Source organism: Colletotrichum karsti (assembly GCF_011947395.1).
Source record: "Colletotrichum karsti strain CkLH20 chromosome Unknown Scaffold39, whole genome shotgun sequence".
NCBI lineage: Eukaryota > Fungi > Ascomycota > Sordariomycetes > Glomerellales > Glomerellaceae > Colletotrichum > Colletotrichum karsti.
The window spans coordinates 38714-142061 of record NW_024065939.1 but is presented as its reverse complement, the minus strand read 5'-3'; the positions used below and the strand labels follow the sequence as shown (position 1 = coordinate 142061).

The following is a 103348-nucleotide window of genomic DNA, read 5'->3' as shown; positions in this document are numbered from 1 at the left end:
TTTTTTTTTTGCTTTTTCCTTTTTTTTTTGGTTTCTAAAAAATTTTGCCCCCCCCCCCCCCCCCCAAAAAAAAAACCCCCAGTGCCTGCAATGAAATATTTACCGGATCGTAGATGCCCTTGTCGTCATAATAAAATGGAACACCAGAATTTGGAATCGAAGATGGTGAGATCGTTAGGGTGTCTCGAGAGGAGATGCACTAACATGGTCGTCGTTCTGAGTTTGTGGTGTTTGATTCGAATCCCTGCCAGCATCATTGGCCTGACCGAAAATTTCGTCCAGGTTATGCTCATCGAGCTGAGCCAACATGGCCGGGGTGAAGTGCCCGTCGAAGGAATCGCTCGGAATCATTACAGATCCATGAATGTCTGTGTTGAAATCTGAAGATATGAACGATTCAAGACCATGAATATCGTCTGATGCTGGGCTGTATCGAAACGATTCGTTGAAAGAATTGGTGGCAAAAGAGTCGCTGTTGCTTGTGGCTTGTTGATGAGATGGCCATTCGTTGATGGAAGCATCCGAAAAGCTGACGAAGTTATTTTGGCCTTGTATCGGAGCAGAATATAACACGGCTTCTTTCTCTGGGCGAGACGCCTGCGAATGTGCTGCCGTTGCCGATTCGTATGATGGAGGACTTGCGAAGAAAGCCGACTCCCCTTGGGAAGTGAATTGATGCTTGCCGTCGGGATCGAAGCGATACTGTTCGGTAACCTGGACAGAACGCGGGGCTTGTTGGGGATTAACATGGGTTGGTGGCAATGCGCGACTGTGGTGCAAGTGTCGTTGACCAGTCTGATTGGCAGAGACAGAGAGTTCTGTGTTACTTCGGCTTTGGAATGCTGGTAGACGTCAGCTCCGACTCCCGAATCATGGCGGTGTAACTTACATGGGGCAAATTGATAAACGGTGCAGTGCTGAAAGACTTCTTCTTCGTTTGTGACGGCAGAGATATTGACCGGAGCCATCGGCGCTGGAACCAACTGCCCGTGTTGGTTCGGTACGCAGAAGGAGGCCTGGAACTGGTGACGGCGTCCAACTTCCGAGAGAAGCCAGTCTCCCTCTGGAAAGTTTCGGGACTCGGTCAAGAGATCGAGGTCATGGCGAGGAAGAATTTCGTGCATGCCCTGGGCCCTCAAGGCTCCAGAGGTTTCTGTGGGTGGTGTTTTCTCCTTGCGGGACATTGTGAGGATTTGACATCGAAATGCTGAAATTGTATGTTGGAATGGATGGGTGTGAGATCCAGGTCGAAAGATGAAAAGAGACTTTGGACACGCCAGAAATAAGGAAGATGACAGGAAGATGTTCAAAAGATATGAGGACCAGATAATGTCGAGATCGTCTGAGATCCGGAAGGAAGGAGGGGGAGGCAAGAGAGCGCAGGGTTATGGAATGGAAGAAAAGACCCTTGGCCGAATGCAGCGCTGCAATGACATCTGCGAGAAAAGTACTTTTGGAGAAATTTGGAGGGAAAAAGTTTGGAGAGGGGCAGAGAGGAAGAGAAGCCCCATGTGGTGCAGCTGTTCTTGGCCACAGTCTACATGTTTGCGTGTACGTAGAGTGGAAGAAACTGGGGAGAAGATGTCGTGGGCTCGAACAAAACGATTCGCTTAAAGATGGTTGAAAACAAGGTGAAGCTCGTAACAATGTGAAGCTGTGATACGTTAATTTACGAAAACAACGAAATGCAGGAACAGCCATCGCGAAGCTCGGGCGATGTTATTGAATCCCGGATTTTGGAGTTGAGAAAGCGACCGCTGCAACCCACTTGCATCAGAATCTGGCATGCGCTGTCTGCACGGGCCAGAGTGCAGCATCTTCGTAATCCTCGACGAGTGTAATTAATATCGTTCCTCTACCTAGGCATCTAAGGTAGCTTTCAGTGCCAAAGTGTAGCTTTCTCAGAGATGCGGACGATGCAGGGCCAGGGCAGGCCAGCAGCGTGGTAGCCCTGTTGGTACCTTACCTACCTTAGGTTTCTTTCACACCTAGGTAGGTACGCTGAGCACAGCCCTCAGTGTGCCCCAGGGAGGAGGGCTCGTTAACAGATGCCAAAACGGTCGTTAGCTGTTCTATTTTCTCCCGCTTTTTTCACTTCTCCTCGCACATCCAAACATGCGCATACAAGCTGCACACCTCGCTGCTCAACGTAACGTATCATGAACTGCTAGCCCTTCTATATCGGTCCTCCTTGACACAATATGTCATGGTCCAGGAAAACCGTTTGACCAGGAAATTACAGGAGATATTCCAGGTATCCAAAAGCGCCTCCAAAGTCGCTTTTCCAATGCTACTCGGGGGAAACAGCAGAATGTATGAGTTGTACTTTGAAAGAAAAAAGTAGCGAAGGCACATACTTCTGAATCCTGCTCCAGGAAGATGAGGCGATGGCAGTAGAAATCTTAGCGAAAGAAGGCTGCGGATAAAGCTGCATACCCGCGTAGAAGGGTCGGGTAAGCAGCCGTTAAGATTATCGGTGACAGCTGGAGGCTTGGCCAAGTTGACTTACTACCTCTACCTTACCTTACCTAACTCAACCTTCGGTATGAGTTTCCGTTGCTTCTCCCGTCCAAACCAATCGAAGTACCTGCATCTTCGGGCCGTAATTCAGAAAGGTATCCGTCTGTGCTGTCTTCCTCTGATAGCGACTTGCTCAGAGGCGTCGGGGAGACAAACACGTCCTAGGTACAGGTAGGCTGACAGTGCAAACATTGAGACTATCCAAACAGTGGAGTGGAGTGTGCACCAAGACCAAGAACCGGGGGAGGCGTTTTCCTTCCTACCTTGCCCCGGCTCAGCATCATGTAACCAGACCTGCCTGGCCAGACATGGCAAGATGCAACCCCCCCTGCAGTCCTTGCCGACTTCAGACACGGCTCCACAGTAAGGCTGGGCACTCATGTTGTGTTCTCCCGTCAAATGTCCTGTCCTGTCTCCTGAGGCAGCTGTGAGCGTCGCATACTTTAGTGTTATAAGTGCCATGAGAGGATGCCACTTCCCCACCAGTTATGTAGGACCCCTCCCACGAGTCTAAAACCTTTCCAGACGCGACCTTAACGTTGTCTCTCCCATCTCTCTCCTCTTAAATTTCTCTGTCTCGACGTCTTCCGGACCCTCCTCCGTTCCCGATTGACCCCCCAGGGCCTCACCGTATATCTTCTGCAAGCACCCCAACCCATTCTCCATCTCACATCCAATCCTTCGTTCACTTTGCCTGTCATTAACTACCTCCCCGTCAATACATACCTTCAGTGACCTCAGCCAACATCAACCCCACGTTCCATCCTACACCGCCTCTCCTGCTCGCCATGGTGTCAAACGAGTTCAATCCCGGCCAAGTCTTCACCGGCTACGTGGACCCTAATCACTTGCGCCCAGAGATTCTCTTGATGGCCACCGAGATACTCAATCTCAACCTGAACACCCTTCAGTCCATCATCCCCGTCTCCGGAAAGGACTTCTTCACCTTTGGCCATGATGGCCGCGCTTTCATGGCCTTTTCCATCTCGTTCGTCGCCCCATCGTCATCCCCGAGAGACGCAACTCCCACCGTCCCGCGTCCTCCTTTACTGACAGCCATCGCAGGCGCATTCTCATGAAGCCAGTCATATGGGCAAAGGATGGCATGGGTACCAACTCCGACAGGTGGTTCCTTGGCCCCATCAGCAACTTCGTCTCTGGCCCCCACATGATCGCCTCCATCAATGGCACTGCCGTCGTCGTTCCACGACCATCCCATCAGTCCCTTGGTAACACCGCTGCTTCTGGATCCGGTGCTCGTTATTCTGAGAGCCCAGAGCCTGTGTGCAAGATCAAAGTTCCTCGACCTCCCAACGCCTATATCCTCTACCGCAAAGACCATCACGCCAGAGTCAAACAGACGAACACCCAACTGAGCAACAATGAGATATGTAAGTCTCGAATATCCAAGTTCGAGGCCACATTTCCTGACACTACACAGCTAAAATTCTCGGCAAAGCCTGGAATCACGAGTCGCCTGCTGTCCGCCAGAGATACACCGAGCTTGCGAAGATGCATAAGGAACGCCTCCTGATGCTATACCCCGACTACCGCTACACCCCACGTAAGCCTTCGGAGAAGCGTCGTCGAAGGCCCACGGAAAAGGCCAAGAAGCTTTGCAGAGCCGAGCCAGCAGTGTCGCCCGTGCCCCAAGTGTGAAGGCTAAACTTTCGCTTGTGAGATCCAACCATCATCCCTCCGAGGATGACAGCTACATCACCAGCGCCGAGTCGCCGAGTCGTGGTATGCGGCGTCACCTTCGCCTACGAGGCACAACGAAGTTTACGCTGGGGCCTTCCGCATTAACACCAAACTGCTGGTATTGATGTGGAAGACATCGTACTGATAGGGTCATCGAACACGATGTATTCGCCAGTCAGTTGGCTGTCGCCACGAACTTGTGACACGCAGCACGCTTGAACCCTTCCGTGGGGATCGGGGAGGAGGCCCATACTAGGCTCGCTGGAACAGCTGGCTAGTCCTTACTAGAGGACCGTCGCAGAGGCAACTCAGGCTTAGACGTCCAGTGGCCCCGGCCTACGTTTTCGACTCTTCTCATCTGCCAGGGAAGAGTTGACGGAGAATCTGCTCAGATGTAACGTGTTGAACACGGCCAGCTTGACAATACTTTCTTTCGTGTCTTATGTTTTCTGAGCGGTCTTGTTCGAGACTATGCCGTTTCTCCTGTAATTATAATTTGTGAGCGAACGGATACCATGTTCAACATAAGTTTCATGAAGCCTTACAATCCTCGATCCATTTTTGCCGTCAACATGCACCAGCTACTTGAGGGGCCACCTCCAAAATGACTACTTGGGGTGGCCAACGGTACGTCATCCCGACTACCGGCCTTGGAGAAGTCGCCTCTGAAAGCTCAACTTCTGATCTAACGCTCTTGCCTGTTGCCACATTTTCTCCATCGCCAGAGCTTCATGACAGCAGCCAAGTCACATCTGGGCCTGGTCCTTCTTCCAGTCACTGCTCCAGATGAATGTTCCGCATCTCCACTCCGTGCCCGACTCCTTCACCCCCGACTGTCCCAACGGGCGCGCACAGATGTAGAACGATCTACCTGTACAGATTGTCAGTATCATCAATCACAGAACCCCGGAAAGTCGCTAGTTCCGCGGCAAGAGAAGTAAATATTGGGGTGAAATCTTACCACAATTAATACCCGGCTTCTTGGTCTGGAAGGAAATACAAGGCTCCCCATGCTCACACTTAGGCACGACCCTCTTGCCCAGGCTGAACTTGGACCACGCCTCTTTGGTCTCGATAGGATCAAACACCCTCTCAGCGGTTTCGATAGCCGACGTTTTCAGGGGTAATGCTGGCAACTTCTTTGTCTGGCTGCTAGGAGATGCCGGGGACATGGACCCGATCTCTGTAGAGACGCCAACAGCAGCACGGTCCTGCGATGCCACCGGTAGAGATCGGTCCAACCCTGTGGTCATCTGCGCTTCCGGTGACCGGTCCCCAGGACCATTGTTCTTGTTGCCTTCATCGCCGTCGATCCCCGCTGCGCCAGCCGGCTCCGTGACCGGCTGCTTGGGTTTGAAGAAGCCTGTCAGTGTGCTCTGCTTGTTGTTTGTCTTGGTCCCCGAGGAATCGGTGTCATTCGTCTTTGTTCTTTTCGTGGATCGTTTTGTGACAGGTCCTCTCGCTTCTGCCTGCCTCTTCGTGGATAGATTCGTCTGGGGAGGTAACGTGTTGCTCGGTCTGCTTGCGGCGATCTTGGTTGCGCTTGGTGAGGGGAGGGATTGAGATTGCGAGGAAGGCACATCGCTCGCTTGGGATGGCGTGCTGACAAGTTGTTCGGATTCTTGTGTTGGGGCGTCCTCGGCGGCGGCTGACGAGGGTGGATCGGCAGGCGTGGGTTTTGGGGCGGGTTTCTTCATGAACATGTCCCGGATGTTTCGCCTTCGGTCAAATTCGGGAATAAGTTTCGCAGAGAGGGGGAGGAGGTCCTTCGGAGACCATTCCCGTAGACGTTTGCCTTCCCGGAACATATCGCTGGGGTTCATCAAATCCAGTACCGGCGTTTCTTTGCCCTCTGCTGAGACCGTGTCACCGATGGTCGCGTATACCGGACAGTGATCGGACCCCATCAGTCCTTCCTGGATATTAGAACCCGTGAACCAGTCCTTGATCCCCGTGGAGCAGAGAATGTAGTCTATCCGGCTACCGTTGTTCGCCGGCCGCGTGTTCCTCTTGGTGTCCCAGCACGTGAACATACCCTGACGTTTGGGGTGGAATATCCGTGTCAGGTCGTGGAGCACAGGCTTCTCCCTTCCTTCGTCCCTCTCGCCGGTGATGTCACCATCAAAAACGAGATGGTTAAACAAGCGGCGGGACGGCATCTCCATCCAGTCTTCCACCGACATGCCCTCCTTGCGAAGGACCTCTCGCAAGTTGCACGTATCCTGCTCTTCGCGGATGACGTTCAGATCCCCCGTCAGGATGACCTCCTTTCCCTCCGCCACGAGATTCCTCACCCGCGCGTCCAGGGCGTTCAGGTAGCCCAAGCGGAAGTCGTCGCGGGACGAGTCCCGGGTGGCCGGGCTGTAGGTGCCGATCAGCACGAAGGCCGGAAACTCGAGGACCATGCAGCGGCCTTCGGAGTCGAGGGTCGCTTCATCGACTTCGCCGGGCAGCTGGTTCGCGCGGGGGTACCCGCCGATGCGTTGGTCAGGGGGCAGGTCACGGAAGCTTGTGGACGAGTTCGGTGGGGTGAGTATGCCGGTTATGCCCTCTTCTGCGCGGATGGGGCAGCACGTTGCGGTGCGAGTGTAGATTGCCACGCCGGAGTATCCTGGATCGTCGAGTTAGGTACGTGAATCAAAGTGCGTAAGGGACCAGAGGTGATGGTGAGGAAGGTAGTACCCTTTTTGTGTTTGGGGAGACTGAAGTGTACGTCCCAGCCGGGTACGAGGACCATGTCGTCTTGGAGATCTTTTCGTTGGATTTTTGTCTCTTGCATGATCACAATGTCTGCTTCGAGGATTTCGAACATGGCCTGGATTGGTGTTAGAGGGGTTGGGATTTCTGAGCGAAGAGCCATGGGACAGGACCTCGAATGTACGCTTCTCTCGCCATGGCTGATATCCGAATGGATTCCTGAGACGTTAGACTTTTCTCCTAGGAAATTGTTCGATTGGAAGCCAACCTGATGCCATTGACTGGAAACATATGTAAGCATGGGCATTCGTTTGAAGGGGGCCTTCCTACTGACCGTTCCATGTGACTATGCGCAGCCCCATCGTGATGGATCAATATGGTATCCTTGCGCTGAGGCTCTAAAGTCCAAAACAAATGGGTATCTTGCGAATATGAAAACCGCCGTTACCGACTAAACGCTCAGAGAAACTGAATGACGCCGATAAGAAAACGACACCGACAAAGACGACAGAAGAGCACTGAAGTGAGTGCTCGGCGCTGGCTGCGACGACGGATAGGGCTCTTCAACCAAGATTTAGTCTCGAATTGCACCGGGAAAGGAAGACCGGTTCAATCGACAGCGGAGAATCGCCTTCGCACGCTTACACGCCTGAGGTGCTCGCGCGATGTTCAGTGGCCGTCATCGCCGGAAGACACGAGCTTGGGCGCGGTGTCACGTGACCCAATACGACGCTGGCTTTCTCGGTCGATTGTGAGCCAAGTTGTATGGCAAAATTGAGATTGATCTGTTCCATTATTTATCATCATTTTCTCCTGGGACGTACTACATTTCTATTGATTTTCGTCTTATTGAGTCCTGAGTGTAAGGCGCTTGCCAACGACCCAGAAACTCCGTTCCTGCTTCCTCCGCAAATGACCTGACATCATTTAGTCATCGCCCGAAAGCGCTCCTGCAAGAACTAGGCCCTTGACTTGCGGCCTAACAATTCAGGCCGCCAATTTGTGACGGTCCCGCTAACCGAGCTTCTTCCAGCACCCCAGCTCCATACCCGAATGACCTGATCACCGAATTCAATCTTGCAACCACCGAAATCCGCCGGCCCGCCGAACGTCAACGAAACGAATAACTCTCCCCTCCACCACCACCACGGAAACGACGACAATCATGAGCGCCAGACTCTTCTCCGCCGCCGCGCGCAGCGCCGGCCGCTCCACCTTCCAGCGCCGCTTCGCCAGCACCACCGACAACGCCTTCATCAGGGAGCGCGAGGCTGCCAAGCACCACGCCGCCGGCACCACTGGTTCGTAGCCCTATTCTTGTTGCTTTCGGCGGACCGACCGAGGGCCTTCGCTGGAAATTGATTGAATTCCGGGGTCAATTGAGTGAATACGAAGGGCTGACTGATTGAGCAGAGCTGTGGCGCAAGATCTCCATCTAGTACGTTCTTACCCGACATGCAATAAGTCATACCAACCCCGAGTACCTACCGATTCGCGACTACGATCCTACGGACTGAGAAGACCTCATGCGTGTGTGCGTAAGTCTGGGCAAGTGCCAGACACTGGGTTGCACTGTTGGAGTCAGCGATGGGAAAAGAACGCGGGATTTGCGGAATCGGGAATTGAGGGGGAAAACATTGGATTTGAAGGACTGCCAGGCTGACAATGGTAACAGCGCCTGCATACCCGCCGTCGCTCTGGCCTCTGCCAACGCCTACGTCCTCTGGAACGAGCACTGGGAGCACTGGAGCCACATGCCCCCTCTGGAGGAGCGCACCGAGTACTCTTACCAGAACATCCGCACCAAGAACTACCAGTGGGGCAACGGTGACAAGACCCTGTTGTACGTATTGCCCGCGATCGAGGGGACGACTGCTGCAGAGTCCTCTTCTTATCGAATGGCTTTGAGAGAAATACCGAGATCGCTGACACTCGCAACAGCTGGAACGACAGCGTCAACTACCACAACAAGGACAAGGCCTAGATTTCCAGAGTCGATTAACCAGAATGCGTCATCGCGCATCGGGGAGGGAGCGATCCATAGACTCGGGACACGCCTGTTGAGGAGTAGACTATCTTGTACATTTTCCCTATGTTACAATCGGAGAGAGATGCGGCTTTTCAAAGAACCCTCGCGTCACTTCTCATGATCTATTCTATGCAAGTGAACAGCCCAATCCCCAGCCTCGAGGTATCTTATGCCGACAGTGCAGCCGCGCTCTTTCTCAACGCTACATAAGCCGCTGCATAGTCCGCTGCCAGAACTTTGTCCCCAGCGACCTTCATGATGGTTGCCTTCTTGGCCATCATCTCACATTGCCGTGTGATATCCTCGACACTGGAATAATGATCAAACGCCTTCTGGACGGCGCCGGTGGCCCGCGTAAGATACTCTCTCCGTTTGGCTGACTGCGGCGTCATCTTGCCGGCCATGCCCATGTTGGCGTCCGCGAGGAAGGAGTAGAGCTGCCCGACGAGTGCCGCGGAGTCGCACTCAAGACATCGCGGGAGGACGGCGGTGAGGAGTTGGATAGAAGCCTCGAACTCGTCCAAGGACGTTAGAATATTGGCAATGGCGCCAATAGCCTGCCAGAGGCAGGATACGAGCCTTGCTCTCCAAGCCATGCTGGCGGCTCGCATGGCGATGGTAAATCCTCGCTGTGGCCGACCGCACTTGTCGTAGAGATGGACCTTGATCAGCATCAGTCTCACGCGCAGCGAGATGTCTCTCTTGTCGTCTCGAACCGAGGCGAGCATGTCCTCAACCTTGCTGAAAGCCGTCGAAAGATCGCCCCGTCGGATGAGATAGTCGATGTGGAGGAAGTCGACGACGAAGGCCATATCCGGCTCGAGATCGTCCTTTTTCGTCTGGAGCAGCTGGCTGAGGAGCTGGTCCGCACCATCCAGATTGCTATGGTGCAAATCCCTTCTCAGCTTGATGATTCCGCGATACTTGAACCAGTACTGACTGGGCTTCCAAGACCGTAGAGCGTTCTCGTCCACAGCTTCCATTTTTTGCAGTGCTTCATCAAACTTGCCTCTTGCCGCGAGATGTTGTGCTAGGCGAGAGGTAACTCTTAGCTCGTCGTCGAATATAGAGTGTCTCGCGTGGCACCGGAGGAACATTTCGCAGTCCATGGCCGAAAGTGGCGAGAGGCCTAGCCTATCCCACAACGCGATTTTAATCGAAAGCTGAGCTCCAAACATGTTCTTCATGTTCCGCTCCGCGACGAGATGTGAGCTCCGAACCATTAGCTCGACCGACGTGGCCACACTCTCTCCGTTGGCAAGACCAAGTTTCGCCTCGCTCAGTAGCACTGACGCCCATAATGTCCACATCCCCGTCTCTTTGGCTTTCACTCGTAGGTATGCGAGGCTCTCCTTGGCAGTGCCCAGGAGACTGTCCGCTTCCAGGTCTCTGACCAGATCTGGGTGTGCTTTACCGAAATGGAAGAGCCAGCTGAGAGCAAAGTTCAAGCACGTCATGTCCCTATTCTCGCGTGCTGTTGTGACGGTCTCGAGCATGGCTGTGACTGCCTCCCTATAGCAGCCAAAGTCTGCTTGCAGGACAGCCAGATTCATCAGCGCGTAATGGTAGAACGTTTTGTCTCGGTTCTGCATTGTGTAGTCGAAATATCGGTGGAGAAAGTCGAATGACGTGGGGTAGTCACCCGATCTCCAAGCGTCTAAGAAGCTGCAAACATTTAGCAACGGCTCGTCAAGAATCCAACAGCAGGTGGGCCATACCTGAGGTAATGCCTCAAGCTCGGCACGATGTAGCTATCACCGAGTAGGTCCTGGAACTGGTTGCGTAGCTCCAGTGGGATCCGGTTGCCATATTCTGCGCCTCTTAGCTCTGGCTTACGCTCTGACGCAAGGGAACTTACTTTGCATCTGCTCTATCTGGAATTCAAGCAAGAGCTCGATGTCGTCGGTGCTGACAGGCACAGCGGAGAGTCTGCCGGTCGAAATCATGTCCCCGTAGACGACAGAAGTCAATGCCGCCACACCCTCGGGATCCCAGTCCCCCTGGTTGCCGGCCATCAGTACATCGTCAAAGCTGAGGCGTCCAAAAGACGGATTCCTCCTCCGTAGATATCCCGCCGTAGGCTGGCGGTACTGAACGAAGTCCGTCCACAGCTGCGCCGTGTCATGGAACAGCAATCTCGTGAACTCTAATTGGCATCTCCGCACAAAAGTTCCCAGTGGCGAGTTTCTCGACAGTGTGATGGCCGTCTGCTGTTGCTGCGCGGCCTCATTCTCGATTCCGAGCCGCCGCAGCTCCTCCTTCGTCTTGGCTAGGCACTTCGACTGCCTATCGAAAAACTCGTGGAGCAGGTCGAGCGAGTTGATACTCCATAGCTTCGTGAGGAACGTATCCCACAGCTTCCTGCCGGGGAGACCGACAACGACGGAGTGGGCGCTGAGGAGCTTCTCGAAGTCTTTGATGCTTATGACAAGGCTCACAGTGCTTTCGGCTTTTTTCCAGCGGGTGTCTCTGCTGGCGGTCGTTGTCAGGGTCTGGGGGTCTGGGTCGAGTAGATGCGATGTGATAAACGAGAGCACCGGGATGATGGCCGTGGTGGGAACATGTTCGTCTGTGTAGAGCTCGAGGAGGGCAAGGAGGCCGATCTTGGCGGGTGTGAGGTACCGCGCCATCGAGATAAAATGCGCCAACCGGCGCGCTCTCAACGAGTGCTACGTTATCGAAGTAGGTTGTTTTCAGAAGCCGTTCATCCGAAGTTGCGGGAGGAATCGGTACAGACGCGGTCAACCATGTTTAGCAGGTGAGGCAGGTGAGTAGGCGCGTGGGCTCCACGTCAAACAGAGTAGTAGTGCGCGTACGCAATGGCAAGCCCAGTCCACTCAGAGCCCGGTGGCAGTCGTCCTCTTTGCTAGAACTTTTTGCTCAAGTCGAAACGGTAGTATTTTTCTCCAAGCAAACACGATCAATGCAGTGTTGTCAGTGAGTTTCCTGTGTGGTGTTGAGGTTCCACTATAGTGTTTACGAGCCCCTGATTGGCCAATAATGCAATAGGTAGTGGTAGGTAGGTACCTAGCGAAGACATTCCCATCGATTCAAATCATGATGGCGTCTCCCAAGATGTTTTTTTTTGGCCTCACTGAGGAACGCTCTCAAACAGAGAAAAACGTGTAATTGTAGTTGGGTTAATTCCATAGTCTATCCAGTGGACGGAGAAAGGCCGGCACTGAACCATCCTCCAGCTTTGCCAGTGGCTAAATGTGACATGGGGCAAGTTATTGAAATTGCTGGTTGAATAACCTCCCGCTGAGGCCGGCCTGGAGATGCCGCGCACCATGTGCGTACCGTATTTTTACATAATTATTTCTACAGTATTTTCATTGTGTCAAGCCCAGAGTAGATATCGAGCCAGTGTCTCCAGTCGCACTTCATCATCGTCTTCGACTCGTCGATCGGCCACTGGCTTTCGTACGTTCCGAGCCCCGAGTCCTTGTGTCTCTAACTGCCTGACCACCTGATGCTTTGCCCCTGCTTGTTCTTCAACTCGCTCTCTCTTGCCTGCCTCGCCTTCTCGGTGGCAGCCGCATCAGCATCGGCCTCCGTCGCCTCCGCCTCGTCCAAATCATTCGTAGCCCATACCCTCTCAACGCACAATTCGAACGGCCCTGGCTTGCGATCCGTCAAACCAACACCCAGCGTCCTCACCTTGGACCTCAGCATCTCCGTTTGCGGCTCCACCACGAAGCCGTGATTTGTCCTCACGAAATCGTTCCACTTGACAAACACCGTCTCCCACTCGCCCGGCCTCTTGGCGAACAGCCTGTGTTGATGTAAATCTGTCGGCACGACGGACTCCGTCTGCAGGTTGATGAAGTAGCTCCGCCCATCGCTCTTAACTCTCATCGCGAGATATACGTAGGGATCGATGTCCCATAATGACTTGCCGAACACCGTCGGCTGCTGGTCTGGTGTCCGCCATGCCGCAAAGCCTGTGCGCTCGATCTTGAGGTTGTCTTTGGGTAGGTCTGTCGATATCGAGCCGTGGAAGCGCGCATAGCCAGAATTTGTTGATATGTTTTCTGAGGGTGCTGTTGAGGTGTGGGATGTGGACGGGACCCAGTCGAGGGCGACTTGGGAAAAACCGCCGATTTGCTGATCGGAGAGGAGTTTGCAATCTTCGGTCGAGCCGGGGGCGCGGAAGTCTTGGAGCATGAAGGGGCCTTGGGCGCCTTTGATCGCTTCGGCTTTGAAAGCTGCGACAAACCAGTCAGCCAAAGCCGGTAGGAAGACCTTGGGATGACAAGAACTCACCGATAGTTGCGCTCCGTTTGAAATGATCCAGGCTGCGAGCCCAGAAGCCTTTGCTCATGAGGGACGGTGTCGCCCGCATCTTTTCGTTTTTGGCCGACGAAGCCGTCGCTACGTCGTAGCCAAAGCTATTCGTGGGAGATGCGCTCCTGTCGTGCGTAGGGTGTGGCTCTCGTGGAACTTGACCGTGTTTTCGATCTCGTCGCAATTGATGTCCTCTGGAGCTGGAGTACGAATTTTCTCTCTGGGGCCGTCAATTGATCAAGATGGAACTACGTCAAGCTGCCGCATTCAAGCTCCGAGCACCGACAATGTACAAGGGTACAAATGGGCATCCATATTGCATGATAGGTTTGGAGCTTCTTTCCGGGACAAAGATGGACCGATTCCGTGGAACGTCCACCCCGCCTGATCGCAACTTGACAAGGGCTCCTGACCGCGGTCCATGTTCCACGACACCCTTCAACATGGTGCGTGAGGGATATCAGCGCAACGGCTCGCAGGCATGTGTTCTGTCGAAAACCTGACACTGTTGTCACTTTGAATTCGCTGCTGAGGCCGGTGCAAATCTTTGCTGTCCTGGGAGCAATCATCGGCCAAGCTGCGGTGATCGGAAGTGCCTTTAGCCAGGCTTCTCGCGATAATGCATAGCTGCTTCAACCAAAGCGATCGTCGGAGGGGTTCATCGAAGCTCACAAACATCACGGAAGCAGAGGGAACCAGCTCATACCGGTCTACTCAAGATTGTATTGCTCACTAAGTGAAGTAGTGTTGCGTCGTCGAGAGTAGACAAAAGTGCCCGCGGGCACAAAACCAAGTACCTATCTACGACTCCATTTTTGTTCCTCTATCTCCGAAACTTGATCCCTAAACCATGACTTCATGTCATAAGAAAAGAAAAAAGACCACCCATTATCAACAAACACACCAAATCTCTACACCAATTTTGTTCGTAATACACGAGAAGAAAGTAAGATGATAAGCTTGAGGGGGATGAATCGAGCTGAGTGAACCGAATGGAGTAAGCCGAGCCGAGTGAAGCGAACGGAGTGAACCGAGCCGAGTGAGTCCAACGGAATGAATCGAACGAGGTGTGTCGAGCTGAGTGAATCAAGCCGAAAGACGAGAACTCGGAAGTACCTCAGTTCTCGTGCTCGCCCTCGTTGTCGCCTCTGACAGGCTCAGACTGAGTGATCTGGTTGCCCTCGGCGATGACGGGAGCAGGGCCACCAGTGGAACGAGCCGGAGCAGGAGAGGTGTAAGCAGCGCCGTAGGCAGAAGGGTCCCGGGGGAAAGGGGTCCAGAGAGGCGTGCCTCCGTGGCCGTAGCCCCAGAAGGGGGCGGCACCGGGGGAGGCCTGGGGAGTCATGTAGCCACCGTAGTGAGAGCCAGTACCCTGAGAGTAGGGGCCCTGGGAGAAGGGAGTGCCAATGTAGGGGCTGTAGCCGGAAGGCATCATAGGAGTGCCCATCTGAGGAGGGGGAGGCGGGCCCATGGGGGACTGCGCCATGTTGGGAACCGGCATGGGAACCTGCATCGGTCCCTGGAAGGGAACCTGGGGAACCATCTGAGGTCCCATCTGGGGAGGAACCTGACCGTAAGCAGGGACACCAGCAGGCATCTGCATCTGCATGGGCATGTGCATGGGCATGGCCGGCTGCATCTGCATGCCCTGGTTCTGAGGGGTCTGGGCGACGTTGTGCTGCATGCCTTGCTGGTTCTGGATGGCGGTGGCACTCATCTCGTTGCGAAGAGGAGTCTGACGAACCGGGGAATGAGCGGCGACGTAGTTGGACGGGCCAGCCTCGATGGCAAGAGGACCACGCTCACGAGCGGGAGTGGAAGGAGCTCTGCCGCCCATGTTGTTCGCGCCACGAGAGTTGTAGCCGTTGCCCTGGATTCGGGCAGGCGTGTTGTTGCCACCGCGGCGTCTGTCAGTGCGACGCTCGACGCGAACGATGGAACCGCCGATGTTGTTGTTGTGCTATCACGTATGTCAGTCACCAGTCTTGGTCAAACGCACTGAGAAAAAAAACTTACGTAGCGCTCAATCGCCATCTCGGGAATGGTCACGTTGGTGAACTCAACGAAAGCAATGAGTCTAGGACCATCTGTGTCTGTGTCAGCTCGTGCCCTGGATGAGGTTAGGAGTTGTCGACATACCACGATGATAGTCAAGACGCTTGATCTGAACGGCGACGACAGAGCCGACATCCTCCATGAGGACGCGGATATCATCCTCAGAGATGCTGAGGGGCAGGTCTCCGATGAAGATGGAACGGCGATCACGATCGTAGTTGTCGAGGAACTGGCGATCAGGGTGACGGGACCGGTTCTGCATGGCCTTCTTGAAGTCAAAAGCCTCAACGTGGTAGCACTTGTTCTGACGGAAAGCCCGGAGCACCTGCTGGGTCGGATCAAACTCCTTGAACTGCACGCGAACAGTGATAGGCAGAGAAAGCTGCACCACGATGTCGTTGTCAAGGAACCGGAGAGTCTCGATGCTACCAAAGGGGGAGAGAAGCTCGTTGGCCTCCTCGAAGGTGATAGCAGTCCTGTTCTTGCGGAAGATGATGTAGGTGCCTGTTCACAAAGTCAGCAATGCAGATGACACCGAGAAGAGGGAGCACGTACGATTGGCACGAACAGTCTCGGTGCGGCACGGGCGTCCAAGGATCATGCTGCCTCTGCCGTTGACACGAGCATCATCAGCACTGTCGTCAGTCTGGAGATATGTTAGTGAGGCGAAGCAAAACTGCCAATTGAAGAAACACTTACGGTGAACTGAACGAAGGCGAATGGCATGCCATCCTTGTCACGACGAATCTTGACGAAGACAACGCCGTAACGCTCGAACTCCTTGATGACAGCAGCCTCGAGCGTGTAGTCCTCTCGGTTGTCAGGGAGGCTGGTAAGAGGTCAGCATATGGTTTTTCAGGACAGAAAGCAAAACCTACTTAGCGACGAAGATGCAAGCAGTCGAAGGCCAGTTGGCCTGGGGGTCGGTGTTGTCGACAACGTTGTCGTTGGAACGGCCCTTGGTAGGAGATCTCTGGACATAGTTGCGGTGAGCGCGATCCTTGCCCTTCACATTGGCCTGCTGAATGTGGCTCTGGTTAAGCTTGTAAGGAGACGAAGGACCGGCCACAGGCTTCTCAGTGTCAGCCGAGGCGTCGTTGAAGACATCGTCCTCCTCCTGAGCGGAGGCCTTGGGGACGCGACTGGAAACCATGTTAGCTGAATGATAAAGATGGAGTACAACGATGAATCTTCTTACATCGTAGCAGTGGCCGACATGGTAGGGCGAAGAGACCTTCCAAAGGCCTCGGAGCGACGGGCGAAGCTGCTGCGAAAGGTTAGCTTATGATGATGCCATCCAAGGCGCAAGACTTACTTGGGGCTACCTCTGAGAGAGGAACTGTCCAAGCGAGCACCTGGATCGGAAGTTAGTAAGATGATCGGCTCCGCGTCTGAAGAGAGAATCGAGCTCCAGGAAAAGACGCGCGGGAAAAAATGAAGACTTACCACCACCGCGCTCAGTGTCGCGATCCTCGGAGGAGACGGACGAGAAGTCAGGCGACTTGCTGGTGCCGAAGGGCGCAGTCTGATGATCCTGGCCAGAGCCCGCCGTCTGGGAGCTCGAGGAGCCGGCAATCGAAGCCTGCTCGCGCTCGTGCTGGAGCGACATCTTCTGAAGACGCTCGAGGAGCATCTCCTTCTCGGTGGGAGAGGCCATGATGAGCAGAGATTGCTGGGGAGTTTGTGAGGTATGCAGATACGGATAGAGCAGTCTCGACGAACGAGATGATGGAGTTTGAGTGATGGGATATGATGAAGAAGGGTGAGGAAGGGATGGGTTGGAGGGAAGAGGATGGATGGATTGTGGTGGAGGGGGAGAAGTTGGGGTGTTTGGAGGAAGGTCAGGTAAACAACAAACAAGAGGGTGGATTGTTATTTTCTGGAAGAGAATCGTGGGCTGGATGATAATAATTTTCGATATAGAAACGTGGGCTAGGGCAGAGGGTTGAAACCTGGGTGCTCTCGGCGCTCACGATAGTCACAACAAGGCCTCACTCAGGGGCTGCCCGCCAGGTAGCTCTCGCCTTTGAAGATGCCTCACAAGAAGGCGAGTGCAAGGGATGCCCCACCAGCTTTTGGCGCTCATGATTGTTACAATAAGGCGAGTGCACCTGGGGTGGCCCACTGGGTGCTCTCGCCTTTGGAGATATCTCATAAGAGCCCAGGGCGAGTGCACTTAGGTTTGTCTACTGGGTGCTCTCGCCTTTGAAATCTCACAAGAATCATAACAGGGCGAGTGCAGATGACACCCCATTGGCTCTTAGTGCTGATGATGGTGACAAAAAGCCGAGTACACACATTGGTCACTCACTAAGGTAGCTCTCGCCTTTGGGAATGCCTCACAAGGGCCAGTGCATTCAGTGATACCCATCAGCTGTCAATGCTCACAATACTGGCAATAATACAAGTACTCAAGGACACTCGCCACCTCTCAATTCTAGAACAGCATTAATTGCAAAAAGGGCGAGGATGTGAGACCAACTCGCTGAACTGTGATTGCTTATCCATTTGGGAACAGGTGACAGTTCTGGAGAAGAAGAGAAGCGTGAAGGAAATTTATCACTTGAAACCTGGTTGCTTTGAGCTATATTCATAGCCATTACAAGAAGAGCATGTGGAACTCAATTATCAGGGGGAAACTAGCTGTTGCTCTTGGTGAAACAAGGCATAGTGAAACTAATAATAATAATTCTAAGAACAAGCAGAAAGCAGAGTATGTCTGTTGTGAGATGGCCTTCATGAGATTGTAGACCGATTGATGGCAGCTCCCGCCTTGATGCAGTAGTAGAGTTGTACTTGATGTTGGTCCTGGTTTGTATGATGTTAGCAAAAGAACAACTGGACCCATGGGCATCAAACAACGCTCACCATCCTTGGAGGATAAATCAACATGAGTTGCACTCATCTTGAGGCCTGAAGCACCTTATCTTCTAGCTGAACGATTCTCTCGATCCATAGTAGCAATGGTAAGGCTGCTTCTAGCCTTGATTTATATTCTTCTGACACTCATCCTCCAAGGAAACATGCGACCGTTTGCCCATTTTGCGACACTGAGATCTTAGCTAGAATGTTTGGCTCTATATAAAACAGAAGGAATGGCAGCCTTGTCACTTGTATTTAGAGAATATCGGAGCCATATTTTTAAGAACTCTGGCAGAATATTCCAGACTTATTTGTACAAAGTTCTTTGAGTTGACAGTGGTGGTCGGCATAACCCCGTCTTTTGTGGGGGCCTCCGGTGCGGCAGTAGTCAAAGAATCCGGCACCACCACCGGACTTATGAGTTAACAGAAAGTGGAGCTTTCAGGCTGAATTGCCATTCTTTGTTGATGGAGCTTTGCTTTGGAAGGGCGTTGCTTTCAAGGATGTTACCTTTATAAAATCTACCACTTGTTGCTCTTAGTTTAGTTGAAAATGTGTTCTCCCTTGACCAAGAAAAACACGACTGTAATTAATGTTGCAGCTGACACATACATCTCCAAGGTTTTGAATCAACAAACACAGTTCAAAATTCGAAAAGCTGACTTACATGGTACGATTTTCTGGTCTATTTAGAGAGTGGTATCGAGGGTGGAGTTGAAGCTTGGTTAGTATGTCGCAAACCGACGGTCAGGTAGAGGCGGGCAATTGAGACCAAACTCCAACCTGTTGAACGAAACATAGGCAAGCCGGGAGCCCTGGAAAGTTTCTGATGATAAAAGCGAGTTTGGAGATGTCTTAACTTTGAGAGTGGACAAAATTAGTAGCATCGAAGATTCTCAAACTCCTTCAATCACCCCGAGCTGCTGCCAATGCAATGCACAATATTGAGAGCGTATGGAGCGGCTTGCCTCACGAGGAGAACTATATCTACGATATCTAAACTTGACGGGTTTCTTGGGATGCAATACCAAATGCGTTATTGTGTAAAGTAGGTCACTAGTTTGAAGTGATGACGGGTCGTGGCGGTTTCACAACTATCGTACCTATTAGCCACACCGTGGTGTTTTGAAGGTGACGGTGGAAAGTTGCAGATAACCGGGCTTCATATTGGAATTTTAAATGATGCAAAAGCGGCAGTATACCAGCTTGAAGGAGTCTTTAATAAGAGTCGTGTCCGAAATCGACAAGAGGGTCGATTTTTCGACGTCTTGGTTTGGTGCCCTGTAGGGTGTCACAAGATGTGCCTCCAGTTCTGAGACACTTCCCAGAGAGCAAATGGAACTGCTTTTCCATGCCATTTTCTCTCGGTTTTACCCGACTCAGACGAATGTAAGGGCTTTCAGGGCGGTTGGGAGAGGTTCTACAACCAACGGGTCTCAATCCAGGTTTCCTCCACTACGTCGAGCTGCCGGAGACATAGGTCAAACAACTCCAACCTCCTGCAAGCTATCGTATCGTAACCCCAGAAATCATCCGATTCAGCTTTCCGCAGAAGGTTTGCATGCGGAAGATGATTCCCAATACGGAGGCCAACGGCATTACGATTGGCTCAGCAGCCACATTTCTTGGCGGGATAACCTTTCCATTGGCACTTCTCCGATCACCCGATGGGCGGATAGACGAGCTATTGTCATCTTCATCTAAGATACTGACGTTGGAGTTCCGCGTGTCTGGAATCCTCCGCTTAAGCCCCCAAAAGATAAACTTCCGATGTCACCGTGGAGCTAAGGGAAAGTACCGGTCCCCCGGATGTACCAGCCCTTGTTCCAGGACATCCCGGAATTGGTTTTCCTGTCCCCGTCTTCGACCTCGCTCATCCTCTCCCGAGTGCGCAACGATGCGACCGCAGCATTGTATGTCATGTAACGCGCGGGTGATTCAGCGTTGCTTTTCACCATGCCTTCCGCAGGTTAGCAGCAAGGCTTTCACGTCTCTCAAGTCGTGGAAGAACTCGAATGGCCTCTCATGATACCCTAGCATCGCCTCGCTAACTCTGCCCTACGGCGCGAAGGCTTGGTGAGCTGACCGAAACGTCATCTTGGCCTCGACGCCGCCCTTGTCTACCTCAAGCCACTTCACGTTTACGACTAACCTAAAGTCTCACCGATGGAAGTCTATCGCATCGAGGCCCTTTCGGGCTTGGGGTGAAAGAAGGTCCAACAGCCACTGGTTTGGCCCATGTCTCGCCCTAGAGCGCCCGAGGAATGCATTCCAGCACTAGCTCTTGTGCTACATTGAAGTTGCCAGTTGCACCTGCGAGTGCCCAAGAGTCCGAAGCCTCCAACCAGGTATCGGCCTGCAGTTTCTTACTTGTACTGGCGGAGGGACCCCTGAGTCTCCCGTTCTGCCGGGTCTGTCTTCCCCAGATTCCAGGATTGACAGGTTGCGTGGGGTAAGAATAACCACCTCCTCCCTTTGGCCTGGGGTAGCACCTGCCGACGATCTGCTTGGGGTTGGATGAAGGCGTCCGCTGAGGGGCATTGAGGTTATCTTACTTAATGTTGATGAACGTCCCGGTTCCGCGGTAAGACAATCAACACCCAGGGCTCAGGTTCCTCGCGCCTATCTTCAAATTCAGCCTTTCAACTTCATTAAGGTTACTCGATATCCGGCATCATATCTGGCTGTCATGTCTTCATCAGACGGTCAGTCTGGCGTCGAGTCTAAGTATCCGCGCTCGCGTCATCTTGAAGGCAACGATGACAATATCGAGCAAGTGCAAACCCATGATGGCAATGTGACCAAGGTGGTTCACGCCGATGGGACCATCGACTACATCGACACGAAAGCCGTTGGCGGAGACTATGGTGCAATGCCGCCGAGATACTTTCGCAGCCCGCAATTCCTCGGCACTCTGACGGTATGTTGAGGAGAATACGTTATGAAATCGGTCTTTTGCTGATGATGACCTAGGCACAATGTCTAGCAAGTATATGCGCATACCTAGGATGGGTGTTGCCTGCGAACACTCTGTGAGAATTTCCCATCGTTTACTCATTTGGTTTGGTGCTGACATTTTGAAAGCACTCTCATCAACGCAGACCTCGGCCCCTCGAAGAACATCAATTGGGTAGCCACCATGTGGACAATGGGCAGCTCCATCGGCTTCCTTCTTGTTGGCAGACTCTCCGACCTCTACGGACGCAAGTGGATGGTCCTCGGTACTTCGATACTCGGACTTGTTGGCTGTGTCATCGGATCATGCGCCCAAACCGTGGAGACCCTGATCGCGGCCAACGTTTGCAACGGGATCGCAGCGGCCGGACAGTTGTCCTTCGGCATCGTAATGGGAGAGCTCGTGCCGAACAAGTGGAGGGGGCCTATCGTCACCATAGTGTTTCTTTCTTCCCTCCCATTCGCAGTCTTCGGCCCCGTCATTGCGCGGTCCTTCTTCGACCACACCGTCTCCAAGTGGCGATGGAGCTACTACCTCGGAGACATACTCGGCTTGCTCTCTCTGGTTCTGTACTGGTTTTTCTACCACCCACCGTCTTATGACCAGCTCCACGTCCACGGAAAAACCAGGTTGCAGATGACCAAAGACCTGGACTTTGTCGGCATATTCCTGTATGTTGCTGGCTGCGTCCTCTTCCTCATCGGTCTCTCATGGGGAGGATCTGCGTACCCCTGGGCGAGCGCGGAAGTTCTCTGCACTCTGCTCATCGGTATCGCCACACTTGCAGCATTTGCTGTGTACGGTAAGTAGGGACATGGCCTCCTTCCAGAGTAACCGCACTGACATATCCAAGAGGGCTTCTTTTGTAAGGTCCAGCCCTTGATGCCTCCACGAATGTTCAAGAACGTCGGCTTCGTCGCAATCATAGTAATCGCAACAGTCGGGGCCATGGTCTACTACTCCCTCACCGTCCTTTGGCCAACCATAATTCAAACCATCTACACCACCGACTCGATGAAAATCGGCTGGCAGAGTTCTGTCATCGGCGGCGGCATCCTCCTCGGCCAGACCATTGCAGGCTTCAGCATCTCATACGTACCAAAAGTTAAATGGCAATGTGTTGCAACCTCGGCCCTGGCTTTCGCGTTCATGACTGCGTTGACCACCATCTCCCCTGACCGGTGGGCCGCAACCATTGCGCTGGGCACTTTGGTCTGTACCTGTACGTTCCAGCCGTTCTGCGGTGACGCGAGTGCCCCCTTTGTCTCCTCTTGCTGACATGTCTCAGTCATCGGCTTTGTCGACAACATTTCGTTTCCTGGCGTCACGCTTGTCTGGGAGGCCCAAGACATTGGTCTTGCAACCGGCGTTCTGGGATCGATTCGCGGCCTGGGAGGCGCTGTTGCGCAGGCTCTTTACACGTCTGTCCTGACGAATGAACTGAACAAGAACATGCCCAAATACGTCGTGCCAGCTGCAACAGAGGCTGGATTGCCATCGTCCTCAGTCGAGGCTCTCTTCGCAGCCATCACAGCCGGCGACTTTTCGACAGTCCCAGGCATCAACCCAGACATCATCGCGGCCGTGGGAGGTGCGCTCAAGACGGCTTACACAAGCTCGTTCAAGATTGTGTTCTATACGACGATCCCCTTTTCGGTGATCCTCCTGCTAAGTTCGTTCCTGGTGCCGAACATGGAGAAGTTCCTCAGTCATGATGTTGCGAAGAAGTTGCAGGACAAGAGTCTGGAGGGTCGGGAAAAGACGGTGATGCAGCAGGTCTGAAATACCCTCGCTATGGTATGTTGCGTGCAGAAAAAGTAGCTTTCATCCGATTGATATCCACGATTCCCATTAAGAAATGCCGTTCGTCGCATCAAGAGAGTGAAGCAGGGCATGTCGGACCTGTCATGCGCGTGATCCATCCAGTTTCGGGAGAAGTGACTTGATCAAGCTGCGAGAGCAAGTGGTGCTAGGCCAATCGAGGTTGTTTCCCAATCGCCGGGCGGTGTTATTGACCATGACCAGATCCCGACCGGTCTCTGCTGATAGAAGTATGAAGGAAGTTGAGTGCCCGAAAGACAACATTCGCGGCAGCGCACTGAGGGGTTCACAGCGCCAATCAGGTCCCGCCCGACCTATCAAAACCGCCCAGTTTACCCCTGCAAGACCTCGAGCTCCGATGGCGGGGCATGGCGGGGTGCTCCCGACGTCGCTCTCCCCAAAATTTAGGACGACATGCCACTTCGCCTTGACTCACATCGCCGCTAACCCAATTTCTTTTCGTATATCAACCGTCCAGCGCCCCCGTGTTGGTTGATGATCGATTTCCACACCAATTGATACCCCAACCTTTCTGTTCGAACCAAAACCACAATCACAATGGGCGAATTCCCTGTCAAGAAGTGCGGTACGTGACCTCTCGTCGCAAGCGCAATTGCCCCTCCCCCGCCATCGTCGTCCCTCCGTCACCGGAAACCTCAACACCGAAAAAAGTCACACGATATCACGACGAGCTCTACACAGGATACGCTAACACGAGATTTCACAGGTGTCCTCGGCTGCACCGGCTCCGTTGGACAACGCTTCATCCTCCTCCTCTCTCAGCACCCCTACCTCAAGCTCGTCGCCGTCGGCGCCTCCTCCCGATCCGCAGGCAAGAAATACCGCGATGCAGTCCGCTGGAAGCAGGCCTCCCCCATGGGCCCTTTCGGCGACCTGGTCGTCCGTGAATGCAAGGCTTCCGAGTTCAAGGACTGCGACATTGTCTTCTCTGGTCTGGATTCTGACGTAGCCGGCGAGATTGGTTCGTTCGATCCCCTTTGTACCCATGTCGATGCCGCTCGGCCTCTCGAGGAGCAACTTGAACTGATGATTCGATCAAACAGAGATGGAATTCCTCAAGGCCAACCTCGCCGTCTTCTCAAACGCAAAGAACTACCGCCGCGACCCCCTCGTCCCCCTCGTCGTCCCTACCGTCAACCTCCCCCACCTCGACCTCATCCCTCACCAGCGCAAGCACCACGCCCTCGAGAAGGGCTTCTTGGTCTGCAACTCCAACTGCGCCGTCATCGGCCTCGTCATCCCTTTCGCCGCCCTGCAGTCCGTCTTCGGCCCCGTCGACGCCGTCTCCGTCGTTACCATGCAGGCCGTCTCCGGCGCCGGCTACCCGGGCGTCTCCTCCATGGACATGATCGACAACGTCGTCCCATTCATCTCGGGCGAGGAGGACAAGCTCGAGACGGAAGCCCAGAAGATCCTCGGCAACATCACCTCCGACCTCACCGCCTTCGAGGACCAGAAGGACCTCAAGGTCAGCGCCGCCTGCAACCGCGTTCCCGTGCTCGACGGCCACACGGCCTGCGTGTCGCTGCGCTTCGCGCGCCGCCCGGCGCCGTCATCCGACGAGGTGAAGAAGGCCCTGCGCGAGTACGTCAGTGATGCGCAGCGCCTGGGATGTCCTTCCGCGCCCGAAAACCCCATCATCGTCTTCGACGAGCCCGACCGTCCCCAGCCGCGCCTGGACCGCGAGCTTGGCCGTGGTTACACCGTCAGCGTTGGCCGTGTGAGGGAGGACGAGAGCGGCATCTTCGACATCAAGTTCGTTGCGCTCAGCCACAACACCGTCATCGGTGCTGCTGGTTCGTCCATCCTCAACGCCGAGGCTGCTGTTCTCAAGGGCTTTGCCTAAAAGGGGGGCGAGATTACGACGAAAACTGGGAGATATATCAAGGTGTCAGGTTGCATGAAATGGGTGCATTTACGGAAAGTCACAAAAGCCACATGGGGATTATGGACATATTTTTGATAGAAGAAAAATGGTGTAAGCGGTTTCGGATGCTCAATTGTTCACATGGACACTTACGACTGTGATTTACTTTGACACTGACTTTCTAATTCTAAGCAGCTTGGCTCTATCTAAGGGTGCCAACAGGCCCCGTGTATCTGCAAGTGTATCCATGTACCGGGCGTCTCGTCCAAGACCGCCAAATATGTGCACGATGCAGCGTGAGAGCAGGCGGTTGCCACCCCTCACATTAGTGCCATTACAAAATGTTGTTCAAATGAATTTTTCCATCCAACGCCTCATAATCCGTTTCTCATGTAACTTCGTCGTGGCCAATGGACCGTCTATGCAATGCTATGCAATGGTGTGAAGGGAACGCCGTCAAGGCGTGGCAATCGATCGAGTAGTTTGCTGGTAATGTACACGGCTGGTGTGTGCCGTGCAGTGTGTTGTGCTGCTTGAAATATCATACTTCAAGACTTCCGATCCTTCTCTTCAATTGGCGAAACGTCTTCCTTCGTCTCGAAATACCTCTCTTCGTCTCGCTCGTGGATGGGAGAAATACCGGCATCTTCGGCCTTCTTCTCATCGCTGACCATCGCGCCAGGCGTCATGATATGTTCCTCCGGAACCTCCTCCGTCGGCGTCATGATACGCCGCAACTCATTCGTGGACGCTGACCTCCCATGCAGTGGCGTGCTGTTGGTGGAGCGACCGAGATCCGGTTGTGATTCGGAATGGGTAATTTGTCTGAATGAACCGCTCCTGCTGCGCTGCGCGAGCACCGAACCAGACCGCTCCAACTGGTTTGTCTGATTATCCCATTCGGCAAAATCAGCCGAACTCCAGGAAGCGCGGTGTGGTCTGGCACGACGCGGCAAACTTCCAACTGAGTGGCGCGAGCTAGCACTATTCGCCCGGCTCCTGGTCCGCGTGCCTGGGGCGAACTGAACGACCGAGGCGTTGGCAGGACGAATTATGTCTCCAACTTCATCTTCGTCGTGTTCGTCGTCCTCAATCTTGCGTGCTCGGCGAACACTGGAAACGTTGAAGTATGGCTGCGGCGGTTGCTGAGGCAGCAGATTAGGGTCAGGTTTCGGAGGTGGAGGCAAGTCCGCGGCCTTGGCTTCCATGTGCTCGTAATATTTGATGCGAATTCCGTCTAGGTTTTCGGGGAACTCTTCGCGATTTCGGTTCAGAGACATCCATGACGAGATGACACCGAGAACAATCAAAACTAGAACTGCTACAACGAGGAAACCTTGCACCACAATGATGATAATGCCGAACACAGTCGAGAGGATGCGGCCAATGGCGAATGCAGGCAGGAAAGCGATGGAGAAACCGGCTGTGGCAACCTTTGTGATACCGAGCATCCAGATTGCCAGGGAGTTGTTTCGCTGGCCTTCGAACGGACTGAGTTTGATGAAGACGAGGAAGGCGATGATTTCGAAGATAAACAGTCCAAAGACCTGTGCCAAGGGGCTTCGAGCACCTCCGCCGACGAAGCATGCCCGAATGAACTGGTAGCTAAGCCAGCAGGTGAAGAACCACCACCTCGTCCGTCGGTAACGGGCAGCAAGCCAGCCGAACCGCTTGATGTAGGCTTCATCTTTGTGGACCGTCGTTCGATCAGGGTCGTCGTCGACGTAGCGAATCTTGAAGAAGGGCATCGACCCGTAGCGTTTGGCTGTTGTCTCCTTCTCCCCGATGTTGCTCGCACGAGTTGCTGCAACTGCCGGAACCGAAGTGAACAATTTTCCTTGTTCAAAAATGATCGTGTCGGGACCCATCTCGTACTTTCCGAGGCGGAGACGAAAGTATGACGCGTATGCAACGATGCCTCCAATGCCAATGAGCAAAAGAATGAAGACGATAGCAGCAATAGCCGTAGGGCCGGCCGGTGCTTTGATGTTGAACTGGAACATGGCTAGGGTCATCAAGGAGAAGAACGCAACAAGCAAGGTTCGGAGAACACCGGCGGCCAGATATCCTCCAAGATGGCTCCGGAAGTATAAGAACCGGTCTTGGTTGATGAGCTTCGCCTTCACCAGCCCATCCAGGGTGAATTTGAGCAGGGTGATGGCCAAAGCGACCAGGCCAGCAGCCACCAACCACCAAATAAGACCGAGGGTGAAGGCATCCGCAGCAGGTATGCCCAGGGCCGACAAATCTCCACCGAACCCTATCCATTTGCCCGGCGTGGGCATTCCCGGTCGGACTGGGGAGCCGGCCCAGTAGTATTCGTATGGGTTACTTGTATTGAACTCCCTCGTAGCTCGCTGGGCAAGATACTGGACAGACGCAGCTTCGATAGGGGAATCCGAGAGGCTATCAATTGAGCGACCGTAGATCTGTTGCACTAGACCACCTCCGGTGTTGATGACGGTCGAACCAGCACCACCAACTTGGCTGGCATTACCAGTCACTCCGGCGAATCCGTCGATCGAGTTTATCATCTGCTTGCTGTAGATCATTCCCGCAGCCCATCCAAAATTGCTCCACCAGGCAGGCAGGACGCTAGGCCAGTCGACTGATAGTGCACCGGAGAAGAATACCGTCTGGAAAGTCTCGAAGACGACCAGTACCGACAGGGAATGGGCATAATGGGTCCTCATGTGAGTGATGCTGACGCCGTAAATCGCAGTGGCAAAGGAAGCCAGAATCGCGGCAAGGGTAAAGACGCCTAAAATCGAAGAGATTGCTGCCGGATGAGAAAAGCTGTTGCCATTTCTCATGACGGCCTGGAAGCACCCAATTTGGGTCTCGCTCGAATTTGCGAAGATCTGTATCCGAGCTGAACCTTCGAAGTCGGGAATGTCGAGAGCAATCGAGGGGATGCCATCGATCTGAGCGGGAGTAAGTCTGAACTCGGCGAAGGCAGTGATGGGAACGCTGGCGTTCAAAGGGCACAGACTGGGCAGAGTTAGCGAGTTGTCTTGACAGCGCAGGGACGCTGACGCACCTTGCGATGTTCGCTTGGCAAGGGTTAAAGTTCATCTGGAATCTTGTCTCGCCGTCTGTACCAAGTCAGCCTATCCCGTTCTCCTCTTCGCCGAGGGGTTCGTCTGCTTACAAGCTTCGACATTCATGTGCACTATACCGTTGTTAGCAGCCGGACGATAAACACAATTCGCACAACACTTACTCATGAGCGACTCGTTCCTGACGTTGGTAGTTCCGTCCAGGTGAAACTGCACAGTCATGTTGTCGGCGTAATATGCGGCATCGAATTTGGTGATGTTGAATAGACTCTGTCCTCCAAGGCAGTCGCCAAAATCGCCGGTGTACAGGCCTGGCCGCCGGTTGACGGCAAGCTCGCGGGAAACGCCATTTTTGTCCTGCCCAGTGATATAGACGGTCTCGGCATCGGCCAAGGTTGTGGCGAAGAATAAGAAGAGGGTGAAGCAGGTCGCAAAAATCGACACTGAAGCCCCGAAGCGGGCCATGTTGAACAATTGATGTGAACAACGCAACGCAGGACGGAGAGCGGGCTCGCGGGGCAAAGCTGCCCGAAAAGACAAAAGAGCGTCGGCGAGACGGTGGATGGTTTTTCGTTATCTGGCGAATGCAAAGGCGAAGTCTGAGGTGTATCGGGCCAAATTGAGGACAGGCAAGAGAAAAGACATAGGGATGTTTCAAACTGCGAGAAGCTGCGTTGCAGGTCGAGACTGGAAGTCGTTCGGAGAGGGCGGAATATCGTGGTGCGGTGTTCCCACGGAAAACGGCTTGTGGAGAGCTCTAGGGGTCTCTCTCCGAGACGATATGGAGCTGTTTTAGATGGTGTTGACCGGGATGATCGGTATTTATTTCGTTTATTCGGCGATGACGCGCAACCGTGACGAGACGAGCGTGAATGGGATCGGATGGCGTTTACGAGTATTCGAAAAGCTTTCGGTGAAGGGTGATGTGTTTTTGATGGAAGACGCGGTCGCAACAGCGAGACGTGGCAATGGATGATGAAAGAAAGTCAACAGGGTGTGTTGCAGAGAGCGGGAGGCAGATACAAGATATTGAAGAAGTTGCAGGGGTGGCCTGTGATGTCCAAGAATTTCCCCAAACCGGCGACAGAACCGACGGCAAGGATTGGGCGGCAGGAACTGTTCACTGCTCACTGCTCACTGCTCACTGCTCTCAGCTCTCAGCTTACCGCAAGGCAAGGCGGCGGTTGCTGCGGGTGCACAGCTGCAAAGGTGAATTGGGAAGGCAGCTTGACCTTCCGCAGGTCAGGGTTCGTGTCAGTCTGGGGAAGAAGGGCGAAGAGGGACAGCTTGACAGGGCCTGAGCTCGTATTCTTAAGATGATTGTACGGCGGCAACTCGCAGCAAAGTCACTTGGATTGGATTGGATTGGAATGCCATGTCATGGGCCCTGGACTGGAAGCGTGGACTGACAAGGGTCAATTTGGCCGTTTTCCTTTGCACCACCACTTGCCCGAAACTGGTCGAAACCGGGATACAAGCAGGGATAGCCCTCCCGAAAGGGACAAGACGAATAATTCAGTAGATGTCGAGCAGCGCATCTTATCTCGGGCTAAGGTACGATATAGTAAAGCACGCAAGAAATAAGCGCGAATAAGGATATGGAAGTGAACAAACGAGCGTGCTTGACAGACAGGCTTAGACAGCTGTAGCGGCAGCGGTAAGGTACCTTAGTGATGGAGATGCGGATGGTGGCAGTACTCCGTAGCATGGAGAGAAAGAAAAAAGTTGGCGCTAAGCTGATCTTGCACTTAACGTGTAAATAACCTGGAAACCAATTCTTCCGGGCTGCCCGCCTAGATTGCTGCATGAGGTACGAATCGGCAGTTTCCATTGGCAGTTTGCTTCCAATGGATTGAGTCTGGACTTGCTGATATGCACCGAATCCTGATGACGGGATGCAGATACGCGGACACAGTCAGGTACGGATACCCAAACGGGGCGGCATCATCAGGCGATGCGATGGCACCCAAGTTATCCGTAAGATATGCAGCGCTCTTTATTCAGGCGCCTAGTGCCAGGAAGGTACACAAAACAATTCGCGATGCGATGCGATGCGGTGCGATACCCTGTACAAAAAGCAGCGGATCGGTCGGAGCGCGACTCGACTGGGATTTATCGATTCCATTGCCACCGTCAGAGAACCCGCTTTTAAGCCTGCTGTTAGGTCCTTTGGCGGCGCCAATTGGCAGTACGTACCTTACCTCGAGCTTTCGCTTCCATGTTGTGGTCGTGGCCGCACAGATGCATCTATCTACGTTCCATTTCTTACCTTTCTCCTGCCAAAATCGCCCCCATTCTCTACTGAGGTATCTGCCTTATGGTAAAGGTAAGGTGCCTTGATATCTAGGTAGGTAGGTACCTTATGTTCATTTTCCTTTGTTAATTGGTGCATTTCCCTCCCCCAAAACCCTCATCGCACCCTCTTTTCCATACCTATGAGCGATTCGCCATCGAACTCGTCAGGCCCGGAATTCGACACCGCTATTGTGGCTTTACCTTCTCTCTTCCATTGCACTTGGGCCGACTGGAGTCTCACAACTGGAGCTCCTGTCTTCGCTCGCACTGAAACCAGCCACTCGATCGATGTCTTCGGGCCATTCGTGACCGCCAACGTGGCGACCAAACGCTCAATTAAGGTAACCAACGACGGGATTGACCAGCTGCATCCAACAAGCCGGCAACGTCGGGCTTGTCCATTCTCCGTCGTTCCATTCAAGACAAAACCCCTCGCTCCCCTCACCCCACCACGGCGGGAAGCCAGCATTCTCGTTCCACCCGAGGCCCATTCCCAACCACCCGGAAGCCTGCCACCCAACGAATCCCACCGTTTCCTCTCAAGACGGGCACCAAGCCGGGATAGGCTATCATCGACTCGCTGCTGTCGCCATTCAAATCCTCACCGCAGATCTTCGTGCCCATCTCCCGACCACTTATCTGCACCTCGACTCCATTTCCTCCGTTGATAAACCTCCGTTCCTCCGTGTTATTGGTTGCGCGGCATTTTATCTCGACTTCTGGAACCTCTTTGACTCTTTCTCTAGTGTAGCCTTACCGCCGCTTTCCCTTGGGTGCAGCCGCTACATGCTCCAGCTGACATCCAGCTACGGGAAGCGAATCGCGACGAGGAAGATACCGACTGAACCAAACCTCGCTCCTCGCAAACAACATCTGTGACAAAGTCAACGGGCGCTTTCAATAATCAGCATCTTAAAAAATGCATCCAATGCTAAGGCCTGCAAAACTTGGATTTGGTGGCTGCACTAGGTCTGCATTGGTCTTCATCGAGCATGCCAACGGATGGACGTTGCACAGAGACGGCCCTTGACCATGACCTCACCACTTTTGACACCTCGACAGATTGCGTGTCACTATTCTGAGAACCGCGCTGTCGGCTACTGACATGCAGCTCGAAGAGCCCAAGTAATTAGCACGATGTCAGAAACACGTTGCTTAGCGTACCTACTCTAGCCGTGCAGCATGATTCGATCCTGCAGCAAGTTTGATTGTTCGTTGAGCTGTCCAAACGGCCTCAGTTTCCATGTCGCAATTTCTCGGCACCTCTGCCCTATGTTGCAGTCGTAATCCACGAATCGTTCGGCCGAATGCAACCGAAGCGAACGATGGCTCTAATCCTCTAAGATGAATCTTCTCTGCCACTCCAAGTCGAATTTCGATGGAAGCTCAGTTGGAGACAACTTGTCGTGCCACGTCCGGTGCAGCACAATCAGCCGTTTCAACCTTCAGCTGGCGAAGATACGCCTGCGCAGGCTCACGTTGAGAGATGCACCTGTCGTCAAGATGTCTTGGATGAAGTCCACGTTCCCCTTGGAACAGCATATGTGAAGCGCTGTGCGAGCTTGAACGTCCTTCGGGTTTACGTTGACGGCTTTCAGGACTATGTGGATAACTCGAGCATCCCCATTCTCACCAGCATCATGGAGCGGCACCTTTGTGAATGCTGCCATTGTATTGAACCACGACTGGTATTCCTCTTCCAGTGTTCGTTCTGCTGGGTCTAGGATTCATGTATTAGAACTTCCCCATGAGATGAGTGTCTTGGAGAAGTCTTCGATGTACACACTCTGCTTGTTCTTCAAGTTCTTGATGCAGTCACGAACCCGAAAGACCTGTGTCTGTTCCCCAAAGTGTCCCTCAGTCGCGGCCTCAATCAAGCCCTGGTAGTCATGTTCTTCGACTCCAAACTCTGGATTCCCCGCTCAACGTTGATAAGGCTCTTCCCAGCTTTCCTTACTTCTATCATCGGCCCACTGGTGTCAGAGTGCGCAAGATGGAAGCTTGAGAAAGTCGTATTCGAGGATTGTTGTGACACCCAAGTCCGTTGAGTCTAACTCAATGGATGTCTGGGGCAACGTTGAAGTTTCTTATTTATAAGATGATGCCAGCAATAAATGACACCACATCTCCGTGAAAACTGATATCAGATAACATTTCCGAAGAAGCATAGGAGGAGCCCTAGATTGGGGTCGACTACCAGGAGAACACAGAACAGATCGAACTTGCTCGAACCCGCCGGTGATCATACAAGCAAAATGTGCTAAATTTGAAAAGATCAATTCTCTGGGTTCTTGGCCATGCGCTCTGCACTGCATTGTTGGTTGGCATGTTACTGTCGGGTAGCTGCCCGTTGCATCGGCGCGATCAACACCAGCTAAATTGCAATAACTGAGGGCTCTATCTACAATTTTGGCTTCACAGTCTTCCACATACGACCATACCCACTGGAGAACTCGGGATCCCGTCCGCTCTCCCATAGATAAGCCAGTGAGGGCCGGATTAGTAGTTGGGTCGGTGACGACCAGCGAATACCTGGTGTTGTATGTTTTTTGGTCATCTTTTTGATGTCTGTGGAAACTTGGGTTTCACTACCTAGGCCTTCTCAAGACCCATCTGACTTGTTTCAGGCGGGGTACCATCAGTTGCTACCTATACAGGCAGGATGTCTATTGATGTCTCATTCCTCGTTGCGCTATCCTTCGCCACCCTTTATGTTTTGCTAACCTCATCACGGCTTCTACGATTTCACATCAGTCTCGACATGGTAGGTATCCCCTCAAAAACATCTCATTTATAGCATCTACGATCTACTTTTGATCCAAAGTCGTCACATACCTCCCTACCAAGTACCTCTACGTTCTCAACGACCCAGAGGCGACTGTTCGAAAAGATGAACATCCGACCTGGAGCAAAAGCGAAGTTGCTGGTGTAGTCTCCTGTAAAAACCTTTCCGAGCAAGTCTCCTCGGGAATTCCAGACATGGACTCCGTCGCCGCAGGATGCCCATAAATTCCCTTCTACATCCGTGTGCAGCCCGTCAGGGATTCCATTGTCGGTGTATGCGAAGACACGCTTATTACTGAGCCTCCTCTTGTCGTCGACCACATCATACGCATAAATGGTCGCCGGCCCCTTGGGGTCGAAACTTGTCGTTGCGGCGCCTGTATCGGAGATGTAGACTGTCTTGAAATCGGGCGAGAATTCAATCCCGTTCGGCTGCTGGAGACCATCGGCTACGACTTGAACACTCCCGGTGGCGATATTGTAGCGGTAGACTTGGGTGGGTAGTTGAGGTTCTGGGCGGAAACCATTGAAGTGGGCGTAGTATGCGTCGGTAAACCAGAGGTCACCTGTCTTGGGGTGTTGGCGGACGTCATTGATAGATGTGAAGTTTCGGTTGATGAAACTGGAGAGAAGGGTTTTCGTTTCGTTCGTGGATGTATCTATGGTGACCAACTTGGAATAGTTGGTGAAATCGCCCTGGTCGCACCATACCTGCAACGTCTGAGATGACTTGGAGGAGGCATCGACAGGGCGGAAAGTCGTTCCGCCGTTAGGCATGGACAGATTTGTGTACCGTTGGCTCCGGATAGAAAGGTCGTCGAGGGACAGGATTGTGATGTTGATTGGGTTGTCGACGGTGTCGAAGTTGGAGGCGATGTAGAGAGAGTTGTCATCTTTGTTGTAAATGCCTCCTTCGTGGAAAGCTTCCCAAGGGAGCTCGGTGGCCAGACGACCGCTAACTTTCTGGCCGATTAACTTCTGAAATGAGGGTTGGTATGATTTGAATTCGACAGTGGTTTTCTGCGCCGCTTGGATCAGGGACGCCCATGCTGTCAGGAGTGTCACGGCTATTTTGACGTGGTGGTTCTCGCGTAGAAGAGCCATTGCATCTTCCTGTGACCTCACTAACTTCGAAGAAGATCGTCTGGGTCGAATGAGAATAGTGCAACGAACTTGGGGCAGACGTCGTGCGTATTAATGGGCGATAAGGCCGAGGTACGAGGTTCGTGCGATTACCTGAATGGGACGATGCTGCATTCTACCGTTCAGCCAAAAGAAACTTTTCGAGATACTGCCAATTATGCTTAAATGAAAGACTGTTCTGAAATCAGGATACATTCGACGAGACACTTCCTAATCTGGCCAATATAGGCGGGCTGCAGATGCCCTGCGGATGAACCAAGTGCTGTGAGTGGGCGGATCAGAAACACCAAGATACACTTCATCTCATGGTTATTATTCATGACGCAGTTCCTGCGAGAAAACCATAAAGTTGGAATGGAAGAAGAAAGGATAAGCTGCGGGGTTGATCGGCCATCCGAACTCGAATTTGAGTTCTGGTTTTGTCAACGGGCGGAGTCGACTGAACATGTAAATAGCAAAGGAACGCACCTGATGAGACCGTTCATCATCCAAGTCAATTGGATCAATAATTCAAACAGTTCTGCACTGGTTTTCCGACGCATCTTAAACGGAGCACGGTTGTTCTACGCCGTCGCCGTCGAGTGCTTAGCATCGATGAGAAAGAGGTCATACCTAATAGTCAAGGGCGAGACAGTGGCTTGATCGGTGTAACAACGCGAGTCTCACCCCGGCAGGTCTATATAAGCCAAGTCTTGTCATTCATTACCTCGTCTGTGTTGCGTGGCAGTGGGTTCCCTTTCGACTACTGCAGATGCTTAAGTTGAGATTTTCCAAGGGACGAACTTATTGGGGACGACACTACACGGAGCTGCAAGAGACTTTCAGCTGCCTCGTTGACTGTCCCGTTATTCCCTCTTATATGCATAGATGCCGCAAGTGATAGAGAATGTAGTTCAAAAGAACATGTTCACGATGGCGTTGGATGCTGGGTCGACGCCGGTACTGCTGCTAATTCCCGGCCGTCTGGGCCACGTCGCACGAGTCCCTCATTTTATGGGGGTGCAGAACAAGTCTCATCAAGACTTCGTGGTGAGAAGTTTCTCGGGATATTCTTTTGTTTATCCCATCATGCCTGCAATTCCTTCTTCGCATCGCCCTCAGTAGGCACATTCTTCGGCGCTCTGTCCCCTCTTTGGAAAACAAACAACGCTTCGTCCTTTCCAGCAAAACTCGGCAGCGCAACTTGTACGACCTTCGTCCACTCTTTCTGCTCCCTTTCCATATACTGGTCCATCGTCATGTCCTTGAAGCCCGTGTAGCCATTAGCGTTCTGCGTACCCACCACCGCAATCGTGTCGCCCTCATACGCCTCTACCAGGCCCCTCGTGAAGCCTCCCTCGGAACCGCCTGCCACGCCGCCGCCAACGACAGGATATACCAGCAGCATGACAAGGTCCTTGCCAGAGTCGCGTTTCTTGAGCCATTTGACACCGTCGGCTATCTCGGTATCGGGAATCCAGTTCACGCGCCACTCAGATTGCATGTTGTCCACGGCGAACACGTTCAACCCGTAAAGACGGAGCATGAATGACCAGTACCCGTTTCCAGATCCCATATCCGCGATACTTCTTCCCGCCGCGAGGGTCTTCAAGATAGAAAGAGCTTCGTGAGAAGGTGTTGCGCAGCCGAAGTGGTGCATGAAGATGGGCAGGACGTGATGCGATTGCATGCGTTTTGCTGAGGATGGGTGCGGGCCAGCCCACTCCAAGTTACGGCAGGACCATGCCCAGAAGTCAAGGTAAGGGTTTGGAGGGCAGGATGTTGGTTTTTTGCATTTCGGGATTGTGAGGGCTGTGGTGAGGGATGGGTGAATGTAACGTTTTGCTGTGAGGTAAGAAGCGATTTGGAAGCGAAGAGACGTCTTTTTGGCGTTTGACAGGAAGGATTTCAGAGCGGAGATGGTGAGAGTCGTTGGGAGGAAGACTTGGACGTAGGCTTCGACATCTTGTTGAGGAGGAGGATCGAGCTTGACAACCAAGTTTCAGTCTCACGAGTTTGGATATGAGAGGATCAGTGAGGGATGAGTGTGAGACCTACGGGCTTCCCCTCATCGTCGCGATACCACGCGTGTAACCCGTTCTCGCCGCCCATGTTGACGATGCCCTGGACTTGAACAAGGCGTACAGAGGTCATGGCATGATACACATAGGTATCGCGTTTGCCATCAATGTTGAAGGAGACGTTGATCGCAGAGAAGAGGTTGTTTTGGCTCAGGAGTTGGCTGGCTTTCTCCTGGCGTTCCTTGTCCTCGACATAGGCCTTCGGATCGAACTCGGGTGACCCGACACAGTGGACGAACCCACCACTCTTCGAAGTCATCTTTGAGGACAATTCGATGATTGTTTCGAGAGCGTGTGTATGACCTGTGATTCGTCGAGTTTTATGCGATACGGAATGAGATATTTTGTGGCAATGAGATGGAGACCGAACAGAAGACGAAGGGCGCTCCGAAGCTCTATCAATTCCGATTGCACGAGTGACTGCGGTAGTTGGATGCCGTCTCAATTGTCACTGAATAGCTGGATGGGTTGCAAAGAAGCCTCGGACCCTGGTCGCAAGAATTGGTGCCGAGTTTTCGGGGCCGCACTTCCCGGAGCGGACGGATGTCGTCATGGCTTTTTCTATAGTCTCTCCACTTTTGTTTTCGGCGTCTGCCGGGACACTGAGTGCGACAGTCGTCGGCTGCACTGTATGCAAAAATTGAGCCACGCGAGCGGTGGAGAATCCCCAGGAATGCCTTTGCACTGTAATATTCGCCGACACTGCTTTGCGACAGCTTTCTACCTCTCGGGACCTCAACTCATTCTAGCATTCATCAAGTCTGTTTCAATGCGACTTGATGGCTTCGCAACTTCAATTCCTCCTCGGCTCCGGTCTTGCTTTCGCGCGTTCGCCATCTTGAGTAGCCTGATCCGCCCATCAACAACATGTCATGACTCGGAAGTCGGAAACAGGCATCGGCTCCCGACACCGCACACCGCACCGCAGAAGCGTTCATCCGTTCTCTCGGGAGTTGACCGTGGTCGAGAACCAAATTTCTTTGCCGACATCTCCCCACGCAACCCAACCGAACCCCAGCCTCCACAACCTTAGGGGGAAAGGGCCGATTCTGCAGGCGTCATGCGGGGGACAGCACTGCACGGAATCCAAACCATTGGATCTTCCCAGACAGAATTTTGTCTTCTCCGGGCCTCTGAATGGCTTCGCTTCGGGTGACGTAGTCCACTTCTCGAACCTATACGACCCCGGCGGCTTGGTCTCGTGGCATGATGCCGGGATCTACCATTCATGCTCGCCGTGGCTTCATCTCCATGATGGAGTACCACATGGGGGCCAATGTCCGACCTTCTCCCGGGCCCGCATCCTTTGCGAAAAGTACAAAATGTCGGCTCGCCTCCGATCGCCGTTGAAGATGGACTAGATTGCTGCAGCGTCTCCTCAAATCAGTCGGTCGTCACTTAGCATACCCCAGTCATCATGACCCGGCTCACTCTACTGGCCGCTCTCTCCACGGCTTGTGCCACGGCCTCCGGTCTTGTCCCGCGACAGACCGTCCCGAGCAACGAAACTGGCGCCGCCGTCCCTACCGTCCAGGTCAAGAACGGCTCGTACTACGGCATCCACAGTCAGGCTTATTATCAGGACTTCTTCCTCGGTATCCCCTACGCTCAGCCCCCGGTGGACAGCTTGCGCTTCCGCGTTCCCCAGTCGTTGAACTCAGCCTGGAACAACACTCGCAATGCGACCGAGTACTCTGCGCAGTGTTTCGGCTACGGCAGTGATACCTGGGTCCTGGGTAACTACGTCTCGGAAGACTGCCTGACCATCAACGTTGTCCGCCCTTCCGGCGTGAGCGCCGATGCCAAGCTCCCTGTCGCTGTATGGATTCACGGTGGCGGCCTGACGAACGGAGGGAGCTCCGATCCGCGCTACAACCTCTCCTTCATCGTCGAGCAGTCTGTCCGCATGAACACCCCCTTCATTGCCACCAGCATCAACTATCGCCTGCACGCATGGGGTTTCCTGTGGAGTGACGAGATCAAAGCTGCTGGCGTAGGAAACCTCGGCTTCCGTGACCAACGTCTCGCTCTGCAATGGGTTAACGAAAACATCGCAGCCTTTGGTGGCGATCCGGAGCAGGTTACTTTGTGGAGTGAGAGCGCCGGATCCCGTAGTGTTGGCACGCAGATGCTGGCTTACGGAGGCCGTGACGACGGACTCTACAAGGCCGCAATCCTGCAGAGCGGCACTGGTCTTGAGACCGACTTTGGAGAGGTCGAGCCAACTACCAACACCTGGCAGGATTACTACGACACCCTCGTCAACAAGACGAACTGCACCTCTGCCGCGGATACCCTCGACTGCCTCCGCGGTCTGCCGGCATGGGATTTGAGCGACATCATCAACGGTACTTCCAGCCCCTCCTTCAACGGCATGGCAGATGGCGATTTCCTTCCTGCCCCGCGTTCAGAGCTCATCAACGCTGGCAAGTTCGTCCACGTCCCCATACTCATCGGCGCAAACTTTGATGAGGGTACTCAGTTCGGCCAGAAGGGCATCAACACTACTGAGCAATGGGAATCCTACCTCCGTGCCCAGGGCGCCAACAACGTCACCATCGAAGTACTCTCTGCCTTGTATCCCGACATTCCCCGTGTCGGTCTCCCAGCGACTCTCGATGGCCGCCCGACTGGCGACCAGGCTTCTTTGGGCTACATGTACAAGCGTGCCGTCGCCTTTGGCGGTGATCGCGCCCAGCACGGCCCCCGGAGATACTGGGCTCGTAAGTGGGCCGAGGCGAACCAGACGGTATACTCGTACCACTTCAACGTGCTTGTTAATGGCATGACGCCTGCCGACGGCGCAAAGCACTTCCAGGAGGTTGTCTTTGTGTTCGATAACACCGATGCTGTGGGCTACAAGACGGCCGTGGCCGTGGACCCGTTTGAGGGCAAGCCCGAGACGTTCAAGACTTTGGCTGATATGATGTCGAGGATGTGGGTGTCCTTCATCACCAAGGGAGACCCGAACTACAACGGCGTTACCAACACTACTTGGCCCAAGTACGATGTTGAGAACCCTTACAACATGGCTTTCGATGTCAATGTCACGGACATTGCTTACCTTGAGCCCGATACCTACCGCACTGAGCAGATCGAGTATCTGATCCAGAAATTGTGGACATAAAATGTAATGAATCCATGATTGTATAGATAATCTTAATGTTCAAACCCATATTCCCTAGCATGCTGAGAGCCGACGTCGACTTTTATTTTTCTGTTCGTAACTGCCATCTGTGTGGGGACGTTCCTAGGGCAACATCATCTAACCTACCACGTCCTCGTCTTCAAAAGTGCCAGGGAAAACCTTTGCTGGTCGAGTCACACCTGGGGAAGTTGACCACATCCTCCAATCGAGGGATGACGATCTCTTCATGAATTGGGCCTGTGAGACACCCTTCGCAACCACTGCGGTAGGACAAACCGTGATCAGGGCAGTTTCTGATTCGAAAAGTTGGTCGGCCACCCGTCGGGGCTTTCGATGCCCCTTTGAGAGGTTCTGGGACAGCCGAGTCCGGAGGGGAAGAAGATGGGGATCCGAAAGTCTCGTCTCCCATACCCATGGTATGCTGCGTGCGTCTTGTGGAAGGGCTAGGCTTCGAATCCTGAGTCTTTGGGTCAGTACTGGAAGAGCTATTAGCCTGGTCAGCCTCGAAATCGAAGCGAGAAGAGAATCGAAGAGGAGTAGTGGGCTGGATTTCTGGCAACAAATCACAAGCTGTGTCACTTTCGGGCTGTTGCTCGAGGAACGCATAGGGCGTATCCCGTCTCTTCTTGAGAATTCCCTTCGGGGGTGCTGTGAGTCCAGCATGTGGTGAATCGCCCGAGCTAGCCCGCAGACTATCTGACGATTCATAGGAAGCCTCCAAAATCGAAGCTTCTTCCGAAGTTACCGAGTTGGCGGGCGAGACGAAGGTCACATGCCGGGCGTTTGTGTTTCCGGTGCCGTCGTCCAGATGGAATTTGACACGTTCCTCAACCAAGTCTGGGTCTTCAGACCACTGCTGGACGTCCGAGATGATGTTTCCGTTGCCATCGTCAAGATGAACCTTGGCACCATCTTGAACCAATTCGGGCTCTTCATGCCACGGCCGTCCCACTCTTTGTTTTCTCTGACTTGTTGGAGCAGGAGAGCCTGTCCAGCCCGACAAATTCGCATACGTCTCAGGGTGAGATTGGCGGGGATATTCATAGAGCTCCTCGGATTCGAAAGTTCGGGCCGAAAAATGCTCAGAGCTGGGAGTGCGAGACAAGCTGCTTGAAGGGTGCTTGTTGATGCTTGAATCAGGTGCATCCCTGGTCGATAGGCTCGGCTTGAAGTTTTTGTGATTGAACCTCAGGCTGGAACATCTTGTGGGAATGCCGGGAGGACCTGCCCAGTAACATTTGGGTCTGTACCCAGGCGCCTGCTCAAGCACACGGTCAGAGAAAGAGGGTAAACCTCCCGTGCTTTTGAATCTCCGAATGCCCGGGAGATCAGGGAGGGGTCTTTGCAGATCGGGGCGCTTCGGACTGGGAGCTTCGCGGGACAGGTGGCACGAGAAGCTGAGGTCGTTGACAATGTCGATACTGTACCTGTGAATGATAACATCCGAATCACCAAGGTGCCGCGCCCACCCAAGCGTAGAGTCACACATATTCTTGACCAATATAGCGAAGTCCGTTTTGCGACTGTCGCCTTCTTTGCACAGCTGACACGATGATGAGACGGATTCGAAGGCATTCAAAGTCCTGAGCAGCGCCTTCTCTTGGAACACCGTGTTGTAGGTCGCGTTGCTGGATGAGGCGTTCCGTGCACGTAGAGATGAGAAGAAGCTCTTCTTTTTGGGCGTGAGCGGTGCGAGCAAGTTTGGCGGGCGCAGAAGGAGACCGTATGGCGGCACGTCGTAAGGGTCGGCGGGGTGAGTCCATTCTTGAAGCTCTTTGTAGGCCCAATAATTTTCGACAATCTCAAGTGAGCTGACATCGGGATAGCCTCTCTCGGGATACTCCGAGAAGACGGCCACACAGTCGTCGCAGAAACCGTAGATGGTGTGGAGGGATGTCGAATGTTTGCATCGCTCTGCGAGGCACTCTTGCCTGCGGTATCGGTCTGACTTTTGGCTGTTGGCGGACTTATCGCACCTGACCATGTCCCAGCTGCCGTGGGCGCAAACCGTATAGAGAGTCTTGACCGACCAGCACATGTTGAGGATGGGTATTGACTTGATTTATGTAGGGAATGAACGGGATAGACTTGCCTGAAAGTTGTGGTTGATGATGAATAGATGTAATGCCGAAGAGGAAAAGTTGGTAAGAAATGCGGTTGATACTGAAGCTTCTCATAGATTCATAGACTTTCTATTATACTCGAGTTTTGAGGGAGGAACGATTGAGGTCAAAGACTTAATGTCGCTGTCTTTGACCTAATTGTTCTGGAGGCAGGTTCTAGCAACCTATTCACGAAGAAAGGAGTCATAATAAGATTGTCCATGCATGTATGATTGATGGCTTTGTCGATGCTTGCACGTGGGCTTGCTTTTGATGTGACCAAAATTCTTTGTTTTCCCCTCACAAAAGCCATCAAATTGTTGCATCTTCTTTTTGGACGAAGTCTGCTACAGCTATCGAGAGCAAGTCAAGAATATGCTGCTCGCCGACGACTCGGTAAGATACTCACAATAATGCCAGTCTTAGAAACGAGGCTGGGTTGGAGAAACTGGTGTGCCATTGTCTGGAGAATGGCTAGAGAAACGATCCAATTGTGCCCGAACGGAGATCACCCATGTGTTCAGCAGCCAAGGGCGAGAACATAGTTATTGCTTCCGAGCAGAGCGGAATCAGACACAAGTTTATTGAGATACATTGTGGTTTATCCCAGGAGGCATTACGAGTTTTGTCGTGTCTGAGATCGAGATAGTAGTTCTGCAGGTAGGTACGCTTCTCGAAAGCCATCGTGGCACTTATGAAAAAGGACAGGTAATTAGGTAATTAGGTCATCAGAGTCATGATTACTGTAGAGACTACTAGGTACAATGATCAAAGTCCCATTCCAGGGTCTCCGTTCAGGTGTGCAGCTGTGGGCTTCCCGATTGCCATTCGACGTCGTCTAAGCCAAAGCCGCCGTTTCCAGACCACAGTGGCTCGCCAGAAACCGCATTCGCAGCACTATGAAGTGATGGGGGCTTCTACAGGCCGTACTTCTTGTCCTTGTCTTCGACTGGGAACTCCTTGCCGGTGGTGTTCTTGTATTGGCCTCTGATAAAGTCTGAGATCTGCTCATCCTTGGCCTGCTCGGCAGCGCTTTCGTTATCCTGGGGACCTTGGCCGAGGACCTTTTCTTGGAACATGTCGACAGCTACAGGCCAAATTAGCATCTCTGATGCGAGAGAGAGGGAGTACAACAGTAAGTGTTAAGAGCACATACCCTTGTCAAGGTGGTCCTCCTGCTTCTCGCTCTCGGGGCCACCACCGGCCATGCCATTGAGCTTGTCCATGAAGCCGCCAGACTCCTTCTTCTCGGGCTGCTGTTGGGCGTCGGAGCCAGAGGCTTCGTTCTTGTTTCCGGTGAGCTTGTTGACGAAGTCCATGATGACTGATATGTGGGTTGATTTGGAGGAACAGGAAGTGATTGAGATTCGGTGTGAGTTGGAGATTGAATGAGGGCAGAAGAAAGCTTGACGCGACGAAAAGAGGAATGGCTTGGCTACTTGTAGTAGATGGATGTCACACGAGAGAAAGACAGACCGGCATCATAGGCGGGGGTCATCGAGATACCATGGTGGCTTAGACTAACAAACCAGTAGCAGCTCCCCTCGCAACCTGTCCACAAGTCTTGGCATTTGGTGAGGAAAGCTCGAGTCGCGATGCACCACGCTCCTGTCCGCCCGCCCGCTCAGCGGTGGAGTTACATCATCAGCTGGTCAGGGGCCACTGACGCAGGCCAAGCTCCAATCAGTAAGCGGCATGGCGGCCTCCATGAGTACAAGAAGCTGGGAAGAACAGCTCAAACTAGCATTTTGGGAGGGCGGGAGGGCGGGAGGGAGGAGAGAGCATCTGGAAAGACGGTCCAGGTTGGCCCTCCAGTGCCAAGAAATCAAACAAGCAATTAAGCTAAGAAGTGAGCATACATGAAGCTAACACACGCTTAGTGACGTGATGCCCACCAATCTCCAGCAAGTTCAGCTTGCTTCGTTGGAAGCCCCTGTTTGTCTCCGCCAAGTTTGCGGTTTATTGATATTTATTGGACGATAATGTTGAAACCCCACTTAAGGCCAAAACCAAGCTCATTGCACCGCCACGGCTCAATGCCACACTTCGCGGGGTTCCTGTGGCTGAAGACCTGAGTTGCTGAGGCACCCCGCCGGACCCGACTGGAAGTGACTTCACCGGCTGAGTCATCTCCGATGAGCATGGCGGTTCAGTCACGCCGATTTATGCCCCACCAGTCCGAGCTTTCTAAGAGTTCATTATATCATCGCGGCGCCGTAACCTTCAAACGACTGTCGGAACTCTTACCCAGGACAACGAACCGCTCGCCAAACAAAGGATCGGTCAATATGGGTGACAAGAATACCCCGGAACTCCTCCGCCGACCCCTTTATGGTGCGCATCCCTCCCAACCTCTACCCCGCCATCATTAGCTGACTCGGCTGCAGTCTACGACATCCCGGCGGAAGTCCTGACGACTCTCTCTCTCAAACCCGACGCTTCGATCCCCGACCAGGCCCCGCCGTCGCCTCCGCCGAAAGATAGAGCCAGCTCCGATCTCGTCGGCTCCCAAGCTTGCTCTCTCTGCGGCTTAACGTTCACTACAGTTCTCGACCAGCGCAGCCATCTAAAGTCCGATTGGCATCACTACAACCTCAAGCAAAAGCTTCGCGGCGAAAAGCCTGTGACGGAAGTTGATTTTGAAAAGCTCGTTGGCGATCTCGACGAAAGTCTCTCAGGCTCAGATTCGTCCGAATCAGACGATGATGAAGACGATGCGAGTCGGAAAGAATCTACACTCACAGCGTTGCTTAAGAAGCAAGCCAGTCTTGCCGACAAGAGGAATCCACCAGCAATGACCGAGAATGACGAAGAAGAAGAGACATCAGGCCGGAAAGGGAAGGGAAAACCGCCACTGATATGGTTCTCCTCTCCATTACTTCCATCTAACACCTACTTCGGTCTCTACCGGGCCATCCTCACCGGCGAGGAGCTCCGTGACGAGACAAAACTTCTGGATGTTGTCAAGAAGAAGCAATTGGAGCCCATTGCAATTCCAAGGGTACCGAAGGATGGTTCCGTACCGCTGCCCGCCGTTGCTTACAAGGGACCGCACTTTTTCCTCTGTATGATTGGCGGCGGTCACTTCGCCGCCATGGTTGTTTCCCTTGCACCAAGGCAAAACAAGTCATCGGGCGCGCTCAACAGAGAGGCTACCGTTCTTGCTCACAAGACCTTCCACCGGTATACCACCCGTCGCAAACAGGGTGGCTCACAGTCAGCGAACGACAATGCGAAGGGTGCGGCCCACTCTGCTGGTTCGAGTCTGCGTAGGTACAACGAGCAGGCTCTAGTCGAAGACGTGCGCGAGCTGCTTCGGGAGTGGAAGGGTCTACTGGATACCTCGGAGCTGCTCTTCATCCGGGCGACGGGTGCGACAAATCGGCGCACGCTGTTTGGACCGTACGACGGCCAAGTGTTGAAGCACAACGACACAAGGATACGTGGATTTCCTTTCAACACGCGAAGGGCAACACAGAACGAGTTGATGAGGTCCTTCATCGAGCTCACAAGGCTGAAAGTCAGAGAGATCAACCCGGAGGAACCGAAGCCGCAGACAGAAACATCAACACCGACGAAAACACCAACATCCAAACCCGCGAAACCAAAGTTGACGGAAGAGGAGGAGACGGCATTACTACACACGTCGCAGATACAAGCCCTGATACGCCGCACAAAACTCCCTGCCTTGCTGTCGTACCTGAAACAGAACGATCTGACGCCGGACTTTCAGTTCCAGCCTCCAGAACAGAACCACCACTCCCCGACACCTCTCCACCTGGCTGCACACCAAAGTGCTGCGCCTCTGGTCCTCGGCCTCCTCACTCGCGGCGGCGCATCTCCTGTCGTGACGAACAAGGACGGCAAGACGGCTTTTGATCTCGCGGGCGACAGGGCTACGAGAGACGCATTCCGCGTCGCGCGTTCCGAGTTGGGAGAGGACAAATGGGATTGGGAAGCTGCCCGAGTGCCAGCACCGCTCAGCAAAGCGGACGCCGACAAGCGAGACGAACGCGAGAAGAAGGAGAAGGAGGGCAAGGAAGCCGAGCGCAGGCGTGCCGAGGAGGAGAGACTACGGTCTGAAGGGCCACAGGTTGACGATAAGAGGAAGAAGGCCGGTCTGGCTTCAACCGCGCCCCTGAAGTCGGCACAGGAGAAGAGGGAGGAAGAAGCTAGGGGATTGACCCCAGAGATGCGGATGAAGCTTGATCGGGAGAGAAGGGCCAGGGCTGCCGAGGAGAGACTCAAGCGCATGCAGGCGGGTGGATGATTTCAAGCTGCATTCGATGTGGCTTGGAAGCTCCTGTTACACCACCTGCAACGTCTACAGATATAGTCGCGGCAGAGCAGCCTCAAATGAAAGCCATCTAATACATCAAGATCATGAGACTGTTTGCCAGGTGGTGCGATTCGTAATGTGGTGTCGAGTGACACGTCTTGGTGAAGGATGTGTTAAACTGGCAACGCCATCCAGCAAGGGAAGCGAAATCGCGAGACATTCGTTTCGTGGACAAGTCCTAAATTTGCACGAGACAACAATCACCGAGTCTGTGCGGACTCAAATGTAACATGGTCTCGTATCTGTCAATAGGAACCTGCAGCTGGCGTCGAATACTACCAACGTTCATGCAGATTAGGCGAAAGCTGGTAGACTTACATTTCTTCTTCTCCTGAGACATCAATCATCTTTCCGATCTTGCCGGTGAACCGTCCATCACAACCCCGTTCCCTAAAAGCAAAGCCTCGATCTAAGAAGGATACCTCATGCAACAGATCCGAAGACAGGAAACTAGGACGACAAGTCAGGAGAAGCAAGTATTGGTAGAATTCGGAACTCGACCGCGAAAGCCGGCGCCAGCATGCTCCGCGGCCTCCGTGTCCAGAGCCCGCCCGTCTCAATGCCGTCCATCCGCACCGACGGCTCAGCCGACAATGCGCCCGAGGCCGACAACTCCTGCTGAAGGATGATGCCATCAGCATATTCACCGGAATTGATGCCCTCCCCCAAAACACGGATCCGCTTATATCGCGGCAGATCGACCTCGCTCACCGAGGCGATCACCTTGGCCAAGGCCCCAAAGACAGCCGTCTCACAGCCACCTCCTGGAGCCCCAGGAACGAACGGGAAAAAACAGATTGCAAACCCTTCCTGTTTAGCCCCCCCTCCCGAGGATAACCCCGCGGTGAGTTGAATACTAACGAAAGAGGAGAGGGATTTTACCGTAAACCACCAACACCAATGAGCCCAGCTCGTGTCATGAAACCAAACCAACCCCACCCCCACCGGACGACTCAGTTGTCGCTCCTGTCTGCTAAACCAACTCTGGCCGTGCCTCCCCACAGTCGAAAGATCCCGACGGAAGAAAAAGAAAGCAAGCATGAGAATGAGGGCAAAAGATCCCGTGGGCCGTCATTGCCGTCGACGGTCCGGTGGGCGGAACTAGCGGGGATTTCTTTTGGTCGAGTTTCGAACCAACAAGCTTCACAGCCACCGGCCGACGTCACGGTAGGGCGGTGTTGCATGAATAGTTCGGATTGAACATTATGCATGTTTGGCGGGGTATGACATCGAAACAATTAAGGGATCGGAGCCTCAAGGAGAATTTTCCTGAGTTCGGATGAAAAGAGGTGATGGGATGGATGGGATAAGCCAAAGCTGCCAGCGTCAACTAAAGGTTGGGATGCGTTGGCATTGGATGAACACAACACTTGACTCGCCAATGAACGGCAATCCTTGCGGCATATGGCGTCGCGTCTGCCCGCGTCTTTCCGCAATTACCGACGCAACGTCCTCAAGCCACGGGCGGAAAGGGAAATTTCCTGCAAATATTCGAACATATCCTCCCGCCATTGGCAGCTACCATGAGACGCCCAAGTTGCTGTGAGAAATCGACGATGAGAAGACAACTATCCATGAAACGCGGTCAGCTGCTGGCAGGAGACGTCAAGCAATCCATCCTGTGTTGAAGGGGTCGGCAATACAAGAAGAAAACCTTTGGGATAACAAGTCGACCCTGGCCACCACCGTCAGGGTTGCACCGTGGAAGACACCCGTTGGGGCGTTGGACACCGAACGGGGTGGCCCTTGTTGCTTTTACCTGGTTCTCTTCTCCGCCAGCAGGGCAACACATGTTGTAAATTGTTGCTATCACGGAAGCTGGCGACTTTGGGGGTTGACAGCCCGCGGTGAAAGGGGTTTCCGGTGGGCACACGTTCAGAGACACTCCCGGCAACGGAGGTACATCGGTGAACCAGCTCTTGAAAGGAGATTTTAGCCCGACCCCCAATCCCAGCTGTCGTTGTTGAGAGGATCCCCAAAGTGCCGAAGAAACAAATGTAACCCTGGCAATGGCCACGATGTTGCTGAGAATAGTCGTCCAGGCGAAGAGGCGAAATGAGAGAGGAATGGGCCTTGCAGAGCCAGAGCCGTATGGGCGAAGCAGAAGTCAGAAAATCCAGACCACGGCAGCGGAACCACGCGATCTCATGATCGGCCCCGAGCCGTGATTGCACTCTGTCTCCAAAACCCCATTTTTGGATGAGACCGTTTCCCTTTTCGGCCGGCCAGGGATTGACCCAATCTGCGGGAGTCAATGATCGACGAGAAGACGGGGCAGTAGCGTTTGCTCTGGGGAAGGCCACGAAAGCTCCGGAGCTTTCATCGAGAGTATTGATTGTTTATCCAATATTTCATCTCCATAACGACAACCTCGCTCGTGAGCCTCTTATCGGCCATCGATCCGGAAGATGGCCTGAAAACAAGGACTCGAAGCCGACCAAGCTGAAAGCCCCGAAGTTGCTGATCCATTGATAAGACGAATCAATTGCCTAGGGACAGCTGTCGGGAACCGAATTCCGTAGAAGGATCGCAGTTCACCAAAACGCCATTGTCTCTCTGGGCCTTCGGAGACAGAATTGTCATTCAGTTTGCCCCATATCGCCGAGCCTGTTCCATCTGCGCAGCGCCGCGCCGCACGAACATCAACCGTCAATTAGTTCGTCGTCCGTTAGAGGTAGATACCGTTGAGTTGACAGCGCGCCAGAGACGAGGAAAGGAAAAATGTTTCAGCCAAATGCAGGTGGAAATTGAAGGGCATTTCTGGGCCTCGAGTCGAAGAGACGGTTGTATCGCTGGCAATTTAGGTATGGTGCGCTTCCTCAGATTCAGGTGAGACTCCCGATTAGGTAAGGGGCACCCGGTGTCGTCGGCTCATTTAGGCTTGGTCAACAACCAAGAAGGCAGTCAGCCAACGTCATGTTGGAAGAAACCGTGGTGCCTCTTGTCTTTCTGTCGGGAATAGATGGTGGTATAGAGTGCCAAAGTAACATCGAGTGGCATGTTGTGACCGCTTTAGGACATGCTCTGCAGAATTGGGCTTTCGACATGGCTGTCAGATGAGTGAATGGTGAATGTGAATGTGAGAAGGCGCAGCGCAGCCGCCTGGCTTCGGCGGTTCGAGAAGAGAAACTGCTGCAACAGCGTTGCCATGTCTCAGATAGAGCCTGTCTGCGGAAGCCATTGCAGACTTACGATTTGGCAGCGACGGCGGTCTCTGGAAGCGGCGCGCCGGCGCCTGCTGCGTAGCCGTCATCACACTGGTGCCGCGCGGCCAAAACATAGCGCGTCCAAACTCCATTGGACATGCACTGATCGGGCCTCGATTATCGCCCGGCATGTCGCAAATCGTCGTGCAGAACTTCGGCCACCCACCGAAGGAAAGGATGCTTAAATCTAAAACAAAATCTAAACTGAGAAAAGGTTGTCGCCTTGCCGATCCACAAACATGAGGAGAAACGCCGAGGGCCTGGAGACGGCGGCTGAGAGCGATACCGGATTCACCGCTAGTGTTACCTCGTCGCTAAGGTGGTAGCGTGCCGTCGTCTTCGCTTGGCCGTTGGGTCTAACTTCCACAATCAGTTATGCTGACTTCGGGTGGCGGTTTTGGTGAAACAACCCGTTTCCCCAAGAGGACCTTTCGAGATGGCACCAGAGCCAAGTCGATTTCAATGATCCTCTACTTTTGGCTGGGCCTTTGGCGCTCTCCACGGCCCGCTGAAGGCCAAGCACCGTGACGTGACTTGACATATCGGTCACGAAGTAGCTAGAGTAGACGAAGAAATGAATTGGATCTCAAGCGGAGCGTCGAGACAAGCCGCGATTGTTAGCAAGCTGGCGTGGAGGCAAATAGCTTCCATACCGGCGTATCTGTAGATGTCGATTGCTTTTAGGATTCGGTCCCCGCGGAGGAGATGTTACTGTACGGCTTGTCGGTCCTCTCGGTCTCGGTTTACGATAGAGGAACGCTGGACCGGCTGGCAGTATCCGGAGAGCCTGGGCAATATGGCGTGAGGAATATAACCAACACGAGATCATATCGCTTGACAGGTGTGGCAACAGAATTGGGCCCTAGATCGAACGATTTGGGCAGAGTCTGTTCGCGGCGAAAAGGAAGAAGACGGCAGGGAGAATCGGAGGGTGACGGCTGCAAAGAGCCAACGCTCAGAGCATCCGAATCGTGGAGCTCTGTACGGATACTGCGTACGGAGATAGTACATACGTAGGCACTGGCAGAGGAGAGGGTCTGAGCATCGTCAGCAAGGATGGGAAGCAATGCCGACGAATTTGGAAAGCAAAACCGATTCTTCGCATCACAATGGGGAAAAGCGCCCCTCGTGGATCTGGGTCCTGGGTTCCCTCAGTCTATGAGAGGTATGGCGGCTTTCGAGATCCCGGTGAAGAGCTGGCCCTGGTCGACAGATTTTTCCCACGGGACCAGGGGATGCGAAGTGTGCAGGATACAGAATACCAGATCGGAAGGGTTCGATGCGGGTGTATGGCCATTTCGAACGGCGAGTGGTGGTTTTTCCCTTGCTGACCTTGCAGAATGGGAGAGGCGGGGATGATGTTGAACAGGGGAAAAGGAGAAAGGTCGTGGTAAGTTGTGGGTCGACGGGAGCTTTAGACCAGGGGCACCCGGTCTCCTTTCCTCCCCACCTCAGTACAAATACGGATACCTCAGTGGAAGAAGTCGAGTTTGGCTTCTGTTCCGTTCTCTGTTGATTGGCTCTGGGACGCTGTTCCTGCATTAGTGCGGTTGCCGGATGGCGCTGTGGCTGAGCGTTTCAACTTGCACGGGCGGGGGGTAAAGGGGAGGTGACAGTCCAGCGAAAGGCCGTTATTCGGAGGCAGCTTCCTTTGGTAAGGTACAACACAACTTGGGTGAGGTGGGCAAGGGACCTGCCAGTTGGATTTGATCAAATATTTCGTCTGATTCTGGTTTCTTTTGCTACCTATGTGACTTGAGAGAACGTGCGTCTTTCGGACGACCCGGCATCTGTCATTGGCCGGCCCCCTTTTTCCCCGCCGCCCAAGCTTTTTTCGTCCCAAATGCTCCCTCACGTAGGAATGAGCGCAGAATGGTCCGCGTATTTTCACGGATACTGGACTCATATTGCATTCAGGTAGGAATTGACGCCCGGCATCCTACCGAGTATGTATTGGAAGCCATTGGACAGGGACGTCGGTAAGGATTCAGATCCAGAAGAGACACTAACATGTAGTACCTTACAGTTGAGTTCAGTGTATGCAAGTCTAATATTTCCAACCTAAAATAACGTTGACATGACCGCATCCGCAAGACTGCTCGTCCTAAAATATCTGATTACGTGCATCTTCATTTCACTATATGGCATGATGCATCATCCGTACCGCCGTGGTCCCCCAAAGCGCCCGGCCGGCTGACTTTAGGCGCGGGAGACGAGCGCATCGCGAACCTGGGATATCCCATCTATCCACTCAGAGGTGACGAATGGGAGCGGGCCTCTCACTTAAGACGTCATGATTGGCTGTCTAGACGGCGGTCGACCTCCGCTCTCGATATCCGTCGATTGGCCGACGTGGGCCTGATGGGGTTCTTTCCGATTGAGGCAGGGTCACAGCAGGGTACGTACCGTCCATAGGTTGAGCCTGGGATGTGTGGGGTCCAGACTCCAGACTACCTAAGGTACCCGTCCAGACTTCCATGTCCTTCCTTACCCCTGACTAAAAAAGTGCACCCTTTGGGTTGCAGCGACGACACACTTACATTGAGTCCAGGTCGAGTGTGTTGAAGCTGTCGTTTGGCTTCAAGCGCCGTGAGCTACTACAGCACTTGACATCTCAACACTTGCCATTTCCAGGGCGGGACATGGTGCAGCGCGAAAGGCAAGCCACGGGGCTCTCTGTCACTGGTCATTTGTCCTGGAATCTCACAACGCCCAGCGCCCGGCGCCCGGCGGCTGCTGTAAGGCAGAGACGCCCTGCCATGCCCTCCTTACTTCATGCCGTACGCTAACCTTCTGTCTAAGCATATTGAAGCCATTCGAAGAAAGAAGACTAGACGAAGGAACAGGAGGTGGAGCGGAAATGGTTTGCTCGGACCTCCATCACTCATGTCATCCGAAGATACGTACATGCGGCAGGCGGTAAGCTGCACCTGGCATATGGCAGCTGTGCAGCTTTGCAGCCTCTCCTTTCCTTTCCTTCATGATGGATGCACGCTATCCGTAAGGTACTGCGTAGCGCACCGACCTCGCCTCATCTCATCCGCAGCCCAAGCTCACAGACTTGCCGCGACTTCTCACCATCATCAAACCAAGCCTGCCGCCGCTGTCCGCTGTCTTGCTGCCTTTCCGTCTCATCCGCCCACCACCGTTGATCGACCGCGCCTTCATCTCGAGCATAGCAGGCGGTGCCATTTAGTCTCAGCCCGGCATCAACAGCATCTCCACATGGCGTCTGTTGCTATTCGTATGCCCGACACCATCGACAGACTGCAATCTGAGCATGACCTGCATATCGTCATTGTCCATGCTGTTCTCGGAACTACTGTGTAGTATGCCATGCTGCATTGCTCGGGAAGGCTGAGCTTCACTCAATCTCGACCTCCACTACTTCCAATTCGCCAAAAAAAACATTCCTGCTGGAGCCACGGGAGTTGAATGGTCCCGGCAGACGCGAACATCATGGCCACATGGATGATAATGGACATCGGTCATCCAGGGGGACACTCTCTTCCTGGCTCCGATCCAACCAAGACCTCGCCCGAATAGGAACCGTCTAGGTGCCGGATCATGGATACATGGGAAGAAGAGGCAGTGCTGTTTCTGGGGCCCATCCTGTAATCCCCGTCTTCAGACTGGACTTGGTGGTGGTTTAACAGAGACAGCCCTGCTCAGAGCTGGATGAGCATGAGTGACGGCCGCCAGAGAGACTCAGTCCTCAGTCCTCGGTCATCCCTCGAGGCCCCCATGTCTAGTCAGTTCACATCCATGGCCATGCCACGGGTCCGCTATGCCCCCAGTCCGTGCTGGACTGGTGCTGGCGGGCTTGCACTTGGACCTGCGCTAAGTTGGCCTGGCTGGCCCCACTCCGTCCCCTTCCACCCCCGTCCCCCGTCCACCACCACGTCTCCGTGGACAGGCATGAGCGTGAGCCACCTCTCACACCCCCGGCTCATCGCCTCCTCAGGTGAGAGATGGGAAACCTCACAGCCAACCGTTCCCCCGTGATAGGAGTCCTTCACTTGGTATATAGAACCCTTCTCTTCCCGCTGCTGTTTGGTGTTTCGGTTCTTATCCCTCATCGAACATTCTTTCCTACTTTCGTTCTATCAAACAAACAGTCCATTCGCTTTCTGAGAGTAAAGTCATTCGCTTCTTTCTCTCAACTTAATATCAACCTAGTTTTTTGTTTCATTCGTTTTCTGAACAAAGTACACTCTCACTCAAGGAAAGAATCATCGTCCAATTTTCAAGATGAAGAACACCGTTGCTCTTCTTGCCCTCGCCGGCGTCAGCCAGGTCACTGCTACCGTATGTACCACCCCTCATCTGCATCTCACCGTGTCTCTTGCACATTACTAACAAGCCTCACAGGGCTGGAACAAGTTCCCTTCCTTCGACTGCCCCGACAACACCGACAACAAGTGTGACGACAAGCAGAAGGATGGCTTCTCCTGGGGAGACCTCACCCCCGGATCGTTCAGCAGCTATGGCGGATTCGACTTCAAGGGCTGGACCTGCGGAAGCGACTTCTCCAAGCGCGACCTCCTGGCCCCCCGTACCTTCGGTGGCAAGGTCATCGAGGGCTCTTGCGGTCAGAAGAAGGAGACTTCTCCCTCTTTCGGCTGCGGCTCTCAGACCAGCTCCCCTGACAAGTTCTCTATCGGTCACTTCGATGTGAGCGTCGAGTTCGACTGCGACCTCGAGTTCCACTACGACATGCCCGACGGCTCTACTTGCAAGCACCGCTCTGCCTGCTCCAAGGCCGGTACCACCGTCAAGAACACCCAGTGCGGTGGTGCTAAGAACGTCACCATCGTCTACCCCTCTCAGCCTTCCAAGCCCAAGTCTACCTGCGGTGTCGGCATCCACACCATCAGCTTCGACTGCAGCCCTCCCAAGACCACCGTTCCCCCCAAGACCAAGACCAGTGCTCTCGTCTCTTCCGCCACCACTCTGAGCACCGCCCACACCAAGCCTGCTGAGACCACCTCCATCCCCGTTGCTGAGAAGACCAGCACCAAGCCCGCCCAGACCCCCAAGGAGACCACCTCCGCCGAGCTTCCCTCCGTCTCTATTCCCGGCAAGGAGTCGACCACTGCTGTTGTTCCCTCCGTCACCAAGCCTGCGTCTAAGCCCGTTGAGTCTGAGACCAAGCCTGTTGAGTCCGTCACCAAGCCCGTCGAGGAGACCACCTCCGGTGCCCTGCCTTCCGCCAGCAAGCCCGTCGAGTCCGTCTCTAAGCCCGTTGAGTCTGTTACCAAGCCCGTTGGTCAGACCACCTCCGCTCAGCTGCCTTCCGTCTCTATCCCTGCCAACGGCACTCAGCCCGTCGCCACTCAGCCCGCTGAGTCCAAGCCCGTCGAGTCTGTCACCGTCCCTGCCATCCCCGAGACCAAGACCACTGTCTTCGACACCACCTCCACCATCTACACCACCCGCATCGAGACCGTCACCTCTTGCGCTCCTGAGGTCACCAACTGCCCCGCCGAGTCTCGCACTCCCATCATTGTCACCGCCACCGTTCCTCTTACCACGACCGTCTGCCCCGTCACCGAGACCATCGTCCACACTCCCGGTGCCTCCAAGCCCGTCGAGCAGCCTTCCCAGGGTGTCTCTTCCCAGAAGCCCGTTGGCTCCGGCTCCGTCACCAAGCCCTCTGCCACCATCCCCGCTGGCCCCGTCGAGACCCTTCCTTGCCCTGATGTCGTTCCTCAGTGCTTGAGCACCTGGATCTTCTCTTCCGGCTGCACTGACAACTCCGACGCCTCCTGCTACTGCCCCGACGCTGCTTTCGTCGAGAAGGTCTTCAACTGCATCTACTCCCACGGTGCCAACGACGACATCATCTCCAAGGCCACCGAGTTCTTCCAGGGCATCTGCGCTCCTCACATCCCCGAGAACCCCGCCATCGTCACGGTCCCTGCCACCATCATCCCCGTCATCACCGTCTCGGCCACCAAGCCCGCTGCCACCAACCCCGCTGAGTACACCACCGTCACCGTTGACAAGACCGTTGTTGTTCCCTGCGTCACCGACGGCACCACTGTCCCTGGCTCTTCCACCACGGCTACCATCAAGACCACCCTCTCGGTCCCCAACGTCTCCTTCGCCACCGACTCTGCTTCCCAGGTCGTCCCGGTCCCTGCTCCTTCTACCCCTGCCGCCAGCAACCCCGCTGCCACCGTCTCTACCCAGGCCCCTGGTGCTGACGCTCCCTACCCCACCACCCCGGCCGCCGGCGCCAGCAAGACCACTCCTGTCGGCACCGGTGCTGTCGTCCCTACCACCACCGGCGTCGTTGTTGCCGGTGCCGGCAAGGCCAGCTTCGGTCTTGGTGCCGTTGTTGCTGCCGCTGTCCTCGCTGCTTTCTAAGCAGTGTAACAGCATCCTTCTCCAAGCGAAGGTAACTCTTTAGCGGAGGAGGGCGAATCCCAAAATCTTTTCCTTGTTGTCTCAATGTCGCTGCACGCAATGCTGTAATCTTACAATCCGCAATCATACATATCATTCTTACGATCCTTACGAACGAAATCACTTGCATAGGTGGTGGTCTGGTACAGACATAACCATATTTATCACACTCGGCCGCGCAAAGAGCGCATCGGATGGGAAGCTGCGTCGCAGTCTTCCCTATCTCTGGCTTTCCTGTACTTCATTTTTCCTTATTGTCTTTTGACTGCGAATCAAAAGGAGGCAGCGAAGGGAGTCGGAATCAGAGTTATACCCTGGCTGGTTGAAGTGTTAATAGTAATAAACGCGCTCTACTGAATTATGGTCTTGCATGTTTGTGATAAGTGATGTCTTGGAGGTTGCCGCGTCGATGAACTCTTGAAGTGTGCAACAAGCCGGTTTGCCATGGTCAGTCGAGTCATGTGATGTTGTAGTTGCAACACCCCGGAAATGAGACCTTGATATGCATCCCACTTGCCGGCCAAATGCGGCTGAACTGTCTTCAATAATAACAACTCCCGTTATCACTGCCTTTCCCCCCTCCCGCTGATGGTACCTTGGCTTATAATACTATCAACCTACCTCACGATATAACCCGCCACGGAACAGGTCAAGGCCGCGCGGCAGCGAGCTTGGGCCGATTTCGGGACCCTGACGTGATCGGCCTGATGGGGACGTTCATACCGGATGTCATGCTGCGTGAGTGAGCGGAAGGACGGGCCACCCTGGGGCTCGATAGTTGGCTGTTGTTGTTTCTCTGTGCTTCTGGGCTGATCTGCTCAGACCTCGATGTCTCGTCATTTCTCATACGCGCAGATTCGCATGCGTAATGTTGAACGAGTGACCGGCTTTCAGGACAACCTTTCGCTCCTATATCAGGCCGTTAAGGTAGGAAACCTCTGAATCCATCGATTCTTGAGGTCTACGCTTTTGGACGAAAACTTCTCCCTGGGTTCTCACGCTCTCTTCGGCTTTTGATCTCTGAAAGCATTGATTGACCACAGTTGGAGCAAAGTCTAGATTCAAATGCTACCCGTACTCAGTGCGTAAGCCATACATGCGTTGAGCTGCGAACGTCGATACTGTACAGCATGTGATGCTATCCCATCTGCTGTGGTTTCCAAGCAGACTTGCGAATGGAAGAGTCGCATAAGCCCGTCAGGGCCAGCACATCTGGAGAAACAGCTAAGCGGAGAAAATTACTAGTTCAGCAAGGGAGATTCTTCGTATAATGACTACTTCTGTTGCCCTGCCACAGTTCTTAGCCATGTTTTGTAAGGAGGCCCATTGCGATTCAAGCAAGATAGACAGCGTTCAGTCCACCCCGCGTATCGAGGCGTTAAAGTTGCTCGTTTTTTCCAATGTACACACACACACACAGGCCTGAAGACGGTTTATCTTGGTCGCCCATCAGCGTTGTTCAGCCACATTCAAGACCAGTTAAACAGCAAGGCCATGAAGTATTACCAAAATTTTCAACTTCTGCCACGGGCTCTGGGCTAGGTCCGGTACTCTCGAACGTTAGAGGGACAACCCCGCCGATCACTGGATGATGCGACTTCCGCCATGTATCTCATGTTGTTCGAGCTTTCTCTCCGAGGACTTGCAGCGCCGAAGCTGAGCTGTACTGACCTCAATCAGTCCCAGGCCCATTGAGAGTCTTCAAGGCGTTGATGCTGTGCTCATCAATAAGATGCCTCCGACGGCATAGTCTTGGGACGAGTCGTGAGTTGTCGTTATGTTGTGATGTTTTGAAGATCGAGTTATATCTGAAAGTATCTCAGCAATGTTGACCGTCGAATGAGAAATGCACTTTACTCAAGACTATAATATGTGATTGGCGCCTCGACAGTACGGCCGGCAGCAACAAAGACACGAGCGATGGCCGATAGGATTCGGATACCGAGATCGTGGTCGTGTTAAAGTCATTCCTCGGCATGACCAAGTGGAAGAAATCTTCGGGGCTCAATATCGCTTTGAAGTCCTTTCGCTGACATGAAGAGGCAGCTCGAGACCTTTGCGAACGACCTAATGTAAATTTCCTCGAGGAAGGATTTGATCTCACCATGTGGCCCTGCTGGCCTTTGCTTTTCTCGGTGTTATCACACATGTGGATGGTATTAATCAAAATGGTCATTTGTTGATTCAATGAACGCGTGGGGGGCAACTGCATCAGGGCAGGTGTGGTAATCGAAACGTGAGAACCGTGGCATAAAAGTTCAGTTGACTGAAGAATGAATGCCCCATTCGTAAAAGCATTGCAAATTTGAAGGGACCACAAACGGACAATCTGCAGTGATGTACGACGAAGCATCTTCAGCTCCTCTTAGTCGCTCGGAACATCGACAGCTTAGATCTATTGTCGGTCTCGGCAGTGACAAGGTTATTGCGTGGCTGATGCCGTTGAGTAGTGAACAATCTTCACAGCAGATACAATGCTCCAACGTCAATGAGGGTGTGTTCTGGAGCTATCTAGACCTAGCTCACTGCCCAGCTTCCTACACTTGATTTCATGAGTTTCGGCGTGGTTAAGCGGCCAAATCCAGCGGGCGAAGGAAGAAGACGGTCTCGCGTAAAGACGATGGAGAGGTCTGCACGTCCGCCGGGTTGACAGCAGGCTGTGACAAGAGTAAAATTATCTCGGAACTCTTTAAACGGTCGTCGACTGTCTGGAATTTCGGGAGCCACCATGGGGGGCGTGCAAATGCAACGCCCGGTGCCGTGACCCGGCAGCTGGCATGAATCAATTGCCCAATGAAGAATACCTACTCTGTCGAGTTTACCAGACCGCCTCCAAAAGACGCTGGTTATCGTCACACGACGGAGTTCGTCATCCACTAAACGCGTACGCCATCGCTCGCCGTGGTTCTACCCACGGTCTGTACTGGCATTGGTGTATAAACTGTTCTCGGTGACTCTGGCCGTTGAGCCGATTAGCCAGAGAATGATAACATTAAACTGTTGAATATATGTAAATAGTGGTATGGGTTGAATCATAGGACACATTGGTCATCGTGTCCAACATCGCTCATATTTTGCAAATGGCCCGCCCCTCCTGAGCTGTAAATGCCAGAACATGCCGTGCCCAGCCCGCACAACGCCATATGCAGCCACTCACCCGTCTCTGTCGGCTTGTCTTTGATTGTGGATAAGTTGTATACTCACTCCCTTCCCGACTCCGAGGCATAGTCGTCCACCAAACTTTGCATCTCGGGATCATGTGGCGCCAGACGACCCTTGAGCCGGCGCTCAAGGTGCTGTGCTTCCTCAAATGAGCCGCGTCGGCCCCAATTGCGAGGTTGACGCTTCAGGAATGCACCGACAGAACCAAGATAGCCTTCGTGTCGCAGGAAGTACGCCTGCTTCTTGCCCTGAGACCAAAACTTGATCGCATAACTGAGGGTATTGATCGTTTGGCGGTGACCACGAATGAAAGAACCGCCGAAGTAAATGTGGTCGAGATTATGAATCTGCGACTGGAGAAAGGCGATTTGACCAATGTTGTTGGAAATAGCGTACAGCAGCGACCTTGATACGTCCGCGCTGGAAAACGGTTGGTCTGAGGCGTGCTCCCCAGCTTGCTGGCTCTCATCAGCAGCATCCTCGGGATTCGTTGGCAGGCGGTTTTTATTGTCGCCGTTGTGGAGGCCGCCGTGGTCCTCTGCTTCGTTTTCAGCCGTCCGCTTCATGCGGAAGACCTTGCCAAACGAGGACGCAATTGTAGTGCTCTTAAGGCCAATCTTCCCGTAGTCGCCGCCGTAGATGTCGCCAACCAGCATGTCCACCTTCGCGTTATCCCCTTGTTCTGATGCGTCCAACATCTCGTCAAAGGTGCGGGCGCCCGTTAGGAGGGACAAAAGACCCCAAAGCGTGCCGCCGCCGAGTGAAGTACCACCAACACGCTGATAATCGCGTGGACCCGAAACCTTGAGGATCGATACTCCCGAGCCGATATTGACTAGCAAGTAGGGGTAGATGTTGTCGGATGGAGAAACGAAGTGCATTGGGTCGGTTTCGCTATAGGTAAAGACCTCTCGAGGGATCTCGGTGATGAAGAAATCGAGGCCTGTATGGCGCGCGCCGGTGATTAGCTCTCGGGAACATCAGAAATACAAATGGTGCACTTACCGATAATGAGGCACTCCATCTCTTCCTCCCGCAGCACATCGACGCCCAAAACGTCTCGCATTTTGTCATAGAATTTGAAGGCACCGCCGCCGGTTGCCATGACGCTCAATTCGCTAGGCCGAGAGCCATTGAGGGTCTGTTGCTTGTCCTTCAGGTGGCGCATAAACTCAATACAGTCGTCGATGCGGTCCGTCTCGAAATTGAGGAAGTTGAGACGGCCGCCAGGCTCCTTGGAGCCGGCCTCGCGGGTGAAGTAGACGAGCTTGATCAGGGAACCGCCAATCTGTGCGACAACGACGTTAGCACTGGGGGGAAGGGCGCAGGCGCGAGGAGGAGCAGGCACAGCATACATCAACGGCAATATGGCTCACGACAGCGTGGTGGTTCGGCAAGCGAATATCGCTCGTCTCGTGGTGGGTCGGGGATCCTCGGCCATTGTTGCTCGGAGAACTCGAGTCTGGGTCGACGATGAATGCGCCCTTGACGTTGATGCGGACAGAACCCGGGCGGATGATGGTATTATCGATCTCTTGGGTGCTCGTCATGGTACGGGCTCGTGTGCGAATGTCGGCGCCAGCCTTGATGACTGGCTCGGTGGTATCGTCGTCGTGCTGGTCGTCGGGTCGGGAATCCTCTATTGCTGAGGCTCCATGATCGGGCGCGGGGCACATGCTCGGTCTTTATGGGCTCGTGGTCCGGCGCGCGGAGGGCAAACGGAGGTGGTTTGGGACGGTGCAACTCATGAATTGGGGGTCCAAGAGCAAGATGGTGTGGCTCGCGAGAGAGCGTTGCGAGCCGGAGGACGGATGGGGACGGTGCGCGGCGGTTGATCGGGTTGGTGTCGCAACAGGGTTCGCCTTGCGCCGGTCAGTTCGCTTCGGAGTTGAGGGGAGGTCATCGAGGGGTTCCAGGATCAGGATGGAATAATAAAAAAGATAGTGGGAACACTCGACGATTTTGAGTCGAACCGATTGGAATTGGAACCCTTGCTTCGTCCCTTTTCTTCCATTTGTGAGAGGTGCCCGCGTCGTATCTCCGGAGGGTTTTTATCGATAAGAGAGGTAGGAGATCTCTCCGGGTACCAACCTACCTACCTTACCTTAGATACCTAGGTACTCGGGTAAGGTACTTACACCACAGCTAGCTATTGGAGAGGTCAGATGTACTCCTTCCTATCTCGGCAAGTGCCTACTTGCGACGGGAAGCCTTAGACCTTGGTATTGGAGGTGGTATGTGCCGTTTGGCCGAGGCTTTCAGGGTGCTCTCCACTGCGACTGGGCACATAGCGGCAGAGCGGTTCCTTGTAGCAAACATAGCGATAGGTACCCCTCAACCCCTCTAGAAGCTAGGTAAGACAGGCAAATAGGTTCCTTCTCTCCGCAAACATTCGGATATCGCGTCAAAAGTGTGGACCAGATTGCGGAGATTGTAGAGTGGCTTCCCATTAGCCCAGCAAGTCACATTGGATTTTCCAAGTCTTTCCATCTCGGAGGTGCCTCAAACCCTCCGCCTAGGTACTGCTGGTGGCTGGAGGTAGGTGGTGATCGTGATCCAGCTTGGCAGCTCCGGCCCAAGCCGACCTGAGTGTCTATTCGGCTCCTTCGGTGCACCCGAAGTTTGCACATCGTGCTGCTTACTAGGTATGTAAACTGGGCAAACCACCTCCAGGTAAGGCGGGTAGCGCGGACTACAAACTTGGTGTCTTTTCCCCCCAGTGATTACAACGTTACAAAAGTGGCATTCTACATAAAGCAGAGTGGCATGCTTCGTTGGAACACGAGGGATCAGAAATGACATCATCGTGGTTACACTGACTTTGTACGCTCCTACGCCATCACATGTTGAACTCAACACATAAGCCACCCGCTGGCAGGAAACCGTTCAACCGCCATCTCGTGATCGGTTCTTGAGCCCGGGTCACGGGGCCTTGCCACGTCATTTGACGAGCCGTGCCATCTCCCTTAGCTTTATTAATGTCGGTTAGCATGTTGGTTTAGCTCCTGAATGACCACCTTCAAGTTGTGGCAGGGCTGACAGGAATGCATTGACAAATGCGCGAGTTGCCATTCGCTTTATTGGTGCCCTTAGAGGAACGGGCCCAGCTGTTAGTCGCCGCGGGACAAGCCGAACAGATCGTAGCTCTATTCCTAGAACTCTAAGATCCGTTAAAGAATGTTCCGCGCATGCCGCCTGGAAATGTCGTTCGTCGTCTCAAACTTAGCCCCGGTCTGGGCATCGGCCATGGCCCGGACGAGCCCCATACATTTCGGCGTGGTATTGATACGGACCCGACAGTATCCGGGAGTATCAAGTTGACCGTGCAGCTTTGCGAATATCGTAATAATTAGATGGCATGGCGCAGGACAAAACATCCAACGCTATCGACTTATAGAGAGACTATTGTGTAAGTGAGATAGCTTGTTATATAAGCGTCTCCTCACGTCGTGATTGTAACCTTAGAAGAGACATGGTGCAAAACCTGCGTGAGACCCTTTATGGGACTCTTGCATGACTGCAATTGCCACATACGACCATACCCATTGGAAAACTCGGGATCCCGTCCGCTCTCCCATAGATAAGCCAATGAGGGCCGGATTAGTAGTTGGGTCGGTGACGACCAGCGAATACCTGGTGTTGTATGTATTTTTTGTGCTTTTTGCTTAGCTCTATTGTGATCCTTCCAATGTGTTGTCAAGTTGCGATGTATCTAGCTTGATTGCTGTCAGATACGTATTAAATGGATAAATATTTAAGATTTGTGATGTTCCTTAGAAGAAGCATGCCAGCACACGCCAGTACTCCCTGATATCTACTCACCTACTAATCATTTGTTCTCGAGTCTCATCACTGGATTATATATACTATGGTGGTATATCAGCTCCAAGAGGACACATTGACTTTGGAATCACAGAGGCTGCCAATGAAAGTCGCGCACACGGCATCCACGGCTTTGGGATTTGTGCTATTCGTTGGAGCTCTGTATCCATTTCAGTCGTCTCCCCAGGTAGCCACTCCTGAATCTACTTCCGTTTGCTTGCCGCTTGAAGCCATAGTCTTTACACAGGGCAAGGAAGGCGGGCGCTCGAAGCTCAACGAAGCTCGACGAAGCTCGACGGCCGAAACGGAAGAAAGACAAAGGTACAAGACAAACAAAAAGTTAATGGTCTCAAAGGAGGCGCTTCAACTTGGGCATCGGGCCGGCCTTGTGAGGGTTGGATCGATGAAACTCCAGAACCCACGGCTCACAGCCCTGCAGGTCTCTGGCAGGCTGCCACGTGGGCTCAGCATATTCCCAGCCGACGAGATACTGTAGTCCTGTCCTGGGTGATTTACCTGCCCACTTGGAATCGAGGATGGCCTTGAACGACCAACGCTCTTCGTCGGGCTTGCTTTGATACTTCACCACGACACGTCCTTCCCTGTCTGCTTCCGGCTCGGAGACCGCCGCGATGTAAACTGGAGGTTTCGGGCAGGGAGTTGCGGCCTCGACGTCCTGAGGTGAGAGGAGCTGTATGGAGTCAGTTCTTCTGATCCAGGGGTCGTACATCAGGGACCACTCCAGCCAGATTTCGGGGGTGAGGCATGTTCTGGTTAGGTTCCCGTCGCGGGCGACGACATCGCTGTAGGGAAATGTGGGGAGAAGAGTTCTTGTAAGATGGCCCCAGGTGAGGCTGATTTCAGGGGCGTTGACCCAGGCGTTGCAGAAGAGACCGACGATCGAAGTCAGTATCGTGACTACGGGGCGCTGGTCGCCATGCCCGAACTCCCAGCGGTTCCAAGTCTCGTAGTGAACGTACAGCTTGATGAGACACATTGTGAGAGCTCTGTCAGCGAAATCTGACAGCCCGGTTTGCGTCATCTGCGTGAGTAGAATGTGTCGTTCAGATCGTGACGTGCTAAGAATAGCCTCGTTGACACGATCAACGATCATGGTATCATTTGGCTGCTGGCCGCTCTGGGCTTCTGGCCTCTCTAGCTCGATCAGGAGGGTTCGCACAACTGCCCTGACAGGAGGGAAGCGCATGAAGCTGTGGATGTCATTGATACTAGCGCCGTACCTCCTGGCCAGACCAGCTAAGTCAGCATGGACCGTCGTACGTATCTGGATAGGATATTGTTGCGTATAACGAGGCCTGAACCAGTAGTCCCTGGGCCATGTGGTTCGGCGTTTGGGACTGGAAATGAATTTAACCTCGAGGACTGTCTTGTCAGTGATGCGATGTCCATCGTAGTGCCAGTTCGGATCTACATGTCGTTCCTGAAGAGTGGAGTTCATAAGTCTGGTTACGAACTCATGTGTGCTGTGATTGGAATAATCAATTGCCAATTCGGAGGCCGCGAAATGTGTTCCCATATTGGTGAAAGACGGCAGGGTCGCGGTATATTGGGAAATATGATTGGGCTTATCGACTGCGATGACTGCCTGGCTGAAGACAGCAAGAGATGAATGACGCGACGTTGATGATTCGTGCTAATGCTTTGAATTCGGAATGGGAAGATGGTCCGCCGAACATGACTGACTCTATCGAATGGAAACATCTCTATTTGTATTGAGAAGATATCAAGGCCCGTATCCTACGCAGCAGTAATGTACAGTGCTCTCCATGGAAATCACCACCAGCAGGGGACAGAAGGACATTGTCCAGACTATGTTGTTGAAGTCGAAGACAAAGTGTTGGCCCATAAACAAAAGAGACCTTTGAATACCAAAGTGAGTCGATATTTGGTGTTACGTACCTAAAATACGCCAAATCAAAAGAATATTTCATTGTAATTAAATCCGAGTGTCTGACATTATTCATATAATACAATAGCTCTGCGAAGAGTGCCTTTGTTCTGCGGAGGGATTTAACAATAGTTGAAGCTAACCACACACCGTGATCTGTGTCGTCGATAACTATGGCGATGTCGATATCAAAGACACATCTTGGTGAGATACGGCATTTGCGGCGCGATGCTCCGGAGCTTGTGCCGAAACAGGCTGATCCCGACTCGCGGAATGCGGAGCTGCCAGCGGAAAGCAGAAGGCGCGTATCGGATTCCCGTGCTTCGGATCACGGAAAGGGAGTTCGGTTCACTGACCAGAATGCCCAGGCCGGGGTAACAATGACACAGCCGTCGTTCTCAAACGTGGCATGCGACAGCCCTGCAGGTCTCCTCGGTAAGAAGTACGCGGCCTTGTCGCGATACCGATGAGTTCTCAAGAATAGATGTTTCCTGTCACGTGTCCTTCAGCGCGAAAAGGCCGGAGGAATTGACATGGAAGAGTCCGAGCATCTGGCTCGACTGCCGAGTCGACGTTGGATGGATATGAGGCTCCGTCGATGACGGGCGCGAACATGGCGGAAAAATATATCATCCACACTAGAAGGAACGCAGGGATCAGACTAGCCTGGTTTCTGGACGACGTCGAGGATTCCATCCCGCGCAGCCAGCTGTGGTCGACTATTACTTCGTCGAGTCCTATGATTCCAGGTTTGTTGGTCCAATGGGAGCTCGCTTGTCTAATGAGAGGTCAAGACTTTGTGCTACAGAAGTTCTGCGGTATTGGGTCTCATGTTGATTGATTATCGGAGGCGGTGTGTGTAAAAGCAGCCGCACTGGCGTGCCTGTGCCGTTCCTGTGCTAGGCCGGGCATCGAGTAGGGACAGAAAAAGTTTGATGAAATTTTCGGACCCAAGGACGTGGGTAAGTTGGAGCGCAAATCCAGGGAAAATGTCTGTTGAAGATGTTGTCGAGTCGCGATGGATGAACAAACCGACATGGACAAAGCCTGTTGGCAGTGTCCAGCTCCGTCCAATGAAATCATGCCAGAGCTGGGATCCAGGTGTCTTTCGTACCTTGGCTGAAATTTCCGCAAGCATCCGTTGTTGGACAAAGAACTCAGGGGAACAGAGGAGAGATGGAATAATATGGGAGCTGTAGAAGCTAATACACTAATCTGAGAGGCAAAGCCCAGAATCCCGGCCGAACTCAAGACGACGCTGGTTGCGGCTGGTAAGGATAAGGAATCTTTGGGATGCTGTTATGTGTGTAATGAAGTCCTGTGTGATTCAATACCTTCCTAGTTCGCATCCGCAAAGTGTGGCAGTAACTGCACAGGTCTGGTTGTTGCGACCAAGGTGGACGTCACACAACACGGGGCCGAGTTGAATTCCGCGATTGGACTGTCCCGCGTCAGAGGGACGTCGAGGCCCAAAAGTAGGTACGAATAGGTGTTGTCGAAAATGGTTTCTCCCGACTCAACAGTGATCTCATACGTATTGCTGGAACACGAGTTTGAAACCCACGTGATGTTCACAACCTCACATTATCCACGAGTCCTGAGATAATAAACATTCCAGAGACCAGAATGAAATCCAAAGAGACGGGGGGGCATTGGGCAGTGAGCAGTGAGGTCACTGAGATGGTCAGGGTCCTGGTCCAATGTGAATGATTGATGGATCCAGTTCGTCCTCATCTCAACAACCAGTCAGCGCCTTTGGTTACAAGGAAAATACCCTGTTCTTCTCCACTGAATACCCGGTCGCTAGTGACGATATGATGGCGTGCGTTGGTGAAGCAAGCGCCATGATAGGATATCCTATGTTGGGTATCCGTACCTAAACCCCCGTCTTTCTCATTTTCTTCTCGTTGCCCCGAGCGCCAACGTCTGTCTTCATGGCGATTCTCACATGGTGTTTTGGTTCTTCTCACAGTGATGAGGCCCGACCGACGGCTCAGATAAGCTCAATAAAGCTTGCCCAGAGCAGCTCATCACCTAAGGTACCTATATATCCATACTATATAAGCAGCACCTCTATATACTATCCCACTATTACTAGGATATTAAGTAGGTTAAGCCCTATATCGTTATATAGCTTACTATATTATAATATACTAAGGATTAATAGTAAATTATACTCTATTTTAGCTACTACTTAAGCTATAAATAAGTTTAAATTCTACTATAGCATTATATAACTTATATATTATTACTAAATTATCTATTTCTTTAAAAAGATAGTATTTATTATAATATTCTTATTAATATAATATATAAAAAGAATATTATTAATTTAATTTAAATAAAAAGAAATATTATTTTTAAAAGTATTAAAAATTTAAAGAGAGTTAAAACTTAAAATTATATTAAAGATAGTAATAATAAAAGTTAATATAAAATAAAGAATATAAAATAATATTTTAAATAGATAAAAAAATAAAGTTATAATATAGTTTTAATAATAAAAGGAATAATCTCTTATAGATTAATATCTCTTATTAAGGTTTTATCCCCTTTAACTTTAAGTAAAGCTATTTATATATTACTATATATACTATAAAGCTTATTAAAATAGAGTTTTATTCTTTTAGAATATTAAATATTAAATATATACTTATTAGGTATAATAAGATAATATTAATAGCTAGATTATAAGGGTAGCTATATTATATTGCGCAGCGTATTGCATTTATCCGTACTATATAAGTGAGTGCTTTATCAATTGGATCCCTCTCATCTCAACTTTAAGGCGCTTCACAGGCACTGGATTGTGGCTGGGAGCTCCCAAAAGCGCCTTATTACAGTGTATGGAAAACACGAGCGAGCCCGGTGTTGAAACATTCCCTTGCTATCTGTCTCCCAGGGTTGAACACTGGTTCGGTCATGCCCTTGATGTGCCCTCGGTATCGTATTGAATATCTTGTGTGTAGAGAGCATTTGGTGCAAATGCATGCGACTGCTTGAAGCAGTACCTTAGGATTTCAATGCTCAGCAGTCGTGGGCTGCTCTCGTTCATCTTACACTCAATGCAACAGCCATCCCTGTGGTATTCATATTCGTCCGGAGGGAATCCGGAACACTGGTATGCTCTCGCGGCATCTTCTGTTGACGCATGCGTGTGAAGCATTAGATGTTGAATGCAACTGTAAGTGCCTACCTAAGTAATGGCGCCGTTGTGTCCGCCTTTCTTGCCAATGTAGAAGGTGCCAGGCCTCTTTCCTGGTTTCCAGGTTGCTTTTTGCATCTCCCACTTTCACACTCGCAATCAATTTCAATTCAAGGTACCTTGCTGGAGGTGCGTAACCTACCTTACCTTACCAACCTGCTTGCTACCTTGCCAAAAAAAAAAAAAAAAAAGCCAGAAACCACAAGTCAGACCCCATGTTTTCCCGCGCTTTCCCTTCCTGAGATGAAGACCCCCACCATCCACTGACACCACCTGCACCTGCACACCACGACTCAACTTACCAGCTCCCATCAATGACGTCCTTTTGGCCCAGGTACTGTAACTAAGACCAGAACGAATGACGGGGAGAGAGGAAAGAGAAGCAACTGGACCCGACCGCCAGCCATCACTCAGGGCACCTTACGAATACCCCTTAAGGTACAGAAAGAGCTGGACGTCGACGGAGTCGGCCCCGCCATCGCAACACGCTTCCGCATTTCCAAGTTCACATCTACATCGCACCCGACCTCTTCCTCGTAAGGTACCCAAACCTACCTTACCTACCTGCCTAACCGACCTCAAGGTACTCTACCTCCACGCTGCTCTTTGCTCCGAGGTAGTCTGTCTATCAATACCTACCTACCTGACCTGTTCTACCTATCCAACCCAAAACATCCGAACTTTACCTCACACATTTTCCCAGCAACCAGTCAGTCGCACGCCTTTTGTTCTCTCTTCTGCTCTACTACCTTACTCTCATCTCTCGCCATCACCATCCGGCTTGGCCACGTCGTTCGCGAATAAACACCTCCAACAACCCCAACAAGCGCCCAGAAGACACCGAGGCGTCCGCTCCATCGTCCAAGCTCGTCCTGTTCCTCGCCGCATCGCATCGCATCGCGTCGCATCGCATCGCATCACCGCACATCTGATGATTCCCGGTACCCGATTAGCGTGCTGCTGACTGGACGCGCCTTGATCCAGCAATATTCGACCTCCGCTCCCGTCTCTCGCAACTCCGTGGATCCGCTTACCACGCTGTTTTAACGCCCTTCTCGCCATCGTCTATTGCCGTCGCAGTCGCAATCGTCTTGGTCATCATCCATTCGCCTTCCTGGCGAAGCTCTTCCCGCGTCTCTTTCGCTTTATCGCCGACTCAGATAGTCCTTTGGCTTGTCGACCTCTGCTCCGACTTGACTTTACCAGCTCTCGCTACCTCAATTGCGCCCCTCCTCGAGGTGACCGACCGCGCGACGACCCGCCCGACCAGGGAAAATCCCGCGATACCGACCTGACCTGACCTGACCCGACGAGCAGGAAGCTCAACACCATTGTCCGGGTCGCACAGCCGAATATCTTGGACGACGATACCGATAATTGACAGGCGCACGCACAGCCGCCCCCTAGTCGCTGCGCTGCAATCGGGTACCCGAGCTTGGACTGGTCATCACAGACGAAACATCGCCAATCGAAGAACGCCGGCGGTGCGTTCTGCTGACCTCGACCTGTCCGTCTGGACCCGGACCCGGACCTAGACCTGGACCTGAACCTGGACTGGCCGGTCTTGCCCCCCAATTTGTCCCCCACACTCAACGTCTCGGACGAGACCTCACATTCCGCATCACACATTCCACTGCCCATCATGAACGGCACCCAGGAGCCTCAAGAGCCGGTTGCGCAACAGCCTCTGCAGCCCGCGACGGCCAACGCGAACGCCAATGCCAGCGCCAACGCCAATGCAAATGGCAACTCCATGGCCGCCAAGAAGCGCAAGAAGGAGGGCTTGAAGCCTATCATCACCACCGAGACTCCTCCGTAAGTCTGATGAGCGTTTCCTTCTGTTATTTGTACCTTCATGCACCCGTATCGTTTTATTTCTTTTCTTTGACGAGCGGGGACCATCGAAATTGTTGTTTTCCATCGCCTCCATCTGGATGCTGTTGAGCGTCCCAAGCTTCATTTACACAGGACATTACCTCACCTTAACACCCTCCACCCGCTATTACCCCTCTATCCTGTTTAAACCGCCGTGCCCGATGCCGCACGTTCTTCCCTGCGCATCCTGGCGGGGCGGAGTACGGGGATAATGATGGGGGGATCCAGCCAGACCAGTCCAGTTTGGGTTGTCGAGTCCAGCAGGCCTGTCCAGTCAACAACCAGTCCAGCCTATTCCAGTCCGATTCGGTCCAGTCCAGCAGCAGCAGCCAGAAGCAGAAGCCAGTCGGCGCCGAGGACCACACCGCAGAACGTCTCACTCCCGAGCACCTGGGAAGCATGCAAAGAACAGGATCGCATTCGAAGACGCTACGGCAGCGAAGAATTAGAAGAAAGAGATCAGAAAAGGAAGGAACAGACCGTCGGACGCCAACGGGACAGATACCCGACGGGATCTGTCACTGGATTGGGCGCGTCGGCTGTTGTTGCACACAGGGCTGGGTATTGGAGGAGATGGAACGGACGTTTGGCGCGCAAGAGATCGGCCAGAATGGCAGAGAGGGACCGTACAGGGTGGAAGGCAACCGCTCATCCACAGGTATTACGGGTCGCCAGCTGTCGCCGCCACTGCAAGTTACCTGCCGGGGCCGATGATGCGCAGCACCGGTGAGGTGCATCTTGTTGAAGTGGTCTGCGTCGCGCTACGCTGCGCTCCGCCTGTACGACGGATACCCAAGATTGATGACGGGCAGTGGAAAGGGGATGGCTGTGGTGAAAGAGGAGCGGAGAGGTGAGGTTTCGGCTCGTCGAGTGCGCTGACTGAAGCATATCGCGTGTTGCGTCTTCTCCGGAATATATACTAACTCGGGACCTGGACTGGATTGGACGACTTGCTGCACTGGACTGGGCTGGGGTGTTCTGGAAACCAACAACCGTCACATCTGGGCTGGCAAATGCGTGGGTTCGCATGATGACTTGCTGCAAACTTGAATTTCCTTCTGTTTTCTCTTTCACTCTGAAGAGATACGGGCAGATCAAGGACATGACGGACATATGGCAAAGAGAGACGGTCTGGAGAACTGGAGGGAGCTGGAGATGGAGCTGCTGGGTTTGGGCTTGCTGACGCGAGTGCTCACACCGTCACCCTCCTCCACTGTTCCTGATGCGACCCGACGACCCTGGCCAAGGTGGCCCAGACTTGTGCGTCGCCAGACCACTCTCACGCTCACCCGTCATCCTCTCTCTCTCTCTTTTTCTCTCCGTCCGTCTGTCTGTCCGATCTCCTGCCTGTTAGGTTGTCCTTGTCGTTGTCGTCGCGCGCGCTCATCACTAACCCCTCCCGCGCTACCTGCCCTGCTTTGCTACCTACCTACGTTATTTTCCCCCCCTCCCCTTCTTTCTTTCCTGCCCACTGTTTACTTGAGCTGCTCGCCATATCTAACCTGGGCTGCCATCCTTCCCACCTTTACCTCTACCTCCTACCTCTCTTAGCCTGTACGCTTGGCTGATTGTTCCCGCGCTTCGCTTCGCTTCGACTCGCCTCGCCCGCCTCTTTTTATTTTTTTATTTTTTTTTTACCTTGCTACCTTACCTACCGACCTTAACTCTTTTCCACCGTCCCTTCCTGATCACCCCCTCCTCTCCCCCCTCCCATTCACACCTTTACCCACCCCAGTCAGTCACGACTTGGCTTGACTGGACTTGCCGCTGTCACTACTTTCCCATGTTGTGAGCGGCGCCAGTTTCGCACTGGATCCGCCCTCTTTTTGATATTTCCCCCTTCATTCTTGCTTTGGTTCTCGAACTTCGTCGCTCGGTCCTCCGCTCTGCTGTCCTTTTCATTTTCATTTTCTGCTTATAGGACTGTTCGCGCTGGATGCGCAATGTTGCGAACATGAGCTTCCTCAAGACAAGGTTTCTACTCTCCGTCCGCCCCCTTCTGAATTGTCGCATTTTGTGGTCGAGCTTCTTCAGAAGCGCCGCGAAATCTTCGCCCACCTGAACCTGCTGCTCTATCTTACTCTCTTCTCCACCCCCGCCATTTCAATCACACTCTTGATGACGCCTTTTTTTGCGCCGCCTTGTCTCGTCTACATGCTTCGATGCGCTCGAAACACAAGCTAACCTTCTTGTTCCTCGTCGCAGAACCCACCAATTGTCTGCTGCCATGCAGAATTCGCCGACCTCGACCTCCTCCGGCGACGATCCCGCCGAGAACACGGCCGATGAGGAAGATTCTGAGGACTACTGCAAGGGCGGCTACCACCCTGTCCAGATTGGCGAAAAGTTCAAGGACGGCAAATACACTGTTGTGCGCAAGCTGGGATGGGGTCACTTCTCCACCGTCTGGCTTTCTAGAGACAACGTCTCGGGCAAGCACGTCGCCTTGAAGGTCGTCCGTTCCGCCGCACACTACACCGAGACCGCCATTGACGAGATCAAACTGCTCAACAAGATCGTCCAGGCAAAGCCCGATCACCCCGGCCGCAAGCATGTCGTCAGCCTCCTCGACTCGTTCGAGCACAAGGGTCCCAACGGAACCCACGTCTGCATGGTTTTCGAAGTCTTGGGCGAGAACCTGTTGGGCCTGATTAAGAAATGGAACCACCGAGGCATTCCCATGCCCCTTGTAAAGCAGATTGCCAAACAGGTGCTGCTAGGCCTCGACTACCTCCACCGCGAATGCGGCATCATCCACACTGATTTGAAGCCCGAAAACGTCCTCATCGAGATCGGCGACGTCGAACAAATCGTCAAAAAGGTGGTCAAGAGCGACCCCAGCGACAAGGAGAACAACAGAAACGGCCGCAGGAGGAGACGGACTCTCATCACCGGCAGCCAGCCGCTGCCGTCCCCCCTCAACGCCAGCTTCAATCACAACAATCTCTTCCCCTCCACAAACTCCCACACGAGCCTCAGCCAAATGCTGCACGAAGGTATGTGCCATTTCCAACACCGCCACCTGGCACCCCGCGAATCGCGCCACTCCAGAAGCACCCCGGTCAAGCCACCTGTCACTGGTGCATGCAGAGACAGTGGTCGGGACATTTCAATACGACGACGAGCTAACGTTGTCTTTTTTCGCAGGCAAAGGATCCAAGGAACCCTCTCCGAAGCGTGATGCTGACCAGAAAACGCGCGAAAAGACAGCGTGAGAACACCCCGCCTTGCGAAAAGTGGATGATTCTATTTGATACTGACCGCCTTTTCCTTGTGCAGCGACCTCCTCACGAAAGAAGTTTCAGGTATTTCCCTCGATAAGACGAGCAGCTCGCCGTCATCCGGAGAGAAGCGCAAGGCCGAAGACGCCCACGCTTTCGATATCATCAGCGTCAAGATTGCGGACTTGGGCAACGCCTGCTGGGTCAACCACCACTTTACCAACGATATCCAGACAAGGCAGTACAGATCACCCGAAGTCATTCTTGGTGCGAAATGGGGCGCAAGCACAGATGTGTGGAGTATGGCTGCGATGGTACGTTTTTTCTCGAGCCACTCGGCTGCATTTGGCAGTTGTGTCTTATTGAGGTATACGTAAATGTTGACTCTTCATCGTTCAGGTCTTCGAGCTGATTACTGGCGACTATCTGTTCGATCCACAGTCCGGAACTAAGTATGGCAAGGACGACGACCACATTGCCCAGATCATTGAACTCCTTGGACCCTTCCCAAAGTCGCTGTGTCTATCTGGGAAGTGGTCACAAGAGATTTTCAACCGCAAAGGCGAATTGCGTAACATTCATCGCCTGCGACACTGGGCTCTGCCAGACGTCCTCCGCGAGAAATACCATTTCAAGGAGGAAGAGGCGAAGCGCATTGCTGATTTCCTCACCCCCATGCTGGAGCTTGTCCCTGAAAAGCGCGCCAATGCTGGTGGCATGGCGGGACACTTGTGGCTTGATGATACACCTGGTATGAAGGGTGTGAAAATCAATGGGCTTGAGGTGGGCAGCCGGGGTGATGGCATTGATGGATGGGCGACAGAAGTGCGGAAACGGTAGGGGGGATCATAATGAAGACCGCTTTCAAAGCACGGGGGGCCACCAAGATATCATCCCTAATTCAAATGAACGGTCGAGGCCCCCAATCCCCCTTGCACAGTCCTTCTGCACCGTTTGTCCCCCATATTGGACCTTGAATTGGCTTTGACCTATTTCTGCACGCACATTGCAGCAAGAACAGCAGCACATGCATGCATGGAATTTTGCTCTTTGTGCTAGTGCCAAAGACAGACACACTTTTCCCAGCACGCCTCAAACACCACCACCACACAACATTGTCATCATCACCAAAACAACTGCAAACGACTTGAGGGGGGAAGAGGGTAGAAGAAAAGGGGTGATTGACCCCGCTTTTGAAGAAGATATTTGGTCAACGTTGTCAGACCCCTGAAATGACGGATTAGATAGAAGTCTTGTTTTCATGGAGGTGGTTCAGTACGACCAACACTTTGCATGGAAGAGCGAGAAGCGGGTTTGAGGAATTACAGACGAGAGAAAGATTTTTTTTGCTGCGGCCAACGCGACGTGGACCTCCTCGGCCTGGGCCTTTGGAATGGACAAGTGTGGTCCTTCGGTTAGTAGTACTTAAGTATAGTTGATGCCGTGCTGGACCTAGGGGGAAAACGAGATGCATCATGATTGATCAAAGCGTGGCCGATGATGCCTATGTCGCAGTGAGTGAGTGACACGCCACGGATAACTCATGACGTCTTGTGTTGAACATGCCAGTGTGGTGTTACGTGAGTGAGATGTTCGATGTCCGTTCTCCCATCGAAGTCTCGCTAACTTTCCCAGCCAACCCCAGGGTCTACCGTCACTTCTGGGGGGGAACGTTCAGCACCTCAAGAAGAGGAAGGCAAGAGGGATAAACGGTGTATTTTGATGCTGGAGCTTCCGTTGCCGCCCTCTACGTTGCGAGGGTAGCATAGGGGGCGCAATCAATGTATTTCAAATCCGAGATAAGGTCACCACAGAAGCAAATCCAGTTGATGATGTATGGCTGGTCGAGCACAACGGAGGACTGTGCAGTTGGAGTAGTTTTCGAAGGGGTCTCTTGGGCTCTATCTGCCATTTTCTTTTTCCAGTCTACCGGCAGCCTCTTGTCGACGCTTTTTGAAATATCGAATTCTCCCTGGGGATTCCCATCGAACCCTCCCGCCCCATTCACAACGATCCGGAACGCCGTCGATGCTCAAATCATACAAGTTGCCAGACTATGTCCCCGTGGAGCTCACGCAGAGTACTGAGAACCCTTCTTCTGCCTGCTCTCATCATCCGCCAATCACAGGTCTCGGCCAAGTTTGTGTTGGAATCGGAGCCGTCGAATCCACCACCATCACCACCGTCACTACTGTCATCTAATGCCGCGCAGCAGGCCTTTACCGCTTCTTGCCCTTCGCGGTCATCTTGCGGAAGGCCTCCAGGCCACCCGCGCCAATAGGACGGTGATCAGGCGCGCGAGAGACGTCGTACGTACTCTTGGGTGCGATTGTGTAGCTGGAAGGCAGGCCACCAGGACGAGCTCGGTTGGAGGTAACGACAGGAGCGAGCATAGCCTCACGCTCAGCCTCTCTGGCAGACTGTGAGGGCCTCTGGGGAAGGTTGAATTGTGAACTGCCAGCTTGGCGCTGTGACATTTTGAGAGCCCTGATGAATGTGTCAGAAAATGCACACGTCGCAAATACAAGGATCAAAATGAACATACTCATAGTCAAACTCGCGAGTCTCGATGTGGCGCTTCTTGTAGTCATCCGTGCGCTTGAGGATAGGTCGACTCCAGTCGCCCAAAAGACGCTCAGCCATACGCTTGATGCCAGCCTCTGGCTTCTTGGAACGGGTATAGAAGTAGACGACCTTTCCGATGCCGCTGCTCAAAAGCACTTCCTTCTCGATAGGTAGGCGGATAAGCGCCTGGAAGATTTCCCTTTGAATGTTGTACGCAGGGAGACTGCCGTCGTTCAGGGGCTCCAAGAAGAACTTGACGTGTTGAAGGAAGTTGGTATCAGGATCAAGGATGGCGTGCTGCACATTGTTACGGTTCAGGAAATCCTTGACCTGGGGCAGGAGCTTAAGCTTGTGGACAGCGGGCTGGCCTTGCTCGCGCGCAGAGTTGTCTGCCTCACATGCCTTCTCCATGGCCAATTTGAGATCGGCGATCTGATCGTCCATCTCATCCTCCAAGTCCTGCATCGTACCATTAGCAAAGGTCCGCAGAGCGCCCGGTGAAGCGCGAAACCCACAATTTCGTCCTTCTTCTTCTTGCGCTTGGCAGGTCCCTTCATCGCGGCATCCAACGCCCGGTCGATCGCACGGCGCCTACGCTCCTCGGGAGACAGATGGGACTCGTCATCGATCTCGGGCGAAGCAGCCTTGGATCGCGGCTTTCGCTCGCCGTCACCAGCACCGGCGCGTCTCGACTTGCGAGCCGGTCCCCTAGCATCGCCGTCCGCATCGCCCGCCGCATCATCGTCGCGCGCCCTCTTCTTATCTCTGCGTCCCTCCTTCGGTTTTCTCGGCTTTTCTCCCTCAGCCACCTTGCGCTTTCCGGCTTTGAGCGTCTTGGCGACGTCTTCATCCACCGTTATGGGGCGATCCTCAATATTGGCCGTAGCTGGATCGTAGTCCTCGAATTGGTCTTCGTCGATTTCCGAGAGCTGATCTGATTCCTGATCGGACAGGTCTTCGGCAGTCGCGCCACCGGCACCCTCACGAGGCTCTTCGTCCTCAGCGTGGTCATCGCGATCGATGGCCGCCGGCGATTCGGGGAGAGATTCGAGGTCGGACATTTCGGCGACGGCAAACTTGCTATTGCTCTGGAGGGCAACGAGACGCCCTGTCGTTAGGTTGTCGAGTTCAAAGCAGCTGCGACGTAAAAGAAGGATTTTCAGCCGCGATAGTCGTAAGATTTAGGGGCGACACGAAGTAGCTGTTGTTGATGAAGATTGAAGATGGAAGATGTCGTTCAGCCCTTCGATTTTCAGGTGGCCCAAGCTAGCCTAGGAGAAGCGCGACAGCCCAGTACCTAAGGTAATGTAAGAAGTCCCGTCCAGTCGGGTCCAGTGGAAGGTGCAACCTAGCCACCCAAGTGTGATTCACCAGCCACAGCACAGGATACGTACCGATTTTCGGTTTGTTCCGTTGCCTCAGGCACGGTTTGTTTACTTTGAAATGTGCCCTGTGGTTTGCTCATTGACAGCACCTCAGTCAGAACATTTCCTTTCCGTTGGCCGCCACCTGATTGACCATCCGTGACAAGGTGTTGTTGAGCTGTCGCATTATTCTCACACACCACCACCACCACCACCCTCGCTATATCTTCTCTTCGTCTTCCTTTGTTATTTTCACCAAAAACCTGTGCATGCGAGGAGAGTTCCAACATGGATCGTCGGACATATGAAAGTCCCATGGAATGGGAATACCAGGATCGTGGCCCTTTGGATGCAACCAGCCCATTTTCTCAAGTTGCAAAAAGCAGTAACCAGAATAGTAAGTTCGTCCATGCAATTTGCAGAAACATCGCTTTTTTGTTGCTGCTGATCTGCCTATCGTACACTTTTCAGCTCCTAGCCTGCTAACAATCATTATTCTACCATAGTCTTCAACTCCCCCAACAAATTTGCCAGTTCCCGGCCGAACCTCTTCGCGAGCAGCCCCTCCAAGCCGAACTCTTTTGCGAACAGCCCGTCGAAGCCGAACCCTTTTGCGAACAGCCCGTCGAAGCCGCTTCCCTCTCTCCCACCGCAGACGTCTCTCTTTTCCCCGAGAATCCAGAGCAGCCACACGGCACCGCCGTTCCGTAACCCTGCCTTCACGACACCGCGCAAGCCCTTCGATGAGTCGGCATTTTCGGAAGCCTCTGGCGCAGAAAGTAGCCCCGCGTTGACGGAAAATTCAGAGTTTCCAGACGACACCCCCGACGTCGACCGATTCGCAGACGCAAACATGGGCACCGTGACACCCTCAAAGGTGGACAAGAGCCACCGTTACGGCAAGGCCGGCCTGCTGTCGTCGAAGCGCCACGCGCCGGGCAAGGGGGAGATTCCTAGAGGCGCACGAGACTACCCCGCCATAAGAAAGCGGAAGAGGCATAATCTGGATCGCGACGTCGGTGGGAGCGCTCGGTATCACGGATCGCAGGACTGGGATTCCGAAGAAGACTCGGAGGATGACGAACATCGTCAGGGGTCGAGCCGCAGCAAGAACAAGAAGAAGAGGAATGGTCGCAGCTGGATCGGCAACCTATTCTACACTCTCGAGGAACACCCCAACGCTCCCGAGAATCTCTACCGGTGGATACAACTCCTAGTCAACTGCATCATTGTCTCCGCGTTTGTGTTCTTCTGCTGGTCCATTCTGGACACAGTCCGGTCCGACATTCGCAACGCAAACGACGTGGCCCGTCAGGAGATCGAGAGCAAGATGGCAGAGTGCCGGTCGGAATACCAACTCAATGAGTGCGCCAAGAAGGACAGGCCGGCTCTGAAAGCCATGTGTGACGAGTGGTACGAGTGCATGATTCAGGATCCGTCCGCAATTATGCGTGTAAGAGTTACGGTCAAGCAAATCGCAGAGATTCTCAACGAGTTTGCCGGCGCAATGCAAGTCAAGGCTTGGGTAAGTGATTCATCGCCCTCTTTTGATCTACTTCGTGTATCCTGACTATGTCGCAGGTATTCTTCTTTGGCATTCTTCTTCTCTGCATCGTTGCCAACAACCTCACATTGGGCCGTCTGGCGAACACGGCCGCCGCAAACCGACCGGCGCCGGCCCACCGCGCGGCATCAGGGGCGCCGGAGCCGTCTGTGATCCCGGAGCCTTCACAGGCATACATGTGGGTGCCGATCCAGACGCCGTCACACCGCCGACACCTCAAGTACGACAGCGACGCTACGGACACGGATGCATCGCCGCCAAAGATGAAATCGATCATGCCACCCCGGACGCCTTCGGGACGCCGAAGCCCCAGCAAAGGTGACCGTGATCGGCTGCGAAGCCCGGTCAAATACGGTCTCAGTCCCGTCAAGGGATTTTGAAGCAGATCTCGACAGAAAAGACCGAGGCGGTCTGATTGACACATCATTGCATAGGATTGGAGTTGTGAGGTTTATTTGTGTAAGTACAAGTCAGGGTCCGGGGTTCTTGGGGTTGATGCGGCGTCATCTGGAAAGCGAACTGGCTAGCTTGGGCCTGGGCTTGTGCCCGTCCGTAGGAGATCGGGCGATGGATTCCGAGAGTTAGGGTACATGGCCGAGCAGGACGGGATTAACACATCCGCTACTTGCCCATGGCCGCGAATACAAAATTTCATTTGTCAATGGTTCTTGCCTTGGAGCCTCTGAATCTCTGATTTAGATGCTCGAGTCAGCTCTGGGTGACTTCCGCTGGTGGCATCCCAGTCCCCGTTTGTCCGGGCCTACGCTAGGTCCCGTCACGACTGACAGCGGAACCGCTGTTTCTCCGCAGTAGCGACGCGGTCTGGACTGGACTCTGAGCTTAGTCATCGATCAAGCAGTTGAAGAGTGGACGAGTTGGACTTTTTTCTCCTGCGGCGCACCCAAGGTAGCCCCTGTCCCACTTCATGACGTCAGTCTTCTCTCATGCGCGCACGGAGAATTTGGGCGTGTCCTTTTATGCCTCCCCGCTCTGTGAACAGAGCTGAAGGTTTCGTTCGTCTCTATGAGGTTGTGTCCTCGGCCGAGGTGATGCCAGCTCGCAGCTCAGGGAGAAAGGATCCACCGCGTTTCCCGCAGCCGCAGGCTGGGAATTGGTTGTGAGAGAATGATAACTCTTGATCGCTGATCAAAGTATGGGACGGAGTAGATTCCGCCACTGAGACGCTGCTGTGCTCTGAAGTCATCGGGTGTGTAACGCGAAAAGAGCTGCTACACCATAACTGACAACCACCAACGCAGGGTAAGACATTTCTGGGACATTTGACTCGGTAGGGATTTCGACTTTTGGTGGGAGGACTAAGCTTTGGGCGTGGCTCTCTAAAGCTGCGAAACATGGCAACCCGCCATTGTGGCCTCCAAGTGTCGGGCTGAGCTGAGCTCGACCCATGGAGCATCAGGTCGAAGTCGGGGTTAGCCGCGCAAGGTTGCCGGAGCAAAGCAGCAAAGGCGAAGCGGTATTGCTTCAGAAGTCGCGGCCTAAGGTACGGATGCGCAGCCTGCGATGATGATGGTGACCCGAGGTACTACTACTCTACACTACCGCAGTAGGTAGAAGACAGAGAGGGAGGTTTGAAAAAGCCCATTGGCGCGGGGCAGCGAAACCTAATTCCTCGGGGAAAACACCAGTCAAATTGCAAGACGCCATCACCAGCTTCGGGAGACCCGCGCATCCGTCACCCTCGTGTGGTTGTTCTCAGCAAGGAGACCCCTGCGCGGGGCAGGGTTTCATAATGCGCCTTGTGCTGATGCTCAGAGATCACACCTAGGTGAAGCGGCGCCGAAATTGCAAAAGAGGAGACAGCCGGAGGAAAGTATCCAGGCGGGAAAATACGGCGACACGAGATACAGAGTATTCGCAGGCACAACGGGTAACGGTGCGGTTGGCGGGACGGGGTGGCTGGGCAAGACATGGGGGCCTGTATTCTGTCCTTGCACAGCTATCCGTACATGGTCATATTCATGGGCCATGGGCGTGGTCATGACGATGCTGTCTCTTCCCTCCAAGTCCCAGGTACCGGGTGATTGCCGATAGGATCAAAAGAAAAGGTACGTACGGGCTGGGTTGGGTGAGCGTCGGCTTGGTCGAGAGAGGTCTCGAGTGCCGGCGCGGTATCGGTACGGCTAGTACTTAGGAAGGGGACCAGAGGTGTAAAAGATGAGCCCGGGTGGATGGCTGGCTTACGTCGCGATGCGCACCCGAAAAGAATCTAGAGATGTGTTGAAGTAACATCAACCTTGACTTGGCATTGTGGATAACGGGTTAGATGCATCACACCTTACCTTACGGTAGGTATCTCGAAAACGGTACCTTGCTCAGCCTAGCGCTTGGGTAAATGTCAGATGCGGGAAAGGGAAAAACACACCTCAGGCTTACAGGTAAGTCTTCCAGGCTGCACTTCTTGCTTTTGCTCGAGGGAGTTCCCAATACACAGCTTCGTGTTACGCATTCGTCAAGTTACGGGATATCAAAGAGAGTCTTTAACAGATTAAACTGCCCTACTTACCTAGACATTAAGTCGGTCGTCTGGCGTGGGGTGAGGTAGCCGCATGATTACTGTAGCTTAAGATACCTCACTTTGCATTGACATTAGCCCGCGTTTTACTCTATCTGCACCTCACTACACGTTCGCCGCCTCAAGAAGCTGTGTCGTGGCTCTTGCCTTACCTGCCTTAGCAATCTGGACATAAGGTAGGTAGCCTAAGGTACCTGGACCTGACCTACAATTTTTTTTTAAAAAAAAACCCCCCAAAAATAAAAATAAAAACCAAAAAGCTTCTCCTCCACCTCAATCGTGGAAGCTGGATCTAGAGCACCTGGACCTTGTTCGGCCGGAAGCTCTCGAATCTGGGGAAGGAATTGCCCTGTACCGATACCCGTGTACTGAAGTAAAGGTAAGGTAAAGGTGCCCTGAGGTACGCAGCGGCTCCAGGTGCTCAGTATCTAACTCCTTACAGCATCCATCCCATCTCGTCTCGTCTCCAAAAAGCACAAAGAGCGTCTGTGCCTCGAGCCGTTCAAGTGCATGCTGAGGTGAGGTGCCGTGCCGTGGACTGGACTGGACTGGACCCGACCAGCCCGTTTGCACCGTTATCCCTTCCCGCCTTTTCCACCACTTTCCTCTCCATCACGAGCTGCACTTTTTTCCGCTTCAATCCTCTTCATACACTGACCTACCCTGCCCGCTAGGCATTTTTCTGCCGGCGTACCTGTATACCTGCTCGCCATCTCCGCCCCCACTTCGCATCGGTTCTACAACAGACGCATGCTCTGAGCTACAGGTACCAGCGCGGAGGGGCAGCCAGTACTCGCCGAGGTGCCAACCGCTTTCCTCACCTCTTTCTCAGCATCTCCCACTTGCTTCCCTCCCGCCAACACCGAAACGACGCCCGTACTAGCGAACAAAACCAGGACGAGGAAGGGAGAAAACAACGAGCAAACCCCGCGGAAGCTGCGTGAAGTGTACTTCTCTTCTGCGACCCGCCATCTATGACCCAGTCGTACCCGACTTCGACGACTTCGACCGCCCTGCGCCTTGATACCTCGCGTGTCTGCTCGCTGGTTCTAAAGCTCCCTCGAGCTATCTAGACCCTCGACGCAGTAGCGCGCCGCCCGCGCCAAAAAACGTCACAACTGCTCCGCCACCCTCGACCAATACATGCTGTCCGCCGCCCGTCTCTGACCGGCCTCAGTATGACAATTCGCATACAAAGTCTTCAAGGTCGCGTTTGCTCTGTGGACTCGACTCGAGGCTACCCTCAGTCAACCTGAAGCGCGCAAGTACTGCCGATATGGAGGAGGCATCCGGTGGCCAGTCGCAGGCTCAGCCCGGCGCCGATGCTGCCTCCTCCGCGGGGGCATCTTCTGCTCCCGCTCCCACGCCCGCCCCCGCCCCCGCTCCGACACCCTCCGCTCCGACGCCGGCAGGCACTTCTGGCCCTGGCCAGTTGTCCAAGAGGAGGAGAGGTCTGGGTGTTGTCACCCCTAATGCTTGTACCGAATGTCGAAAGAAGCGCGCCAAGGTATACCATGCTGCTACACTTCTCCTCTGCATAGAGATGCTTCCCCGAAATTCTTGATTCGTAGTATCTAACATGTCTTCCGCTAGTGCGATGGCCACAAGCCATGCGGTCGCTGTAAGGCCCAGAAGGACGTGGAATGTGTTTACGAAATTCCTGTCCGCCAATCGAAGGAACATTTACGAACCGAGATCGAACAGCTGCGTCAACGCCAGCGGTCCAGCGACCAGGTCATCGCCGCCCTGGTGCGGTCTGACATGTGGGAAGATGTGCTCCAACGACTGCGCAATGGCCAATCTCTCGAATCAGTTTCAGAGTGGTTAGGTGGCACAGTTCCATCCGGCGGTGGTGCGAGGCCATCCTTTGGGCGCCAAGGAGAGTCATCCGGCGACGCGGGCGCCAGTTCAGGCGCTCGCCACGGGTTCCCTGGGCCAGCGCCCATCAGGACGAGAAACTTAGGAGGCCCGGGGTCGGTAACCATGAGTCCCATCACAGGACAGTCTGGGTTGCGTCAAGATTTGGACCCCAATAGCCCATGGCATCTTTCATCTCATAGCCAGAGTACTAGGAGCAACTCTCACCCCGACTTGATGAACTGGAGTGCAGACACCAACAGGCCGCCTCAAGGGCCCATTGACACGTGGCCTGAGACTGCTAGCAATACGGAGGCATCTGAAGGTGGAAGATATCAGGGTCTTGATCAGGTGCTCGCGCCGCTGGAATTGCCCGACATGAAGCTTCCGCCAGAGAACTGGACGAACATTACCGAGGATGGCTCTCTCGTTCAACATCTGCTTGCCCTGTACTTTTGCTGGGAGTACCCAACCTTCGCATCGTTGAGCAAAGAACACTTCCTAAGAGACTTCCAAAACGGTGTCCACCGATACTGCTCACCGATTTTGGTGAATGGTCTTCTGGCCTTGGGTTGTCGATTCTCAAGCAAGTCTAGCACGCGAGCTAATCCCAACGATCCCTACACCTCGGGCGACCACTTCTTCAAGGAAGCGCAACGACTGTTCTACCTCGAGGAGGACCACCACCGATTAACGACCATACAAGCCTTGGGGATCATGTCTATACGCGAAGCCAGCTGCGGGCGGGACTCTGAAAGTTGGTACTATGCAGGTCAGAGCATTCGTCTGGCCATCGAAATGGGTCTGCATCAGTTGCAGGATGAAGGAGACGACGATGAATTTGCGGTTCAGGCGGCCACGTTTTGGGGCGCCTTTGCCCTCGACCAGTAAGACCTCGGTATCCTCATGATGTCTCAGCACCGGCTAATGGTTTTCAAGCGCTTGGTCTTTGGCAACAGGTTCCCTTCCTCAATGTTCATGCTTCCCTCTTCTACCACCAAAACCCGCCATAATTGATGACATCGAAGCATCGCTGTGGATTCCCTACACGGACGATGGTGAGTCTAGCACCCCGTTGCTCGTCATGCACGTATGTATGGTATGTATAGCTTACCGACTATCGCACAGGTGCGCCGTTGCAGCGATCAGCCGAACAGCCGTCCAACGTTAGATCCGTTTACAAATGCTTCTGTGAATTGAGCGAGCTTGTGCATCAAAGTCTCTACATACTCCACTCTCCTGGCAGACCATTGACCAGCCGCGACCTCCTGGGCATTTACACTCAATACCTGAACTGGTATGACAGAATACCCGAAGTGCTTAGGCTGGGCCATAACTTCACCCCCGCCGTGCTCTTTGCGCAGTAAGTGTCCAAATCTTATCAACAGTCGAAATGGATGCTAATTACACCATTGCAGTATGTACTATCACTTCGCGATTCTCCTTCTCTTCCGGCCACTCATCAAGCTTCGAATCATTGGCTCCAAACTTCTGCCCAGGGACGTGTGTAGCCAGGCAGCAGATGCGATCCAGGGCCTTCTCCGCTCTTATTCACAACTGTACACACTGCGGCGGACACCGTCGTTTGTACCATACTTTGTTCTCACGTCTGCCATCATGCATCTAGCTATCGGGGCATCTCGTCAACCAACCGCTGAGGCGGCCGCCGAAACGCCTCACCCGCCTCGCGTCGTCGAAGCAATCAAGCAGGGCATCAGGGACTTGGAAGAGATGGCCCCCTGTCATCACTTTGCGGAACAGGCACTCAACATCCTCCGATACCTGGCGAAGAAATGGGGCATGAATGTGGATATGGGACAAACACCCAGGTCGGACGCAGAGTATGCGCACCTGGTTAGACCGTATACGAGCAGCCTCAATTTCTTCGCACCGAACGTCATCGAAGACGACTTCATCTGCCTGTGGGGAGGCGGTGCGGACGAGAGCGGGGAGGCGAAAGCAGCAATGGGGAGTGGGCGTGAGGGAAGCCCGTCGGTCTCGCGGGCAGCGCAAGTGATGGAGAACCCGCTGTTCTGGCCATTCCCGATGCAGGGACGACCAATGCTCCCAACCGGACGCGAGCTCGAGGAAGCCGGATTTGAGAGACTCTAGCAGCTGATTTGCTTACGACTCCGAGCAGGCATTTAAACTATGTGACCTCGGTCAACGATACACATCAACTCCTTGAGCATCCTGGTATCTGTACTCATGGGGTTCGGGGGGAGAACTGGCGTGGGCATGTTTCGCCTGCAACGGAGTTTGGCCTTGGGTGAGGCATGTCTGTTTTTTGATACCCTACCCCTTCACCGTGGAGACAAAGACTGCCTCTTGTCAATCGGGACCGACGACCTCCCATCCGGGATCAGTGTATTTAGGTATGTGACAGTTATGTCCCGTAAACGGTCGGCCCCGACAACAAGGGGACATGAGAGGCTGTAAAAAGGAAAAGCTGTAGTTCTTTTGAACACCTAGCCCCCAGGCCTTTTTGGTGAGCCGGGTTACCTGCGGCCTGCTTGGACGTGGTAGGACGGTTAGGACGGTTCGGTGAAGCCAATCATCGAGGTCGTCAGCGTGCACAAGTGGCCATTAAGCAGTACAGTCTGCTAGCAATACACGGAAGGATATGCACATAACGCGAAGACTCGCAGTCAGGGATCGCCCATACTGAGGCATCTAAAGCAATTTCATTGGCCCAATGCATTGGACAAACGGGGTATAATGCCACTTTCCTGCCTCATGCTGTAATTTCAAAGGGCCTTACTACGTAGGTACCTAAGTAAGGTAGGTAAGGTACTCCCGTCAGCTCATGTGCTCGGCTTATGACAGCAAGCCTCGGCCCAAGGTCGGGGACTCAGGGCACCTACCTCCAGTAGGTAGGCAATTAAGACGGCGGCAGTAACCCAGCGCATCCCGTCCACGTCGCGATGAGGCGCGCAGAGGCACTTTAGTTCCATGCCATCCATCCATCCTTCCTTCTTTCCTTCCTACCTTACCAAACCGCCCTACGACCACTACGTGAACCTTCCTCCAGCTGTCTTCGAACAGGAGCTTAATACCTAATCTTCACCACTTCTTCATCTACGAAACCATTTGCTTCTTCATCTTCTTTTCCGCCTTTCCCAGACTACTTACTACATATTGTATTGTGCTCCTCTCCTTCACAGTTTCGCTTCTCGTCTCCCGCATTCGCAACCAGCCTCCGCCGATGGTGTAGACGTCTCGCAATGTCTACTTCAGCCGATATCCCCAACAAAACGCGACTTTCGCACCCGGCATCACCAATTCGCGCCGTTTTGTCGCTTCCGCCGCAATGGCTTCAGATGTATGATGAATTCATCACCAAGAATGCGAGCCAGGTTTCCCAAATAGAGTCGGCCCTACGGTCGCTCACCTACATCATCCCTGGTAACGCCCCTCCATAGCCCGTCGTCAGCATCCCTCATCTAATGAATTCGTCCCAGGCCGTTTCCGCGACGCCGAGATCGCATCCGAGACCTTGCATTCGAGCGTGCAACTTCTCTCGCTTTATCATGATACCCTGCTCATGCGCGCCCTCTCGCGCATCCCCTTAGCCCGACTACCGTCGCCTCACAGCCGATACACCAAGTACTGGACACAACGCAGTCCCATGTACCGTCGAATTGCCATGCTATTGCAAATGGTCACGTATACTCAGCTGCTATGCGAGATGGCGGCCAAGAGGCGAGGAGGCGAAAGAGGCCGGTGGCGCGTTATTGTTCTGTTGGAGGCAATCAAAGCCTTCTGCCGCCTGTTGCTGCTCCGCGTGACCCGTGCGCGACCACTCGTCACCCCCGTACTTCCCGAGCGTGAGCCTATTCCCGAAGAGCCAGAGTCAGAGGATGACGCCGGCTTGAAAGAGTTGATGGGCGAAACAACGAATGGTCACGCCACAGAGGCTGGCGAAGATGCGCCCAAGCCACACGAGAAGGACTGGACGATGCCCAGAACCGGCATGAACCTCCCATCCCTGCCAAATGCGGGTGATATCAGCGGGTATCTCCTGGGCAAGGTCCTGACGGCTGATGACGTTAAGCCTGCGGCTAAGCTGCTGAACCAACTCCAGGGAGGCGCACAGGCGGCGGAAGTACTTCATATCCTGGCACCTCTGGTGTATGCAGTTGCTCTGTCGAGAAGCAAGAACAAGAAATCATGGACGCCTTGGCTCGTTGGTCTGAGTGTCGAGTATGCCGCTCGCCAGCTCAGAGATCGAAGCTTCAGAACTACGCCTCTCGAGCGCGACGAATGGAGCAAGAGAGGCTGGGCTATGGGGTGGTGGACTATGCGTGGAGCCTTCTACGAGAACGTCATGAAGGGCGTTGTTGGCGGCGTGAGGTCAAGGGTACCTGGAATCATCGGCGGTATCCTGGAAGACTATGAGTACCTGTGGGAGAACTACTACTTCAGCACCAGCGCTTGAGCACGGCCTGCGTTTGGCATTCGATCTTTGCAAGTGTCGAATTTCATTGTTGAAGGGTAGCACCTCTCTCATATGCGAGCAATTATCCAACAGAACTTGTTCGGGATTTGATTTTGGACCATGTTACCAAGGGGCGCACTTGACCGCCATACGCCAGCATGATATACCCTACAGTAGCCTACGGAGCACAAGCAGAGGCGCAGACTTCCTTCTATCTCATTTATCATGTCTCCAACCTTGTAGTTTGTGCAGGCTGAGACATGTTAGTCAACAGACGTGCGTCAATCTCGGGAAGGGTCGACGCTTAGTCGTCCTGCGATACTACGACCTGCGCTAGAGGATGAACATTGTTGGGGGTATAATGCGGCTCATGCTTGATGACCAGTTGCCAAGCCCATCCGTCATCCACGCTCTGTACTCCTGCAACGGTGCATGGCATCTAGGGAGACTCGGAATCGCTCTTATCATCCGAATGGTCACGGCCTCCCTATGGCTCCCGGTGTTTTGGTTTGCTGCCAGGGATTTCGTGGCTGAAGCTGAGATTATTGGGATGGCGGGGGCCATTGAGATCGCCGGCCATGCCTGGCCTTCTACATTATCCGAGACAATTAGTTTAACCACGCCGAAGAAGGGATGCGGCCATGACGCTCTCGAGCGGGCAAGGAGGGGAGTACGGGCAACAGATTATGGGTTCTCACAGCAATGTCCTGTAGTTCGGTTTGGTCACTTCGTGCCAGCTTCGTGTTGAGCGGGGTCGCTGTTCCTGTCGCCTGGCTAATGGGTTGGGTGGTTTGGCATGGCATCAAGGTCAACTGACACACACGACAAATATGTGCCGCTACTCACGGACATGTACAACCGCAGCTGAGATGACCAGCACAGATGAAGCTCTAGACAGCCTTGGGTCTCATCCCGCCCCTTTCCAGATTCACATGTACATGTTTTATCCCTGATCGCAATCCCCTTGGTCGTCAAGCAAGGCTTTTGCACCTTACTCCCCGCTGGCCATGGTGCACTTCGTTACTCGCTCCCCGTCGGACTGTCCACGTTTTGTAAAAGAACCAAGCACAACACACCGCTAGTTAACCAGGAGGGTAGAGAAGAAGCAGGGGTTGAATGCCACGCTCATTCGAGCTGGAGGTGCGGCACAAGGCTGTCGATCGTATGCCGGCTGGGAATTCCGCGATGCCGGCTGCAATATGTTGCTTTTTCTAGTTCCACGTCGTTGGGGCTAGGCTTCAACTGAGTGGTCATCGCCAAAACTTGTAACCCGCGCCTGATATTGGAGGCGTACGCAAATTCTTCACACGGATCGGAATCTGAGTCCTGACAGCGCCCGGAGATGTGATTTCGAATCGCACTGGACTGGGCTGGGCCGGGCTGGGCTGGATTCGTTGCGCTCAGGCAAGCCAGGGATGGAAGTTATAGCATCATCTCACATTACAGATTCCCTCCGGAAACCGGAAACCAGACGGAACATTGCGTCGACAGCCGGCAAGTTGGGCTCCAGCTGCTGTCAGCTTGATCAACCTGCATATCGGTACCTTGGCTTAAGCGCATCATTCAGGCCCAGTCGATCGGGTCGTCACCCATCACATTTTGGCTGTCGAATTGCAAGGGGACATCAGCATCATGTTTGGACGATTGCCGGCTCGAGTACGTTTGATCTGAGCTCAGCCCAGACCAGTCCAGACCCGGGGCACCCAACCTTCAGCTTCAGCCCAACGCCAGGTAGCAACGGTGATCACGAGTACTTTGAATACCGTTTGCATCAACAGCTAGTCTGGGCATCCTCGCAGGAAGTCCCCGCAAGACGGCAATACAAACAATATGTCACGGCAGCAAGACCGGAACTTAGCCGCAAGTCAACGACCATCGTTGGGTACGGAGCCGCGCGGTGTAATCGTACGGCAACGGACGGACAGGTATGGATACCTTATTGCAACACGATCCAGTTGACATGTGTGTGAGCCACAAAGCATGGCCAAGACTACCACATCAGACCATACCCACTGGTCATTCCGTCGTCTCTTGACGCGGTATCCGACGTTTGCATCGTCGTGTATCCATTTCCCAGTGGAAATAACTCCAGAGGGTTGAGGAGAGGAGCAGAAAAAGCAATTATCCACATGCGCCCTAAACCTCAACGAGATGTAAGTGCAGCAGTCTAGGTACGCTGTCCAGGACATGGCCCATTGGTTCGCCTTCCCCCAGATCTTGTCCACATTTCTGGGCCCGTTGACCCTCGGCAACTTGTTCGTCTATCGATCGGGGAGTTGTGGATTGGCTTGCGAGCATCTAACGAATGTGAATGGGGTTCCTGTCAAGATAAGTAACGAGAGATAGTATAATGTCCATTAGCCATCCCCCCCAGAAGAAGGCCCCTCTTCGAACCGATGCAAGACGAGCCACACTACACTAGATGGAGCGACGTGAGCATGGATTGTTGGTTGACGGGGTCGGGCAAGACACGACTTGCAGGAATCTGCAACTCATCTGCGTCTCTCTGTTCTGCGTACGCCCGTAAAACACAGGGGAGGCTTTCTTCCTACGAGTGACGAGCATGACAGCACATCAGCGCGCAGAGTGGCAGCGGCACGACACCATGCACTACAGGGGCATGCGGTTGGGTGTCTTGGTTTCCCAGAGCAAGAAACCCAACTTGGGGGCCACGAGGCCGCGCCCGTTCTGGCTTGGGTTTGTCTGACCTTGTCTGTCGGTCTTCCAGTACGGCGGCCTATGGCATCTAGGTAGTCTCTAGATCTAGCCTCCCGTTCCTACGTTTAGGTACGGATGCACATGTTGCAATGGCCGTCCGTCCAATTCAATGTCTGGCCCTGATCCCGCTGCGACTCCGACCCCGACATTACAACCCTGTCATGTCATGGCCTCCCTTGTCCCGGCGCCGACCCCCGGTGTTTTTGGGCTCCAGTCCCAAGATTACCTACTGCAGACCATCAAACTGTCGTACGTACGGATACGTACCCGACTCTGTGCATGCACTCGCGTCTGCAGAATGGGACTTTGCTTCTGTCTTGTTCTGGAGTCATTGCTCGCCCAGCATGTTGCGGTCTAGTACGGATAGTCAGAGAGCCTACGACGAGTCGACAACGACGCCAGAGGGGACAGAGTTCCCGCATTGCTTTTTTTCCGCGATACTCTGAGACTAGGGCCAGCCACCCTGGATTACTCGTCTTGCCCTTTTTATTTTTTCCTGATTCAGGCGAGAAGGAAGGGGACTTCAAATGGACAGAAAGAACCCTGACGGCGCCGCGCAGCCCAGATCGTGACCGACAAGGGGGCGGTTCGTAGAATCCTATCACCCACACCCTTTGCCCATTCACTTCCGCCGCGCTGCTGTCTGAGATCTATCTCTCCGCTCATCTTACATGACAACTTGCCTCCGCCCACACCTACTGCTCCTCGTGCGGTTTTGTGTTCCCTTCTCATCTGCAGTCACCCGTGCCGAGCAGAATAGACCACAGGCCTAGGAAGCTCGAGGCTACGCATCAGACACGCGTTTGCTCAGCAAAACCAAGCAGACGACGTTGGGCGGTCGACTACACCCTGCCTGTCCGCCGGTACTTGAGAAGCAAGACGCCCGCGATATGAGCCTGACCATCTCGAATCGATTCTCTGGGCATCACGGTTCTATAGGGGCAAGCGCTTTTGCTCCGTTTCCCTCGCCACACCATGGGTATCCCATGCATCGGCAACAATGGCCAACTCGTCCCCTCGTCCAGGTTCAGATCCAGGACCGAGACCAAGCTGCTTCCTTGGTCAACTCGAACAGCTTTCGCCAGAATACTGGGGTTTCTCTTCACGACAAATCTTCAGAGCCTCTTCCGATACCCTCGCCCAGCTCCACCGCTGCGTTGAGCTCAAGAGAGTCGACCACTGTGATTGGCAGCAACAATCAGGGCGCAAGCAACGCCAGCAGGTTTGCAACAGCGACTCCGGTCTCGACAGCCGGTTTGATCAATCCCTTCGAGCTGTCTTCCACAGCTTCCTCGGAACCTCGTCATGTTCTCATCCGCGTTGACGGAGATGCTGGCTCTTACCTCGGCAATGTCACAGGTCAGCCAGCCACACAGGGGTGCAATCTTTCGTCTGAAGGGAATGGATCGCTCTCAGTGACCAGCGGGGACTCGGTCCAGACGGGTTGGAGCGTCGACTACTCTGGCTACTCTCGTATGCCTCGAGAGTACGGTCATGGTGTCGGTTGGCGGTTGCAAGAATCTGAGGCTGTTCCGGATCCCCATCAAACCTGTAGCTGGCCCAGAAAGTTCGAATGCTCCATGTGCTCACTTCGGTGGAACGCGGTGCCTCTTCCGTCCAAGGTCATCCGCGGCGATATTAGTCAAAAGGATAGGATTGACTTGAGAATTGTAAGTATCCTTGGCGCGACGTCTCGCCAGACGCCATAACTTACATGGGCCAGCCCAACCCGCCCGATGCTAAGAAAGACCCGAGCTTCTCTCGGCCTGGGTGCTCCGAGGTACGTCATCCACCGTGGGACACACTCAGACGACGTGGATTTAGAGTTGACGGCTGCTCATCCCCCAGTTCCATTACTACCTTGATCATGAATGTTCGGGCAGCGAGCCGTGCGTTCGGGGTCTCTGCTACCATTGTCGCCCAGTCTCTTTCCTGCCGGACTCCCAGCCAATGACCCAGTGCTGTCCGCCGGCGGTTGCTGAGCCGGGATATCTCAAGGAGATTTACCGCTGCATCATGGATAACTGTTCCTTTCTGACGGACACGCGGCGGGAGATGAAGGTTTGCTTTCGCCCATGAAATCCATCGACACTATGGTAATCTTCAGCTAACATAATGCAAGGCTCATCTTCATTCTCCCAGGAAGAACGGTCACAAAGCATACCTCACCGGGCTGGCCAGTCGCATCGAGAATGGACAAATGCTCAGTGCCATAGACAAGGAGATCTCGTCACGCTTGATGCTCATGTTCAACGACAGAGACGCCCGCGGGCAAAAGTCCATCTCACAACCCATCAATACGGTTCTGGGTCCGGAGGACATCAGCAGTCCCGCCGTGCTGCGAGAGCACACGCAGTGGATGTCGTATCTCGGACTCCACACCCCCGAGATACACCGTCGCGACTTTTTCGATCCGAGAACCAGCCAGTGGTATTACCGAGAATATAACCTCGACGACAACTTCGACGATGCCTGCGAGAACACGAGAGTCGTGTCTTGCGCCACCGGTCGCGCTGTGAGAGCCACGGACTTTTTATGGCGATGAACGTTTCAATGTTCAGCCGCTGTCTTCACTCGCAGCCCCATACCCTTCACTTCTCTTGGAGGCATGACGCCTCACTTGCTGTAACTTTTTATCATCTCTACGTTTTGCTTCCATATGGCGTTGGGCTGGCTGGTCGAGAAGAGTTCGACCAGGACTCGGAACAAGGGGGAAAGTGGGGGGGAGGCGTCTTACGACTTTTATGCTTTGTTATGACAGGACACAGAGGACCTTTACACCCAAGGGATTAGCAAAAGCGACTTCACGACAGGCAGCATATCAGAGGCTTTTAGGCCAGGCGATTGAGGGGACGGTTGGCCCATATGTTCCTCTTTGGTTAGACGGGGGATGGATGGATTGATGGTGTTCTTATTCCGGGGCAGGCTCTGTTTGTGATCAAAAAAGTTCGGAGGCTTTTAGGCCACCTGGTTCCTCGGGAGGCATCATAGGCGCAAGAGTGTGCGGGATTATGGTTTTCATGGAGCACTCGCTGGAAATACCCACTTTCTTGTATCACTCGGTGTTGTCGTGGTTCTTGGGTTCTTTTTGTGACGCCGGCTTCCAGAGGGATGTGTTGGATTGAGCCTCTGATCTCGTGGATTATCAAGAGTTGACATTGGCAGAAGGCGTAGTGCGCGTTGAATCTGATACAATCAATGCTGTTTGTTCCCTGGTACGCGGGAAATGGCGCTGGCGCATTGTCTTGCTACTGTCAAGTTACTGAGACTAATGAGACATGGTCAGAGTTGATGACCCGGATGAACTATCTGGGGAATCCATCTCGGCGGGGGGCGTGACTCCCTTGCATGAGATCTTTCCAGTGGCCTGATGCAGCAGTCTCACGAGTAGGCTCTGTTCAGGTATGTAAACCTATTGGTCTCACAAGACACGCACGGATGGCCATCTGTCATCCATGGCACTAGAGACATGGAAGATGGGGTTAGTAGGCAACAAGGGATATTCCGTTGACGCGGAGGCTGCACGGAGTGAAGCCGCGGCAAAGATTTGTCTCGGTGTTCGAGTCTCGGGAACGTAGGGCTCAAACCTACGTCAGTCGAATCGTTCGCATTCCGTGAGAATGGTGATTGCCTGGTCTTGCGCGGTGGTTTTACTCCTGAGGGTCACGTACGGACGACGGTCATGAGAGTTTGCGTCAGGTCGGTATGTGAGGTTTGGTATGGAATGGATGGTTGGATGTCTGATTCATTCACTTAGTTCTGTGCACCTGCAGGTTTAAGAAAGCCCAATACGCGACAGAGGCCTTGTTTGGTGTTCTGAGGAGCTGTCTCGCTTGCCATCAGCTCCAGTTGAGAGGGGCTTATTGTAGCTAAAAAGAACCTGGCAATATGAAGAGACGCCTGCTGCATACTGACTGGAAGTCGTTACAAGATACACATCATGCGTGAAACCGACACACTTTTATGGTGACGACTCCAGCAACCGGAATTGGTGGGCGCTTCTGTGGCCAAATCATAGGGTAATCAGTCTTTGGCCAGATTTTCAGGCTTTCGGCCGTCCCTTTGCTGCCTGAGTAGATATCCCCGTTACGAGCGCCGTTCAAGGGGACTGAGACCGGAGCCTGATCTGTTGAGCGTCGGCCGGCGCCGACTTGGCCTGGAGGGCCGGAAGTGGGGAATCCGGAGTAGGACGGTGCTTGTCTCCAACCGCGACCGTCGGCTATCAGCACCACATTCATTAGTGACACCAGTAGTGCGAGGAAAGGCTCCATTCTTAGCTATTTATTGAATATATATGTCCTCTTAGAGGAGAGATAGCTACTATGCTTTGTCAAATTCTTATCTCCCCGAGATTCAATTGTCCCACGCAACTGAGAAGGCTTGACAAAGAGTCCAACAAGGTGGTCCATAACGGTCTTAGGCTTTGCACGTTTTTCATCTATCTCGACTGCACCTGAGCCCGGGTTGGATGCTGAATTCAAGGTGTGAGCAGCATGGCTTAAATTTGTCTTTCTTCAAGTTTCGTCAAGATGATGGCACTGGCAGTCGGCAGCCTCAGTTCTAACCTAAGGAATTCCACATGCAGTGGCGCATTGAGGAGCGAGTCATATATGTGTGGTTTATATGGATAAAGCAAAACGTTGCAGCTTTCACGCGCTTCCCTGGACTTCTCGCAAGCACACACGAGGGGGTACTGAGAGCGGGGGCAACAAAGTTCAACATGCAGGCTCAAAAATGGCCATCATATATGAATAGTGGCTATGAATCAGTTAGACCCAGTACCACACCGTCTCGAAAGTTCGAGCCTGCTGGGTACTCCGGCAGCGGAGGTATTATCCTGCAAAGGCAACTAAACAGGAGAGAAGAAGACCATGATACCAAGAAGTGTCACCTTTATCATCCATCTGTTGACCTTGGCATCTGCAGAATGATGATTCTATTCCCTAATGGTGGATGTTAGCTCCGAGATGGGAATATTTCACGATACTCATCGGAATAACAAGGTGTAAGTCAGGATATTCGGCGAACTGTCACTAAATCACGACAAGCCGCGGCGGGTATTCAACTTAAATCCACCGTTACGCGGTACCGTCAACTCATTTGAGGCGTCATGTGTATTTGAGACGACATTGATTCAATTTTTGGAGAAATCGCCAGGAGTAAATAAAGCCTACTCAGCCAATGAAGATGATTCAGGATATCGACGAATCTCCATCACCGGGAGACTATGTAAGGAATGGGGACTGCAACATACCACATCAAATACACGGACGAGTACGTGGAAATAAACCTGATCAGATGTTTCCGTCACAGAAGGCCTCTTCAGTAGCGGAGCAGTCCAGCAGGATGATTACTGAAATGAATCGGTTGGGAGAGCAACGGACGTTGTATGTACTATAGCTGTCTTTGTTCGCTCAGTGAATACGTAATGCCGTTCGCCAGTCGCCCAAAGCATCTCCAGCTGTGGCCGGGGAGGGATACGCGGAAAGGCTCAACAGTTGTCGAGAAGGACCTCCGCGAGCCCAGGAAGAATCCAAGACACACATCGTCAGTTCCCATTATACTCCGAGAGCTATGGGGAAACCTCTATATGCGTGAAGGTATAGAAGCGTAATCAGATGGGAACGCGTAAGTAACGTGATTGCCTCTTGTTCTTCTGTTCCTGGGAGTGTCTCTCTGGATGAGGGTCATCACAACAGAGGAAAGCCATTCCTGCATTGAGTGAATGAGCTTTGCTCACTGAACGGAGCGCCTCAATGCTTGGATCCGCCACTACACAACATGGGACTTCACGTTTCGCCCACGATCGACGTGGCCGCGCAGGAACACCACACACCCCCGCTAAGATGCGACAGCCGCGTCATTGTAGAACTCCGACGAGTGCAAAAGCAAGGTATTCAATGGGATATTAACGGGAAAACCCGTCAAGACCGACTCAAGTTGAGGGAGCTCGGCAGCGTCACAGATAAAAGTGCAACGTGATCGACAACAGATCTTGGCACCTATTCATCTGCGGCAAAAACTTTGCCATCTGAGATGGTCAGAATCTCCAACATCACGTTGCACGTCTCCCCCCCCGTCTCGGCCCTTCGGTGCGTTAACGGAGGATGTATGCTCACACGTCGATCTCTGCAACATCCCGGATTACAGCCGACGTCATAGCCTAATCCATGTTTCGATGCTTCACGATTCAAGAATGTCTGCCGCCGGCGTCTCGGGAGTATACAGGAAGCGTTCATCGATTCACGGAAGCGAGAGGGATGGAATGTCCATGCTTCGCCCTCGACCCTTGAGCTACGTGCTGTCAGTGAGCGCTCGAATGCTCGAGTGAGCTCAAGAACAAGAGATCTGCGGCTGAGAAAGCCTTGGCTGACGCAGGCCGTGACCTGTTCCATCGTGCTAGAACTAGGGCCCTCAACGGGGAAAAAAAGGAATTCCCCGAAGACTCAACAGAGTCGCAGATGGGCGTCGTTTACTTTTGCCACCAAATTATCGCGGGCGAAGTTGACAGACACACAGAGTCCAAGGAGCACTTGGGAGAACATGATCAACAAGCGAAGGGCGATCATGCCCTGATAAAAGTCACCTTCGCGACAATCATTAGCCCCCTTTTGCGGAGTTCATCGTGGTGCTCACGACAAGTCCCTGGGTCAAGCACCTATGATTCCTGGCCGCACTTGACTGTTCGCAACACAAGCATACCTACTGGATTACAGCTCTCTCCTCCGAGGCATTAAGGGTCTCGAGGTCAAAGAACGCGACAAGATGGAGCGAGAACAGAAGCGACACTACCGGGAAAATTTAAAGCAGTTTGTGCGCGTGTGCACAGATATGGTTGGCGCAAAGCAGAGGCACGTCGATATGCGTTAGGTAAAAGCTTCTAGCCCGGATACTCGGAATGCGGTCACGTCTGCATGCTGCGAATAGAGCTATCCAGATCTCAGGGATCGTGTGACATTGCCGGCAAGAACCGTGAGCTCACACATCTGAAATCAGCCGCCCCTTGGGAGAGCTATGCTTCTAGATCCGAGTGACAGATTCTCCGCGTCCCAGGAGCCCGCTTTGGTGAAAAGGCGTGTTTTCATCGGAAATGAAGTTGTCGTGCCTGTGTGTTTGTCAAAGACGACAGATGGTCAATGCAAGAGGAAAGACAGGTAGACTTTTCCCTGCCAAGTGACCTAGCCTGATGCGCAAGACGGGCCAAACTTTGATGTCGCGCCGAACAGCCAAGGCACAATGTCGTAGGCGCGAGCGTGGAAGCCGTACATTTGGAAGTCAGCGGGGAACAGCCCATGCCGCAGATCTCGGATATCATGGCGATCAAGTGGGCTGGCTGCCACAATGGAGCGTCGATATCGACTCGCCACGTTTTCTGGTCGCGAAGGGTTTAAAGCCTCAACAAGATTCGACGAGTCGAAAGATTTTTGAACCCAGGCTCTAAATGTGTGCGTTCCTGAAATAGGGTATCCGTTCGCGCTTTAGTCTGATGGAACTCGGACGACAAGACCGTGATGGGATGGCAGAGCGAGGGACCGTGGGCCTGGAGAGCATTGACGGTCGTCTGGGCCTCGGGAGCGCGGTGGCTTTTCTAGAGCGCTGTTCGGATGGGAAAAAGTAGAAACGCGCCGTCGTGAAGAGAAAGAGGAGCCGCTCCACCACGGGCCGAAGAAGGGGGCCCTGGCACCTGTCGTGGGACAACGCTTGGTGTACCTCGGAGAGCAGTCAGCGTGCCCGTCGACGCGATTATTGGAAGAGGAAGAGATATCGTTGAGCGCGGATGAAGACATTCATCAGGCCACCAGACCCATATGGCGTATGCCAAATGACGCCGGCGCGGTGCCCGGATGTAGTCGCTCCTTTTCACAAGAATAGCGCAGCTACGGAAAGGTCGCAAGATGGGTTGTCCAGAGGCGTCGACAAGGCCTCCGAGCCTCGGGGATTGCAATCCAGACGTGATTGGCTGGGTTGTTGAATGAAGTCAATCCAAGAACTCGCACGCGATAAGCAAGAGGCACCAGTTGGGTATAATTCGCGAGGTCGCAAGGCGTCGTGAAGCATCCGAATCGAGCGAAGTCGAGCCGGGTTCGGGTTGAGTGATTGCTTGCCGGTGCCAATCCCAGTTCGGAGTTGGTGGCCATGTCTTCGGGATTAGTTGCAGGGCCAATTTCCTCAAACGGGCACACACGGGCCGCGTGGCGAGCAGTAAGGCACCAGGTTTGCTCGTGTTTGTGCAGCCCGTCCCGTTGTTGAAACATCCGCACCGGCAAGCGACCTTTCTTGTTGCGTTAAGGGGTGTTATGTTAGCGCAACTTGTAAGTGAAGGGCCAAGGCTGCGGCTTGTGGAATTGATTTTTTGGCGTCCGCTGCGGGAGCCGGCGCTGCTTATGCTGCATGAAGCCAAACAAGATGTGGTGGTGGTTTGGCAAGCCACTTTTCTTCTTCTCCGGCGATGAGGACGAGCCCGGTGCCCCGACACGACAGGATCAACGGCGGGAAAAGGCCGTTAGACAGTGCTGTACGGCGCTGTAGTGCGTGGTACGTGAGTGGCACTTTGCCAGACATTTTGCTGGTGTGTGAACCGGTGGTTCAGACGAGAGAAAGGCTGACGGACCGACACATGATGGTAAGATGGGGGAGGCGCAGTCCGACACCGAAGGAGGTGCCAAAGTTTCAGAGCCCGAGTCGCTGTCGATGTAGGTGTCGTCGGCCTTGGGTGCGGTCGCGTGGTTCGTGATGATGCATCATGGTAAGCACTGTGTGAGTGTGAGTGTGATTGTGATTGTGATTGTGATTGTGAGGGTGAGTGAAGGGCGTTTTGCGGCAAAACAGGCAAGCAAACGAGTCGTTGTTGGGTCCCATCAGAATCAGATCCATCCTCTGGCGCGGGCAATCAAGGTCAAACGTTGCAGAAGCCAGCTCCAACGCAGCTGTCGTGGTCTCGGCAGGGGACGATCGTCAAAAGATCATTTGATGTGCTGACAGCGGTTGGACGGATCTCGGGGCACGAGCTTGTCGCGGCACCAAGAGCTGCAGCTAAACCGCTTGTGTCCGGCGCCAACCCACAGTCTCATCAAACTCGGAATCTCTGATTGAGTGCTCTCGGACCCTCTTGAAGACTGCAAGTGATGGATGGATGGATGGGTCTGCGCGTTGCTTCCCCCTTTTCCCTCTTGCTCCTTGCTGATCGCGGTTGAATGGAATGGCAACGGCTCGGGTATGTATTCGTATGTTCACCCCGGGCCTGGGCCGTGGGGAGGCTCTTGTCGGATTGGAATGCAGCGGCCTTGGCCTTGTCTTTATTGGGGTGACTTATCGCGACAGGATGAAGCGACGTCGACCCGGTTGTCGGAAGAGAAACGGGTTGAACTACCTCAGTAGGGATTAGTCTGGTCCTGGGCTTTCGGGAATCTCGAGTTTTTGGTGAAAGTGCCAGCATCGTCGAACGGCCAAAGAAGCAGACTATTACCACATCCGTTTCTGGACCAACTCAGGCCGAAAACTCCCAGGGCAGGGCAGGGCAGGGGATTGGAGGCCTGTGGCGGTGGTCAGTCACTGAGGTGGTCAAATCTCAGAGATCAAGGAGGCCATGACGGCCATGTGGATGTGGGGGATTTTCATAGCAGGTATGTATTATCAAGGACCAACAACAGCCGCTTGATTATCCGTGGTGAGGTCTAACATCCAAAGCAGCAAGTTAGCAGGCTCAGGCTGGCAGTACGAATACGGAGAAGAAAGATAAGTACCTAAGGTGCGCCGAGGTAAGATAGTAGCAGTACTATGTACTGGTATCCGTAGACGACTTGAGATATCGGCAAGATGCCGACGTACTGTACCTAGGTAGTTGGCGCGGGGCGGGTTCCTGAAGCTTGGGAATTGGGGAATTGGGGATGGCGTGCCTGGCGTGCCTGGCGTGCCTGGCGTGCCTGGCGTGCCTGGCGTGGCGGGAGGATGAGCGATTCGTTATTTCGACTGCGTGCGGGCCCGTGGGCCCATCCTTTTTCTCACGGCGGTGGGAGGGAACGGCATCACATGGTCCCGTCTGCCATGCGAGGTTCGGACGACGTGCGGGAGACTATTGGCATGTACGGGCCGGGATACCATACCAGTCAGCATACCTTCATCAAGAGAGGGTGAGGGGCGCTGCGGACATGGCATACATGGTCTGGGGCTTGAGGGGAAGTCGAAGAGGACAGGACGACCAGACGAGACGGAGAGTTCTCATCTGATCTCATCCTGTCATTAGACGGCCAAAAGAGGCAAACGATTGTGAAACATGCTGGGATGATAAGCATGGCATGGGAACCGGCGGAAGTGAGATGCTGCAGGAGTCGGCGGTGCGGTTCGTCTGAAGAGGCGAAAAAGACTGGACTAGGGCTGTAAGGCTTCCGAATGGATGGAATATTCGCGCCATCGGAGTACGCGTTGCTTGCCTTGCATTGCAGCCCATAAGTACGCAGTAGGAGTATTCGTGTATTCGTCAAGGTATCTACCTCAAGGTAGGTGGGTGCCTTTGGAGGTCAGGGGTCAAGTGCCTTACGGCAGGGAGTAGGAACGGCCAGCGGTTCTTTCCATTCGGATCCGACGACTTGGACATCCATATGATCTCGGGCAAGGACGTCCAGTTGGGTGGCCATGGACCTGGACGGACGTACTATTACTCCCGTCTGTACTTTCCCCGCACCTCTCTCTGAACCCTTTCCGTCTTTCTCATCGGCTTTTCAAATCCCGACAGCCTCATGAAAAAGTGTTTGACCTGGACCAACCACCTTAAAGTAGGTAAGGTAAGGTAAGGTGCCTTACCCCAAAGTAGGTCTGATTCGTCCATGCCGCTTTGACCAACCAACACCGACATACACGGCGTGAGCAGAAAAAAAGCAACGACATACCTAACCTTTCAAACACCAGGAGGACGCAACAGGCATCAGACGAATGACATTGTTGGGCAAACAATACGGACTACTGGATTCGAATATGGCAGATTCAGCTCAGCTCAGCGCATGCCAGCCAGCACCAACACCATGCCATGCACTTGCATATGCACACGCACATGCAAAGCCAGCTACATGTTTCCGTCCCGACTACTCTGTACTCGACCGTTGATCCTTTGCACGAATACTATCCGTATGAGCTTGCCACCGCCCGTCTGTGCATCGCTGGGCACTGTGATGTGAGACTCAAGTCATTATCGGCTACCCGTCTTTAGTTGGAGACGGACCCGATACGTACGTATGGATGCGCAATGTAAAGGCACGCGCAACATGCATACATGCACGCGCTGCTTATACTTTCCAACTCCGCTTGACGCTGACCGGTCCTGAAGCGCGCTGTGCTGCTGTACCGGTAATAATCTGCGGTCGTTAATCCGTCATGTAAGTAGGTTGCATCCAGTGGACCACTTGGCAACACCAGCAGCATCGGACACGCCTAACCACACGATATCTGCACAGGCATACAGAAAAGAAATAGACGGGGAAAAGCATAGGTGCGATGAACACCAACCCAGGTACGTTTAAGGCATGTCCTCGGCCCACGAACCGACCAACAGGAGAAACCGACCAAAGGGCAGGGGAAGACGCTGGAGGGTGGGGTCTCAGGGTCCCGCAATACCTATCTTAGCCCCAATGTGAACTCCCAATCCCGATGGAGGTTGAAGCTTGAAGTCACAAGTGCGTCCATCCATTGATGACCGGCGATTTGCCATGGCCTGGAAAATGCCAGCGTGCCAACGACAATGCGCATCTGACTTGCTGCGATTGTCATTAGGACGCAGCAGAACACAATGAAAGCGGCCCGGACGAAGAGAAGAGCGCCAGTGACCCGTCCGAGGAGTACTTCGGTGTCATTGACACGACGACCGTGATGCTGTTGGCTACCGATGCTAATTCAAGACCGATGCTACGGATACGCAGACTGCAGTAGACGGGGTCGGGTCTGAGCTGATAGATTTCCGGCCTTACTCGTCGTCTCCGCCCTTCTATTCTGGAAACCAGATTCCACATCGTGTTGGCCGTGCTGAGCTTCTGGCCAACTCCAACATGCTCCAAATAGAGTGTCTCGAAGCAAGTTGGTTAGGCTGGCTGGTTAGGGACTGTTGGGTTAGCCTGGGGTGATATTCTGAAGGGGAGGAGGAGGGAACATGGCTGAATGGTGGCGGGAGTTGCGAGTCCAAAAAAAGACGAGACGAACCGATCGCAAGAGCCGTTTTGCTCAACGTGGACATGAAAGTCCACATCCACGACGCCCACGCCCACGCCCACATCCTCGCCCGAGTCGCCATCGCGCCCACATTCAATCGCGTCTAACGCCAAGAAGGTACGGGCGGGTAGTAGGTACGGATACAGAGTACCCTTCTCGAGACGCGCCGCTAGGCAAGGTACCATCGTGCGTACGATGTAAGTCACCTTGGCAAAGGATATGCATATCGAGTGGGCCAAGCAGAGTTTGGCACATTTGACATGATACCAGACGGCAGTTTGTGCTGTGCAACCATGTCATGAATTGTATGAGATAAACGCGTCTTAGCTCTTGCGGCGGCAGGTGATGACTAGGTAAGGTAGATATATCCATATCTCGACTCCACGCAACCAAAGGGACGGTACCGCTGGAGGTGCCTGGGTGCCGTGCCGTTCAGCAGATAGACAGCGGCATCGGCACCAGACCAATCATCATCACACAATACGGATGGATGTCTCACTTGAATACGGGAGGATCACCAGGAAACAGGCCAGATGACAACAGAAGACGCATGGATACGGATGGGAGAAGAAAGGAATAATGAATGGGGGGGGGTACGTAGGAAGGAATGGGAAAAAAAAAAAAAGAAAAAGAAAAGAATGTCCGTGAGAGAAGCTTCAATAGCCCCACCATCTCGGGGTCTGACCAATAACAGCAATGTCAACTGACAATGTTTCCCCTCATCCTTTCCATTCTCGCCCCATCATGTCATTAAAGCTGGCCAAAACCGGTAATGAGCCCTTGCAGTCATCCCTGCAGCTTCCTGTAGCTACCCTGGCACATCATCCCAAGGGCTCCGAGACTCACTAGGGGCTCCCTGCAATGATATTCGGGTGTGCCTGGCCTGGATGTGAAGTGAATGAACTCTACCAGAGTACTCCGTACGGACCTGTAGTCCCAAGTACGTCGGACGAAAAGGGGTGGCTAGGGCCAGGGACGAGCTCAGGACCACTCCAATAGCGGCCGTCAGCTACCTAAGGCACCTCAGGGTAGTAGAGTAGAGGCCAGGTACGGAGGCAGTGCTGCACCATGGCATGATTTAGAAGTTGTCAGTGTGTTGCTGTTGGCAGCTTGTGTCGTGCAGTGCAGCTGGGGCAATGAAAGCTGGTGTACCTAGGTAGGTCGGGTAGGTAAGGTGAGGTACCTCACAGGTAGATGCCTCTTGTTTCGAAACGCTGGGCCGCCCGTGGCGTGTCGGTGAGCGGTCCTGAATTTGTTTCAGGTGATCTCTCCACCAATGAAAGCGAAGCAGTCTCGAGAGTGTGAGCGGTTCATCGAGTCTTTTTTGATTCATGCTCTTTACTTGAGGCCATGATGAAATATCGCAGACCAGGAAACGGCGCAATCTGTCGCTGATTTCGGCCCCCCGGTGCTGCTGAGTTACTGCTGCGCCTTGTTCCTCGAGCTGGCCGAATTTTGTGTCGAGGGGCCGAGGAGCGGGGGAACTGAAGTGAAGGGGATAAAAAAAGGGGGGGGGGGGGGTGCCATTAGCGGGATAGGCCGGGAGAAGACAAACCC

General features: G+C 53.5%; 23 protein-coding genes across 23 annotated transcripts; 11 read left to right on the top strand and 12 right to left on the bottom strand.

Annotated features, from left to right (window-relative positions):
- Positions 1-3308: 3308 nt before the first annotated feature.
- CkaCkLH20_10283 (mating type protein mat1-2-1) lies at positions 3309-4179 on the top strand (the record flags this gene model as incomplete). Its single annotated transcript, XM_038892997.1, has 3 exons — positions 3309-3508; positions 3586-3911; positions 3962-4179. 3 exons carry the CDS (start codon positions 3309-3311, stop codon positions 4177-4179), a joined length of 744 nt encoding a protein of 247 aa, XP_038741652.1.
- A 788-nt stretch (positions 4180-4967) lies between these two features.
- CkaCkLH20_10282 (endonuclease/Exonuclease/phosphatase) lies at positions 4968-7280 on the bottom strand (the record flags this gene model as incomplete). Its single annotated transcript, XM_038892996.1, has 5 exons — positions 4968-5092; positions 5183-6832; positions 6904-7036; positions 7103-7199; positions 7249-7280. The coding sequence occupies 5 exons, from the start codon at positions 7278-7280 to the stop codon at positions 4968-4970; spliced, it is 2037 nt and encodes a 678-aa protein (XP_038741651.1).
- Positions 7281-8083: 803 nt separating this feature from the next.
- CkaCkLH20_10281 (uncharacterized protein) lies at positions 8084-8902 on the top strand (the record flags this gene model as incomplete). The annotated part of the gene is made up of 4 exons (XM_038892995.1): positions 8084-8219; positions 8332-8356; positions 8594-8761; positions 8860-8902. The coding sequence occupies 4 exons, from the start codon at positions 8084-8086 to the stop codon at positions 8900-8902; spliced, it is 372 nt and encodes a 123-aa protein (XP_038741650.1).
- A 212-nt stretch (positions 8903-9114) lies between these two features.
- CkaCkLH20_10280 (anaphase-promoting complex protein) lies at positions 9115-11577 on the bottom strand (the record flags this gene model as incomplete). The annotated part of the gene is made up of 3 exons (XM_038892994.1): positions 9115-10612; positions 10666-10759; positions 10806-11577. The coding sequence occupies 3 exons, from the start codon at positions 11575-11577 to the stop codon at positions 9115-9117; spliced, it is 2364 nt and encodes a 787-aa protein (XP_038741649.1).
- An 823-nt stretch (positions 11578-12400) lies between these two features.
- CkaCkLH20_10279 (complex I intermediate-associated protein 30) lies at positions 12401-13292 on the bottom strand (the record flags this gene model as incomplete). Its single annotated transcript, XM_038892993.1, has 2 exons — positions 12401-13155; positions 13214-13292. The coding sequence occupies 2 exons, from the start codon at positions 13290-13292 to the stop codon at positions 12401-12403; spliced, it is 834 nt and encodes a 277-aa protein (XP_038741648.1).
- A 1059-nt stretch (positions 13293-14351) lies between these two features.
- Positions 14352-16946, bottom strand: CkaCkLH20_10278 (RNA recognition domain-containing protein; the record flags this gene model as incomplete). Its single annotated transcript, XM_038892992.1, has 9 exons — positions 14352-15194; positions 15251-15321; positions 15374-15793; positions 15845-15935; positions 15989-16118; positions 16168-16431; positions 16488-16556; positions 16605-16644; positions 16736-16946. The coding sequence occupies 9 exons, from the start codon at positions 16944-16946 to the stop codon at positions 14352-14354; spliced, it is 2139 nt and encodes a 712-aa protein (XP_038741647.1).
- Positions 16947-20840: 3894 nt separating this feature from the next.
- CkaCkLH20_10277 (trichothecene efflux pump) lies at positions 20841-22889 on the top strand (the record flags this gene model as incomplete). Its single annotated transcript, XM_038892991.1, has 5 exons — positions 20841-21071; positions 21125-21183; positions 21236-21909; positions 21961-22329; positions 22396-22889. 5 exons carry the CDS (start codon positions 20841-20843, stop codon positions 22887-22889), a joined length of 1827 nt encoding a protein of 608 aa, XP_038741646.1.
- Positions 22890-23486: 597 nt separating this feature from the next.
- Positions 23487-24795, top strand: CkaCkLH20_10276 (aspartate-semialdehyde dehydrogenase; the record flags this gene model as incomplete). The annotated part of the gene is made up of 3 exons (XM_038892990.1): positions 23487-23514; positions 23656-23910; positions 23993-24795. 3 exons carry the CDS (start codon positions 23487-23489, stop codon positions 24793-24795), a joined length of 1086 nt encoding a protein of 361 aa, XP_038741645.1.
- A 569-nt stretch (positions 24796-25364) lies between these two features.
- On the bottom strand, positions 25365-28340 carry CkaCkLH20_10275 (transient receptor potential ion channel; the record flags this gene model as incomplete). The annotated part of the gene is made up of 4 exons (XM_038892989.1): positions 25365-27807; positions 27857-27911; positions 27968-27988; positions 28040-28340. The coding sequence occupies 4 exons, from the start codon at positions 28338-28340 to the stop codon at positions 25365-25367; spliced, it is 2820 nt and encodes a 939-aa protein (XP_038741644.1).
- A 3275-nt stretch (positions 28341-31615) lies between these two features.
- Positions 31616-34058, bottom strand: CkaCkLH20_10274 (smp-30 gluconolaconase lre-like region; the record flags this gene model as incomplete). Its single annotated transcript, XM_038892988.1, has 3 exons — positions 31616-31890; positions 31957-32050; positions 33021-34058. 3 exons carry the CDS (start codon positions 34056-34058, stop codon positions 31616-31618), a joined length of 1407 nt encoding a protein of 468 aa, XP_038741643.1.
- Positions 34059-35163: 1105 nt separating this feature from the next.
- CkaCkLH20_10273 (uncharacterized protein) lies at positions 35164-36416 on the bottom strand (the record flags this gene model as incomplete). Its single annotated transcript, XM_038892987.1, has 2 exons — positions 35164-36063; positions 36135-36416. 2 exons carry the CDS (start codon positions 36414-36416, stop codon positions 35164-35166), a joined length of 1182 nt encoding a protein of 393 aa, XP_038741642.1.
- Positions 36417-37574: 1158 nt separating this feature from the next.
- CkaCkLH20_10272 (carboxylesterase family protein) lies at positions 37575-39284 on the top strand (the record flags this gene model as incomplete). The annotated part of the gene is made up of 1 exon (XM_038892986.1): positions 37575-39284. The coding sequence occupies one exon, from the start codon at positions 37575-37577 to the stop codon at positions 39282-39284; it is 1710 nt and encodes a 569-aa protein (XP_038741641.1).
- A 160-nt stretch (positions 39285-39444) lies between these two features.
- CkaCkLH20_10271 (uncharacterized protein) lies at positions 39445-41343 on the bottom strand (the record flags this gene model as incomplete). The annotated part of the gene is made up of 1 exon (XM_038892985.1): positions 39445-41343. One exon carries the CDS (start codon positions 41341-41343, stop codon positions 39445-39447), a length of 1899 nt encoding a protein of 632 aa, XP_038741640.1.
- Positions 41344-42324: 981 nt separating this feature from the next.
- CkaCkLH20_10270 (uncharacterized protein) lies at positions 42325-42726 on the bottom strand (the record flags this gene model as incomplete). The annotated part of the gene is made up of 2 exons (XM_038892984.1): positions 42325-42494; positions 42564-42726. The coding sequence occupies 2 exons, from the start codon at positions 42724-42726 to the stop codon at positions 42325-42327; spliced, it is 333 nt and encodes a 110-aa protein (XP_038741639.1).
- Positions 42727-43695: 969 nt separating this feature from the next.
- CkaCkLH20_10269 (ankyrin repeat and zinc finger domain containing protein 1) lies at positions 43696-45677 on the top strand (the record flags this gene model as incomplete). The annotated part of the gene is made up of 2 exons (XM_038892983.1): positions 43696-43741; positions 43795-45677. 2 exons carry the CDS (start codon positions 43696-43698, stop codon positions 45675-45677), a joined length of 1929 nt encoding a protein of 642 aa, XP_038741638.1.
- A 7526-nt stretch (positions 45678-53203) lies between these two features.
- CkaCkLH20_10268 (adhesin protein Mad1) lies at positions 53204-55324 on the top strand (the record flags this gene model as incomplete). Its single annotated transcript, XM_038892982.1, has 2 exons — positions 53204-53260; positions 53324-55324. The coding sequence occupies 2 exons, from the start codon at positions 53204-53206 to the stop codon at positions 55322-55324; spliced, it is 2058 nt and encodes a 685-aa protein (XP_038741637.1).
- A 3239-nt stretch (positions 55325-58563) lies between these two features.
- CkaCkLH20_10267 (uncharacterized protein) lies at positions 58564-60201 on the bottom strand (the record flags this gene model as incomplete). The annotated part of the gene is made up of 3 exons (XM_038892981.1): positions 58564-59468; positions 59531-59813; positions 59881-60201. 3 exons carry the CDS (start codon positions 60199-60201, stop codon positions 58564-58566), a joined length of 1509 nt encoding a protein of 502 aa, XP_038741636.1.
- A 2495-nt stretch (positions 60202-62696) lies between these two features.
- Positions 62697-63884, bottom strand: CkaCkLH20_10266 (uncharacterized protein; the record flags this gene model as incomplete). Its single annotated transcript, XM_038892980.1, has 1 exon — positions 62697-63884. The coding sequence occupies one exon, from the start codon at positions 63882-63884 to the stop codon at positions 62697-62699; it is 1188 nt and encodes a 395-aa protein (XP_038741635.1).
- Positions 63885-69103: 5219 nt separating this feature from the next.
- On the top strand, positions 69104-73397 carry CkaCkLH20_10265 (uncharacterized protein; the record flags this gene model as incomplete). Its single annotated transcript, XM_038892979.1, has 5 exons — positions 69104-69276; positions 71542-72332; positions 72484-72547; positions 72616-72871; positions 72957-73397. 5 exons carry the CDS (start codon positions 69104-69106, stop codon positions 73395-73397), a joined length of 1725 nt encoding a protein of 574 aa, XP_038741634.1.
- Positions 73398-74776: 1379 nt separating this feature from the next.
- On the bottom strand, positions 74777-76183 carry CkaCkLH20_10264 (uncharacterized protein; the record flags this gene model as incomplete). Its single annotated transcript, XM_038892978.1, has 3 exons — positions 74777-75044; positions 75103-75581; positions 75638-76183. 3 exons carry the CDS (start codon positions 76181-76183, stop codon positions 74777-74779), a joined length of 1293 nt encoding a protein of 430 aa, XP_038741633.1.
- A 591-nt stretch (positions 76184-76774) lies between these two features.
- On the top strand, positions 76775-84552 carry CkaCkLH20_10263 (uncharacterized protein; the record flags this gene model as incomplete). Its single annotated transcript, XM_038892977.1, has 8 exons — positions 76775-76883; positions 76993-78011; positions 78068-78368; positions 81831-82090; positions 82177-83327; positions 83380-83530; positions 83583-83803; positions 83859-84552. 8 exons carry the CDS (start codon positions 76775-76777, stop codon positions 84550-84552), a joined length of 3906 nt encoding a protein of 1301 aa, XP_038741632.1.
- A 1112-nt stretch (positions 84553-85664) lies between these two features.
- On the top strand, positions 85665-86878 carry CkaCkLH20_10262 (peroxisomal membrane protein; the record flags this gene model as incomplete). Its single annotated transcript, XM_038892976.1, has 2 exons — positions 85665-85845; positions 85902-86878. The coding sequence occupies 2 exons, from the start codon at positions 85665-85667 to the stop codon at positions 86876-86878; spliced, it is 1158 nt and encodes a 385-aa protein (XP_038741631.1).
- Positions 86879-90582: 3704 nt separating this feature from the next.
- Positions 90583-92141, top strand: CkaCkLH20_10261 (uncharacterized protein; the record flags this gene model as incomplete). The annotated part of the gene is made up of 5 exons (XM_038892975.1): positions 90583-90955; positions 91013-91266; positions 91320-91376; positions 91445-91657; positions 91719-92141. 5 exons carry the CDS (start codon positions 90583-90585, stop codon positions 92139-92141), a joined length of 1320 nt encoding a protein of 439 aa, XP_038741630.1.
- Positions 92142-103348: the final 11207 nt, after the last annotated feature.